Below are 144,179 nucleotides of genomic sequence, written 5' to 3' on the forward strand. Positions count from 1 at the left end.
ATGGTGGGAGAAAGTATGGTGTTAATTTCCATATCTTTCAAGAAGGGAATGACTAGGCATTAACTAAACTTAAAATAAGTAATTAAAAAAGAATCTTAGCATAGTTTAAAAAAATAACTCTATGTCTTTTTGTTTGGATTCCTTTTTATAAATTAACTCTCAGAAATATTGATTTGAGATTTAGTAATTTTTCAGTTGTTCTTTGGTACCTTCCGGCAAATTTCAAGAACACTGAATTTATAGTGAAAAATTTTATCTTGCTTAAGAGATAGGTTTTAACATGATCCCAGAATGTGAATATTACATGTAATCAAAATTTTCTTTGAAAATCTCCTCAGGAAGTGTGTGGCAGTGAAGACCACTTTTGCTTAGTAAGTTCAGCACGGCCAATTTAATCTCCAGCTTTGGAAGAAATCATTGTTTCCTCATTAGAGTACTAGGTACGGTAGTTAGTTTGTGTTTGGAGGCATATTATGCAAACAGTATCCTCTTGAATGCCAAAGCTCTTATTCAGTTCAGCGAGATACTTGCACTACAGAGGTACATTGTTGTTGACTGTGAATGAGGAACAGATAGAAATGTCTCTCATGCTCCTTAAGTGAAAGGGAAGGTAAGTTGAAATGTCTGCACTATGTAAATTTTTAATTTTCCTCTCTGTCTCTTTCTCTCTCTCTTTATATAAGTGTATGGTTGTATATGTGTAAGTTAAAGAAATGCTTAGTGTTGACTTTAAAAAAAGACAGCGTAAGATTTGTGAGTTTAAGTTTTATTCAGGGTCTTGCTGAGGACTAGAGCCTGAGAGAGAGCTACTCAGTAGCTGTGAGGAAACTGCTCCAAGAAGGTAGGGGAGGAACCAGTTTATACATGATTTTTGGTTAAGAAATTCATGCAGTCAAGCATACATCTTAGTAAAAGATTGCTGCTAATCATGAGGAACAGATATCTCAGATTAATGATTTTAGTGCTTTTCTGTGTATGGGAAGATGTGAGAATCTGGGGTCATTGAAATTCTTCCTGAAGTATGCATCTAAACTATTTAAGGGCTTGCTTCTCGGAAGCACAGAGTACCTCATCCTGTTTTTCATCCTGAATTCCTTTCTGGGTTCGCTGTTGGTGGTCAGCTGCAGTGGGTTCTGACTTAACCCTTGTAGAACTGAGTGGTGAGTAATGTTCTTTGTCTTAGCAATCTTAATTTTTGCTGTATCCACATTAGATAATGTGACTCCATGGAAATATTTTAATGAAAACAGCAGGTAGTGTAAGTTCATTTTGCAAAAGTTTTCTTTCTTTCTCTCTCTCTTCCTTCCCTCCCTCCCTCCCTTCTTTCCTTCCTTCCTTCCTTCCTTCCTTTGTCTTTTATTTTTGCTTGCTTGCTTGCTTCCCCTTTCTATCTTTTATCTATTTGTTTTGTATCTCTCTGTGTACATCCTTCTGTTCATCCAACCATGCATACCGTTATGTGTGTGACATATATGTGTGTGTGTGTGTGTGTGTGTGTACTTAGATGTGTGTGCTTGTATATATATATATATGTTTATATATATATGTGTGTGTATATGGATAGATATAGGTATAGATATATTTATCTGATTTACCTGAAATGATGTCTACCATGTGGTAGCAATGCTAATCTCCAGTAGGTGGGACTTGGATACTTTTTTATTGTCTTTTTTTCTACTATTCAGTATTTCTAGAATTGTTTCATGAGAAGGTATACATTTATAGAACTATGAGTCATTCTTTTCTACTCTCTATACATAAAGAATTATACAAAATTAACTCCTAACATGTTATGCCATTATATCTGCAGGCAGACCTGCACAAACACTGCATTTTGTACTTAGATCAATAGGGAGCTGGCAAAAACTGATAAGCCAAAGAAGAGGGTCTTGGTCTCTCTCCGTACTACATCTCCTCACCTGTTAGCCATCTCTGTTGGTTTCTCCTATGGAGCAATCAGTTCCCAAAGATTTACTGATCGTGTTGCCCCTTGGGCTGTCATCTTGGAGGTGACCTACTCTCACTGGGGACCATTCGCTCGCTGTCTGCTTGTCGTTGTCAGCTTTCTAATCATTTCTTCTCTTTGTTCCCTCACTTTCTTCTTTCACTTTGCTTTTATGCTGCTCTCTGCTTCTTTCCTCCCTGCTTTCCTTCTAGTTCTCCCGACTCTTTCTGTGGTGCCATGCGTTTTATGCTATGGCCTCGATTTATTTCACTTGGACTTTCTTTTCTATTTTCTCACTCATGGGGTGGGGCTCTTCATAGCACTCCTAAGGATAGTTTGTTATTTTGCCCAGGAGGAGCTGATATAGTGGACTCTGCCATCAGAGTCTATCTCTTTCCAAAAAAGCACTCTCTATCCTGGTTCTCAGGAACAACTGAAAGCATCTTTAGCAGAAGCTACAGGACATGGGATCAAGGAAGAAAGGCAAATAGATTCCCTGGAATGCTGCCAAACATTCTTATCCCAGGTGCAGGCATTGCCCAGGGAAAAGAGAATCAGATTTGAGAACAACATTATGCTGTAGTCCTATTTCCTTCATCTTTCTTCTTAGGCATATACATATATATATCTGCACCACTTTACTGTACAACTATACTCCAATATAAAATAAAAATTCAAAAAACTAAACAGAACAAAACATTGTATCTTAAACATATTGTTTCTCCCTTCTTGTCTCTGCTCTCTCTTCCATGAATTCCCAACAGACATTTTTGGAACTCATGTAATTTTTCTTGCCTCTTTACTTTTCCATGTTTTTATCTCTTTATCTCTTTGTGCTATTTTATGTGAGACTCATCTGGGGAAGCCTCAGCATTCAAGCTAATGTGGTTTTGGGGAGTGTTCAGTTCCTCGCAGGCTGTTGGGCTGAGGGCCTCAATTTCTTTTCAGCTTTGGCCAGAGGCTACCTTCAGCTCCTTCTTGCCTGGCCCTTTCCATATGGCAGCTCACAATATGGCAGATTTCTTCTTCAAAGAAAGCAACAGAGAGAGAGACTCCTGGTAAGATGGGCTAGTTTTATGTAACGTAATCATGTACACACAGTCACCTACATTCTGTTACCTTTGGCATGTTCTCTTGATTAAAATCAAGTCACAGGACCCACCCACAGGAAGCATGGGAATCATGGGCTCACCCTAGATTCTGTCTGTCACAGTGTACACATTAAAGTGTATACCGCTATAATTTAATGCAAAATGAACCCACATAACCACTAAAAATAGAATGTTGCCTGTACCTTTTAAGTTCTCTTTGTACCCCCTCCCAATCATTTTTTCCCTTCTCCCTAATGATAACTACTCTGTAAAACAACCTCATTTTTTAAAAGAAAACATATTTATTTATATTCCACTTAGGAATGCATCCCTAAACAGTATGGATTAGTATGGGCTATTTTATTTATTTTGTTGTTCGACTTCTGATTTATTTTAAGGATACAGAAAAAGAACTTAAAACTCTTATTCCCACTAGTCCCCTACTGCCAGGCATAACATCTTCCAGACACAACATGAGGGAATTCACTCATGCATAATAACTTTTTTTCATTATGATCACTGCATCTTCCTGACCCCCGCAGCTCTACGTGACATATGGTACTGCAGCATGAGCAGTGTAATTTATTTCTTCCCCAAATTACACTGAGGTATACACTCTTATCGGTCAGTTTGTCCTGTTGGTTTGTGTAGATGTTAAATTTCTCTATGCTTTGTTCTCTTACAAGTGTTGTTAACTAGAACACTTTTTATAGGGTCAGAACTCAATCTTTTTTTTTTTTCTTTATTGAAGTATAGTTGATTTACAATGTTGTGTTAGTTTCAGGTGTACAGCAAAGTGATTCAGTTATATGTATGTATATATATATTCTTTTTCAGATTCTTTTGCATTATGGGTTATTACAAGATATTGGATATAGTTCCCTGTGCTATTCAGTAGGTTCTTGTTGTTTATCTATTTTACATATAGTAGTGTGTATCTGCTAATCCCAAACTCCTAATATACCCCCTCCCTCGTTTTCCCCTTTGGTAACTGTAAGATTGTTTTCTATGTCTGTGAGTCTGTTTCTATTTTGTAAATAAGTTCATTTGTATCATTTTTAAGATTCCACAAAGAAGTGATATCAGGTGATATTTATCTTTCTCCCTCTGACTTACTTCACTTAGCATGATATTACTCAGGCATAAAAAAGAATGAAATAATGCCATTTGCAGCAATATGGATGGACCTAGAAATTATCACACTAAATATCAGCTATTTTAAATGGAACCATCTTTTTTAAAGTGTTCCAGATTTGCTTTATTTAGCTCAACATTAGGTTTGTAAGATTCACCTAGGTTCAGTGTGTAGCTTTATCTTGTTCGTTTTTATTGTGTTATAATAGTTCATTGTATGAACACATCACACTTTATCAAGTTTACTATTGATGGACATTAGCTTATTCCAGTTTGAAGCGATTGTAAATAATGGTGCAAGGAACATTCTTGCACCATGTGTACGCTTACACTCATTTATGTGGGATATATATCTAGAAGTGAAATTCCTGTGTCATAAGGTCTGCATATTTTCAATTTTAGTAGTTATACCAAACTGTTTTCCAGAGTGGTTCTTCCAATTTACACCCTCCACCAGTAGTGGGTGAGAATTCCTTTTGCTTCCCATCCTGACCAATAGCTTGTATTGTCAAGTTTTTTTTTAAAAATTGTTTTTAGTTTTAGCCCTTCTAGTAGGTTTATAGTAGTACCTCATGTGACTTTAATTTGCATTTTTCTGATCTTTGATGAGGTTTCACGTGTCTGTATATGGTTATCAGCATTTTGGATAGACTTTTCATATAGTACCTGTTCAAATTTCTTGTTCATTTTTCTGTTGAGTCGTCTGATGTTTTCTCATTCATTTGTAGGGATAATTTTCTTTTTAAATGTGCATTAGAAATGAGCACTTTGTCAGTTATAAATAATATTAATAACTTCTCCCACTCCATGGGTTATCTTCTTACTATCTTAAAGGTGTCTTGATTTTAATTTATTCAAATTTGTCAGAGTTTTCCTTGATAGTTACCATTTTGTGTGTCAGGTTTAAGAAGTCTTTCCTTTTCCTTAAACCATGAAAATATTCTCTTCATTACCTTCTAGGAGCTTTATTTTTGGCCTTTGCATTTAGATCTACAATTTACCTCGAAATCATTTTTCTGTATGGTGTGAATTAGGGGGTTATGTTTCTTTTATTATAAATGGATTTACAATTGTGCTGGGACCATTTATTGTAAGTAATATCCTTTCCCCACTACTCTGCCATGTTATCTTTGTCATAAATCAAATTTCCATAAGTGTATGGGTCTGTTTCTGGGCTCTCTATACTTATATTTTCTGATATTTCTATCTTTTCATCAATACTGCAGTCTAATTTTTAAAAATAAGCTTTATTTTTTAGAGCAATTTTAGGTTCTTAGCACAACTGAGTGTAAAGAACAGAGATTTCCCAAATACCCCTTGGCCCTCACACATGCATAGCCTCCCCTATTATCAACATCTCCTACTAGAGTGGTACATCTGTTACAATTGATGAACCTACACTGATACATTGTTATTAACTAAAGTCCATAGTTTACATTAAGGTTCATTCAATGTGTTGTATAGGTCTATGGATTTTGACAAATGTATAGTTATGTATCTACCCTATAGTATCATACAGAATAGTTTCACTGCCCTAAAAATTCCCTGTGCTCCACCTATTCATCTTTTTTTCCTTCCCACCCCAAGCCCCAGGAAACCACTGAGCCTTTTGCTATCTCCATAGTTTTACCTTTTCCAGAATATCATATGGTATGGAATCACACAGTACGTAGCCTATTCAGACTGGCTTCTTTCACTTAGCAACAGGCATTTAAGGTTCCTCTGTGTCTTTTCATGGCGTGATAGCTTATTCTTGTTTAGCACTGAATAATATTCCATTGTCTGGATGGAGCACAGTTTATGTATCCATTCGCCTACTGAGGAACGTATTGGTTGCTTCCAAGTTTTGGCAATTATGAATGAAACTGTTATAACCATCCATGTGTAGGTTTTTGTGTGGACATAAGTTTGCAACTCCTTTGGGCAAATACCAAGAAGTGCAATTGCTGAATCCTATGGTTAGGGTGTGTTTAGTTTTGTAAGAAACTGCCAAACTGTCTTCCAAAGTGGCTGTACCATTTTGTACTCCCACCAGCAATAAATAAGAGTCCCTGTTGCTCTACATCCTTGCTAGTACTTGGTGTTGTCAGTTTTCTGGATTTTGGCCATTCTAGTAGGTATGTAGTGGTATTCCATTGTTGTTTCAATTTGCATTTCCCTGATGACATATGATACGAAGCATCTTTTATATTGCTAATTTGCCAACTGTGTATCTTCTTTGACAAGGTGTCTGTTAAGGTCTTTGGCCCAGTTTTTAATTGGGTCATTCGTTTTCTTATTGTGCACAATCTAATTTAATGTAGCTTTCTATCTTCATAAATAAAGTCTCCTACCTTGTTTCTTGTATAAACCCCCTGCACCAAACCCAGCCTTTAAAAATAAGTTACTAGGTTTGTTTTGCTAATATATTGTTTAGGATTTCTTGTGTCTGTGTTCAGGACTGAGGTTTTGCTTGTAACTTTCTTTCTTGCAGTGTCTCTCAAGTTTTGATAATAAAGCTATTATGGAATTGTTACTGAAAGCAAGTTCACATGCCCGATGCACAGTGAGGCCAAACAAACTGAAACATTGAAGTTTCAAGCAGAGAAAAGTTTATTGCAGGGCCAAGAAAGGAGAATGGGTGGCTCATGCTCAAAAGACCTGAACTCCCCAGTGGGTTTCAGGGAAGAAGGTTTTATAGGCAAAATTTGGGAGGAGGGTTGCAGGGAATGTAACCCTCCTCTGATTGGTTGGTGGTGAGGTAACAGAGTGGTGTTCCAGGAATCTCAATCATTAGCCTTCTAGTTCCAACCAGTTTGGGGTCCATGTTCTTGTGTTTAGCCTGTAGTTACCATCCTCCACCTGGGTGGGGGCCATAGTTCCTGTAAAAGAACTCAGAGGTATGTATCAGATTGCTATGAACATCTGCCAAGGAGGAACTAGGACCCTGCCCCATCGCTGCATTATCATTTTTCTGTGTTCCCTCACTTCTCTAATTACTAACTGTTTGAACCTGCCCTTTGTAACTCAGAGAAGGTCTAGGAGGCTGAAGCCTTTTCCCTACAAACAAGAAATGGGGAACACAGAAAGGCCTTTATATATACTTGGGAGGGCCCCATAGGGTTCTACACGGTTTCAGAATCATAAAATGAATTGGATCATGTTCACTCTTTGTATATATTCTTTGGTAATATTTTCCTGTGAGCCAACTTTCTGTGAGTCTTGTGGGGTTACAAGGTTTTTAATTACAGAGTCAGACTTTTAAATTGTTAGTAGACTGCAAATTTACTATACCTTCTGTATCAGTTTTTCTAAGTCTTATTTTTTAGGAATTTATTTAATTCATCTCTTTTTTAAAAATTTTTTTTAAAAAATTTCTTTATTTTTTGGCTGTGTTGGGTTTTCGTTGCTTGCTCTAGCTGTGGCGAGTGGGGGCTACTCTTCGCTGCAGTGCACCGGCTTCTCATTGCAGTGGCTTCTCTTGTTGCAGAGCACGGGCTCTAGGCGCGCGGGCTTCAGTAGTTGTGGCTTGCGGGCTCCAGAGTGCAGGCTCAGTAGTTGTGGCGCATGGACTTAGCTGCTCTGCGGCATGTGGGATCTTCCCAGACCAGGACTCGAACCCGTGTCCCCTGCATTGGCAGGCAGACTCCTAACCACTGCACCACCAGGGAAGTCCCCATCTCTTTTTTTTTTTTTTAGTTGACTAATATCTCCAAGAGTTGATAAGTTTATTCCTTTTTTTAAAGCACACACATTTTGGCTTGGTTGATATTTTCTATTGTATGTATTATTCCTAGTTCATTAATTTTGTTATCTTCCATCTTCTATTTATATTCATTTGGTAGGTTTTTGTAATTTCTTGAGATGGATGTTAGGATGTTTATCTCATTGATTTTCAGTCTTTCCTCTTTTCTAATACATGCTTTAAAATTATAAATTTGCCTCTAGTTGTTTTTCATAAGTTTTGATATGTCATTTAAAAAACAATTTACATACCTTCTAATTTCCATTTGAATTTTTTTTCTTTGACTCAGAGGTTACTGAAAAGTGATATTTCTGAAGTTGCAAACAAATGAGGATTCTCTCTTATCTTTTTGTTATTGATTTCTTTGTGGAAATAATTGTTTGCAAAAATAATATTAGGTGATAGTATCTTCCTCCAGTGAAGATCTAAGTTTGCTTTTGCTAGGCATCTGGGGACACAGGAATCCAGGATAAGCTTCAGAGGCTGATATGATTTGAAGCTGAGCTGCAGGCTCTGTGAAAGCCTATTGATTTCTAGGAAACTCCTACTCCTTGAGTGTAGCTCCTCAGGCCCTAGAACAAATCTAGGGGCACTCACCGGTCTTCACCTTTGGCATGCCTTGGACTTACTACTTAGCTCTTTTAGACCATTTTGCTCCCACCACTCAGTTTTCTCCTGGAATGGGCAAACACTCATAGCAGAACAGCATCCTCCAACACTCTTGGACCACCAATTATCCCAGAATCTTTGCATCACACTCCTCAATATCCTGTGAGCTCTCCAGTGTCCCTAAGCAGATGTGCTTGACATTCCACCCTGCTTCTCTAATTGTCCCCGGTGGAAAGGTTTGTCTGTTTTCCTTAGTCTGTAATTATTGAAAGTGGAAATTTTATTTAGTTCTATTTCATGTCTGGTCAATTCTGATAGTAACTTGTTCTTGTCTTATACTTAAGAAGAAGCCTCTTTTATTTCTTTAAATATATTAAACATAAACATTTTGTATTCTGTATCTGATAATTCCAATACCTGAAGTTTTGTGGATTTGATTCTATAGGGTTTTTTTTTTCCCCCAGTTGTTGATTTTTTACTATAGTGTCTTCTTACCTCATAAGATTAGGGATTTTTTTCATTGTGTGCTCAATTTCCTGGGAACCTTATCTTAAATTCTTTGAGTCCTGTGCCTAAAATATGTTAATACAGAAAGGATTTTCTTTTGCTGCTGCCATGTTCCTGGGGGCATAACAAACCTAAACCACTTTAAACTAAAATTTTAGTTTAGGTTTTCCTGGGCCGCACAGGCTACTTGAGTTTTAGCCCCAAATTTGCCTGGTTATGAACTTATGATTAGGAATTCTAAGGAGCCTTTTCCCCAGCTCTTTCCTCGGCCAAGGCCAAGAGAGTCAGGCATTCCTGTCCTCCCCTTCAAGGGTGAAAATCCTTGGTGGGGGGAGCGGTTCCAGGTTTAATTAGAGTCTCTGATTGACCTCTTATCTTATTCTCATAGGTTTGTTTCCAGCCTCCTTATGCCTGTTAAATCCCAGCTCTAGACCTCCCAGGATTAATGGTAGATTGGTGCTTACTTTTGACCCGTATTTCTTCTTTCCCCACAAGCTCAGCTATAAATTTTTAAAGGTTTTAAAAGATTTCATCCAGAATTTTAAGTTTTAGGGCTGTTTCAGGAGCGGTTTCCATAAAAATCTGCCCACTGACCAGAAGTCTCCCCCCTTGTCATTCTATACTTTGTGATTCTAAAATGACTTTGTTAATGATTATTACATTATGGTTATGCTTGTTACACAACACTCCTTCCCTATCTGCATTTGCCTGGGGTCTATAGGAGTCCAATACATTTTGACCAAAAGGAGGGGGGAATCCAGCCATTAGTCTGGATGTTTAGTATATTACACAGGTCAAACATTTAGGTAATTGATTAGATTCTTCATCACTAAAATGTGCAATGTTATTTAGATACATCATTAGTTTGCATGTCCTGATTTGCTGCTATCATTTTAGATATATCAATAAATATGAATAATTCATTCATGTCGATTTTGGCTCATCTTGTCATCTCACTGCTGCTCTTTCTTTTGTGTAAATATACCAAGATAGGAGGCATTATTTTAGAACTAGATGTTAGTATAAGGGTATGGCTAAGCTACAGTGGCATGAAATTCTGATTATAATCAATTCCTTTCTTGGCATATTCTCCTGAGGATGGGATTACGTGGCAGAGGACATTAGCATCACCACTTACACTGGTCTATCTATTTTGGAGCATTAAGAAAAATGCAGAATCCAAAGAATAATTTGGAATTGTTAAGGAGTTTACTTACTGGGTGATTTCTGTTATAATGTTTTAATCCCATTTTATCCACAAGGAATCTCATACTAGTAATCAAATGACTTACTGATTTAATGAGAAGTACCATAAACTAGGAGAAAATAGAAGCAAACCCATTAGTTCTTATGGATCAACCAAGCTTCTTCCTAGAATTTTGTTCATATAGTTTCTAAATAATGAGAGATGTGCTCAGTTCACAGCAGCGAGGCCCATAATGTGTATTGCTCTGCTTGTTCTACACGTTGAAATAAAATGGAGGACTTCCCTGGTGGCGCAGTGGTTAAGAATCCACCTGCCAATGCAGGGGACACGGGTTCGAGCCCTGGTCTGGGAAGATCCCACATGCTGCGGAGCAACAAAGCCCGTGCGCCACAACTACTGAGCCTGCGCGTCTAGAGCCCGCGAGCCACAACTACTGAACCTGTGCTCTAGAGCCTGTGAGCCACAACTACTGAAGCCCATGCGCCTAGAGCTCATGCTCCGCAACAAGAGAAGCCATGACAATGAGAAGCCCGTGCACCACAATGAAGAGTTGCCCCCGCTCGCCGCAACGAGAGAAAGCCTGCATGCAGCAACGAAGACCCAACGCAGCCAAAAATAAAATATAAGTAAATAAATAAATAAAATGGAAACATATTCAGTAACATCCATCTGAGGTCAACAAAGCACAATGAGCAGAAGACCGAAATAGACATTTCTCCAAGGAAGATATACAGATTGCCAACAAACACATGAAAGGATGCTCAACATCACTAATCATTAGAGACATGCAAATCAAAACGACAATGAGGTATCACCTCACACCAGTCAGAATGGCCATCATCAAAAAATCTACAAACAATAAATGCTGGAGAGGGTGTGGAGAAAAGGGAACCCTTTTGCACTGTTGGTGGGAATGTAAATTGATACAGCCACTATGGAGGACAGTATGGAGGTTCCTTAAAAAACTAAAAATAGAACTACCATACGACCCAGCAATCCCACTACTGGGCATATACCCTGAGAAAACCATAATTCAAAAAGAGTCATGCACCACAATGTTCACTGCAGCACTATTTACAATAGCCAGGACATGGAAGCAACCTAAGTGTCCATCGACAGATGAATGGATAAAGAAGATGTGGCACATATATACAATGGACTATTGCTCAGCCATAAAAAGAAATGAAATTGAGTTATTTGTAGTGAGGTAGATGGGCCTAGAGTCTGTCATACAGAGTGAAGTAAGTCAGAAACAGAAAAACAAATACTGTATGCTAACACATATACATGGAATCTAAAAAAAAAAAAAAAAAGGTTCTGATGAACCTAGGGGCAGGACAGAAATAAAGACACAGACGTAGAGAATGGACTTGAGGACACGGGGAGGGGGAAGGGTAAGCTGGGACGAAGTGAGAGAGTGGCATGGACATATATACACTACCAAGTGTAAAATAGATAGCTAGTGGGAAGCAGCCGCATAGCACAGGGAGATCAGCTCGGTGCTTTGTGATCACCTAGAGGGGTGGGATAGGGAGGGTAGGAGGGAGATGCAAGAGGGAGGGGATATGGGGATATATGTATACGTATAGCTGATTCACTTTGTTATACAGCAGAAACTAACACAACATTGTAAAGCAGCTATATTCCAATAAAGATGTTAAAAAAAAAGTAAGCATTTAAAATAAAATTTTAAAAAGGCAAAAAAAAAAAAAAACACAATGAGCACTAGAACAAATCTGTTATTGTTCTAAGCTCACTGGTTCCCACAAATATTATCCTCCTTATAAGAAAATGAAAGACCATAGTAATTCACCTTAAGAAGGAGGTGAGGGTTTGGGAATTATATTCTGGAATGAAGATAGATTTGGCCCAGACCACCCACGCTCTGCTGGTTGAACTAGCCCACACTTCCTCTGATGATGATAATAAGAAGAGTAACAATTAAACAGACTTATGTTACTGTAGCATTTTGTAACGTGCAAAGAGGTTTTTATTTACCTTCTCTTAATCTGATCCTCCCAAGAGCCCCTTGAAGTTGAAGAGGCAAGGATTATGAATTCCTCCTTTTACAAAGGAGGAAACCAAGGCTTAGAGAGATTCCATGACACACCTGAGACTGAAATCCAAAGATCCTGATTCTCAGCAGAGCGTCCTGTCCCTCCACCAGTCTAGTGATTTGGCAGGACTCTTGCTGCTACAGGAGGAGAATCCAAACACAACTAAGGGAGCATTTTGGCCACATGACCTTGACGTGGTCTGTGACATGATTCCCTGACACTCTTATGTTATGAATGTCCTGGGGATTCTCATGTTATAACCTCTCTGTGCTTCACCAATACCTTGAGCCTTAATTATTTTGGAATAAAACAAACACATCGACAACTTTTCCTGGAAAGTATTTGGTGAATGCAATGAGTGGAGGGTTTGGAAAAGTGAGAGGGAGGGATGCTTTGGAAGATTTTTCTTTTATCTTTTGTTTATTTCTGTTATTAATCCAGTTAATCTTGTTTCCTTGCTTCTTAATGGTATGAAGTTCTCTGGAATATTCCTCCTGTTTCTTGTCTCTTTTTTTTTTTCTATCCTGCTGTTGGTTGACAGTGGATGGAGGTGGCTGACATCCTGGAGCACAGTGAAGTGACAAGTAGCATTTCCTGAAGAAACTTTAGCCAAGTGATGTGAGGGTTTGACATCTTTTCCTTCTCTTGTATGAGGATCTAAGCTCTCCCCTCATTGACTTTTCTAAGCCCTTTTCAGGTTTTGCCTTACTGTTCTATGTCCAAGAGGAGATTAGCTTCCTGAAACATTAATTTAGGAATTGTCCATTAGAGGGATTCAGAGTGGCAACAGAAGACAGCGCCCAGACACTCATCAGACTATTGATTTGGCATATTTGAACCAAATGTTTCCAGTTCTCATTGAATTTTTTTTTCTTTTCTTTAAATTATGGTCAATTGATTTTTTAAAAATTTTTATTTATTTGTTTATTTATTTATGGCTGTGTTGGGTCTTCGCTTCTGTGTGAGGGCTTTCTCTAGTTGTGGCAAGTGGGGGCCACTCTTCATCGCGGTGCATGGGCCTCTCACTATCACGGCCTCTCTTGTTGCGGAGCACAGGCTCCAGATGCACAGGCTCAGTAATTGTGGTTCATGGGCCTAGTTGCTCTGCAGCATGTGGGATCTTCCCAGACGAGGGCTCGAACCCGTGTCCCCTGCATTGGCAGGCAGATTCTCAACCACTGCACCACCAGGGAAGCCTCCACCTTTTTGTTTTTTATTTTTTTTTTAAATAATGGGTGCTTCTCTTTTTCAACTACTATATCCAACCTGTCACAAGCCCTGTATGGCCCATCTTTTCAAGGATGTACCTCCATTCCTGTCTCTGGAGCCCACTGCCATTGCCCTGGTTCAGGCCTGTGCAGTTCTCAAATACATCAATCCATCAACGTTCTAGCGGGTCTCTCTGCCTTCATTTTGGCTCCTCTCCCACCTGCCCTTCCTTGTGCTCTCCAAGAGGGATTGTTATAAAATGCAGTTCTTATCATGGTATTCCCTGTTTAGACTCTTTCACCATCGTCTCCTTATAATTTTCACGAGTTTAGCACAGAAGACTTTCCGGATGTTGGCTCTTACTTCCTTTAGAGCTTCATTTCTCACTCAGGTACCCTGTGTCCAGAGAAACTAAATCACTTGCAGTTGCCTGAAGATGCCGTGGTATTTGCTGCCTTTGACCTTCATGTCTATGCAGTTCCATGTCCCTTACGTCCTTGTCCACCTCATGCACCTGGCGGGCTTTCCCACGTCCTTGCAACTCCAGAGAAGCCTGGTTTTCTCTGGCTATCTTCCCCTGCCTCGTCTCTCCCCAGCCAGCTTAGCTGCCGCCACTTCCACCTGCCGTCCAGCCTCACCTGTCCCACAGCACGTGTCGCCTGGGACTCTAGTCACCTGTGAACTTGTCTGTCTTTCCCACGAACCTGTAGATTCTTTTTTTAAATATACTTAATTAATTAATTAATTAATTAATTAAGTTTTGGCTGCATTGGCTCTTTGTTGTTGGGTCTTCGTTGCTGTGCACGGGCTTTCTCTAGTTGTGGTGAGTGGGGGCTATCCTTTGTTGTGGTGGGCGGGCTTCACATTACGGTTGCTTCTCTTGTGGTGGAGCACGGGCTCTAAGCGCGCGGGCTTCAGTAGTTGTGGCCCGTGGGCTCTGGAGCTCAGGCTCAGTAGTTGTGGCCCGCAAGCTTAGTTGCTCCGTGGCATGTGGGATCTTCCCGGACCAGGGCTCGAACCCGTGTCTCCTGCATTGGCAGGCAGATTCTTAACCACTGCGCCACCAGGGAAGTCCTGAACTTGTAGATTCTTGAAGGAAAGAACTGTGTCTTATTTGACTTGGCATCTCTAGTAACTCTCTAGGTTCTTTTACATGATAGGCACTTAAAGAATGAGAATGAGTAAGAATGAGCAAAAAAATGACCCCCGAAATATCCTGGAGAAGTTACTTTAATTGTGCCATGTCAGGGGTAACCCTGCTGCACACCCAGGTGCTGGACTGATTCTAGAACTTTCACAGTCAAGGATGATGTGGCAGTGCGGGCCTGACAGCTGGTTCAACTCCTGCTTGGTCATGCCAAGTGGCTGCCCACGTGTTATGACTCAATGAAAAGCAGGGTCCCTCTCCCTCCTGCTAGCTCCAAATACCTGGAACTGTGCTGTGAATGCAATATTTCCCCAGGAGAGTCATTGCCCCATTAAGATTTCGTCTTTAAATGTCAAATACAACCAAAGTATGGGTGGCCATAAAGGTGTTCATACCAATTCTTTAGAAAACTGAACTAGAGAGAGACTCCTTGAAAAAGTAATCCCTAAGGCCACACAGCTAACAGTGACATCTGGGCTAGAACCTCAGTGTCTTGGCCTTCTGTTCGGATGTTCCCTGTGATATGATTCTGCTGTCCTTCTCAGTTCTACGTGACGAAGGATGACCTAGCATGGTGACTGCAGTGGGCTCCTGGGCCCTACCCTTCGTACTTCTGAGTCAGGAGGTCTGTGCAGATTTGGGAATCTCCATTCAGCATCGCGCTCTGGGGAATTTTGATGCAGGTTGGAGGTGTAAGACTAAGCTTATGAGAGTGAAGAAGTTCCCTCCCAGGATTAATCCCCTCTCAGGTAGTTTGCGCATCTATTGGGTAACTTATGTCTGCCAGGTAGACTTATAGGGGATGGAAATACGTGAGAAGGGCAAGGATTATCATCTGCAGCCCTGTGCTTTTTATGTAAAATGTTATTTATTTACTTTTTTTTAAAAAGAGCAGAATTGGGCTCTACCATCTACTTGGAAACATTAAGTAGAAGTAAGTGGAATAGCGGTGCCCTCAGGGCTCCGCTCCCGGATGTTCTCTCGGATGTTCTCTCGGGCCAGTCCCAGCCCGTGGCATCTTGGGGAGCAGAAGTCGATCACTTTCCAAGCCTCTGTGGTTGGGGCTATCTTCAGCTTGCTTCTGGGTTTCCTGGTGTTTTATCCACACGTGCGTCACCGAAGGGAGTGGTACTTTATCACTTGCCACAGGATTTCTAACCTTACTGCAGAGTTTCCCAATATTGTTGAAAATGGTTCCTCTTTCTTCTAACTAGAAGATTTTCTTTAAAAAAAGGAGGCTGGACTGGTTTCTTCTAAACATACGAAACTTTCACATTAAGTAGAAAGCTGTTTAAAATGTCTTGCTTATAGACCAGAGGGAGCTCTTTGGAGCTCCCCTCAGTATTGGTGTTGAGTGCAGTCCTTACAGGGTGATCATTTGGTTCTAACACTGAAGAGTGCATGAATTTATCACTTCAAGCTTCAGGGACCTTAATGAAAATCTGATCCAACCATTATATTTTACAAGTGAGGAAATGAAGGCCAAGCAGCAGAGGATAGAATAAGAGCGTATTAGGTGCCTATGAATAAAGGGTGCCCTGAATGGGAAGAAAGGCATCTCGTTTCAAAAGGCATGTGTGATTCTCTGATTGACCAGTTTCACAGGCTCGCCTCCATCAGGGTTGCAGCCCACAAGACAGTGACACATCACTGGACAGGTTTGTTCCGAGATTCTCCAGGGTTTTAAATCCAGGCGCTCTCTCGATGGCTCTCTGAGCATTTTAATTTGATCTTGTCTTTGTTCATAAACACGTGATATAGAGAAAGGGAGGGCCTGTGATTTAGAAGGGCAGCAATCCTGGACACATTCATAATTCACTTCTTCTGAGGGGAGGAGTTTGGGGTTTCAGCTAATAGTGGAACCGTTTATCTTTGGCAGAGAAGGGAAGCCTTGTTTCAATTTACCCTGGGTCTCAGTGTTAGATATATGTATATACGTATATATATTCACACACACTGTATGATGTATGTATATATATACTACACATATGCATACATATTAGTATATATATGCACATATATTAGCACATATATATATATGTTTACACACACACACAGTGTCTGTCTGGCCCTGAGGTTGTGCATGTTGCCTGATTTTATGGTGTCAGTGTCTCTTGTCATCTCAGTTGAGGACTCCCCACTCTAGATTTCAATCCAGTGGAACCTAGATTCTCTCTCTGCCTCTCAGTGACTTTTTAGGCAAGGACCGTGCTAAGGGAGCTAAATTAGACACCAGGGGCACTCAGACTTGTATCTTTTATTAAGTCTCCCAAAAGGATCATTTTGATATCCCACCCTTAATTATAACATTTTATCTCCTTACCAAAAGAACAGGAATTTCAATAATATTTCATTAAACATGTCTTTAAAGGTGATAGTAAAAAAAAAAAAAAAAAAGCTTTCAGTGTAAACTAAATCTACAATAGCCTTTAATGCTTTTCTCTTTTTCCCTTCCTTTCCTTTTTTTTTAAAAACATCTTTATTGGATTATAATTGCTTCACAATGTTCTGTTAGTTTCTGCTGTATAACAAAGTGAATCAGCTATATGTATACATCTATCCCCATAACCCCTCCCTCTTGTGTCTCCTTCCTACCCTCCCTATCCCACCCCTCTAGGTGGACACAAAGCACCGAGCTGATCTCCCTGTGCTATGGGGCTGCTTCCCACTAGCTATCTGTTTTACATTTGGTAGTGTATATATGTCCATGCCACTCTCTCACTTCATCCCAGCTTACCCTTCCCCCTCCCCATGTCCTCAAGTCCATTCTCTACATCTGCATCTTTATTCCTGTCCTGCCCCTAGGTTCTTCAGAACCATTTTTTTTTTTAGATTCCATATATATGTGTTAGCAAATGGTATTTGTTTCTCTCTTTCTGACTTACTTCACTCTGTATGACAGACTCTAGGTCCATCCACCTCACTACAAATAACTCAATTTTCTTTCTTATTATGGCTGAGTAATAGTCCATTGTATATATGTGCCACATCTTCTTTATCCATTCATCTGTCGATGGACATTTAGGTTGCTTCCATGTCCTGGCTATTGTAAATAGTGCTGCAATGAACATTGTGGTACATGTCCCTTTTTGAATTATGGTTTTCTCAGGGTATATGCCCAGTAGTGGGATTGCTGGGTCATATGGTAGTTCTATTTTTAGTTTTTTTATGGAAGCTCCAAACTGTTCTCCATAGTGGCTGTATCAATTTATATTCCCACCAACAGTGCAGGAGGGTTCCCCTTTCTCCACACCCTCTCCAGCATTTATTGTTTGTAGATTTTTTGATGATGGCCATTCTGACTGGTGTGAGGTGATACCTCATTGTGGTTTTGGTTTGCATTTCTCTAATGATTAGTGATGTTGAGCATCCTTTCATGTGTTTGTTGGCAATCTGTATATCTTCTTTGGAGAAATGTGTATTTAGGTCTTCTGCCCATTTTTGGATTGGGTTATTTGTTTTTTTGATATTGAGCTGCATGAACTGCTTGTATATTTTGGAGATTAATCCCTTGTCAGTTTCTTCATTTGAAAATATTTTCTCCCATTCTGAGGGTTGTTTTTATATCTTATTTATGGTTTCCTTTGCTGTGCAAAAGTTTTAAGTCTCATTAGGTCCCATTTTTTTATTTTTGATTTTATTTCCATTTCTCTAGGAGGTGGGTCAAAAAAGATCTTGCTGTGATTTATGTCACAGATTGTTCTGCCTATGTTTTCCTCTATTAGTTTTATAGTGTCTGGCCTTACATTTAGGTCTTTAATCCATTTTGAGTTTATTTTTGTGTATGGTGTTAGGAAGTGTTCTAATTTCATTCTTTTACCTGTTGCTGTCCAGTTTTCACAGCACCACTTATGGAAGAGGCTGTCTTTTCTCCATTGTGTATTCTTGCCTCCTTTAGCAAAGGTAAGGTGACCATATGTGTGTGGGTTTATCTCTGGGCTTTCTATCCTGTTCCATTGATCTATATTTCTGTTTCTGTGCCAGTACCATACTGTCTTGATGACTGTAACTTCATAGTATAGTCTGAAGTCAGGGAGACTGATTCCTCCCGCTCCGTTTTTCTTTCTCAAGTTTGCTTTGAAAAAAAAAAAAATAGGAAAAAATAAAACACAACACACACACACACACACACACACAAAAAGTTTGCTTTGGCTATTCAGGGTCTTTTGTGTTTCCATAAAAATTGTGAAATTTTTTGTTCCAGTTCTGTGAAAAATGCCATTGGTAGTTTGATAGGGATTGCATTGAATCTGTAGATTGCTTTGGGTAGTATAGTTATTTTCATAATGTTGATTCTTCCAATACAAGAACATGGTATATCTCTCCATCTGTCAGTATTGTCTTTAATTTCTTTAATCAGTGTCTTAGAGTTTTCTTCATACAAGTCTTTTGTCCCCTTAGGAATGTTTATTCCTAGGTATTTTATTCTTTTTGTTGCAGTGGTAAATGGAGTGTTTCCTTAATTTCTCTTTCAGATTTTTTGTCATTACTGTATAGGTATGCAACAGATTTCTGTGCATTAATTTTGTATCCCACTACTTTACCAGATTCATTGATTAGGTCTAGTAGTTTTCTCGTAGCATCTTTAGGATTCTCTATGAATAATATCATGTCATCTGCAAACAGTGACAGTTTTAATTCTTCTTTTCTGATTTGGATTACTTTTTTTTCTTTTTCTTCTCTGATTGCTGTGGCTAAAACTTCCAAAACTATGTTGAGTAATAGCGGTGAGAGTGGACAACCTTCTCTTGTTCCTGATCTTAGAGGAAATGATTTCAGTTTTTCACCATTGAGAGTGATGTTGGCTGTGGGTTTGTCATATATGGCCTTTATTATGTTGAAGTAAGTTCCCTCTATGCCTACTTTCTGGAGGGTTTTTATCATTAATGGGTATTGAATTTTGTTGAAAGCTTTTTCTGCATCTATTGAGATGATCATATGGTTTTTATTCTTTAATTTGTTATTGTGGTTTATCACATTGATTGATTTGCATATATTGAAGAATCCTTGCATTCCTGGGATAAACCCCACTTGATCATGGTGTATGATCCTTTTAATGTGCTGTTGGATTCTGTTTGCTAGTATTTTGTTGAGGATTTTTGCATCTATGTTCATCAGTGATATTGGCCTGTAGTTTTCTTTCTTTGTGACATCTTTGTCTGATTTTGGTATCAAGGTGATGGTGACCTCAAAGAATGAGTTTGGGAGTGTTCCTCCCTCTATTATACTTTGGAAGAGTTAGAGAAGGATAAGTGTTAGCTCTTCTCTAAATGTTTGATAGAATTCGCCTGTGAAGCCATCTGGTCTTTTGTTTGTTGGAAGATTTTTAATCACAGTCTCAATTTCAGTGCTTGTGATTAGTCTGTTCATATTTTCTATTTCTTGCTGGTTCAGTCTTGGAAGGTTGTACTTTTCTAAGAATTTGTTCATTTCTTCCAGGTTGTCCATTTTTTTGGCATATAGTTGCTTGTAGTAGTCTCTCATGATCCTTTGTATTTCTGCAGTGTCAAATGTTACTTCTCCTTTTTCATTTCTAATTCTGTTGATTTGAGTCTTCTCCCTTTTTTTCTTGATGAGTCTGGCTAATGGTTTATCAATTTTGTTTATCTTCTTAAAGAACCAGCTTTTAGTTTTATTGATCTTTGCTATTGTTTCCTTCATTTCTTTTTCATTTATTTCCTATCTGATCTTTATGATTACTTTCCTTCTGCTAACTCTGGGGTTTTTTTGTTCTTCTTTCTCTAATTGCTTTAGGTGTAAGGTTAGGTTGTTTATTTGATTTGTTTCTTGTTTCTTGAGGTAGGATGGTATTGCTATAAACTTCCTTCTTAGAACTGCTTTTGCTGCATCCTGTAGGTTTTGGGTCATTTTGTTTTCATTGTTATTTGTTTCTAGGTATGTTTTTATTTCCTCTTTGATTTCTTCAGTGATTTCTTGGTTATTTAGTAGCATATTGTTTAGCCTCCATGTGTTTGTATTCTTTACAGTTTTTTTCCTGTAATTGATATCTAGTCTCATAGCGTTTTTGTCGGAAAAGATACTTGATATGATTTCAACTTTCTTAAATTTACCAAGGCTTGATTTGTGACCCAAGATATGATCTGTCCTGGAGAATGTTCCATGAGCACTTGAGAAGAAAATGTATTCTGTTGTTTTTGGATGGAATGTCCTATAAACATCAAGTCTATCTGGTCTTATGTGTCATTTAAACCTTGTGCTTCCTTATTTATTTTCATTTTGGATGATCTGTCCATTGGTGAAACTGGGGTGTTAAAGTCCCCTACTGTGATTGTGTTACTGTTGATTTCCCCTTTTATGGCTGTTAGCATTTACCTTATGTATTGAGGTGTTCCTATGCTGGATGCATAAATATTTACAATTGTTATACCTTTCTCTTGGATCGATCCCTTGATCATTATATAGTGTCCTTCTTTGTCTCTTGTAATAGTCTTTATTTTAAAGTCTATTTTGTCTGATATGAGAATTGCTACTCCAGCTTTCTTTTGATTTCCATTTGCATGGAATATCTTTTTCGATCCCCTCACTTTCAGTCTGTATGTGTCCATAGGTCTGAAATGGGTCTCTTGTAGACAGCATACATACGGGTCTTGTTTTTGTATCCATTCAGCCAGTCTGTGTCTTTTGGTTGGAGCATTTCATCCATTTACCTTTAAGATAGTTATCGATATGTATGTTCCTATTACAATTTTTTAAATTGGTTTGTATTTGTTATTGTAGGCCTTTTCCTCCTCTTGTGTTTCCTGCCTAGAGAAGTTCCTTTAGCCTTTGTTGTAAAGCTGGTTTGGTGGTGCTGAATTCTCTTAGCTTTTGCTTGTCTGTAAATGTTTTGATTTCTCCGTCGAATCTGAATGAGATCCTTGCTGGATGTAGTAATCTTGTTTGTAGGTTTTTCCCTGTCATCACTTTAAATATGTCCTGCCACTCCCTTCTGGCTTGCAGAGTTTCTGCTGAAAGATCATCTGTTAACCTTATGGGGTTTCCCTTGTATGTTATTTGTTGCTTTTCTCTTGTTGCTTTTAATATTTTTTCTTTGAATTTAATTTTTGATAGTTTGATTAATGTGTGTCTTGTCATGTTTCTCCTTGGATTCATCCTGTTTGGGACTCTCTGTGCTTCCTGGACTTGATTATCTATTTCCTTTCCCATGTTAGGGAAGTTTTCAACTATAATCTCTTCAAATATTTTCTCAGACCCTTTCTTTTTCTCCTCTTCTTCTGGGATCCCTATAATTCGAAAGTTGGTGCATTTCATATTGTCCCAGCCATCTCTGAGACTGTCCTCAATTCTTTTCATTCTTTTTTCTTTATTCTGCTCTGCCACAGTTATTTCCACTATTTTATCTTCCAGGTCACTTATCCCTTCTTCTGCGTCAGTTATTCTGCTATTGATTCCTTCTAGAGTATTTTTGATTTATTTTATTGTGTTGTTCATCATTGTTTGCTCTTTAGTTCTTCTAGGTTCTTGTTAAACGTTTCTTTTATTTTCTGCATTCTATTTCCTAAATTTTGGATCATGTTTACTATCATTACTCTCAATTCTTTTTCACTTAGACTACCTATTTACTCTTCATTCATCTGGTCTGGTGGGTGTTTACCTTGCTCCTTCATCTGCTGCATATTTCTCTGTCTTCTCATTTTGTTAATTTTCTGTGTTTGGGGTCTCCTTTTCACAGGCTGAAGGTTCGTAGTTCCCTTATTTTTGGTGTCTGCCCCCAGTGGGTGAGGTTGGTTTATTGGGTTGTGTCAGCTTCCTGGTGGAGGGGACTGGTGCCTGTGTTCTGATGGGTGGGGCTGGATCTTGTCCTTCTGATGGGCAGGGCTGTGTCCGGTGGTGTGTTTTGGAGTGTCTGTGAACTTAATATGATTTTAGGCAACCTCTCTGCAAATTGGTTGGGTTGTGTTCCTTTTAAGCTAGTTGTTTGGTCTGGGGCATCCAGCACTGGAGCTTGCTGGCCGTTAGGTGGAGCTGGGTCTTAATGTTGAGACGAAGATCTCTGGGAGAGCTCTCACGAGTTGATATTATGTGGAAATGGGAGGTTTCTGGTGGTCCAATATCCTGGACTTGGTCCTCCCACCTCAGGGGGTCAGGCCCGACACCTAGCTAGAGCACCAAGATCCTACCAGCCACATGGCTCAGAAGAAAATGAAGAAAGAAAAAAAAAAAAAAAAAGAACAGACAAAACCCTAGGACAAATGGTAAAAGCAAACCTAAACAGACAAAATCACACAAAGAAGCATACACATACAGACTCACAAAAAGAGAAAAAGGAAAAACAATAAGTAAAAAATATAAAATATAAAAAATAAATTAAAAATACAAAAAAAAAAAAAATAAAATAAAAGGAAGAGAGCAAGGAAACCAATAAACAAATCTACCAATGATAATAAGCATTAAAAACTAAACTAAGATAAACATAAAACCAGAAACAAATTTGATACAGAAAGCAAATCCCAAGTCTACAGTTGCTCCCAAAGTCCACCACCTCAATTTTGGGAGCATTCATTGTCTATTCAGGTATTCTTCAGATGCAGGGTTTATCAAGTTGATTGTGGGGATTTAATCCACTGCTTCTGAGGCTGCTGGGAGAAATTTCCCTTTCTCTTCTTTGTTCTCACAGCTCCTGGGGTTCAGCTTTGGATTTGGCTCCACCTCTACATGTAGGCTGCCATCAGGAGTCTACTCCCTGCCCAGACAGGAGGAGGTTAAAGCAGCAGCTGATTAGGGCTCTCTTGCTCACTCAGGCTGGGAGAGGGAGGGGTATGGTAGTATAGTTGGAATGCAGGGTAAGCCTGCAGCAGCAGAGGCTGGCTTGACATTGCAACAGCCTGAGGCGCACTGTGTGTTCTCCTGGGGAAGTTGTGCCTGGATCTCGGGACCCTGGCAGTGGCATGCTGCACAGGTCCCAGGGGGGTGTGGGTAGTGACCTGTGCTTGCACATAGGATTCTTGGTGGCAGTGGCAGCAGCATTAGTGGTTCATGCCCATCTCTGGGGTCTGAGCTGATAGCTGTGGCTCACGCCCATCTCTGGAGCTCACTTAGGCAGTGCTCTGCCTTCTGTGGGCACGTGGGGAAGGAATCCCCTTTCCTCATGCACCTGGAAACAATGGTCTCTTGCCTCTTCGGCTGGTCCAGACTTTTTCCTGGACTCCCTCCTGGCTAGCTGTGGTGCACTAGCCCCCTCAGGGTGTCTTCACGCAGCCAACCCCAGTCCTATCCCTGGGATCCGACCTCCGAAGCCTGAGCCCCAGCTCCCAGCCCCCGCCTGCCCTGGCAGGTGAGCAGACAAGCCTCTCAGGCTGGTGAGTGTTGGTCGGCACCGATCCTCTATGCGGGAATCTCTCTGCTTTGCCCTCTGCACCCCTGTTGCTGTGCTCTCCTCCGTGGCTCCGAAGCTTCCCCCCCCCCCCCGCCCACCCCCGTCTCCGCCAGTGAAGGGGCTTCCTAGTGTGTGGAAACTTTTCCTCCTTCACAACTCCCTCCCAGAGATGCAGGTCCCGTCCCTATTCTTTTGTCTCTGTTTTTTCTTTTTTCTTTTGCCCTACCCAGGTACGTGGGGAGTTTCTTGCATTTTGGGAAGTCTGAGGTCTTCTGCCAGCATTCAGTAGGTGTTCTGTAGGAGTTGTGCCACATGTAGATGTATTTTTGATTTATTTGTGGGGAGGAAGGTGATCTCCACGTCTTACTCCTCTGCCATCTTGAAGGTCTCTCCCGCTTTCCTTCTTATTTAAAATTAATTGTCTTAGAGTCAAAGACTCTTCCCAGGAATAGATAGCATGAGCTGACTTACTGTGCAGTGTCAGGGCATTCCTCAGCTGTTCACCTCTGTTAACCAATCGCATTCCCTCAGTGATCTGTGGTTTGCTCCTGTCTCTCCTTCAGGGCTCTGCTCAAACCTCCCCTTAAAAAGCAAGGCCTTCCAGGCTGTTCTTAATAAAACAATGATCCCTGACTGCCCCTTCTCAGCACTCCCTATTCTCCTTCCCTCCTTGTGTTTTCTTATCACCAACCACTCTATTTGTTGGTTTGATGGTTGTCAGCCGGCTCCACTAGAAATTGAACTCCCTAAGGATAGGGATTTTTGTGTGTTTTGTTCACTGCTGTGTCCTTAGCACTGAGTCTCTCTGATGCATAGTAGTTGCACAATGAATGTTTGTTGAATGAAATGTACAAGCAAATGAAATACTTAAATAAAGTACTGCTATTTAGTACTTTACTTTAGTACTTTTACTTAATAGCAAAACAAAAATAAACACATAAACAAAAGCTGAGCATATGCTATCTCCTGCTTCTAGCACTCCTGGATTCCATCTTCTAGGACAGAAGAAAAGAAAGTAAGGCACTTACCAGTGTGGGACCAGAGTCTGCGTTAGACAAATAGGTTACGGACAAAAAAGACAGGGAACACTATACTGTCTCTTGTAACTGGGAAACAGAGGGATGGGTCTGGGGATGCAAAACAGCTTAAGGACTGTGGCTTTCTCTCACTCTTCAGCTCTTTTCTGAGCTTCTACGGTTCGTCTTGGCTTCCTTCTTCTAATGCCATCACAGGGCAGAGGACATGGCTGGTGGGAGCTCTGGGATCATATCATTACAGCTCTCAATCAAGGGGGAAAAAAAGGAGTATTTTTTTCACCGTCTGCATGTAAAACTCTAGAAAATAACTCCAACTGGTCTAATTTGGCCAACTCCTCCAACTAGGATCTAAGCTCCAAGAAAGCAGGAACTTTTTCATTTTTTGCTCACTGCTGAATTCCAAGATCCTAGAATAGCACATGGCACAAAATAGGCACTCAATAACTAATTACTGAAGGGATGAATGAATCACTGTGACCAAGAGCAGGACACTGATTGGCAACTGTGTTCTAATCAGACAGGATGGGGCAGGTGTTGTTCCCCCTGCGCCCCACCAAAAATATTAACTCAGGGGAGGAAGGGATACTGGGCAGCTAAAATATTAGGTGCCCACCTTAGAGTATAAAGTTTTTTATTTTCAGTCAGAAGTGGTGATTTTCCATTAATCTTAGAGTCCCTTCCTGGGAGAGCACAGTCTTTGGTTGAAGGGATTAAACATTAAGGTTGAAATGAACTGTGGGCTTCTTCCAGTTATAAGCATGATGGGACAAAATGCCATTTTTTCTAGGTGCATAATTTTTACAGAAACAAAATGATTAAAATGTAAAGGGACTGAAGGATGAATGCATAGGCAAACAGATGAAGTTAGTTAACAATATCACACTTGATTTTTAAAAATTTAAACGTAGGAAGGAATATATGCAGTACATTTTCATAGATTGAAAGAATGAAAAGTCCTTCATGAGCAACTCCACAGCATTTACTAAAAATTTCTAAAATTGTTCTTATTTTTTGACCAGCAAAACTAGGAATTATTTTTCTAGATTTTCAGAAATCTCTCCTAAGGAAATAATAAGAGATGTACAAAAAATTTATGTAAGGTCACAATTACAGTTACTTATAATACAAAAAGAACCTCACAACTGTTAAAAAAAATGGCAATTAAATAATATGTGGTATATTTATACATAGAATAAGACAAAAATCATGTTTTAGGACACTAATAACACAGGAAATTGCTCACAGTATACTGTTAATTGAAAAATGCATGATTGTAGATCCTGATGTAGAGTATGATTCCATTTTTATAAAAAAGAAAACCATCATATTAACAGTGTGGTTCTCTTGACAGAGAATATTAAAGTATTACTGGTGGATTTTATTTTATTTTCGTCTTTGTGCTTTTTTGTGAATTTTGATTATTTACAGTAAACATGTATTTGTTTTGTAACAACATTAAACATAAAAATATTTGTTCTCCAATCTTCTTTGTATATAAAGCTTAAATAGCTAACCAATCTTATGAAGTACTCCTAGTTATATTCAACATCCTGACATTTATAGAGAGACATTTTAAAATGCATGTAACCTGTGGACCTTTTATTTATTTATTTATTTTTGGTTGGAGGAATTTGATCCTGCAGCATTTGTTTTTGCAATAATTGCCCATTTCTCCACTTTTTAAATGATCTGCACTGAAATTTCCTGCAAGAAAAAGATGTGTAGAAGTTACTGCAGGGAGCCCACAGTAAATATATCTGGATGTGAAACTTTAAATGTTAAAAAAAGTGTTGATTTGCTTTTGCTTATAAAATCAACCACCAAATGGGACGCTAGCAAGTACTGTGAACAGCTCAACAACAGGATCTACGGATAGAATTAGAACAATGTGGGAGGAAAGTGAAAGGTGATTTCAAGAGGACTGGTTAATTAAAGGAGTAGCAGAATGGTGCCATGCAGGTGGGAAATCAGGAACATTTCTTATTTTCATGCAAACAGACTTTGGGAAAAGAGAAAAAAACTAAACAGAAACAGAGCAAATCCACTGGATTACTCAGGAAAATGTTTTCCTAAATCTGTCTTCAATGCACCAAAGTGATTCCACAGGTCAAAATGTTGTACAGTTTAATTCAACCCAGAAAAAATGCTTAGTGTCACTACTGATTCGTTTTTTATGTTTAGTTCTTAAAGATACCACAACTTTTATTTTAATTAGTGTGTTTTATTGATGGTAATGGTTTCGTGTTTGTATAACAAAACGTTGACAGAAAAAAATATGTTGTTTACCTGGCAGAAGAATAAAGCAGGCAGAAAAAATTGTGGCGAAGGACTAATCATTCAAGAATGGATGTAGACTTAAATTAGTGAAAATTGCAGCAAAAATCTTCATTAAGATTTTAATCACCTTAATTTTGCAAGGACTTACCATAGTTTCAGCAAGAAAGCTTGAACTCAAAAGAAGATAGATTACTCAAAATAGGTTTCCAAAAAAGAAAAAAAAAAGGTTTCTTGTAGGGAACTTAAGGAAACAACAATATGGGAGGACTATTTTGCTCAAAATAGTTGAAAAGTTGGAAAACTCTGTATGTTTAGTAATAGAGCAGTAGTTATATGGTACATTATGATATAGTCACTCACTGTAATATGATATAAGTATTAAAATGACGGTTAATAACACTCTGAGGGAGCATATAAATATTTACACCCTAAAGTTAGTTAAAAATCAGAACATTAAATTATGTATATAGATAGATATACATGTATATTTATAAATAGCATATAAGGAAACATTCTAGTACATACTAGAAAAATCAATGGAAGGAAACATTCTAGTACATACTCCATTTCATTATTTTTTTCTTATCCATGCTAATAATATCAATTAGGATAGTGGTGTTTTATTTTTCATTTTCCAAAGTTTCCATATCGTGATTATATGAAAAATAACTTTTAAAAGATTTACCATATTCATCTCTAAAATTAAAAAAAATTGCTGAGTCAACTCCTCTAAGTATCCTTCTAAGGTTAAGCTGACCCCATGTTAATTTGCTTATTTTGTAAAACATAACAAAAAATATCAAGTTTATTATATTTTTAACATTGGCATGGAATATTATTGTTTCCCAAGGATTCTAAATTTATTTTAAGGCACAGACATTTTTTTTTTAAAACATTGTAATTTTATTTTTTCACATTTAAACACATTATAAATCACACTTAGGGAAGAAATGTTTCTCTATTGGCTATATAAACTATAGAAACATAGATCTGTTCAAAGATCTGCCCAATTTACATTTCTAAACAGACCCCTTGGCTTCAGATGGAACAGATTGCTTCTGGGTTTGCATTTAGGTCTTCCCCAGAGCCAGTGGGTGGGCATTGCACAACCAAAGGACCCACTCAATTGGGTTTTCACAGAACTAAAGAACAGTCATCAAAAACTCAAGCCACTACCTTTGAAGAGGGAGTCTGCCTGCAACTCTTCCAGCTTGAAAATAAAATACACTAAAGAAGAATTATGAGGAAAAACTAATCCTACCAAGTATTAAAATGTATAATAAAGTTAGAGTAATGAAGGCAGTTTATAATCAAGGTGTAAATAGAAAATCAATGAAACAGATTACAGAGTCTAGAAATAGACCTGCATATGTTTTCAGACTAGACATGCTGGCTAGTATTTGACATCACTAAGGCAAAATTAGATTATATAATAAATTATGTTTGGACAACTGGAAATTTGGAAACAATCCTTATGTCATGTCTTATACCAAAATAAATTCCAAATTATTAAAACATTTATACTTAAAGAATTAAGTAATGAAAGGGCTAGAAGAAAATACCAGTACTTAAAAAAATAATTTTGGAGTGGGGAAGCTCCTGGGGTCTGACATAAAACCCAGAAGTTATGAAGCACAAAGTTGATAAATTGGGTTACGTTTAAAAATGTATAAAACTTTAGTATTTTAATAATACCTGTAAACAAAGTAAAAAATTTCGAAGATCAAAGTGGGAAAAAATGTGGATGCAAATGATAAAGATATTGTCATTTCCTATATATGTACATCATCTTACAAATCCAGAAGAGTAATTGAACAGTCCAAAAGAAAATGAGTCAAGGATATGAATAAGCAGTTCATGGAGGAAATGTGTTTCTGTAAAACTAAGCATTATAAATGCACACTGAAGATCTATTGTGAGTAGGTATATTCCCAATTTTATTCATGATTAAAGAAATGGAGATTAAAACAATAAAATCCCATTTTCACTTAGTGGTGAATACTGGGCATGGGCCAAGCTGTGGAAAAGCAAACATTTTACCTTCAACTATTGTTGAGATCAATCTGACTTCATCTATCAGAATTTACAATGTACATACTTCTTAAGCCTAGGATTCTACTTCGAAGATCTGCTTGCACAGCTACACAAATATATGTGTACAAACAATTTAACTGCAGCATGGCTGGTAACAACAACCAACGAAAAGTCACCTAATGGTCTCTTCTGAGAGGACTCATTAAATTACCGTCTGCCCAAACAATATTCAGTTCTTCAAAAGAACAAATTAGATCCGAGCTTAACGATATGGAAAAATGTCCAAATACATTAAGTTTAAAAAGCAAGCAATGTGCTCTGTGATCCCCATTTGAATATTTAAAAAATTATTATCTATAGAATCAGTTGCATATGTATAAATCATTTCTTAAAGGATATAAACTGTGAAATGTGATTACCTATGGTAAGGGCACTTGGGGGAGTCAGGTGATAAGGAGAGGAATTTTACCTTCCATCATATACCATTCTGCATAAGTGAAGATTTTACTCTGAATATGTAATATTCTTACAATATGTAACGAATCTAATCTTTGGGACCAGTCTTGGCTAGGGCAGCCCATTATATAGAGGAGCTCCAGGTATTTGTGTTTGCCTGCAGATTGACAAAGCTGGATGGGGTAAGAAGCACATGGGATCACTCCAGAAAGAATGGCTTCTTACCGCCTGCCACCCTAAGGAATACAGTGTCACCAAGAACCTTTGGTTAGCACTGAGGTGAAATGGGACAGTCTCTAAGGCACACAATTCCCATCTTGCCTCTTCTCTCAGCTGTGGCGCGCTGCAGAGGGTGGTCCTGGCACAGGTCTTCTTCTCTGGGGAACCAGCTCTGCCCTAGGTTTGTGCTACCTTGTCCTCGTACCCCGGGTCTCCCCATCCTCTTGAAAAAAAGAAACAAGAAGATGGTACAAGAGAGTAGCCGTTGTAACTGAGAAGACTCCTCAGCTTCCTCTACTAGGCTCCAGCATTAAGGTTCTGGAATGGTAAGAAGCCTCCCATGTCTAATTACTATAAATGTGCTTATGCATTAGAAAACATTAGCTTAATGACAGCAGCTTGAGAATTGCTCAGGGAGTGTTAGGAAAAATGAGAAATCTTTGACGCAGCCCTCATTTATTATCACTAGGGGAAGAAAGGACTTACAGAAGGAACTCTGGAATTTGACAGCTCTTGAATGTTTTTTGTCTTTCTTCTTTCTCCCTTCTTCTCTGGGAGGCCAGACATAATCCTTTCAGCTGAGTTTTCATAACTGCCTGGGGAGGTGCCTGCTGAATATTTTTTTCAGCTAACGTTCTTTTTCTTCTACACCCAAAGCAGCGTTTAGGCCCCAGTCAATGGTGTGCAAATGATAGGATTCTCATGACAGGATGCGAGGCTAAGGACCTGGAAAATTTCATTAATGATAAGTCACTGCCCTCAGGGAAAAGCTGGAAGGGAGCCCAGTTCAACTTGGCTAGAGAGGAGGGTAGCCTGAGCCCCACTGGGCAGGGCAGGCGGCTGCCTCTGGCCAGCACATTTCCTCAGTCCGGGGGTATGTCCTCGAGAAGTCAGTCTTCAGAGCTGCAGTAGTCATCCGAGGTGCACAGCTCCCACTGGCTGGGAGAATGCTAGGGTGTGCAAGCCAGATGCTGTGCGTGTGTTAGGGGGTGTCTATGTGGGCTGTGGATGGGAAAAACTGGGACCAACTGTACTATTTCTCCTTTGGACCTTCCAAGCGGGCTCCCTGTTCAGGTGGCTTGTCTGGGAAGGAGTAAATTCTCAGTCCCTCTCAATGCGATGCAGTGATGTACCCACATGGTCATCCTGCAGAGCGTGTGTGGGGTGTGTGTGTGTGTGTGTGTGTGTGTGTGTGTGTGTGTGTGAGAGAGAGAGAGAGAGAGAGAGACCGGGAGAGGGAGAGACAGACACACGGTAAAAGAAAACGATAGAGCTAGAGATACACTGAGAAAAAGAGGCTTGAGCTTCATGTGAACTAGTTCAGACAAAGGAATTTTTGCCATATGTTTGTCAGGTAAGAGCTTCCATTTTATGCAAACTCTCTATTAATTAGGGTATAAGCTAACTTCTGATAAAACGGTTGTCTATATTTGTTTCTGAAATCAAAGGGTATTCTCCTAACTGTCTCATTGGTATGGCATAATTGGTGACTGTAGAGTGTCAGAGCCAAGGAATTGAGAGCTTCTGCTTCTCACCTCAGCCCGAGTCCTCTCCTCCCTAGAAGGTTCTCTGGGAAGGGATAACCATATGGAACATGCAGAAAGTAAGCTGAGAAAACTACATGGTTGAAAGGGGGTTTGGGCTTGAGGTCTCAGTTCATAGAACTCTGGGAAAGCTAATGGGACTGTATCAGCCTAATTTTTAATTCCCCCCCAGCTTGTTATACCCAATCTATCACATCCGCAGCAGCAGGGGTACGGAACTACAGAGAGAGGGAGGAGAGAGAGACTATAAGGAAAAATGCAGTTGTTTTAAAATCCAGTGCCTAAAATAGTGGAGGCTGCAGATGGGCTTGAGCTCTGCCATGGACAGGGAACAAGGGAGGGCAGAGTGGTACAGAAAACAAGCCTTGGGCCAACTTTCCACTTCATCTGCATGGCTAAGAGCAGGGAAGGGAGCTACGGCCAAGTGCATCCCACTCCCAAGCGTGCGTTTGACTGCACGGAGACCCCACTCAGCAGTGAAAGTGCCCCCATCAGTATCTTGGAGTCTGATCATCAGACAAGTCTGAGATGTCACTCCTGTTTCCAGTGGTGTTTGCAATGGGAAGGGAAGAAGCCAATGTGTGTACGGGATGGGGGGTGGTGAGGGTAGAAGAAGGAGCCTTAGAGCTTGAGCTTTCTGGAGGACCTCAGAAATCATCTCGTCCAAACCACACGTTTTGGAGATGAGGAAATATATTGAAATGAAGTGAATTCTACCAACAGATCCAGGATTAGAACCAACGTCTTTGTCCTGGAAACCCTTCTAGTTGCCCTAAACCACATGCAGCTGTGAAAGCCACTGAGGTGCCTCTGCAAATCTCAGGATGAAAGAGCCTTGTTGGGAAATCATATGCTGCACGAGTCAACCTCACACTCTGGACCACATTTTAGAGACCCATCATAAAAACAAACATCCGACTAATGGACAGACTACCCCACAGTTTAATAATCGCAACATTGCTCCTATGATGTGAATTTATATGTTTATAAGGATATTTTTTCTGAACATGTCACATAGTTCTGGATACTGTAGAGAAGAATTGTTATTAAAATAGAGCTAGTGATGGCTATTTTTCTTTTAAGTTTGGGCTTTGAGACCAGGCCCACTGAAATATGTAAGAAATCAACTACTGTATGAAACGTGGTGGTTTTAAAAGAGCTCACAACTGCTTTTTCACAAACCACTGTCCTCATTTAGCAAACCCATGCAGATGGATAAGGTAGACTCTTCCCAACTTAATGACTGTTCTTCAGAATAATTTCGTAAAAATAGACCTAGTGCAGCCCAATTATTTCCACTCTTGTCTGAAAAGCAAGTGAAAGGTCTGAAGCATGCCTTCAGGAACTAGTCCTGGGGGGTGGAATTAGCGTTGCTATGATTCTCTTGTATTTCTGATTATGAAACCTATTTATGAAAATACAGGCAGACCTCAGAGATACTGCAGGTTTGGTTTCAGGCCACCACAATAAAGGAAATATTGCAAAAAAGCAAGTCACGTGAATTTTTTAGTTTCCCAGTGTATATAAAATTATGTTTAAACTATACTGTAGGCTATTACCTGTGAAATAGCATTGTGTCTAAAAAAATGTATCTACCTTAATTAAAAAATCCTTTATTGCTAAAAAATTAGACTAACTATTATCTAAGTCTTCAGCGAGTCAAAATCTTTTTTGCTGGTGGAGGGTTTGAAATATTGTGAGAATTACCAAAATGTGATCAGATGCTGTTGGAAAAATGGCGCTGATAGACTTGCTCAATGCAGGACTGCCACAGACCTTCAATTTGTAAGAAACACAGTATCTGTGAAGTGAAATGAAGTGAAACGCAGTAAAATGAGGTATGCCTGTGAACGGAAAAGGTGTTGGAGGAAAAGCCATGAGTTGGGAGAAGTTGGTGAGTGAGGAAAACTTACTACATGTAAGCAGTTGATCTAAAACTGGACCATGATACAAACACAACAAAATCATTATAAGTAGAGACTCCAGAATTTTAGAGTTCTGTTGGAACCAGTTGATCTCTAGAGAGATCAAGATCTAGCTTATTCCTCATTTGACAGACTATTTGGGGTGCACCTTCATTTTGTTGGTATAAATAGAGAGGTCATGAAGTTTTCCTCCTATATGATAATATCTGTTACTGTATATTAGTCAGAAAATGAGATCCTATACCCCTACTTGCTCCAATTGTAAGGGTCAAGATTTTACCATCTGCTGAAGTCAACAGTAGGAAACATGAAATGGTAGCATGAGAAATCTTAGACTTCAAATCCAGATTTCAGGGTTTAAGTTCTGAACTTGCCACTTCTTAGATAAGGAACCTTGGGCAAGTTAGCTTTTGCCTTGCAGTTTTCCCAGTTGGAAAATAGGATCTGTTTTTTACCAACGTCAGAGAATAGGTGTGATGATTAAATGAGAGAACATGGGCATAAACATGCTTAACAAAGAGCTTGGCACATGGGAAACTCAGTGAGTGATGGTAGTTAAATATACTAGCTTCTGGGACATTATATGAATTTTAAAATAGTAGCTTCATTTCTCTTCCTTTCCTCCTTGAATCCAAGAGTCTGCTTCTCTTAGGATCACATTGCTAGTGGTAGCAATCATCATTGTACGCTTATTAAATGGTTTGATAGGCAAAACACGCTTTTCATATTTTATGGCCCTTATCACCATATAAGCACAAATATTTTCTGTGACTCAGTCAGATGCTCTCAGTACAGGAAACAAAATTCCTGACAGGGACCAAGATAATCTAAGAGGCTTCTCCATGTGTTATCAGAATAACATGTTAGATTGAAATCTTCAGAATATGGAATAGTCAAGAGTTCTTCTCTTTATTAAAGTTATTTGGGAAGGTGGTCTGAGAGTAACATCAGTGAGGACCAAAGCCTAGCAGCAAGCTAAGTATTTCTGGAAACTACATAAATTCTTTCATTTAGTGAAATGTATTCTCATTATGAGCGTAACACCACTGACTTGCCAGCGCCATGGTGATGAGCCCCACTCTTGCCAAAGCTCCCTTGGCACATTGCTAGAAGAGATCACAATTCTTCTGAGAGGTTCAGTGTCACATGGGGGATAAACATAGACAGTTTGAAAGATAAATTGGTAATTATCTAATCCGCGTGCTCTTAGTGATAAAAGTGAGGCTTTAAAAAAATTACATGGAGAAGGCGCCTAGAATGAAAAAGTATTCAGCCTCTTCCCATTCTACTCTTTCTAGCCATTTATTAGGCATTTCCTGTATGCCAGGTACTCTGCTAGCCTTTAAAAAATATTATCTAATATAATTCTTACAACAACTCTGGTATGAATTATTCTCTTGATTTTAAAGGTGAGGAAACAAGAGGTTAAGAGAGGTTCAAAATGCAGCTCATAAATGGTGGAGTTCAGATGTGAATTTAAGTCTGACCCCAAAGACCAATTACACTAAATTACTTTGCAAGTGGGTTTGCGGTACATGCCATGGGTGGGCAGAGACCTTTACCTTTAACCTGTGGTCAGATGCTGGTCTTATAGTCAACAAGTCCTGTGGCTACTGAAATTGTCTTAGAGGTATGCCTTTGAACAAAGATTTTCCTTGGCTGCTATGTTTCAGGTTGCATATCCTGCAGAAATTCTAGAATAAATTGGAATAGGAGTCTTACCTCGTTCCCTCAAAGCAGGAATGGAAGCAGACTCACAGGGAACTCTGTTGTCCCAACTCATTCATTTACCAACGTTTAGTCAGCCTATTCAGTGCCTACTCTCTGCTAGGCAACTGCAACACATTTGTGAGCAAGATAAATAAGGCTCTGGCTCTCCTTACACTCTGGTTTATAGTTTAGGCTCTGAAAGTTCCAGAATCGTGCTGGATTTCCAAAGAGAAATGGAGTTTGCCAGTTTGAAACTCTGCAGTGGAGATGGTCCAATGATTTGATTGCTTTTGTAGACTACAGTATTTCTTCTCTATTCCTCGAGTCTAAGTAAATGTTAGGAATACTGAAAAAGTTGAAACTGACATGTTTCTATCAACAAATCCATATTGGTTGGATGCAAAGGGATAAAACAGGCTTAGAAATCACCCACCCTCCAGGTATGCTGCTCTGCTTGTATCATTTGTGACCTATGTTGGTGCTTTTGGTATTCGTTGGATTCTTAATGTGTTAGAACTGTAAGTGCAAATGCAGGTCTCAACTCTTGTTTATTTCTGCCCTGGAAGGTCAGATAAACATGTCCAAAGGTTCTCTGCTAGACAAACATTATGATACTTGTTATAAGGAGTCTTTTTTCAGTATCAGAAACAATGGCCTCCTCCAAAAACAAAACCAAACAAAAGCCCCCAGAACTGGGTTTTCTGAAATCTACCCTTCCCATGAACCCCCAGGCAAGTATGTAGCTGACCATTTCTTTCTTTATCTCTGAGGCCTGGAAGAGGAGGGCAGTCAGCATAAAACTTCTACTCTGAGAGGAGGCTGGAATACAGTGGCTAAGCTCAGGAATTCTGAAGCTGGAATGCCTGAGTCCAAACATTCGGCTCTGCCTCTAACCAGCTGTGTGACCTTGGCAAGTTACTTAACCTCTCTGTGCTTCAATATTCTCCTCTATAAAATGTGGATGATAAGAAGAGTACCTCATTGTTGCCCTGTGAAGACTAATCGAGTTAAAACATGTAAGTCATTTAGAAAGGTGCCTGGCACACAGTGAGTGTTCAAAGGTAGCTATTATTGATTATGAGGTTCATTGTGTTGTGAATCTTCTTAATGTGTCCTCCCAGACAAATACCTGTGAGTCCCTACAAAAAGCCACATACTTAAGACTAGTCTGAGAATTCTCTGACCTGCTGTATTCAGTAAACCACAGGATATGTCCGTGAGATGCTTCCATCTGGAGGGTCAAGGGGCAGATGGGGGTAGGGGAAGGGAGAGAAATGGTGTGTTGCTTTCTGTTTCCAGCACTAAATGGGCCATTGTTTAAAAGCTTGGGAGTCTAGAATCCTTCATTGTATTAGCCTCATCATTTGGGGAGGAAAGTAGGAAGTAAAACAAAAGCTAAAGAGCTATACATTTTCCTTGTTGTACATATTGGAACCTGAGGCCATTTGTTAGCTAGAATTTACCTAGGATTTAAAATGTGGCAAATTCTATTTTGGAAACCGAGGTCTGTATAGTGGTTTAGGTAAAAGTCTCACTTAAAATTCATAAGACATTTGCACCTAGTGAGGGAAGCAGTATGTAACTGTATTTAAAAGCTACTGTTCTTTCTAAATTGTGCTTTTAAATGTTCCAGGAGCAAAGGCCCCAGTAAGGAATCATTTTTGCTAAGCACAGCTAAGCCAGAGAGGTCAAGTGGTGTAGCAGGCAACTCCTGGGCCTGGGGAGGAGGGCTATTCGAATGAACGAGCAACTTGGTTCCTTCATGAGTTTTTGGGTTGAGTCATGATAATGGCTAGAATAGCCATTTGGGGGAAACTCTTGGGGATTTCAAAAGTCTCAATTTTCCTCTTTCTGATACAGAAAAAGAAATAGAGTATGGAATCACCACAGGTAACACAACCCCCAGGAACAGACAGCAGTTTTCTTTACCCAGAGTATGAATATTTAGTGAGAACTAGCCTCAATTTAACTTTGTCAGCAGGAGGACACACCCTGTGTTATATAACACGCAAACTACAAATAGTTAGGAGGGGAGCCCTGGCCTCAGGCATGGAATTATTTCTTTTTTCAAGAAAATAAAAATTTTCCTAAACCAAGGTTTAATTAAGTGGCGATGGAAACAAAATGTAGTGGCAAGAGGTACTATTCTTCACCTATCTTTGTTTCAATATTGTTTCAAAATACAGTCAGCCCTCCCTAACCGCAGGTTCCGCGGATGAGGAGGGAGGAGGGACAGTACTAGGCCATTTTATAATACATCAGACACTTGAACATGCATGGATTTGGGTATCCATGAGGGGCCCTGGAACTACTCCCCCATGGATACCGAGGGACAACTGTACCTGCTTATCATGTGATCTTAGGTAAGTTACTTGCCTCTCAGTGCCTTAGTTTCTTAATACGTAAAATGAGATTAGTAGTAACATCTATTGCATGGGGGTCTTGTGAGCATTAAATGAACTGATACATGCAAAATGCTTAAAATAGTGCCTGCTCACTCACAGTATTTGCTTTTATTGCTATTACAATATACATTTATGTTTAATAAGTACTGTGTTTAGATGACCAAATACATTATTCTTCTAATAGTTCCTCTGAAGAGAAAAATCATCAAGCAGTGTGGAAGTACACTTTAGCTCATTTTCCTCTGTTAACCATGCCAAATGGGGACCTACTTGGTCTGGTCCACACACCCACAGCAGACTAGGCTTTGGAGAGGAAGGGAGTAGTCTGTGTAGGGCTGATCTTTTATTTTTAAACCTATTAAGCAACGGCAAACATCTCTCACACACAAAGACAAACTCTAGCTGAATGATTTGTTTTATTTATCAGCATCATTTATTCCCACAAGTATTTGGAATGGCATTAGAAAACCACTCTAGACTGTTACATATGTATACTGCTTGGGATTTTAGACGAGGATCTTAACATTAGAAATTCAGTAGCACCATAGGGATAGATGCAAAACTCACCTCTCCTGTATCTATAATAATTCTCTACTTATTGTTCCTGGAGAGACACACAGGTTGCACTGTTCCTGTCACATCTGTCTTGAAAGAATGTTTGAAAGATGAAAATGGTAAAATAGCCGAGAAAATAGCCAAGTGGTATCCTGATTAAGCAGACCACTGAGCCATTTTTTGTTTAATGGAAGCAGAAGTAGGTTCTTTTCTGCTTATATCAAGGCTTCCTATAAAGCGATCAAACATCCTTGTTTTCACCTTCTTGTCCCAGCTGCTTTGAGGTTTGGGCTCCTACCGAGAGCAGCATAACGTAGGGAGAGGGACTCCTGTTTTTCTCAGGAGAATGATGAAAGGAAAATAAGAGGTGAGTCAGCCGGCCAGCAGGCGGCCACTGCATAGGGAACACTCGGTACTGCTCGCCCCCTCCTACACCTGGTATTCTGGCTGTTCCTGAATTAGCTCCTATTGCTGCGTACAATGCAGCAGACTTGATGGAGGGGTTCTAGGCTCACCCCACCTCCCTCAGCTCCTGAAATTCTTGACATTGACTGTCCTCTATGGCTAACTCAGAAATATCAGAAACTACATGAAGAACATGGCTACTCTAAGAAGGGGCTGGAAGCCTGGAACTCCCCCTGCCCAGGGCCCCATAATGATGGAGTAGAAAAGTTGACACAGAGGCCTTTGACTTAGGAGAGAAGAGATGTTACCTCATGGTGATGCATTAAAACGACACAGCTGAGTGTTCCTGCCACCAGTGCAGAATCAAAATGGTCAGAGTTAAATGGGATAGAGGGACGTGTAGGGAGATAGCCAAGAGTAGCGAGTAATTATGCACAGTTGGTCAGTGTAATTGCATTTATACAGTCTGGAAGGTTTGCCACCGAGCCGTGAGGGGTACCTCCATTCAGCCTTTCTCAACTGAACACGGAAAAGGGTTTGGGTGCCGATTTTCTCAGAGTCCCTAAGGATAATATAGAACATTCTAGATGCATAAGAGAGACATTAATTTATGACATACAGTGGATGCCTTAGGGCAATAAATCTTAATTCTCTCAGGTTAAGAAAGTGTCCCCACTGTTCTTGGCATAGCATGTTTCAAAGATGGGGCTAGTAACATAGACAGCCCATGGTTGGGGATGTCCCTTTGGTCAGGGGGTAGGATATGTTTTCTTCAACCCCTTGACTCAGGTCGGGTTTTGGCATATATATAATTGTGAAATGCCATTCATTCATTCACTCAACAAGTAACTGAATCTCTTGCCCTTTTCTAGGCACTGTGCCAAGAGCGGGGGTTAGCATGGTAAACAAGAAACAGACAAACACAAGTAAATGATAATCCACGCTATGTTGAGGAAAAATTCCAAGGGACCAGGAGGGAGAAAAATAATGGGTTTGGGAGTGTGGATGGTGGGTGTGTCAGGAGGTAGGCATACTTTAAAGAGGGATGCATTTATGCAGAGAAAAAAATGTTATCTCACTGCTTCGCAGTTATTTCATAAACACAAACAATTCCTTCTCAGGATCTCTGCCATGGTGCTGGGAATCTCTGCATTGCCAGCACATAAGAGAGGGCCTGGGACATAGCAGGCATGCAATAATGTTCAATAACATTAATGGATAAATGAAAGGGACTTTTAGAACCATAGGATGTTGAATCTGTGGTGTCATAGAATAAGTCAATTCCACATTTTCTCTACTTATTGTTGAATTTTTGGCAATAATAAAGCACTTTCATTTTTTTCTTGATCGTATTTTCTGAAATCAAAAAAATCACAGAGAATGTAAACTCCTGAAAAAAGTTGCATTTCTCTTCCATATAAAAGGGGAAAAAACCCCTCAGGTTTCTGGTGTAGTGAGTATTATGTGTGTGTTGATTTTTGCCTGTGTTGCTTCAATTCCTGTCATGTACTTCGTGGAGATATGGCATTGGATATCTGACCTTAGAATGCTTTCAAAAACATTCTACCAATTTATTCCTATATTTATAAAGAAGAACCTTGCAATATTTTAGAGCTTTTTCTTTATCTTTAAACAACTCTAAAGCTTACTTGTGACATAATTTTCTCCTTTACTACTAAAAGAGCTATGCCAAGTGTATGAAACAATCATTTTGACATTTCTTGAATTTCTTTTAGAACAAGAAAAGTTATACATTTATTACTCTGGTAGAATGATATATAAATAATTAAATTCTAGAAGATCAATAGTTTGAGACATCAGTAGGACTGGGTGATGGTGAAATTTTATGTGTCAATTTGGCTAGACTATGGTGCCCCGTTGTTTGATCGAACACTACTTTAGATACTGTTGTGAAGGTACTTTGTGGATGTGATTAATATGTACAGTTCCAGTTGACTTTAGGTAAAAGAGATTACCCTTTATAATGTGATTGGGACTCATCTAATCACTTAAGACCTTAAAAAACAGAAACTGAGGTTTCAGGAATAGAAGGAATTCTACCTCAAGACTGGAACATAGAAATCTTGCCAGAGTTTCCAGCCTGCTGGCCTGCCCTGTAGATTTTGGACTCAAGACTACAACATCACCTCTTGCCTGAATTTCTAGGTTGCTGGTCTGTCCTGGGGACTTCTTTTTAAATTGAAGTATACTTCACTAACAATATTATATTAGGGATTTTAGGCTTACCAACTCGCATAATTGAATAAGCCAATTCCTTAAAATAAATCTTTCCATATATATAAAATAGGATATACCATATATAGGTATATATCACACAGGGGATATATATATGTGTGTGTGTGTATCTCCTATATCTGTCCATGTCTCTCCATGTATATGGATATACACATATACATATATTTATGGACACATATATATATGTGAATGATTCTGCTTCTCAGGAGAACTCTGACTGTTGCAGACTGTTAGGTCTGACTGTTTGATTCTTCTCTCCTGCAATCCAGTTGGACCAGGGAAAAATTGGTAACAGTTTCTAGATTTCTACTGCTCTGATGTGAGACCAGAGAGATTAAAAAGGAAGCCAAGGCAGTGTCCCACTCTTAAAGCTGCCCCCTCCCAAAAGGAAGAAAGCTTGGTGCTGGGGAGAGGAACACTGAGTACACCCGTTCATTTGATTCATTTTGTTGTATAGTTGGCAAAACAGAAAAACATGGGTAAGAGTTTGAATCTTCATAAACCATCACATGGGTCTGGCAGGTATGCTGTGAGTCATGAGCCTGTCCTGGAGGGAGTGGCAGCGCTTCAGCACTTCTCTATATGATGGGGCTCAAGGAGCACTGCCACTGGCAGCATTCATCTCGTGACAGCATTTTTATCATCTCTAATACATGGCGTGAAGTGATGTGAAGAGGAAAACTAGAAAAGATATAGTGGCTATAGTTCTAGAGTCACAGATTCAAATATTTTGTAGCTAAGATTGATTTTGAGATAATTCTTGGTATTGGGGTATTGGTACTTGTGGTGACTCACTTTGTTCTATTGCCCTAGCTTGTATCTGTAATAGAACCAACCAAACATCTGGAGATTCCAAAGGCTGATACCCAGCTGGTTGCATATATCATTGGTTGTATATCTCATTGTAGTATATACCATTTGTCACCACTGCCCATCACTTCACTCACTGATGGTAACAAAATGGCTCCTAAATAGCTAGAACCAAGATTCAGAAGCAGAGTTTCTGTTTCTGCCCCACCCTCTCATCAATTTCAAGTCATCCCACCCTGGACCTTCCATCCTGTAGCAGCATTTTTTCCTTTCTTGTTCCATGTTCTGTCAACCTGGGTGGCAGGGTTAGCTCCATACTCTGTCCCTTTGTTCTTAGGATTGTATTTCCATTCCCCTTTCCCCAAGACCAACTTTACTCCGCATTTCTAATAGCATACATCTTACCTACCTCTAGTGTAATTAGTTTTCCTTGTATTTATACAAGATCTAAATAGACTCTGAAATCTTGATCACTGAAAGGCTGGGCTGGGGAAGGATAGTGTAATTCAGGTCATGGAGTTTCATTCCAATTTTACAGAACATAAATGGGGTTCCATGTCTTTCCCAGGACACACAACTCCTACTACTTAAACTTATACCTGGTCACTACTCTCTAACTTGATTGCTGACATCAGCACAAAGAATGTTGATGTTTTATTATTCAAGAGTATGGAAGATTGCTTGAATTGTCTCTCCTAGATCCTTGGGGTAAAATGATTTGTAGATAAGAATGAATAGTAGAACTAAAATGAATCTTAAGACATCTAATAGGCCTCACTGCTTTCAGGTAGTTTCTAGACCAGAAATGGCAAAACAAGTTTAGACTCACATAAATGGTCTAATTAATTGCAGGTGACTGCCTGAAAGCCTCTGTTGATATGAATTCTGTGATCAAATCCAGGCTCTGGATTTGCCATGATTGATTAGTGATGTCTGACACGGGTAAGGGATAGGAAAGTGCTGATACTCCTGATACATAGCTTCCATTCCTGGTTAAAATCAGCAGAGATGGAGAATTGCTGCTTCAGTTTAAAATGACTTCGCACAATGAGAAAGGGTTCCTGGTGAGCAAAGGCAGGGGAAAATTCATCTTGCTACAGAGGAAAGAGGATGTTGACAAATAGCCATATTTTTTGAGTATGATAACTTTTCCAAAAATGTGCTGAAATAGAACAGTACTCTTGAGATGATTATGCGGACTGTGAGAGAAACTTTAAAGCCTAATAGAACGCCTTTGCTTGTTTTCCTAGCTCAGAAGGACACAATACTTAGAGTGAAAGTATGAAGTCAATGAAAATTGGCCTTCTTCACAACTGAGGGAAGATGATCTTTCCATGGTCAGAAAACATTCTTAAATTGGACTTTCCGTGCTCTAAATTTAAACATATAAATTTTAAAATATACTGTTTTCCATTTAATGGAAAATCCATTTCCTCATGAAAACAGAACTTGCTGTTCTTGATTCAGATAGCTTCAGAGACAGTTTTTTTTGTTGTTTTGTTTTAAAATATGGTTACCCTATACTTAGCTTAGAAATAAACAGAAGCCAAAATAAATTTCTTTCAGAGACGTTAGCCTGGAAATATGATTCTATTGTGGCTAAGGTCCAACAAAACGTCTGACGGGCTAATGATGTCTTCGTAAATGCAGGCAAATGGATTTATAACCCCCTTCATAAAAAGTGCATAGTGACAGCAATAATAATCACACCTACTTTTTGAATAATAAGCCACCATTTATTATTATATGCCTGCTCGCTTCCTGACTTCCTTCTTTCCTTTCTTCCTCTCCCCTCCCCTCCCAGCACTTCCTCTTCTTGTTTCCACAAATACTGAGTTCCTATTATGTTCCAGGAACTATTTAAGACTCAGGATATGATGACATTGGGTTTCCAGATAGACAAGGATTCTGACTCCACAGAATTTACACTCTAGTGGGGAAAGCAGGGTATTCATTAAGTATTAACAATGAGGTATTGTGTCAGGATGGGCTGAAATGTCTATCTGTATCCTTTTTGGTGGACAAAGGGGAAATTTGGGGAATAGAAAAGAGTGATTTCAGTGTGCAGCTATTTATTGCTTACTACTATGAGGAAGGGAGAGGACAAATGTATCTCTACTATGAAATGACGTGGATATTGTTTTGCAAGGAATTGGGTTAAATTCATATTAATAAGAGAAATCAAACTTTAAAAAAGTATATAGACCAGACATAGAGAACAGACTTGTGGTTGCCAAGTGTGGGGGGCGGGAGGGAGAGGGGTAGACTGGGAGTTTGGGGTTGGTAGATACAAACTATTACATTTGGAATGGATAAACAACAAGGTCCTACTGTAGAGCACAGGGAACTATATTCAGTATCCTGTGATAAACCATATGGAGAAGAATATGAATAAAAGAATGTCTCTATGTGTTTAACTGAGTCACTGCTGTACAGCAGAGATTGCCACAACTTGTAAATCAACTCTACTTCAATTAAAAAGAAAAAAATGTATATAGACCAAATATCTTGATCTTTAGAAAGAAATTTACCTTTATCGTGGTAAGTTCTGTCCTGTCAGGTGGGTTTGATTCTGCTGTAATGTGGGGACTGCCAGAAAGCGGCTCCAGACTTCCTCACTTTCTCTCTAATCCCTACGTATAGGTCTCTCTTGATTTCAGGAGGGTGGTTGAGGGTGATGAACGTTATTGTGCTATTGAATGTTAATTGTTATCAATATTTTTACTAAACAAATTAGTCTGTCATGAATCTAGCTATAGCTTAAAGAGTTTTAATCAAAACAGCATACATTTGTGGTTTTTCAAAGCTGTATCTTAGTTTAAAAAACACAATGGAGGACTATTACAACATTGAAGATGAACAATCAAAGCCCTTAGTTTCTTTAAAAAGAAAGAAGTGGTTGTCAATGATGAAACAATTAATACTTCTTGGATTAGTGCAATTTAAAAATATCCAAATATCTCAAGACATAAAACCTGTGTGCTTCTACCTTTTACTCCATGGACTTGTGTGAACTGGGATTCCTACATAATGCAATAGTGAAAATAAATATAAGAATCATCTTGGTACTGTACCAGAATCAGAAATACACCTAATAGTTAGAGGCTTTGTAATAAAGATAAAAAAACCCACTTCTTTTAGTAAAATATTTTATATACAAAATTTATAACAAAAATGTAAGATTAAATATATAATTTTGATCTTAATAAATTAAGATGATTTAAGCCTCTAATATTTTTGTTACTTCATAAGGTAAAATACGCTGAACATTTCTAACATCATTTAACACATCTGAATGACTTTTCTTCTTTTTCTTTTAATTATGTTCATTCAGTCATGGATTATGTCATATAAGCGCCTATCTGAAGGTGTTCAATGAACTACCTTTTAATCGAATACCGTGGTCAGATGAGTGGTGGTGGCTGGTGGTGGGGAGGATGCTGCTTTAGAATGAAGGCTCTTCAATAGGAGAGTAAGACTACTAGTTTCATAAGTGTGATGCAGTGGGATTAGAAGAAGCTTAGAGAGAGTAAACAATTAAAAATTTTAATCATGCAGTTATTGGAGCAGCAACATATAGGAATGAAACCAGACCTTGATGGGGACCATTGGTGGAGAAATCTAATCAAGCAGCACACACCTGAGGTTGGCCGGTTCCTTCCCTCTTATGGCTAATGTATCACAGGTGGAAAGTTGCAACCGTATAGAAAGTTGCAGAGAAAGATTATGCAGCAAAGTAGGCCAGGGCTCTGGAAGGAGAGATGTTGGAGTTCAGATTTATGCTTCTTATGCTCTCAACCTGTATCTCACCACCTCAAGTTGGAGTTGGGAAGGATGACCTCTTAATTCTTTCATTTTATACCTTCCTTTGGAACAATGCAATCTATTGAAAATAAACGCATCTTTTAAGAACCATTTTACTAATAACATTAAAATCTGAACTTGTTACATATTTTTTGCATTTGAACTTCACCTGGCATTTCCTTCCTGTTCTTCTTCCTTGATTCCGTTCCCTGCCACATGGTAATGCAAAATGATAACCTTGTATATATCTTTCCATGCTTAAGTAGCTCTCTCTTGCCTGTTTCTTTTTGTCATTGTTTTAGAAAATGAGATATTATTCCCATTTCAGTGCATTTGGATTTTATCAATTAATAATTCCTATGGAAATTTCTCTAGGATAACTGGGTTTTCTAGGTATAGAGACATATATCAGGAATAACATATTATTTTTTTTCTTTTTTAATGCTCACATTCATTGTTTTACTTTTTTTTACTTACTGGATTTTCTAGATGCTTCATGGAAATAATAAAGAATGTTGGTTTTATATATCATTTCCTCTGTAATACTGATTAATTTAAAATACTGTATCACATTAGGATATCATATCAGCATCTGTTGCTATGATATAAATATTTTGACGTGTCATCAAATTCGGTTTGCAAAAATTTATTTTTAGTTTTGGCATCTATGTTCACGAGGAGAATTGGTTCATTATTCACTCAAATGTTGTTTATTGAGCACCTGCTTTATGTCATGTATCAGTCTGGGTACTAAGGTTGTAGTATTTAAGCATAAAAATCCCTGTCCTTATTGAGTTTATATCTAGGGGAAAGGATTCTTTCTCGTTCTCCTCCCCCTCCCCCTCTTCCTCCATCCCTTCTTCCTCCTCCTCCTCTTCCTCTTTTTCGTCTTCTTTTTTGTTTAATACCTTTATCAGTTTTGATCTTAGAATAATTTTATCTCCCAAAATTTAACTGAAGAAATTTTCATCTTCTTCCTAGGAATGGAATAGATTAAATAAATATTTGTCTGTTCTTTAAAAGATAGCAATACATGGCTATGACCCCACCTGGTATTGATGCCTTTTTGAATGGTGGACTTTTAATCTCCTTTCCAATTTTATGATGATTGGAATATTTGAGATTTCCATTTCTTCTTAGGTCAGTTTAAAGAATTTGTGCTTTCAGGAAAAGTATTTTCAAATGTGTTTTGAATGTATCTTAAACAGTTTTGTGATATATTCTCTTATAATTCTTTTAATTGCTCCTACATCTGTGGTTATATTTCTTTTCTCAACTCTAATATTGCTTTACTTTGCTCTTGTTTTTTCTTATTCAAGAGCCTGATGGAAAAAATTATCTATTTTTTTCCTCCAAAGAACCAGTTTGTGGATTTCTTTATCTTTTTTCAATCCTTTCTTTTTTTGTTTTCTATTTTATTAGTTTCAGTTTTTATCTTTATTCTCTCTTCATTGCTTCTTGGTTCATTTTATGGTTCTTTTTTTCCTATTTCTTAAGATTAGTACTTAGCCCCTTTGCATTAATCTTCCTTACTCATTCTTCTTTAATAATAAAGACATTTAAGGCTATAACATTTCTATGAAGTAGAGCTTTCCCTTTATCCCATAGATTCTGAATAAATGGTTCTCTCATTGCTTTCTAGATGATACTGATTTCTCTTTTATTGTACTTTTTTGATCTAAGACTTACTAGAAATATGTTTCTAAATTTTTCAGTGGTAATTTTTGTCACGTATTTCAAGTTTCATTGGTGTATGATCAAAAAGACATAGTTTGTAAAAATCTTCATTTTTGGAATCTGTTAAGTTTTTGAATCGAGTACATGATTAACTTTTCAACATGTTCCATTGACATACAAGAAAAACTGTATCCTCTATTTGAATGTAAATGTTCATGCAGAGACTCAGTGGTGTGCTGATAAATGTTTAACAACAAAATCTCTAGATACGATTTGTAGCACTTATAGCATTTCTGTTTTCCATGGTGTATATACTCCCACCATGACCTATTTCTAGTTACTAATGTGACATCACTGAATATGAAGATGGGAAGAGATACTCACAATTGGCTTCCAAAAGCTGGTACAAACTAGTTCCTCTACCCTACCACATAATTTATTAAATCAACCTTATTGACCATATTATTAAATTTTTCTGTAACCTTAACTAACTTTTGACCACTAGGTTCTGAAAGAATTGTATTGAAGTCTCCTATTTCAATTGCGTTTTTCAAGTTTTCTTTGTATATCTAATAGTTTTTGATTCACATATTTAGCTGCCATTTTTTAGTATGTATAGTTTGCAGTGATTTAGCTAAATTCCTCAATTATGCTTTTTATCACGACATAATGATTCTTTCAATCGTATATAATGTTTTAGCCTTAAATTCCACCTTATATGATATTAATGTCACCATTTCTGTTTTCTTGTCTGGTGTCTCCTCGCTGATCCTTTTATTTTCCATCTTCTTTACCACTTCAACTTAAATGCAAGTTTGCAAATAACAAAATGTATACAACCTAATCCAACAGTCTTTATATTTTAATAGGAGACTTCAGTCTATTCACATTCAATGTAATGACTTTATTTCTTAAATCTTTGCATTTCATTAGTCATTTTCTTATTTCTTCTGTTTCCTTTTTCTTAACCTAGCTGGTTTAAGTTGATATTCATTCTGTTTCTTTCCCCTTGTTAAATTGGAATTTCTTGTGTATTTTTCTCTTTTAGTAATGGTTGTCTTCCACCAGATGAATAAACCCTGACTTGGTGTGCACTCACTGTTTGATGCTGTTTCTCCAGTTCTCCCTGCCCTACAGGATGAGACCATTAAAATACTTTCACTTCTCTCACCTTTCTTTCCCCTCTTGCTACCATTAATCTTTTGGAATGCTTTTCGTTTTTCCAAATGCCTAGATTTTGTTATCACAATTTAGTACCTATTAGAGTTTTCCTTAGAGTATGTCCCTGCTATTTCAAAAGCCTTCTTTACCCCTTAGTTAAGCAATATCATGTAGTTTATCCTCATCTTTTTATGTCTGTATCTTCAGCTCTATATCTGTATCCATCTTCATGTACAAATACATCATGTTTATTTTGTTCACTGCTCTTTTATCTTTCTCTTTTTCCATCTTTCAGTCAGTTTTTGGTTTCACTTATTATTTGGTTAATGTCCCTGAGTATTTTCCTTAGATGGAATATATAGGTGATTCACTCTCTGGGGTCTTGCACATCCTGAAAGGGCAATCATAGCTTGATAGGGCATAGAATTAAGTTGCAGTCTTTGCTCTTAGCTGTAGATTTGATTCTACTGTTTAACTTCCAATGTTATAAATGCTAGTCTGATTTTTCTCTTCCTGTGTAGGTAGTAGTTGTTATTGTTGTTTTCCTTGGGAGCTTGTAAGATATCTCTCTTTATCCTTAAGAGATCAAAAACTTTATTACAGCATGCCTCAGTGTCTCTTTTTCTTATTCCTGTCCTTGAAATCAGAGAGCCCTTTCAATCTGCAGACTAAAGTCTTTCATTATCTCAGAAACATTTTTCCTTTTATTTGTCTAAATACTACCTCCTCTCATCTATCTCCATTTATCCTTCTAAAATATCTGTTATTCATATATTAGGTCTCTTGGATATAGACTCTAAGTCTCTAAAATTTTTCTTCATGATTTCCATTTCTATATTTTTTTCCTCAAGTGTTTGGGATATTTCTTGCAGGCCATTTTTTGGCTACTAATTCTGGTTTCAATATTGATCCTCCACAAAAAAGTGAAACGCTACTTTTGTTTGATGAAATTTCTCCTTTAAATTTATCCAGAGTTCCAGAAGCATGGATGGATTTTGAAGTCACAGAACAGGTGTTGGAATCCTAGTTCATCCTTTATTAGCTTGTGACCTTGGACAACGTACTTGCTCTCTTAAAGCTCAGTTTCCTCGTCTATGAGGAAGGGACTGATTTCACCCACTTAACTATAATAATGATTAAAAAATAGGAAATAAAGAGATTTTTTTCAAGGTATTGGAACCTAAAGAATGTTCCATAAATATTTCAGTGTATCATTTGATTAAGCATCTATATCAACTAATATAAAATTGAAGCATGTGGGAGGAAATCATAAGGCTTTTCTCAACATTAAGTTTGTGTTTTTATGTATTTTTTGGTGGCCTTTGCATAAAAAGCTTTTAAACTTTGCTAATAAATCATAATGTCTTACATTTGTATAGCCCTTGACAGTTTATCTATAGCCCTGTGCTTGAAAACTGGTATTATTATTATAATGCTACTGCTGAGGTAAATGATTTTCCAAAGATTACCTGGCTAACAGGTGGTATAGACTGCACTCATTCTCTGGTCTGAAATCATTTCTCCTGTTGAGAGTCAATGCCACAAATATCAATAACTGAGTTTTTAAAAATATAATCATCCGTTTCGGGTGGGATTTTATTCATTCAGTTATGTATACAATGAATAGAAATGAAAATATATGCAGAAGCATCTTACTATGTGCCATACATTGTTTTGAGTGCTAAGGAGAAAATGGTGAACAAAAACATGTTTTTTTCTGCTCTCGTGAAGCTTACAGTCTAGTGAGAGAGAGATATACATTAATCAAAGAATCATATACATACATGTAAACTTACCACTGAGAAGAAGTACATGTGACAAGATGATTTTACATTTTTAGGAAGGTTAGAAAAGACTCCCTGAGGAAATGATGATCAGGTGAGGTCAGAAGGAAGAGTTCTGTTAGCCAGGCAAAGGAGGGTTAAGTGGGGAGAGGAGCCTTCAAGACAGAGGGAATAGTATACACAAAGGCCCTGTGTCAGGTGGAAGCCTTTCAGATTGAGAGACTGAAATCACACCAGTGTCACCAGAACAAGAGTGAAGGGGAGTGTGTGAAGGGAGGCTGCAGAGGGAAGTGGGGACCAGAAGATGCAGGATTCTGAGAGGCATGTTAAATACTTTGGTCTTTACCTTAGAGTAATAGGACGCCAGCTAGAGTTGTAAGAGGAGTGTGTGTGTGTGTGTGTGTGTGTGTGTGTGTGGTGTGCGTGTATGTGTGAGCTGATTGGGACACATCTCTCTGGCTGAGGTGGGAAGAAGGGATAGAAGAAGGCCAGAGTGGACACAGGTAAACCAGCCACCTGACTGGTTTGAAGAAGTCCAAATGAGGGACAATGGTGACTTGGAGCAGGAGGTAGCAGTGAAGACAGAGAGAAAGGGACAGATTTGTGAGGTGATTAGGAGGTCAAAGAAATAGGACCTGATGATGAATTATATATAGAGGCTGAGGTAGAGAGGCTTGTCAGTATGAGCTCTAAATTTCTAGCTTGAATAGCTGGGGTATGGTAAATGCACTTATTTTTTTAAGGAATTCCAAGAGAATGCCAGATTTGGGGGGATTAAGATTATGAATTTGGTTGAGTATATTCAATTTGACACCATATAGAGATATGAGTTTCAGTTGGCTACATATGTCAGATGCTCAAGGAGTAGTCTGGACTGGAGATAAAACATGTTGTGTCATCTACTGTAAATGGTTATTGATGTCGTGGGTGTAGTTGGAATGATGAATAAGATTCCGTCTCTTGTACTTTCTCAGACATTTATTTCTGGAACTCTTTTGACCACTTTATTTAGGAGATTTAGGAGCAGGGGCCAGCATGACACTCTACATCACCAGGATTAGCTGCATCTCCACAGACACTGGTAGAGAGTGCCTAGGAGCCTGTCTGCACCAACACTTGCATCGTAGAACTGTGAGGTAAGGAAAGCAGGTAGACCAGATGGCCCAGTCCTATGAGGAGAGGATGCATACTCAGATACTATACTGTGAAGAAGGAGGGAATAGGAGAACACTGAAATTGAAGAAAGAGGGAAAAACTGCTGAGAGAGAGTTTGAGTAGACTATTTGCTCAAATGAAGTTGTTACACTGAAGGAGGCTTTAAAACTTGAAACTAAATAACCTTGAATTGTCATATTTATTTCCTTTTTCCACTATTGGTGGGAATGAGAGCCCCATAAAGATGTGATTAGTTATGGGACAAAAAGGACTTTTGTTTGTTTTGTTTTTGTTGCACATGTGAATTGTATTGTGCATATCAGTGCCCTGCCTCACCATAATTTAAATTGTCTGACCCATAAGCTTGTTATGGACCTCACTGGATCTTATAGATTCACTGAGATAGTTAGTGGCAGAGCTGGAGGAAAACCAAGCTCTTTCCACCATGTTTCCTCTCAAGAACTATAATTAGATAAAGTTTGTATTCCTTTAAAATTTATTCTCCTGGGTATTTTATATCCATGCCATGTATTAATTCAATCATATGAGTACTTGTTTTGATCTATAAATAGTTTTAACTTTCGTGTATTTTTATGTATGTGCAGCTAGTAATTGGGCTTTGATATATGTATATATATATATATACCACACACATATTAGGCATTATACAATGTCATATGAGATATTATATAATTTATACATTATAAATTATATAATTTATATATTGTATGTGTTGTATATGTATAATACTATGTATTCTATATATATTACATAGTATCTCTCTCTATATATATTTTTTGGATTTAGTTCCCATGAGTCCAGAAGTGGTAGCTGGGCTACTCAGTCAGCAGTTTCTACCATCTAATAGCAGCAAAATCCAGAAGGGTGAGGTAATTTCAGCTGCATTTAGATAGCTGCATTTATTTTTATTTTTATTTTTATTTTTATTTTTTTAATAGATCTTTATTGGAGTATAACTGCTTCACAATACTGTGCTAGCCTCTGTCACCCAACAAAGTGAATCAGCCACATGCACACATACATCCCCATATCCCCTCCCTCTCAAGCCTGCCTCCCACCCTCCCTATCTCACCCCTTTAGGTGGTCACAAAGCACGGAGCTGATCTCCCTGTGCTATGCGGCTGCTTCCCACTAGCTATCTATTTTACATTTGGTAGTGTATATATGTCTATGCTACTCACACTTCACCCCACCTTCCCCCTCCCCCAGAGTGTCCTCAAGTCCATTCTCTACGTCTATGTCTTTATTCCTGTCCTGCCCCTAGGTTCATCAGGAAATTTTATTTTAGATTCCATATATATGTGTTAGCATACGGTATTTGTTTTTCTCTTTCTGACTTACTTCACTCTGTGTGACAGTCTCTAGGTCCATCCACCTCACTACAAATAACTCAGTTTCGTTTCTTTTTATGGCTGAGTAATATTCCATTGTATATATGTGCCACATCTTCTTTATCCATTCATCTGTGAATGGACACTTAGGTTGGACAGCTGCATTTAGACTGCAAACACAGGACAGCAAAAACCTGACTGTAGAGGACAGCTGTCTCCACTCCTCACCTCGTGCGAAGGGACTTACCAGGAAATGAACAGCTTCAGGAGGCCTGGCCTTGTGCACATAAATCCATAAGTTAGTTGTTACCATTATTCTTCAAGCGTGCATCCAACTAGCTCATCAGTGTGCACCTGGAATATCCACTGCATGATCTTTCAGCAGACTCTGGGAGCTGGTTCAGAGAATAACCATCCAGCCCGGCCTCAGCCAGCTGTCGGCACCCAACTCAGCTCTCTTTGGACTAACCGTGAAATCTTGGAGAAGCAGAACCCCAGTGTTGAGATTCTTATTCCAGATCACACAGCCAGTGACTCAGGACATGTTTTACGCCGAGGTTCATACTCTAGCCATGGTCCACATTGCCTCTCTTGGGGCAGTGATTAAAAACCAGGGCATTGGAGTCAGACAGTCCTGGATTCAAATCTTCTACTTCCAAGCTGCTTGGAAAAGCTAATTAGCATATTTGAACTTCAGTTTGCTTGTCTGGAAATCGGAGATGATAATACATGTATCATGGAGTTATTATGAGGAGTAAATGTGATAGCAGAGGCCACATGCCCTTGGCACTACATCTGAAATGTAGTTAGGACTCAATAAATAGCACTTTATTGATGGTGCTGTTTTTGTTATTTTTGCTGTTATTTCCTTTAGAGGAATATTCCTCTGAAACTGCCATAAAAGTTCCAGATTCTTAAAGAAATCAACACCTGACCTACAGCTCTCTGTAAATGACTTTTGGTGCTGATAGTAAGTATAAACCACGTGGGTTCTGCGCGAAGCACTTCAGTTGAAAGTTCTCTCTCAGATTGGGTTTAGCATACCACTCTTTGGGTGCAACATGAATTTCCTCAGCTAGTTTAAGCACCTACCTTTTAATATTGTCACTAAGGGAAATGGAGATAAATAACACAATTTGAATCTGATAAACCCCTGGGAGATCAAGGAGGGTAATATTGTTGCTGACAAGTTAGTAAAATCACAAGTACCCTGAGAAATTATATATGGGCTCTAATCCTCATCCAGTGCTAATGTCCAGAGTCTTTTGAAACAGGCATTGCATACTAGGGAAGCTTCTTGCTGCAACTCTTGTGGGGCATGGTGGTAGACACCATTAATCTGAATGTCTGTTCAGGTCCTCTTTTCTGAGAACTGTGTACCCTACTCTGATGCAAGAAACCAGATACCTCAGTGAGGCTGTGTGGATCAAAAACAATATGGGCAAAAACAAAAACAAAAACAAAACAAAACAAAACAAAAAACAATATGGGCTGTGCAAAGAAGAGGCTGCCTGGCCCAGAGCTTGTCCCCTGGCTGCACTGGATAAAGGCTGTCTCCATGGTGCTTAGTGAGGAGGAAGTGGATACTGACATCAGAACCCGAAGGGCCTCTCTGTTCCACTGTGTACCAGCTGGTATCATCACAAGCATATTTGTCTTTACTAACAGCCTCATCTTCACCAAATCCTCATAAAGGTGAAAATAAAACCTAACCTTATCAGACCAAAGGAAATCGACTTAATTCCAGCACAGGTGCTGACACCCAATGTAGGAAACTCTGGTAAGTAGTCACCCTGCCCTCTCATAGAAAACAGTTCCATGAGGCTTCCTTCTGTCTCTGTGTGGGAAGTATCACTCTTTTAAAGCAGAACCCAATCCTGGCTTGGTCTCAGAACCCTAAGGAGATTAGACTTCCCTTGATATTTCTGAATCATGCTTGGAGTTTAATTTAATTGCATTTAATTGGGCCTCAGAGTAGCTCCAGATTTCTGGGACAGTCCTGGAGCCCACTTTGGCTTCTATCCACAGGAATTTCCTTAAACTGAGTCCCCTGTGGTTTCAGTCCAGAAGCTTCCTGGAATAACAGAGCCCACCAGAGCCATTTCTTTTCCTCCTAGAGATGATGAAAGGGCAGGCTGCTGAGAGAGGCTTTCCCCCCTCCCGTTTTCACCTCCACCTTGTATCTAATACTGTGTTTCTCAACCCTATCAGACCCAACACCTAATTACAGCAAACATTTAAAAAATCCTCTTTGGTGATAAAAACAGTGTCATCCTGATAGTATTGTTGTGAGGATTAAATAAGCTAAAATACCTAGAATAGTGCTTCTAAAATAGTATTTCCTATTTTAGTATTCTTATTGAGGCTGTTATTAGTACTGTTATGTCCATATTGAGAGAGATTTACAACAGGTGCTCAGAAAACAAGAACCAATAAAACATATTGAGTGCCTACCATTCCCTCAGTCCATGCAATAATGTAAAAACATATGGATAAATGGGGAGAAGAGACAAATCTGCTATGCAGAAGAATTCCAAATAATTTATGTAGATACTCAAGCATAACTCCCCACTCATAAGTGAGAGCCACATGCGGTGACTCTCTTCTAAAGAGCACAATGTAGAAAGTGGCAGGGGACCGACAACTTTAAGGAACCTGACAAAACACTACCTCAGCCAGATGACCAAGGTCACCATCAACAGTGATGTGTCAGGTTAATTGCATGTACCCTAACCCCAGCCGACTCATGAGAAGAACATCAGATACATCACAGTTGAGGGACATTCAACAAAATACCTGACCAGTACTCCTCAAAGCTTTCAAGGTTATCGAAAACAAGAAAGGTCTGAAAAACAGTCATAGCCAAGAAGAGTCTAAGGAGACATGAAAACTAAATGTAATGTGGTGGCTCCTAGAACAAAAAAGGATATTAGGTGAAAACAAAAGAAATCTAAGTAAAATATGGATCTAGTAATAATACCACACCATATTGGTTCCTTCATTGTAACAAATGTACTGTACCAACGTAAGACATTAATAATAGGGGAAACTGCAGAGGTATATGGGAATTTTCTGTACTATCTTTGCAATTTATCTACAAATATAAAACTGTTCTAGAAACTAAAGTTTTGGGTTTTTTTTTAAAGATATGGGTTAGGTTCACAAGGAACTCCCAGAGTAACGGGGGAGACAAGTAATTAAATTGTAATGCAGTGTGGTATGTGTAAGGATGGAAGCATGTAAAATGTGCAGAGCCTGCACAGAAAACGGAAGGGTTAATGCCAATGTTGCGGGTGGTAAAGGTGGGCTTTTAGGAGGGAGGCACTGTCTGAGCTGCAATTTTCTGGAATGAATCAGGAGGTGGGGAGGGCCGGCCTCCTAAGCAGGACAGCTTGGGTAAAGATGTGGATACTATTGAGCCCTCTGGTGTTGTCAGGGCATTAAGTGGGCAGGAAAGGTGTCACAAAACAGGACACTGACGTGGGAAGAGCCAGATCAGAAAGGACCTGGCAGCTGGACTAAGAACTGGACCGCACTCAGTCAGAGGGAGGCCCGGCCCATCAAGGCTGTTTCCAAAAGGGGATGGCTGGAAGGGCAAAGCAGCGGGAAACACTGCTGACAGGCGCCCCCTTCCCTTTACATTCAAGTGTCTGTCATTTCTCCACTGCCAGAAATGACAGCTGGAACGTACCAGGCCTGACCTACTTTTAATTCCATTTGTCTGCTAATGCCATTGGGCTCAATTTGTTGGTGGCTAATAGGCTCTTTCTAGAGAAAGATTCATGACTAGAGAAAAAGAATTTAATATTATTAGTCAGAAGGCTTCTCCTGGAAGGGAGAGAGCAAATAGCAGAAGGGCCCAGTCCTTAAGGCTTGGCCTGGATCACAGGTCTTAGCCATCTCAGCCTGTGTGTGGTCATGTGAAACAGCCCCACCAGGGAGGGCAGGGGGCAGACATTAGGCCGGGGTTTGGGATGGAAATGCACTTTTATAAGGGGCTAGAATTGAGGAAAATGCCCTGGGGATTGGACTCCAAACTGAACACAGGCCAGCAGCCTAGAAAGCTGTTTTATTGGTTCTTGTTTTCTGAGCACCCGTTGTAAATCTCTCTCAATATGGACATAACAGTACTAATAACAGCCTCAATAAGAATACTAAAATAGGAAATACTATTTTAGAAGCACTATTCTAGGTATTTTAGCTCATTTAATCCTCACAACAATACTATCAGGATGACACTGTTTTTATCACCAAAGAGGATTTTTTAACTTATCTGAGGTCACATGGCTAATAAGTGGTAAAGACAAGATCCAAACCCATGTCTTTGGATTTCAGAGTCCACACTCTAAACCTATAGAGGCTGGAGTGCTCTTTGCTCTCTTTTCCCATTGCCTTGGACTTGCTCTGGTGAGCTTATCCCCTAAGAGAACAGGGTCCAATATACAAATAGTCCCCAGCTGGAAGTCCTCTAGTGGAGTCTTCTTATTTACCCCAGACTCTCCTTTCAATCCGTGAGGTCTCCAAAGCACAATGGAGCAGAAATTCTTAAGAAGTCATAAGACGCCTCCCTTCTGAAGCTTTCTTCAGAACAGTAATCAAGTTCCCCAAGTTATGGAGGCCAGACCCCAACACTGTGTCCTGGAAATGGGCAGGCAATACTCAGCTATTAGGAACAGGAGGAGCTGCCTGGGCTCACGGTCTTAATATTTTTCACACCTTAAAATGGAACACTTGGCTCTTCAGGGTTATAGGGAAGTAATAAAAAACCACTTAGCTATTTGAATTTCCTGGGTGATCTGAGAGTTTATGCTAAGAGTAGGCCAGAATATTTAACATTGGAACTGGATTAGGAAATCAAGATATATGGTCAATATACTAATTAGGTATGAGTTGAGGGCATAAGTATCAGCCCCAAACATCTGGTTTTGTTTGTTTGTTTGTTTGTTTTTACAGTGTATGAAATCTGACGATTACAGAGTAATTCCTTTGCGTCTTGAATATCCTGCTGCCAGGTTGAATAAAATGGATGGATTAATGCTTTTATAGTCTGTCCCATGTCTAGATTTCAGAGTGAAATCAGTCATTATAAGTGAGGAAAAAAGAAACTAAAGATAGAGAGGAAGCTGACATTTTTACAACAAGCAGCTGCTATTCTTTAGTAGCAAGGAATCATGGAATCTTGTACAATTTATCTTGGTACAGTTTGTTTACATACTGTGTAATAATTTCCCAAAATAGAATCTATCCTAAGCCCAGAGTTTGAGAGATTTTAGCAATTTATTTTTAACTCCATTTAAAAACATAACAAACAACATCTCCCAAAGCATGATCTTATATTTTGATTTACAGCCATAAGGAATTTAAGAATAAACCCATTGAGTCATGGAGTTCCTTTAAGCCAAAAATAGCGGAATTCCTTTAAACCAAGATAGTCAAAGATTTCAGACTAAGCATTGAGCCTTTTAGATGCCCCTATGGGACGGGCCAACCTGTTTGTCATCAAATAATTGTGCTAAGCTCCCACATGTGCAGGCAGCTGGAATCTGCTCAGATGAAACAAAAAATTCTTTATGCAAAACTGCTTGTTTCACTCATCCTTTAGAGATGATTTATTGAGAAGTCCAGGTTCAGCAGGCTACAGATAGTGATGGCCCATAACCAGTGGCTCTATTACAGCACTCTTGACAGCTGACGCTGCTCAACGATGAGAGAGGGAGGTATTTTCCCTCTTTTCCTCACCATTTCACATTGAGGTTCATGATTGTTTTCTTATCTGCATGCTTTCAGGATGAATTTAGGCCATCACGAAAGGGGTTTCACTTAGCTCTTCTATTTGGTTGAATGGCAGGCTCTACTCTGAGTACTTTAGGTGTATTAACTCATTGCAGCCTCATAACATCCCTGTGAGGTAGATACTATTATTCCTCCCTTTGTACAGATGAAGAAACTGAAGCACAGAGAAGTTAAGCAATGGGCCCAAGATTGCACAGCTAATAAATGATAGAGCTGGGATTTGAACCCAGGCAATCTAAACTCAGAGTCTATGCTCATAACCAAGATACCATGCTGCCTTAGTGAATTCACTGGTATAAAATCATAAGGAATTTAGGCTTCTTTATTTACATCATCTGTCTTAAAGACCTCCACTCTCTATTTTCTGTGCTGGCAAAATGAATTTGGTGGAAACTCCAGCTACTCTGTTTATTCAAGTTCTGTGTCAAAACTACCTCTTACAGAAGTCTGTGATGTTTATTATCCTGTCAGGAAGAGAAGTGGGGCTGCATATGAACATCAAGACATATTTCAGAGGACTCCTGTATCCTAAGAATAGTCAGAAATATGGAGTAAACCTAAAGAACAAGAAAGTTTGTCACAGTGTAATTTATGAGGTCAAAAAAGAGAACCAGTTGGATGTTTCTCTGGCCCTAGTTGGGAAATCAACTTAATTACATTTGACCCTTGAACGACACAGGCTTCAGCTGTGTGGGTCCACTTATTTGTGGATTGTTTTCAACAGTAAATACTGCAGTCCTACAGGATACTCGGTTGTTGAATCCAAGGACCCAGAACCTTGGATATGGAGGAACCTCAGATACAGAGGAACCTCTGACACGGAGGAATCGCATATAGGGAGGGTTGACCCTGACATTGTTCAGGTCAACTATATTTTATTTAATTGGAAAACACATGTATAATTTAGCATTTGCTAGGCAGTGTTGTCAATAAATATTAACTTATTTAAACCTTAACAAAATACTGTGAAGTGGATACTATTATCTCCAGTTGACAGATGTAGTACCTGACGCACAGGGAGATTAGGGAATCTGCCCAATGTGCTGGAGTCAGAAATGTAACCCGACAGGCTGGTTCCAGAGTACCGGCTTGAACCACTCTGCACCTGATTGCTTGGAGGCCACTATATTTGTGTTTTTTGAAGAATTTTGTTTTCTGGTTTTTTCATTTTTCTGTTCTTTTTTCTTGCCTTCCTGAGGGCTACTTAAATTCAGTTTTGATTTATCTATAGCATTTTTGAGTGTTCCTTTTTGTATAGTTTTTATAGTGGTTGCTCTAGGTATTACGTTATATGTAAACACCTTATCACAGTCTACAGGTGTCCACATTTACCAGTTTGACTTAAGTGTAGAAAGCTCACCCCTCTTTTCAATCCCTTTGCTTTCTCTCATTATACTTGTCTTACATATTTCCTCTATACACATTGAGAGCCACAGCAGACAGTGTTACAATTTTCGCTTCAACCATCCAACACAATTTAGAAAATTTAAGAGAAGGAAATATTTCTGCATTTACCCATTCTTTTGATTTTTCTGTGCTCTTTCTTCTATCCGGATTTTCCCAGATGTCTTCTTTCATCATTTTTCTTTCTGTTTAGAGAACTTCCTTTTGTCATTCTTTTCTAGTTGGTCTGCTGGCAACAAATTCTAGTTACCATTTATCTGGAAATATCTTATTTCCTCTTTATTCATCAAGGATATTTTTTGCTAATTATAGGATTCTGGATTCATGGTTCCTGTCTTTCAGCACTTGAAAATTGTTGTGCTATTTTTTCCCATGCTTTAGGGATTCCAATGAGAAGTCTGACTCATTCAAACTTTTTTTTTTTTCCTATAGGTATGCATCATTTCTCTCAGGCTGCTTTCAAGAGTTTTTTGTCTTCAGTTTCTAGAAGTTTATCTATAGTATGTCTTGACATAGATTTCTTTGGGTTTATCCCGTTTGAGTTTCTTTCAGCTTCTTGTATCTGTAGGCTTATGTCTTGCCAAATTTGGGAAATTTTCAGCCATGATTTCTTTGAATACTTTTTTTTCTTTTAATTAAAAAAAAAAAAAACTTATTTGTTTTATTTATTTATTTTTGGCTGCATTGGATCTTTGTTGTGGTGTGCGGGCTTCTCACTGCAGTAGCCTCCCCTGTTGTAGAGCACGGGCTGTAGGCACACGGGCTCAGTAGTTGTGGCTCGCGGGCTCTAGAGCACAGGCTCAGTAGTTGTGGCGCATGGGCTTAGTTGCTCCGTGGCATGTGGGATCTTCCCGGACCAGGGCTTGAACCTGTGTCCTCTGCATTGGCAGGCAACTCTCAACCACTGCACCACCAGGGAAGCCCCCTTTGAATACTTTTTCAGCCCACCCTCTTTCTCCTTTATTCCTGGACTTCAGTGACATGAATGTTTGCCTTTTGTCATAGTCCCCACGTCCCTGAGGCTCTCTGTTGTATAGATTGGGTAAGTTCTATTGTTTTAATTTTCAACTTTATTGATTCTTCTCTGTCCTTTCCATTCTGCTGTTGGACCCATCAACTGAGTTTTTTATTTCATTTATGGTGTGTGTTAGTTCTAAAATTTCCATTTGGTTCTTCTTCATATCTTCTGTTTCTTTTCTATGACTTTCTGTGTTTTCATTTGGTTCAAGCATGTTCATATGCTCACTGAAGCATTTTTTTTAGATGGTGCTTTAAAATCCAAGTCAGATAATTCCAACATTTGTGTCATATTTGTTGATTTTCTTTTCTCATTTGATTTGAGATCTTCTTTGTTCTTGGTACGAATGATTTTCAGTTGAAACTTGCACTTGTGATGTTATAAGACTGGATCTTATTTAAATAGCTTATTTTAGAAAACTTTTTTTTTTAAATATGGAGACTCAGGGCTCTAAGCAGGCAAAAACAAAAGCTGTAAATCCTCTTAAAGCCTAACATCATTATTTGTAAATGTCATTCTGCCACATTCTACTGGCAAACAAGCTGCGATGTCAGCCCAGATTCACAGGGAGGGAAAATCAAACTCCATCTCTAGATAAGAGGAGTGGCAGTCACATTGCAAAAGTGCATGCAGGAGGGAGAGTTGGTTGTGGCCATCTTTGTAAATGATTTACCACTTAAATAGTTATTTTGTCTTATGAAATTGTATATTACTCTCATTTCATCAATTATTTGTGTGTGTGTATGTGTTTCCTAGTTTTCTATATTAGAGCAATGCTCCATTTACACTTGACCCTTGAACAACACAGGTTTGAAATGTATGGGTGCACTTACATGCAGATTTTTTTCAATAAATGTATGCCAGAGTACTACATGATCTGCCATTGGTTTAATCCCTGGATATGGAACTGTAGACATGGAGGGCTGACTGTCAAGTTATTCATGGATTTTTGACTGCATGGGGGGTCAGTGCCTCCAACTCCTGTGTTGTTCAAGGGTCAACTGTAGTACAAAAATGTACATCAAAAAACACCAAAAAAAGTCATGCAAGTGTCAAATTATACTGTCAGGTGCTTTCAGATGGAATTCAACAACCATGATCTTTGCTCTTTAAAACTGTAAAATGTCTAAAGGTAATGCCTGGGATGATTTCAAACACTTGGAAGCGGTGACTTGCATGTGTGTCTTTTTCATCTGATCATCCAGTGTAAAGCATGGAAAGATACTCACTGTATACCTGTCATCTTTGCCTTTATACATGTTCAGGCAAAGGAGAACCTCTGCAGCCTTCTCACCCACAGGGCTGCTGGGAGTTGGAAGATGCCAGATTTCGCTCAGAATCTCCCCCTCCCCATTCCTCCACTCATCTTATTGGCACAGGTGGGAACCATGCCTGGATCTCTCTCGCCATGTAACTATAACGTCCATGAAAATAACAGCAACTCAGTTTTCCTGGATATGCATTAGGGAGGGAAAGGAAATAGGAGAGATTCTCTAGCTTCTCCTTAGGGGTAGATTAGGGCTCTGTACATACGGAGTCAGAAGCTCCTTGAGGGTGGAGGCTGATTACACACAATAGTGGGTGCTGAACATGCATTACTGAATGCATTTTAAATTCAATAGAATTTAAATGAATTAGATTTTAAATTCTGTGATGAAAATGCACTACTTTAATCTTTGAAAGGAAGACTTGGGAAACATTATACTCCTTATCTTGAGTAATTATAACACCTTATGCTAATGTATAGTTTTCAGAGCGTTTTCATGTTACTCTTCACATGACTTTCAGTGTCTGATCTGTAAAATGGAAATAATGATATCTACAACCAGAATGTTGACACTTAGATAACGTCTACCACTTTAGATAGAAGCTAAGAGTTTTGTTTAGAATTTTTTTTTAACATCTTTATTGGAGTATAATTGATTTACATTGTTGTGTTACTTTCTGCTGTACAACAAAGTGAATCAGCTATACGTATACATATATCCCCATATCCCCTCCCTCTTGCATCTCCCTCCCACCCTCCCTATCCCACCCCTCTAGGCGGTCACAAAGCACCAAGATGGTCTCCCTGTGCTATGCAGCTGCTTCCCACGAGCTATCTATTTTACATTTGGTAATGTATATATGTCAATGCCACTCTCTCACTTAGTCCCAGCTTACCCTTCCCCTCCCCGTGTCCTCAAGTCCATTCTCTATGTCTGTATCTTTATTTCTGTCCTGCCCCTAGGTTCATTAGAACCTTTTTTTTTTTTTTTTTTTTAGATTCCATATATATGTTTTGGCATATGGTATTTGTTTTTTTCTTTCTGACTTACTTCACTCTGTATGACAGACTCTAGGTCCATCCACCTCACTACAGATAACTCAGTTTCATTTCTTTTTATGGCTGAGTAATATTCCATTGTATATATGTGCCACATCTTCTTTATCCATTCATCTGTCGATGGACACTTAGGTTGCTTCCATGTCCTGGCTATTGTAAATAGTGCAATGAACATTGTGGTACATATCTCTTTTTGAATTATGGTTTTCTCAGGGTATATGCCCAGTAGTGGGATTACTGGGTCATATGGTAGTTCTATTTTTAGTTTTTTAAGGAACCTTCATACCGTTCTCCATAGTGACTCTATCAATTCACATTCCCACCAACAGTGCAAGAGGGTTCCCTTTTCTTCACACCCTCTCCAGCAAATATTGTTTGTAGATTTTTTGATGATGGCCATTCTGACCGGTGTGAGATGATATCTCATTGTAGTTTTGATTTGCATTTCTCTAATGATTAGTGATATTGAGCATCCTTTCATGTGTTTGTTGGCAATCTGTATATCTTCTTTGGAGAAATGTCTATTTAGGTCTTCTGCCCATTTTTGGATTGGGTTCTTTGTTTTTGTGGTATTGAGCTTCATGAGCTGCTTGTATATTTTGGAGATTAATCCTTTGTCAGTTGCTTCATTTGCAAATACTTTCTCCCATTCTGAGGGTTGTCTTTTCGTCTTGTTTATGGTTTCCTTTACTGTGCAAAAGCTTTTAAGGTTCATTAGGTCCCATTTGTTTATTTTTGTTTTTATTTCCATTTCTCTAGGAGGTGGGTCAAAAAGATCTTGCTGTGATTTATGTCATAGAGTGTTCTGCCTACATTTTCCTCTAAGAGTTTTATAGTGTTTGGCCTTACATTTAGGTCTTTAATCCATTTTGAGTGTATTTTTGTGTATGGTGTTAGGCAGTGTTCTAATTTCATTCTTTTACATGTAGCTGTCCAGTTTTCCCATCACCACTTATTGAAGAGGCTGTCTTTTCTCCATTGTGTACTCTTGCCTCCTTTATCAAAGGTAAGGTGACTATATGTGTATGGGTTTATCTCTGGGCTTTCTATCCTGTTCCATTGATCTATATTTCTGTTTTTGTGCCAGTACCATACTATCTTGATTACTATAGAATTAAATATAATGATAAATGTGAAAGGAGCATTTAAATTTTATGATGACATTCAACTGTGAATAGTTACTATTCTTGTTCTTATTCCTTTAGGCACAGCATTTCCTTTTTTTCCACTTAAAAATGAAGAAACTGAGATTCGCAGAGGTTAAACAATTTGTGAACTAGTTAAATGATGGAATTTGCCTTTTTAAAAAAAATTTTATTTAATTATTTATTTATTTTTGGCTGTGTTGGGTCTTCGTTTCTGTGCGAGGGCTTCCTCTTGTTGCGGCGAGTGGGGGCCACTCTTCATCGGGGTGCGCAGGCTTCTCACTATCGTGGCCTCTCTTGTTGCGGAGCACAGGCTCCAGATGCGCAGGCTCAGTAGCTGTGGCTCACGGGCCTAGTTGCTCCGCGGCATGTGGGATCTTCCCAGACCAGGGCTCGAACCCATGTCCCCTGCATTAGCAGGCAGATTCTCAACCACTGCGCCACCAGGGAAGCCCTGGAATTTGCCTTTAACTTCCATGTTGTGGCTCTTATTTCAGTGATCTTCATGTTACTATTATTATTGCAAATTATTTTATAGCTTTGCAACATTCCCCCAGACTCCGTCCATAAAATCTATCAGGCCTTGAATATCTCTGTAAAGATAAGACCATCACTTATATCAGGAGTCAGCAAACTGCAGCCCATGCGTCAAGTCCCCAACACGTGTCTTTGTACTGGCCATAGCCATACTCATTTATTTGTTGTCTGTGTCTGCTTTCACACTATAAAGGCAGGGTTGCATGGTTGCAACAGAGACTATATGCCTGCATAGCCTAAAGTATTTATTATCTGACCTTTTACAGAAAAAGTTTGCTCACCCCTGACTTTTATTGTCATCCCAAATATTGTAGAACCCTTGCCCACAAAGAATGATTTTCCAGAATTCACAAGCAACATTAACAAATGCCCTTTTCAGCTCTTCACCCCCGTTAGATCAAGGTGGGAAAATGGAGCCCTTTAATTTTCATGTATTTCCTCCCCAGGAGAAACCTGGGTTCTGTGTACACTGGAAGCATTTATTCCTAGGAATCCCTCAGACCCTAGCTTCATTGAACATTAAATCAGGAAGGAAGGGACCTTAGAAACATGTGGTTCAGCATCCTCACTTGAAGGATGAGAACACTGAGACCCACAGAAGGAAAACAACACCTCTTAAGTTAGGTAGTGGTTGGCAGTTAGATGAAAACCCAGGTATCCTGAGTTCTAGTGGTTCTGTTACACTGAAAACTGAGTTAGACTGAATTATGGTTCCTCACTTGTGGATTGCAGGTATGAATTTTTATCAAGGTATTTTGTGCTGGGTAGGAAAAGGCCACAGATTAAATGAACCACAAGACATCACCCAGAAAGTTTACATTAGGATCTGGAGCCCTTGAGCCTAAGTATATAGATCAAGTATCTCCTTGCTTTGCTAAGAAAAATTACAAAGAATAGCCTGCACAATTCATTTTGGTCTGTTTTGCCCCTGATTTTCCTCATCTCCTAATTCCCTCCTGGCTAAATATAGTATTGATGTTACTGTCTGACCTGATGTCATGGAGGGTTCAGAAGACCAGACTGAGCCTGTGACAGCTGTTCAAATAGCATAAGGGAGTTCACAGAGGAAGGGAGTTCATGGAGAGGCTACATTTCTGCTCTGGTTTCTGAGTTTCTTTGTGTTGTTTCTGGGTGAAGATCACAGTTTTTAAGTTTTTTTGAGTCATCAATTTTGTGGAGTTTGTTTGCATCTGTAAGTGAGAAAACCAAGTCTGCCATTTGGAGCACCTAGGCCTACCCATTAGATTGATGGTGTTTTGTGGCCCAGTTAACCCATAAAGAGCTTTGCCCCTAAAGGCAATTAAACTCACCAGGACTTTCAATGGGAAATTGGCTGGGAGCACAAAAGGCCCAACAGGCAGGCAGGTTGGGGAGCAGGAAAGGTCATGGCAAGGACATAAGCAGAGGGTGATATCGCTGAACAAGCCATTAAAAAAAACCAACAACAACAACCCAACAATGCCTTTTTAGAAGGATTTAACCTTGTGTAACATTCATGATGACTCTCAGGACTGGGTGTGGAATATGGTTTCTCTCTTCCCAGCAACGTCTGTCTCTTATTCTGGTAACAGTACCTCCTCCCTTCAGGGATGTCGCCCCTCTTCACTTCATACAGCTTGAACGGGGTTTTCCATCACACAGCTCTCTCCCTTCGACCAGATGTCATCGTATGATCCAAGCTAAGCCAACTGGGTTATGTCTCCCGGCAATTTCCATCCTAAACACAGAAGGTGGATGGGGCGGAGACCCAGGTAGGAACGTTCCCTCTACTGTGGGGATGCCCAAGTCTGCCCTGGGCGGGGTCCGTCCGAGGTCTGGTTGCTCTCTCTTCAGTTTTCTGAGCTCACTCAGTAGCGTTCCAATTTATTATTATTTTTCTGCTTAAGTTAGTAGTTTTCTGTTTTTGTTGCCTATGGAGTGTTTAAATGATCCCAAGGGGCACAAAATAATTGGGCTTAACATATGTTATCTTATGTATTTAACAAAAATACCGTCTATTATTATGTATGTAGGTTAAATATATATTATTAGTTCTGTTGCACGCATGAGGAAATTAAAATTAGAGCTTAGGTAATTTGCCAAGCTTTATGCTGGTAATAAGGGAAAGAGCTAAGGCTGGAGCTCAGGACTGTCATACCCTGGATCCATGACTTCACAGAGCCCGGGGATGCAGTGTGCGGCTGACAGAAGGCACGACAAGTCTGGGTCTCAGGAAACATCCAGGAGAGCTGCAGGGAAACCAGTTGTTCCTTTAGGAACGGGAGCCAAGCATCAGTCCCACCCCTCCCACACCCTTTTTGATTTCCTGGAAGCAGTCAAATTTTACCTGCTTGGTTTTATCTCTTGGTATAAAAGGGTTAAGGCACATATCTCAGAGTCAAATTCATTTTACAGGTGAGGGAACTGAGCTCCAGAGATGTCAAATGGATTTTGACACACAGCAAGGTCACATAGCTCTTGGTCACATAGCAAGTTAGTGCCAGATCAGGGATCAGGTCCAGGGGATCCTGATTCTTAGTCTGGCACCCTTTCCAGCTCTCCACATACTCTTACTTCCTTGATGACTCTGGAAGTGATGGCATATTATGCTTTCCTGAAACAGTAGAGTGGAGTTGCACCAAATACACATTTCACTTTTGTGAATTTAAGTGTTTAAACACTTGGCAATGGAAAGACACAGGAACAGAGAAAGAGCAAATTTTAATATCCCAAGTGATTCCATCTGTCAGTCTGGCTTATGGGCCAAAGGAAAAATGAGATGGGAAAGGTGAGTATGATGATCATTCAGTGGGTTTCAAATCTCATATATCTCTCGTAGTGTGAGCATCTAACCATTTATAAGATACATGGCTGTGTGTGTATATATTTTTCTTTTAAATTCAACCTGGACTCTGAAACTCAATCTATCTATTTATACTGACCCCTCTCCCTCCCAAACTCTAGCTGTCTGTTCAATACTGTAGGAAAAAACTGACTCTGGTGTACTTCCTGACAGCTGGTGTTGTAATTTATAGACAAAGACATTTTCAAGGATAATTTGAACTTCAGTTATTATTGGCTTAGTGTACTGATGTTAGAATTTCAGCCCCGTGTAAGTTGCAGCTTTATGCCTTACCATAGTGAGAGGCAGTAGTATATAATGAAACTGTAGGACATGAGCTCTTGTGTTAGAAAAATTCACATTCATAAACGTTCCCTGTGTGATTCTGAGCAATCCTTCATTCCCCCAGATTATAGGGAAAAACCGATGTAAAATGTTTAGCATAATCATCTGTCTATATTAAGTGCCTAAGTGCTAGTTAGTAATATGTTTATTGTGATAGAACTGATCAAAGAAATTTTGTAATATTAGCTAAATGTAGTAAAGAAAAGAGCCGGTGCTTCTGACTCTTAGTTCATGTCCTTTATGTTTTACCTTTACTTATATTCACAAACTGAGGAAATTAGACCCAGATTCTTCCCAAAGATCTATATCTCTGATGATGGCACTATGGATGCTCTCATCTATTTCTGTTTTAGTTATCTATTGCCTAACAATTTGTATAAAACCAAATCTTAGTGGCTTAAAAATACAAGTATATTTAGTTTTCAAGTCTGTCAGCTAGGCAGTTCTGGTCTCCCGTGGGCTCATTCTGTGTCTGTGAGCAGCTGTGGGTTGGATAAGCAACTCTGCTGATCGTGACGAGGCTCTCTTACACATATGTGGATCAGCTGGTTGTAGGCTGGTCTAGGACAGCCTTGGCTAGTACAACTGAACTCTCCTCCAGCAGGCTAGCTTGGGTTTGTTCATATGATTGTGGCAGGGTTCCAAGAAAGAAAAAGGAAGCACATAACGCCTCTTGATACTTAGGCTCAGAACTGGCACAACATCACTTTCTCCATATTGTATTAGCCAAAGCAAGTCATAGGACTGGCCTAAGTTCAAGGGGTGAATAAAGAGACTCATCAGGGGCTTCCCTGGTGGCGCAGTGGTTAAGAATCCGCCTGCCAGTGCAGGGGACACGGGTTCGAGCCCTGGTCTGGGAAGATCCCACATACCGCAGAGCAACTAAGCCCGTGCGCCACAGCTACTGAGCCTGCGCTCTAGAGCCCGCGAGCCACAACAACTGAAGCCCGTGTGCCACAACTGCTGAAGCCTGCGTGCCTAGAGCCCATGCTCCGCAACAAGAGAAGCCACCGCAATGAGAAGCCCGTGCGCCGCAACGAAGAGTAGTCCCCACTCGCCACAACTAGAGAAAAGCCCGTGCTCAGCAACAAAGACCCAACACAGCCAAAAATAAATGAATAAATTAATTAATTAAAAAAAAAGAGACATCATTTTCATAGGATAAGCTGCAAAGATACATTTGAAAGGAGAGTGGATACAATAAGGCCTATAATTGGGACTATTTTTTTAAACCAATTTTTCATAACTTCAGATGTCTTGGTATCTGTCAGTGAGCTCTGATGTGTTCTCCAGACAAATCTTTGTCTTCCCTGGGGGAGAATTCAGGTTCTCCAGTAGCTTATGGTGATTGACACATGTAGGCCACTAAGTTTTCCCTCAGTCTGTTCTCTCCCAACAGGATTCCTGAAGTTGAGACAAGATTTTTAAAAGAGATGGTTCTAGCCCTGTCAGAACTTGACCTGGAGAGACAAACATTTGTTTCAGATTTGGAATAAAATGCTATGCCTATTAACTCATAGAATTGTGACCATCTGGACATGGCCTGAATCGACAAATGCATTTGTCAATTAGGATTGCTCAAAAAGGCAATTATTGCCCCAAATAATGACAGAATAATCTACTTCATGATCTTCAGAAGAGGGGAACATAGGCAAACATATGGTAAAGAATGCTACTTTTGATAGCTAGAATATAATTTGTGTTCTTTTCCTTAGCAATGGTAGACATGGTGGTAGTGTGTGTGTGTGTGTGTGTGTGTTTGTGTGTGAGGAAACTTAGAATGTCCAGCAAATGTTCTTTGAATAGGACAGTGGCTCATTATCATTAGATGTCAGCCAAGTGGTGTATAGTGTTCTTGTTGCTGCCACTGGTGCTGATACAAGTATAGTATTTGTCACTGATGAAGATGAGGGTCACTAGATCTAGAGTTCAAGAATAAAGAGTGTGACTTCTGATATCATGGTATAAGGTCCCTGAGGGCACAAAAAATACTAGTTCTACTATTAATTGCTCAAGGGAGTAGAAAATGCAAAGTCTGTAGCTGTGTTTTTTTGTTTTATATTTTAAAATTTATATTAATTATATATACACATATATACACATATTATTAATATTCAGCTTGATAAATTTTCTTTGTATGAACACAACTTTGTAACCAACACCTACATCAAGAAATAAAAAACAATATGGGGACCAAGGAGCCTCTCTTTTTCCCTCCCAGTCTCTACCACTCTGCAAATGTATCCACTCTACTGTCTTCTAACAGCATGATTGGTTTTGCCAGTTTTTCTGCTTTAAATAGGTGGAATCATCAGAATGTTTTCTTTTTCCCCCCTGATTTCTTTCATTCAACATAATGATGTATATATTCATCCAAATTGTTGCATCTATCAGTAATCCATTTCTTTTCATTGTTGAGTAGTACTCCATTGTGTGTGGATAATTCACAGTTTGTTTTCTCATTCACCTCTTGATGGACTTTTGGGTTGTTTCCAGATTTTGTCTGTTATAATTAAGCTATAGATCAATTTGGTGAGAATTGCCAACTTTACAATATGAGTCTTCCAATCCATGAACACGGCATATTTTTCTATTTATTTAGGACTTCCTTAATTTCTCTCACAATTTTTTACAGCTTTAAATTTCAAGGTATTGGGTGTTTTTTGTTAGATTTATTCTTAGGTATTTTATATTTTGGATACCACTCTAAAAGGAATTTTTTAAATTTTACTTTGCAATTATTTTTGCTAGTATATAAGAATACCATAGGTTTTACAAATAATAACCTTGTATCCTGCATCCTGGATAATGTTTTTATTGATTCTACTAGTTGTTCTGTAGACTCATTGAAATTTCTATGTGAAAAATTATATCATCTGCAAACCATGATGATTTTCTTTTCCTTTTCCAAGTTTTGTCTTTTTTGTCTTTTTCTTATCTTATTGCAGTGACTAGAAGTGCCAGAACAATATAGGTTAGAAGTGGTGAAAGCAGGCATTCTTCCTTTGTTCCTGATTTCTGGATAAAATAATTTGCACTTTCACAATTAAGTATGACATTAACGGTAGATTTTTAAAAATACTGTTTACCACTTTGAAGGTATTCACTATTATTTCTAGTTTGTTCAGAGCTTTCATTATGAATAGTGTTAAAAATTTTCAAATGTTTTTTTCTGCATGTATTGAAAGTATTATATAGCTTTTCTGCTTTATTTTTTTAATGTAGTAAATTATATTGATTGATTTTTGTATGTTAAGCTAACCTTGCATTCCTAGCATAAACCTTAGTTGGTCATTATCTATTATATTTTTAATTTATTTAAAAAATTATTTGCTTATATTTTCTTAAGGATTTTACTTCTGTATACATGAAGAATATTCCTTTGTTCCTTCTCTATTTTTAAAAAAAGTTTGGGTAATGTTGGTGATATTTCTTCCTGGAATATTTGATATTCACTCTTAATATGAATTTTATTGGAATTTTCTTTTTGGGGATGTTTTTGATATAAAATTTAAATTATTTAATATATATTTAACTATACCTGTTTTCTGTTTCTTCTTGTGTCAGTTTTGGTAAATTGTGCCTTTCAAGAAGTTATCCAGGGGCTTCCCTGGTGGCGCAGTGGTTGGGAATCCGCCTGCCAATGCAGGGGACACGGGTTCATGCCCCAGTCTGGGAAGATCCCACATGCCGCGGAGCGGCTGGGCCTGTGAGCCACAACTACTGAGCCTGCACGTCTGGAGCCTGTGCTCCGCAACGGGAGAGGCCGTGGCGGTGAGAGGCCCGCGCATCGTGATGAAGAGTGGCCCCCACTTGCCACAACTAGAGAAAGCCCTCGCACAGAAACGAAGACCCAACACAGCCAAAAATAAAAATAAATAAAATAAATAAATTAAAAAAAAAAAAAAAAGAAGTTATCCATTTCTTCCACATTGTTGAATTTGTTGTCACATAGTTGTATGTAATTTTCTCTTATTATCATTTTCATGTTTGTGGTGATAACCTTTTTGTTCCTACTAAGGGTGACTTTTGTTCTTTTTTTTTATTGATCAGTTTATCTAGAGGTTTCTCAATACTACTGATATTTTCAAAAAAGCAGCCTTTTATTTTTAAAATTATCTATTATCTGTCCATTCTAAAATTTCATTAAATTCTGTTTTTTATTATTTTCTTCCTTCTAGTTTCTTTGGGGTTACTTTGCTCTTTTTCTAGTTTATTTTTAAGGGGGGACATTATATCATTGGTTTTAGATCTTTCTTCTTTTCAAATTTAGGCATTCAAAACTATAAATTCCTTTTTAAGCAATACCTTAGCATCATCTTGCACACTTTGATGTATTGTATCTGATGGTTAATTTTATGTGTCAACTTGTCTTGGCTATGGTGCCCAGTTGTTTGGTCAAATACTAGGCTAGATATTACTGTGAATGTATGTGTGGATGTAGTTAACATTTACAATCAGCAGACTTTAACTAAAACAGATTACCTTCCAAAATGTGGGTTGGCTTCATCCAATTAGTTGAAAACCTTAACAGCAAAAAATGGGGTTTCTTAAAGAAGAAATTCTGCCTCAATATTGCAACATAAAATCTTGACTGAATTTCCAGCCTCTTGTCCTGCTTGCAGATTTCAGACTTAACACTGCAACATCAACCCTTACTTTGAATTTCCAGCCTGCTGGCCCGCCCTACAAAATATTTTCAAATTTCTTTGGTTATTTCATCTTTCAGTCACAAATATTTAGAAATATATTATTTAAATTCTATCTATTTTGAATTTTCCCAGATATATTATTTTTAGTAAATATTTTAAAATCAAATAATATTGTGGTCAGAGGATACACTTTGTGTGATTTCAGTGCTATAAAATTATTGTGACTTGCTTTATGACTCAGCATATGGTCTCTCTTGGTGTATGTACCATGTGAACTTGAAAAAAATTTGTATTTTGCATTTGTTGGATGTAGTGTTCTATGAATGTCAATTAAATTGAAATGTTTCAGGGTGTTGTTCAGATCTCTTTGTCCTTCCTGATATTTTAATGTTTAGTTTCTCTATCAATTATTGAAAAATAGATGTTAAAATCTTCTCCTCTATTTGTATAGTAGTCTATCTCTCCCTTTAATTCTTCAATTTTGATCCATGTAGTTTGAGATTCTGTCACTAGGTGAATACACATTTTAAATTGGTGTATCTTTTTTTTTCTCATCATTATGAAAAATCCTTCTGCATTTCAGGTAATATTTTTTGTCTTAAAGTTTATTTATTTTGATATTTGAAATCTTTTCTTTTGATATAAAAAGTCATTCTAGCCTTCTTATGCATATTGTTTGCATGATATATCTTTATCCCTCCTCCCTGCCATTTCATTTCACCTATCTTTGCCTTTATACATAAAGTTTGTCATTTTTAGGGAGCATATAGTAAGTTTTTGCTTTTTAAAATATATACTATTAATTTCTGCTTTTTTAAACTGTAGTGTTTTCTTTAGACCATTAAAATTTAATGTAATTAATGATATGGTTGGATTTAAGTTGACCATTTTACAGTTGCCTCTCTGTATCCATGGGGGATTGCTCCCAGGACCCTGTGAATACCAAAATCCATGGATGCTCAAGTCTTCTATATAAAATAGTGTAGTATTTGCCTATAACTTAGAGGCATCCTCCCATATACTTTAAATTATCTCTAGATTACTTATCTTTTATAATTTAAATGCTATGTAAATAGTTATAAATACAATGTAAATGCTATGTAAATAGTTGCTGGAGTGCCACAAATTCAAGTTTTGCTTTTTGGAATTTTCTGGAATTTTGTTTTCAAATATTTTCAATCTGTGGTTGGTTGAATATGTGGATGCAGAACCCATGGATATGGAGGGCTGATTGTATTTGTTTTCTGTTTAACTTTGGTTTTTATTCCCCTTTTCTTTCTTTCCTGACCTTTTTGGATTACTTGAATATGTTTTTTAGTATTCCATTTTAATTTTCTATTGGCTGTTTGGCTATATCTCTTTGTATTATTCTTTTTAGTGTTTGCCCTAAATATTATACTACACATAGACAATTTCTCACTGCCTGCTTAGATTCAATACTGTACCACTTCAAGTAAAATGTAGATTCTTTGCAACCATTTACTACCTTTCACTAACCTCTATGTTATAGTTTCCATATGAATTTAATCTACAATTATTGAAATCCATTGAGATCTTATAATTTTTGCTTTCATTAGTCATATATATTTTAAAGAACTCAAGGGGAAAAATAGATTTTTACATGTGCAAAGATATTTACCATTCTCTTGCTCTTTCTTCATTCCTGAAGATTTAACTTTTCCTCTGGCATCATTTCCCTTCAACCCGAAGAATATCCTTCATCCTTTATCAGTTCTTTTACAGTAGGTCTGTTGGTGACAAATTCTCTAAGTTTTCCATCATCTGATAATGGTTAGTTTGCCTTCATTCCTGAAGGATATTTTCACTAAATATAAAATTCTGGATTGAGGGTTTTTTTCTTTCAGTATTTTAAAGGTGTAGTTCTACTATCTTCTGGTCTCTGCTAAGAATTCTGCCATCATTCATATTGCTCTTCTCCTGTATGTAATGTATCGCCTTACTCTAGCTATTGTAAGATATATTTTTCCCCTGTGGTTTTCTGCTATTTGATTATGATGTGTTCAATTGTAATTTTCTTTGAGTTAATTCTACATGGGGTTCACTGTGCTTTTTTAAATCTGTAAATTTATTTCTTTCACCAACTTTGGGATGTTTTAGAACAGTGCTTATTAAAATATTTTTTTTCTACCTGAATCTTTCTGTCCTCTCTTTCTAGGACTCAAATGACATGGAACTGAAGATCTTGCCCAACCTTCTGATTATGATTTGATTTTCCTTGTACACTTTCCTGTAGAGATATAAAGAGCTATCCATACAGGCTTAAATATTTCAGTACTTACATATTATATTTCTCAAAATAAATTAACAAAAATGGACAGTCTGGTCTTATACGTCAGGCTTGTGAGTTTGTAAGTCTGCCCCAAGCAATGAATTTACATTCATGTGCCCTTAAAGTCAGATTTCTGAACCTTGCAGGAGTAAAATCAACGTATCCACATTCTAATTCCTGAATCTATGTTACCTTATATGGCAAAAGGGACTTTTCACATGCTACTAATTTAAAGATCTTGAGATGGGAAGGTTTGCATCTTCAATTACCTAAGTGGTCCCAATGTTATGACAGGCATCCTTATAAGATGGAGGCAGGTGATTAGGATTGGAGAAGACAGTGTGACAACAAAAGCAAAGACTGGAGTGGTATGGCCACCATCCAAGGAATGCTGACAGCCACCAGAAGCTGGAAGAGGAAAAGAAGGGATTCCCCCCTTGGAGCCTTCAGAAAAAACCTAGCTGACACTTTGATTTTTAGCTCCACTTCAGACTTCCAATGTCCAGAACTAAAAGAGAATAAATTTGTGTTGTTTTAAGCCACTTAGTTTATGTAAATTTGTTACATCTGCAATGGAAAACCACTAAGCAAGTGATCAAGAAAAAAGTCAGAAGGGTCAAATATTTAATGGAATTAGGCTAAGATGGTTTGGTTTATCTACCTAATAATAGGGATGAATGATTAAAGTCTACTGAACAAAATTTCATAAGGTGTGAGTGTGCACTACTATAAAATCATTTTGTGAAGTCTTTTAAATGCTCCATTGACTGACCTATCCATTCACAATTGTCACAGTCTTACTTTGGATATTTATTATATTCATATAGGTCTCAGGTAAGTTGTGCTTTTATGAGACTAACTCTATTTTTATAGGTTTGATTGTGCATAATTTCACTTTGATCAATTCTCTGTCGATTTAAAATTTTACTGTCATAGGTCAAGCTAATTCCCATTATTACCAGTGATATGGCAGAGTCTCATTCTGGACTCCAAACACCATGCCTACTTATCAAGAAAGAGGTTTATATTCAAACAAAAAAATCATTTCTTGAATTCTAAAGTCCCTTTTTCATCATGTAAACTAGAAAACTTGGTACCTACCTAATAATCATGTGGATAAGACAGCAGTAAATGTTTATTTGGATAAGTCTTCAGATCATCCCTCCTCCTCTTATTTTTTTGCTCTTACAACGTAATAAACTTTCCAATAAAAAACTAAAATTTGCTGATATTCCTTAGTTTTACCTTTACAATTGACTTACTATATTTGACGTCTTTAAAGGAGGAGAAATGACAACAAAATTTTTCAGTGTGTAATGCCACATATTGCAACTCACTAGTAATGCTCAATTCTATAACCCTCAATTATTGCACATAAAATATTATGAAACATAAATTCCTAAGAAGGTTTATAGGAATAGATGATAAAATAAACTGTATAACCACACATGCTAAAGCTCTTTAGCGTATGTGTGTGTATGTGCAATCCAGATCCGACTCCATTTCTCCACTTTAATGCTAAAATTCTTTATTTCTTTGCATATCCTCTGAAGTACAATTGTGTCCTGTTCAAAACATATTTGCATTTTAAAAACTTTTCCAAAACGATTGAAAAAGAAAGCCCCTGTAAGCAGAGGGCTTCTAAGACTGGTAAAACCGCCAGAGTAAGGGGCATAAGACCTCTCCTGGCATGTTAAAGACTATTCTTGGAGAAGGAAGGTAAAATACTAAGTGATTGTCTGAGAAATCTTTTAAGTAATAATTTCTGATTAAAGGTAGCAGTCTCAAACTCTCCAAGTTGGGAGACAGGTAAAAAGAACTTGAAAAACAGAGGCTTGGCCTCAGAACAGATAACTGCAATTGGAGGGGGGACGTTTTAGAAGCTCAACCAGGGAGCAAGCCAAGACAGGCTGGAAAACGGAGACAGGCAGCGCAGCCCGAAGGCAGGTTCTGAGGAACACCTGGGGGTGGGTAGGGTGGGTGGGGAGAAGCCCATAGCCAGGCACAGTAGGTTAGTTTCAGAGATAGTTTTCTTAGAGGAGTCAAAATGATATCAAGATGATATTTAAAAGTAGTATGTTGTCCATTACTAAAACAGATGGTGTTTGCAAGGCAGAGTAACTGGACCAAGGATTTTTAGCCAGAGGTTCATGAACTCTTCAAGAATCCATGGACAAACTAGGAAACATGCAATTTCCTGAAACTGTTTATGAAATGTGTGCATGTGTGTTTGTAGACTTTTATGGGGGTAGATGTACCATAATTTATAACAAATTCTCACAGGGGCCATAGTCTCCAAAATGTTAAGACTGCCAACTCTAGGCTCAGAGGTTATAAACTGGTAGGCTGTGTACCATTATTTGCCATTGTGTTCTGGCTGCAAAGCATGTTAAAAGGCATGTGATTAAGGCTGGTCTGAAGCTTAGTTCCAGCCCAACCAGTTTAGCACCCATTTTAAAATAAATCCAATTCAAGTATTTATATATATAACCACATGCTCCCAGCAGGTGTTTGGGTTGTGACAACTCAGCTCACTGAATCAGTGTAAGGCTGGTGGTATAGAAATAGTCAGAAGGGGCTTGTTGAAATTACAGATCTGCGAGAAGGTTTGGGGTGGTACTTTGGAATTTGTAATTTTATAAAGTTCTCTGTGAGGTCACTACTTAAAGGGGGAAGCATAGCAACAATGACAACACTTAGGGACTTATAAGAAATGCAGAATCCATGAGCTTCCCCCTTTGCCCCTTCCCCTACCTACTAAACCAGAATCCACATTTTAACACTATCCTTGAGTGCTTTGTATATGCATTAAAGTTTGAGAAACACTAGAGCAAGTTTTAGGAACTATCAGCCCAAGTCTTCTCTCTCTCTTTTTCTCTGTCCTCACTGATATAAAGGAATTATAATCAGGGTAATAAAAATATTTTATTAGGTATGGCTAGTTGTTTCAAAGCATCTAATATATTTTCACATTTGATTATTTTAAAAAACAAGCTATATTATAGGTTCTTAATAAAGTAACATTATATATATTAGTTAATGTCCTCCTAGGAGATGAATAGACACATTGAAATGTCATTAGAAGCAAGCCTGAATAAAAAGGGAAACATTTAGGTAAAACAAGTTTCCAGTATAGTATCAGAACTGTGTTGATCTCTTTACAAATGTACTTTCGGTGTCAATTGATTCTTCTAGAAGCAGCAACTTGAATCTTCAAAACACTTAGCTCTATCTGTGTAGCAACCCTTGTAGGGTTTTTTTTTTTTTTTAATCAGAATGAGATATCAGGAGACTGTCCATCTCTCCTCAGGGCATTAAGTGAGTGGACGTTCTCCGAATACCAATTCAAAGGAGAAACAAAACAAAAGCAAATACATTTCTGCATGGGCTTGCCCTACTCAGATTTTGCCAAGTTTTTGTTTGTTTGTTTGTTTTGTCTTTTGTTGGTTGGTTGGTATCCAGTCACATGTCAAGGGCCTCTTAGCACTGCGGATCTCTTCCATGGTTAGAAGACGAAACTTACACATGCTTATGGGGCACGTGTTTTCTTGCTATGCCTGTTCTAATCAGAACATGATTAACTGACTCAATGATCAGTCAAGAAGCTGTAGGTTTTCCCCTCCTCCTTTAATCCTCTTTGTTCCTTCACTTATTCCTAGTGAAGTGCTAACAGTAAATGAATTTTTTTAACCACTTTCTGCATTTTATAATCTCTACCTTTTTTTCTGCTTGGTAACCCAGAGCCATACCAGTCACTGCACCCACGTGCTCCAGAAAGTTTTCAACCAGAAGAAAAAAAAAATCATTGTTTAGCCATGAAATTAAGCCCCAGAAAACCATAAATTAATTGGAAATTGGACGCAGGTGATTACAGTAAAAGTTCGATTCCTTTCCAATTTAATTTAAAATTTTGTTTCAACTAAAAAAATGTAAGTGTTGGTAATTGTGGTGGACAGAATAACGGCCCAAAAATGTCCATGTCCTAACCCCCAGAATCAGTGAATATGTTACCTTTCATGGCAAAAGAGGCTTTACTGATGTGATTAAATTAAGGGTCTTCAGATGGGAAGATTATCTTGCGTTATCCAGGTGGGCCCAATGTCATCACAAGCGTCCTTATAAAGAGTGGGGCAGGAGGCCCAAACTCAGTTGTTGCTACGAAGTTAGTAGGGAGAGTTTGTGGTGATGCCAGGAAGCCAGCGGGAGCTAAGGGATGCAGGAGGCCTTCAGAAGCTGAAAAGTCAAGGAAAGGAATTTTCCCTGAGAGCTTCCGGGAGGAGCCAGCCCTGCCAACACGTTGATTTTAGCTCAGTGAAACTGATTTTGGACTACCTACCTCCAGAACTGTAAGAGAACAAATTTGTGTTAAGTCACTAAGTTTGGTAGTTTTTTTTATAGCATTAACAAGAAAACGATTGCAGTTATATAGATATTTTACTAGTTATTCACTCTATAATTTTATATAAGTGCATTTTTATTTAAAAATGGCTGTATTGTGGATATTACTAGCTTTTTTTCCCCAAAAAATGTTGATTTAAAAAAATCCTTTATTATTTTGACACTGTTATCAACTTGGTGAATGTTTAGAAACAACCAGCCTGTAAGGGTTATGAGTGAATTATGATTTGGTCTGAGTTGACTGTGTCTCATCCCCCCACCTGGCACAGAGCATTGCATTGTCATGGCACGTTCTCAGAGTTTGTGGTTAACCGTTTGCTTTTGGGAGTCAGAAAGGTGCGTATTCAAATCGTCTTTCTGCAACTTCTTAATTGGTATCTTTGGGTAAGAACTTAACTTTTCTAAGCTTTGGATTCCTTACATGTAAGATAGGGATCACAGGGGTGTTATGAAGATTATATGAAGTAATGCATGCAAAATGCTTAGCCAAGTTTCCAATAATGGCAACTACCAGTGGTTGGCTAAAACTGTAGTATGCTTGGACGTGGTACACCAATGTTTGTTAATTATGATTGCATATGGGCCACAGCTGATATACTGTCATGGATGAACCTGAAGAATGTAGGTAATGAGAAATCTCTGGTCATCAATCAACCAGCTGCAAAGAATAATCTTAAGGGTGGAAAGAAACTGTATCTTAAGAGCACGTATTCTCATTTGCAAACATGGTATCCTCCCAAGGGGGGAAATGTGTAGCCAGCTCTGCTCTACATGTGGCAAAGAAACACCGCCTGATGTGCTTAGTGCATGGGAGGCCATTACACCCACCTCTCCTAGCAGCACCCACCTGCTTCTTTCTTACAGTGTATTAATCTCTTAGCAAAAGATGACATTCTGCTGTGGTTCCCATTAGAGAATCATATAACTAGGGAGTCATAAATGTGAAAAAATAGTGTTACAACGTTGGATGTAATTACGCTGTTTGCTAACTGGGGATCACTGCTTAATTTCAAAGCACTTTTTTGTATTTTCTCACTTGTGAAATTGAGGCAAAACATTCACTATCCTATATTAAACTCACTTATTGATCTCCTTATTTCTGAAATGAAGGCCTAAATGTTCACATACAACCTAGAAGATGTAACAGAGAAGGAAGTCACTTTCAAAAATGCTGTACTAGAACGTTTTCCAACTAGGTGTGAAGAAGGTGTAGTAGAACTGAACAGGATGTGTGAGCACATTAAGGCCCACTGTATTCTCTTTTATGTTGTCATACTCCTAATGGAATTATCGAACAGCATTTACTCAGGATTGACAGGACTGGTTCTTGTCTCAGCTTCACCAACAACCAGACATGTGACTGTGGGCATCAGTATCCTCATCAGGTCCCCAGGTGTCAATTTCTTCATTGGTTAAAATCAGGGGTTGAATTTCAATTTGTATATTGCCTCAGCAAATTTTGCAACATGAATATATCTGTGTTCTAATTTATCTAATACTCTTTGAAGTTGACTCGTTTAAAAAAAATTTTTAAGGAAATGTTCTATTGTGACTGCAAATTAAAAAAAAAATTGATATGACATCACAAATAGCAGGTAACCATAAAATGAATAAATTAAAATAAAACCTTGTTAATCCAAGATAGATGAGGTGGTCAGAAGATTCTGAGACAGAGGCTTCTCTATGTAAAAGGCAGTTTAGGAAGTGCCAGAGAGGTGTTGAAGATATATTAGCACCAAACTGAAACCTTCTCCTAGACCAATCAGGGTGGTTAGAAGAGAATTGAAAAGAGAATACTATCTTACCATGTGACTCACTGTTATTTATTGTTCTATGTATTCCCCACAATCTTGTCATTCTCTAGTTGGATGCATCCCATGATTTGGGAATCACTCAACTAGGTTATTTCAACAGTCCTTTCTAAAGGCAAACGTTTTATAATTTTGTGTCCCGCTGGAAAAACATTTTGACCCCCAAATATGATCAAGTCGTACACAAAGAAAGACATGCTCAGATGGAAAGGAATTGTCTTTTAAGGGAATTCATGATGAAGATAGAGACGGTGTCTCTGCCAGGGAAACGCAGACAGGGCTACATCTCCTCTTGGTGCAATGAAGCTCAGAAACATTATCCTGAGCAGTGGTAGTGGCTGGCTTCCTCCCTGGGAATTCAAAAGCCAGGAGCCCATTGTCTGAACAAATAAACATATCTAGACACTGAATAAATGAAGAAAAATTTGCAGCCCCTCACCGCTGACTTAGTTTTTGTGTAATATGAAGACCAAAAGAAGTTTGAGATATTTATAAACCATAGAAAATGGATTAAACTTAAAATTTTTTGGCTCCTGATCTTTTGCTGCAATCTGTTTGCCATGGATTGTGTACTGACTTCTGTATTTGACATACCTATATTAAATGATTCTTAGATTAGACTGAAGTATCAAAGTAGAGATGGAGGAATAGAGTTGGGAGCAAGAGGTGAAACCCACAAGTGCCAAAGAGATCAAAGCTTTGATCAGCAGGCAGGTGAGGGATAGAGTGTTTTGGAAGCAAAGGTGAATAAGATCCCGGTGTAAGCGTGACTCTGTGGCACACTCATAACTCTTACCGAAGAGGAGGGAGCTGGCAGGATCAGTTTAACTCCTCATTCTCATGAGGGATGTGGGGACAAGTACTAGGGCATCAGACTAATAGGTAGCCTGGCAACTGAATAGCAAGTTTGATAGCAAATTTGAGAGATGAGTCCCATGTAGACTGAGGATAGTGGCTACTTGGGGAGAGGTCTGCTTTGAGGGAAGGCTGTGAGTCGTGTGTTGGAGGCTTGAAGATGGATGGTGTTGGTCATAGACGTGCTCTCCAGAGGAAAAGAGTTTGCATGAATTAGGTGAAAGGTTCAAGCCCCCTAAGTAACTGGCTGGAGTCTAGGGCTCACTTCAGTCTTTGAGATGAACCAGAGAGAGATTGGGATCGGAAAGCAGTAGAGAGGGTGATGCAAGCACTTTAAACATGGCAGAAAGATGAATCTACCACATAGGACTGGGCCCATCTGCCACTAGTGGCGTGGTCTGCTCTGGGCATGAGGTGGTTCCTCATGGGCCACCAGGCTGCCTTCTCCCTGGCCGAGGTGTGGTGTGACTAAGCTAATAGTTGGTACTCATGACAGCCCAGACTCTGATGGGACATGAGATTTCCTTAGTCACTAGTATAATCTAAAACGCATGGACTCCTGGGTGGTACACTTACATTAAGAATAACTCACATTTACTTGAGATTACTATGTGCCAAGCACTGTGCTAACCTCTCCACGTGCTTTATATCCTATAATTATAAAGCAACTTTAACAGGCAAACACTATCATTATCCTCTTTCTTAACTGAGCAAAATAAATGAGAGAGGTTAAGTAATTTGCCCAAAGTCACACAGGTAATACGTGGTAATGTTGGAATTCAAACTTGCATTGTTTCGTCTGGATAGCCTGTGTTCTTAAACCACTCAGGTATGCTACCCCTACAAGTCCTGAGACTCTCAGAATTGACCCCATTATTTATGGGAGACAGGAACTGGGGGAGAAGAAGGCTTTGGGCTTGGCTTCCTCCCACTGTAAAATGATCCCTCCTGGCCCCAGCAGCACAGGTACTAGTGTCCATCTCTGTAGGGTCCAGGAAAGTTTTTTGCACTCCATCCCTGCCTCTTTGTGGGAGCCCATTTGGCGTAAATTAGGCTGCTCCCCCTTTTGTAGCTGGGCTGCCTTGACCATAAGTGGAGAATCCATTGCCTCCTGCCGTGAGGAGTCTGCCTTGCTACCACGGTATAATAAGCAAGCTGCACAGTGTTACCCATTACTTTGAAAAATTGGTGACAAACTCAGGTGAGAGAGGACCAAGCAATTGGATCAGACATTGGTATTTGGCTCTGTTATTGAGAACAAACAGTGGCACCAAGACTGAGGAAGAACGGAGCAAGAGGGAATAGTTCTAGCAAGAGGCTAACACACATGCATGAGCCACTGAATCTCGAACCAAAACCAGTTCTCAACAGTGAGACTGCACTGATTTTTTTTTTTTTCCCACTGACCCATTGGACAACTTAACCAGGGTGTTCAATCTTTACCATATTTCTCATCTTTACTGTATTTCTACCCCCAGCAAGAATGGTGTAGATGATAGTGCAGACAAGTGAGCACTTAGGTAATTATAATCAAGAGCCTAACATGTAGGACTGTGTAAATCAGTGTAACATCTGGGACCCTCGACCCTGGCTACAGAATCACTTGGGAGCTTTTAAAAACTATGAATTCTTTGGCTCCACCCCTAGATGTTCTAATTTAATCGGAGCTCAGGCATAAGTGGCTTTTAAAGCTCCCAGGGTGATTTTAAAAGTACAGCCAAGTTTGAGAATCTTTGTGTGAATCATTCCAAGTAAGCCTTCCTTTGATTTCTCTGGGAGGAAAGCGTTTCTCCCCAGCAGTATTGCCTAGAAATGAAAATCTGAGTGGAGAGTCCTGTCTGGGGTCTGGGATGGGGCATTTACATTCTGATGGTCTCCAGATCATGTCTGTGTTGCCCCAGCTCACCTGTCCCTTCTAGCATGTGGGTGCCACCCACCACCTTGGTAGAATGTTAGACCCCATTAGACAGAAAAGAGAGGGAAGCAAGAGAATCCCGTAATGCGTGGCACATAGTACGTCCTTATGTGTTTGAATGAATGTAAGAGGATAGGAGATGATCTATTCACTTTGGACTTTTATATACTTAATGTATTGGGTTGGCCACAAAGTTCATGTTTTTCATACCATCTTATGGAAAAACCTGAACGAACTTTTTTGGCCAATCCAATAATAGTTGCTATATGTCGACCTGATTGGGCACAGGGTGCCCAGATACTTGGAGAAACATTCTGGGTGTGTCTGTGAGAGTGTTCTTGGATTAGTTTAACACAAATCAATGGACCAAGTAAAGCAGATTGCCCTCCCTATGTGGGTGGCCCTCATTCCATCAGTTGAAGACCTGAGTAGAACAACAAGCCTGACCCTCCCCTGAACGAGAGGGACTACTTGCTGGACTGCCTTTGAACTGGGATAGAGGCTTTTTCATGCCTTTAGACTCAAACTAAATCTTTGGCAACTCCTGGGTCTCAAGTCTGCTGACATTTAGTCTAAAATTACACCACCAGCTCCCCTGGTCTCCACCTTGCCAACCGCAGAAATTGGGACTGTAGCCGTAATGATTGCTGGAACAAATTCCTTATAATAAATCTCCCACACGTACATGTATACATACACATACACCACTGGTTCTTTCTCTGGAGAACCCTAACACATTTAATTCTTCCTCGTCAATGAAAAATCAAAAGCCTACTCTTTTTGCATCAGTATTTTCTGTAATAACTAGTGGCTATTACATTTCTTTCCCCAACCTCTTCTAGAATGAATTTCAGGATGTAAAAATATTCAATCCAACAAATTGATTGAGGACCTCTTGTGTGTCAAGCAGTGAGGTAAATACTTTGGATAGATAAATGAGACAAATTATCTGTCCCTCTTCCCCAGCGTTTCCTCTTCTAAAGGGAGACAGATAATCATTTAAAAAGTACAAGAGGTTAGGGGCATTACAATAGAAGTGTATACAGGTTATAGTTAGGTTGAAAGAAAAGTAGTTAGTTCGCTTTGAGAGATCTGAGGGAGCCTTCACTGTGCAGAGTAAAACCTCAGTGTAAACTTTATTTTCCTCATATTCTCTTGTGTGACCTAAGGCCGCAGCCACCTCAGAAGCTGCCATACCACTGAGCAGATTATATTTGGGACATTAGTGCTATACAGGCTCTTTTTTTCCCCCCAAGAAAGACGGACATGATAGAATTCACATTGCTGTTTCCCGATGGAGTGCCAGAGGCCACACTTGTCCTCCAGCTTGGAGAGGGCTGGTTAGATGACTGATACAGGGCAATTTGGTGACCTTCAGTCTAGAGGGCACTTGATGGTAGGGGAGAGAAAAGGAGTTTCTAATAGAAGAATTAGAAGTCGGAGAATCTGAGGGCCAGATTTGTTCAGCAATGGAGCTGAAAATCCAAGCAGCTCCAGGACTAAATGCAATAGCCTCTACCCTGCATTTTCTTCTCCATCAGACAGTCAGCAGATGAGAATTAACATGCTATTGGCTGATAAATGTTGATCTGTAGGCGGGAACTGTATAATCGCTTACGTTTGTTTGATCTGATTTGCTACAAGCACCAAGATACTTGGAAAGCCCAGATCCTTTGGAGACACAAGACAGCAAGTGCGTACAGCAAAATACAGATGGAGGACAATTTCTAATGGGAGGCTGATGTCTCCCACCTCTCCTAGCAGCACCCACCTGCTTCCGATCATATGATAAGGGGTTAATAAATCGGAATGGGGGTAAAACTGAGAGGGGATAGCAAAATAGTAAACGCTTGTTCTAGAAGAAACTCTCTGTGTTTTCCTGTCAGCCTGCAAACATCCATTTTTGGAGCTAGGCTGGAGATGCTTATGATTGCTCTTTCAGCATGTCTCGTTAGAAATCATAGGGTTCAGAAAATTTCCCAGGACTTCTCATCCAAAAATTTTCTATCCCCTCTTGATGATCAAGATGCTAATGTCTCTAATGGCTTATTACTAAGCACATAAGTACTCAGTGTCAATTCCTTTTTCCTTTACTGACTTGCCCGTGCACCCAGGCAAATCTTCTAAGGGCCCAATGTCTTCATTACTTCCCGGTCTCTGTCTTTGTCACTGTGCCCGCCCTGCTGCTGCCACAAGCACCCACGTATTCTATTGCAGCCAGGATATTTACTATTGAAAAAAATCTGTGTATAAGTGGACCTGCACAGTTCAAACCTGTTATTCCAGATCAGGTATACTGGAAGTGTACTGACAGACTGCCTTGGGTAAGAGAGTTGACAGTTCATTGTTTCACCAGTCATATTTGTTTGCCAAAATGGAATTGTGCTCAAAACAACTTACACTTGCTCAGGTGAAATTTGTATACTCATTACTAAACATTTCACAGGAATAATCTCTTTAATTTTAGCTAAACATTGACTTACTGGGAATATGACACAGGATGAGAGTTTTGAAGAGAGGAAGCAGCAAGAAATAAGGGCGAGGTTTGAGATAAACAAGAGGATTTGGAGGTTGATCTGACATTGTCGATGAAAAATTAGTTGATTTAAAAGAAATGGAAATTTTTATTCTAGCCAAATTGAAGATTGTAACCTGGGAACAGCATCTCAGAAAACTCTGAGAACCATTCTGCCCATTAGAAGTCAAAGGTACAGTTGTATAAGCTTTTTGAAACAGAGGGCTGTACGTTAAATGATGTATTATTGACATTTTACACAGTCCACATCTAAACGTCATTGTGGCCCTTTACGAGATGAAGAAAGAATGTTATCTTTTAAGGAGTTGTCTTGTTGATGCTGGAATGTTGCTGTTTATGGTTGAGCAGGTATTCCTGCTGATGGGGGAGCTTTGGTGGATGCATAATGTAGGTACACAATGCACAGTAGAGGGGAGAGAGGAGGCCAAAGGACAGAGAAAAATTTTTTGTGTGTTTTAAATTTTTCTTGTCTTGCCATAAAATATAAGTTTTATTTCACAATATAAAGAACATGACAAAAAACTGAATTTTAGTAAACATGACTTCATTGCAAACCTACTTCATCTTAACAGGCAGCTTCTCTTAAATTCCTAAAGGGTATTTGTGTAACAAAGGCTCTAAATGATTTTAGGGGTCAGCTCCCTGTCCGTAGGCATCGAGGGTGGTACTCTTAAACTGATTTGGGGAAAAGGTTCCAAATATCAATCTGTATTATGCTTTTTTTTTTTCTTAAGCCAGTCTGTTCACCGAGGTCGTATATTATTACCTCCATTATAAAAAATTGACTTGCTGAAGGTACCACAACTGGCAGATGGTACAGCCAAGGTCTTAACTATGATGACACCTGCCTCTATGAGAAGTAATGTTATCTGCTGATAGAGGTTTAACTTTTTCATTTTGACCAGAAGATCACTAGCTGTTTGAGTTGGACTCCATTTTTTTTTTTTTTTTTTTTTAAGAAAAAGTAGTGCTGATGTTCTGAGTGCCTTTGCTTCTTTTAATTATTTTTTGCTTTTGATTAAATCAGTTTTGATGAGTTGAAGTCAAAGCCTCTGTACTACTGTCCTATGAAATCATTTTTTCAGAGCTGAGAAAGAAATGAACTGTAGAAACTTACCCCATACCATGTGGGCCCCATCTTTCAATCCTGTGCAACTAAAGTGAATCTACTTCACAGGAAGTAGAGAAACCTCAGTGAACAATGCTACCAGAGCTCTTTTTTTTTTTTTTTTTTTTTTAACATCTTTAGTGGAGTATAATTGCCCCACAGTGCTGTGCCAGTCTCCGCTGCACAACAAAGTGAATCAGCCACATGTATGCATATCCCCTCCCTCCCACCCTCCCTATCCCACCCCTCTAGGTGGTCACAAGCACCGAGCTGATCTCCCTGTGCTATGTGGCTGCTTCCCACTAGCTATCTATTTTACATTTGGTAGTGTGTATATGTCCATGCCACTCTCTCACTTCGTCCCAGCTTACCCTTCCTCACCTGTGTCCTCAAGCCCATTCTCTACATCTGTGTCTTTATTCCTGTCCTTCCCCTAGGTTCGTCAGAAACTGTTTTTTTTTTTTTTAGATTCCACATATATGTGTGTTAGCATACGGTCTTTGTTTTTCCCTTTCTGACTTACTTCACTCTGTATGACAGACTGTAGGTCCACCCACCTCACTACAAATAACTCAGTTTCATTTCTTTTTATGGCTGAGTAATATTCCATTGTATATATGTGCCACATATTCTTTATCCATTCATCTGTCGATGGACACTTAGGTTGCTTCCATGTCCTGGCTATTGTAAATACTGCTGCAATGAACACTGTGGTACATGTCTCTTTGAATTATGGTTTTCTCAGGGTATATGCAGTAGTGAGTTTGCTGGGTTGTATGGTAGTTCTATTTTTAGTTTTATAAGGAACCTCCATACTGTTCTCCATAGTGGTTGTATCAATTTACTTTCCCACCAATAGTGCATAAGTGTTCCCTTTTCTACACACCCTCTCCAGCATTTATTGTTTCTAGATTTTTTGATGATGGCCATTCTGACTGGTGTGAGGTGATACTTCATTGTAGTTTTGATTTGCATTTCCCTAATGATTAGTGATGTTGAGCATCCTTTCATGTGTTTGTTGGTCATCTGTATATCTTCTTTGGAGAAATGTCTATTTAGGTCTCCTACCCATTTTTAGATTGGGTTCTTTGTTTTTTTGATATTGAGCTTCATGAGCTGCTTGTATATTTTGGAGATGAATCCTTTGTCAGTTGCTTCATTTGCAAATATTTTCTCCCATTCTGAGGATTGTCTTTTCATCTTGTTTATGGTTTCCTTTGTTGTATAAGAGCTTTTAAGGTTCATTAGGTCCCATTTGTTTTTATTTCCATTTCTCTAGGAGGTGGGTCAAAAAGGATATTGCTGTGATTTATGTCATAGAGGAAAACATAGGCAGAACACTCTAAGAGTTTTATAGTGTCTGACCTTACATGTAGGTCTTTAATCCATTTTGAGTTTATTTTTGTGTATGGTGTTAAGGAGTGTTCTAATTTCATTTTTTACATGTAGCTGTCCAGTTTTCCCAGCACCACTTACTGAAGGGGCTGTCTTTTCTCCATTGTATACTCTTGCCTCCTTTATCAAAGATGAGGTGACCATATGTGCGTGGGTTTATCTCTGGGCTTTCTGTCCTATTCCATTTCTATTTTTGTGCCAGTACCATACTGTCTTGATTACTGTAGCTTTGTAGTATAGTCTACTACAAAGGTGGGCAACCTTGTCTTTTTCCTGATCTTAAAGGAAATGTTTTCAGTTTTTCACCATTAAGAATGATATTGGCTGTGGGTTTGTCATATATGGCCTTTATTATGTTGAGGTAGTTTCCCTCTATGCCCACTTTCTGGAGAGTTTTTATCATAAATGGTTGAATTTTGTCAAAAGCTTTTTCTTCATCTACTGAGAATATCATAGGGCTTTTATCCTTCAGTTTGTTAATATGCTGTATCACATTGATTGATTTGAGTATATTGAAGAATCCTTGCATTCCTGAGATAAACCCCACTTGATCATGGTGTATGATCCTATTAATGTGTTGTTGGGTTCTGTTTGCTAGTATTTTGTTGAGGATTTTTGCATCTATGTTCATCAGTGATATTGGCCTGTAGTTTTCTTTTTTTGTGATATCTTTGTCTGGTTTTGGTATCAGGGTGATGGTGGCCTTGTAGAATGAGTTTGGGAGTGTTCCTCCCTCTGCTATATTTTGGAAGAGTTTGAGAAGGATAGGTGTTAGCTCTTCTCTAAATGTTTGATAGTATTCACCTGTGAAGCCATCTGGTCCTGGGCTTTTGTTTGTTGGAAGACTTTTAATCACAGTTTCAATTTCAGTGCTTCTGATTGGTCTGTTTATATTTTCTCTTTCTTCCTGGTTCAGTCTCAGAAGGTTGTGCTTTTCTAAGAATTTTTCCATTTCTTCCAGGTTGTCCATTTTATTGGCATATAGTTGCTTGTAGTAACCTCATGATCCTTTGTATTTCTGCAGTGTCAGTTGTTAGTTCTTTTTCATTTCTAATTTTATTGATTTGAGTCCTCTCTTTCTTTTTCTTGATGAGTCTGGCTAATGGTTTATCAATCTTGTTTATCTTCTCAAAGAACCAGCTTTTAGTTTTATTGATCTTTGCTATTATTTCCTTCATTTCTTTTTCATTTATTTCTGCTCTGATATTTATGATTTCTTTCCTTCTGCTAACTTTTTTTGTTTTTGGTTCTTCTTTGTCTACTTGCTTTAGGTGTAAGGTTAGGTTGTTTATCTGAGATGTTTCTTGTTTCTTGAGGTAGGATTGTATTGTTATAAACTTCCCTCTTAGAACTGCTTTTGCTGCATCTCATAGGTTTTGGGTCTTTGTGTTTTCCTTGTCATTTGTTTTTAGGTATATTTTGATTTCCTCTTTGATTTCTTCAGTGATCTCTTGGTTATTTAGAAGCATATTGTTTAGCCTCCATGTGTTTGTACTTTTTATTTTTTACAGATTTTTCCCTGTAATTGATAGCTAGTCTCATAGCGTTGAGGTCGGAAAAGATCCTTGATAGGATTTCAATTTTCTTAAATTTACCAAGGCTTGATTTGTGACCCAGGATATGATCTATCCTGGAGAATGTTCCATGAACCCTTGAGAAGAAAGTGTATTCTGTTGTTTTTGGATGGAATGTCCTATAAGCATCAATTAAGTCCATCTTGTCTAATGTGTCATTTAAGGCTTGTGTTTCCTAATTCACTTTCATTTTGGATGATCTGTCCCTTGGTGAAAGTGGGGTGTTAATGTCCCCTAGTATTATTGTATTACTGTCGATTTCCCCTTTTATGGCTGTTAGCATTTGTCTTATGTACTGAGGTGCTCCTATGTTGGGTGCATAAATATTTACAGTTGTTATATCTTCTTCTTGGATTGATCCCTTGATCATTATGTAGTGTCCTTCTTTGTCTCTTGTAATAGTCTTTGTTTTAAAGTCTCTTTTGTCTGATATGAGGATTGCTACTCCAGCTTTCTTTTGATTTCCATTTGCATGGAATATCTTTTTCCATTCCCTCACTTTCAGTCCTATGTGTCTCTAGGTGTGAAGTGGGTCTCCTGTAGACAGCATATATACAGGTCTTGTTTTTGTATCCATTCAGCCAGTCTATGTCTTTTGGTTGGAGCATTTAATCCATTTATATTTAAGGTAGTTATCCATATGTATGTTCCTATTACCGTTTTCTTAATTGTTTTGGGTTTGCTTTTGTAGGTCTTTTCCTTCTCTCGTGTTTCCTGCCTAGAGAAGTTCCTTTAGCATTTGTTGTAAAGCTGGTTTGGTGGTGCTGAATTCTCTTACCTTTGCTTGTCTGTAAAGGTTTTAGTTTCTCTGTCGAATCTGAATAAGATCCTTGCTGGGTAGAGTAATCTTGGTTGTAGGTTTTTCCCTTTCATCACTCTAAATATGTCCTGCCACTCCCTTCTGGCTTGCAGAGTTTCTGCTGAAAGATCAGCTGTTAACCTTATGGGGATTCCTTTGTATGTTGTTTGTTGCTTTTCCCTTGCTGCTTTTAATATTTTTTCTTTGTATTTAATTTTTGATAGTTTGATTAATGTGTCTTGGTGTGTTTCTCCTTGGATTTATCCTGTGTGGGACTCTTTGCACTTTCTGGACTTGATTGACTATTTCCTTTCCCATGGTAGGGAAATTTCCAACTATAATCTCTTGAAATATTTTATCAGTCCCTTTCTTTTTCTCTTCTTCTTCTGGGACCCCTATAATTCGAATGTTGGTGCTTTTAATGTTGTCCCAGAGGTCTCTGAGCCTGTCCTCAATTATCTTCCTTCTTTTTTCTTTATTCTGCTCTGCGGTAGTTATTTTCCACTGTTTTATCTTCCAGGTCATTTTTCCGTTCTTCTGCCTCAGTTATTCTGCTATTGATTTCTTCTAGAGAAATTTTAATTCCATTTATTGTGTTGTTCATCATTGTTTGTTTGCTCTTTAGTTTTTCTAGGTCCTTTTTAAACGTTGCTTGTATTTTCTCCATTCTATTTCCATGATTTTGGATCATCTTTACTATCATTACTCTGAATTCCTTTTTAGGTGGACTGCCTATTTCCTCTTCATTTGTTTGGTCTGGTGTGTGTTTTCCTTGCTCCTTCATCTGCTGCATATTTCTGTCTTCTCATTTTGCTGAACTTCCTGTGTTTTTGGTCTCCTTTTCACAGGCTGCAGGTTCATAGTTTCCGTTATTTCTGGTGTCTGCCCCCAGTGGGTGAGGTTTGTTCAGTGGCTTGTGCAGGCTTCCTGGTGGAGAAGACTGGTGCCTGTGTTCTGGTGGGTGGGACTGGATCTTCTCTATCTTGTGGGCAGGGCCATGTCTGGTGGTGTGTCTGAACTTAGTGTGATTTTAGGCAGCCTCTCTGCTAATGGGTGGGATTGTGTTCCTGTCTTGCTAGTTGTTTGGCATGGGGTGTCCAGCATTGGAGGTTGCTGGCTGTTGGGTGGAGCTGGGTTTTAGTGTTGAAACAGATCTCTGGGAGAACTCTTGCTGTTTGATATTACATGGGGCTGGGAGGTCTCTGGTGGTTCAGTATCCTGAACTCAGCTCCCCCATCTCAGAGGCTCAGGACTGACACCAGGCTGGAGCACCAAGACCCTGTCAGCCACACGACTAGGAAATCAGATGTTTCCTGAAGTTCCCCATTGATGGTTTCTCTTGTGAAATCCAAAGTCCTCTGGATGTGGTTCTGTAGTATGAATTGATTGTACTAGATTACCAGTTTATTACACAAGGATATAACTTAGGAACAGCCAGATGGAAGAGATGCATAGAGAAAAGAATGTGGGATGGGTCACGAAGCATCCATGCTCTTTCCAGGTGCCCCACTCTCCCCACATCTCCACGTGTTCACTACCAGGGCTCTTTAAAGACAGGACTCTGAGTCTGATTATCTCTTCAGATTTCATCCAGTGGTAAAGCCTCATTTTATGACATACTGGCTTCCATTTATAAAAAACAATTATTTTTTATTTCCGTTACTCTAAGAGGTGGGTCAAAAAAGATCTTGCTGTGGTTTATGTCAATGAGTGATTTTCCTACATTTTCCTCTAAGAGCTTTATAGGGTCTGGTCTTACATTTAGGTCTTTAATCCATTTGGAGTTTATTTTTGTGTATGGTGTTAGGGAGTATTCTAATTTCATTCTTTTACATGTAGCTGTCCAGTTTTCCAGCACCACTTATTGAGGAGGCTGGCTGTTCTCCATTGTATGTTCTTTCCTCCCTTGTCGTAAATTAGGTGACCATATGTGTGTGGGTTTTTCTCTGGGCATTCTATCCTTTACCATTGATCTATATTTCTGTTTTTGTGCCAGTACCATACTGTCTTGATTACTGTAGCTTGGTGGTATAGTTTGAAGTCAGGGAGCCTGATTCCCCCAACTCCATTTTTCTTAGGATTGCTTTGGTTATTCAGGGTCTTTTGTGTTTCCATACAAATTGTAAAATTTTTTGTTCTAATTCTGTGAAGAATGCCATTGGTAGTTTGATAGGGATTGCATTGAATCTGTAGATTGCTTTGGGTAGTATAGTCATTTTCACAATGTTGATTTTTCCAATCCAAGAACATGGTATATCTCCATCTGTTTGTGTCATCTTTGATTTCTTTCATCAGTGTCTTATAGTTTTCTGAGTACAAGTCTTTCACCTACTTAGGCAGGTTTATTCCTAACTATTTTATTCTTTTTGTTGTGATGGTAGATGGGATTGTTTCCTTAATTTCTCCTTCTGATTTTTCACTGTTGGTGTATAAGAATGCCAGAGATTTCTGTGCATTAATTTTGTATCCTGAAACCTTACCAAAATCACTGATTAGTTCTAGGCATTTTCTGGTGCTATCTTTAGGACTTTCTATGTATAGTATCATGTCATCCACAAACAGTGACAGTTTTACTTCTTTTCCAATTTGTACTCCTTTTATTTTCTAAACAAATGGGACTTAATGAAACTTAAAAGCTTTTGTGCACAGCAAAGGAAACCATAAACACGACAAAAAGACAACCCCCAGAATGGGAGAAAATATTTGCAAATGAAACAACAGACAAAGGATTAATCTCCAAAATATAAAAACAGCTCATGGAGCTCAACAGTAAAAAAAAAATAAAAATAAAAAAATAAAAAAACCCAATCCAAAAATGGGCAGAAGACCTAAACAGACATTTCTCCAAGGAAGATATACAGATTGCCAACAAACACATGAAAGGATGCTCAACATCACTAATTATTAGAGAAATGCAATCAAAACTACAAAGAGGTATCACCTCACACTACTTAGAATGGCCATCATCAAGAAATCTACAAACAATAAATGCTGGAAATGGTGTGGTTGAATAAGAGAACCCTCCTGAACTGTTGGTGGGAATGTAAATTTGATACATCCACTATAGAAAACAGTGTTGGAGGTTCCTTAAACTAAAAACCACTACCATATGACCCAGCAATCCCATTACTGGGCATATACCCTGAGAAAACCATAATTCAAAAAGAGACATGTACCACAGTGTTCATTGCAGCACTATTTACAATAGCCAGGACATGGAAACAAGTGTTCATCAACAGATGAATGGATAAAGAAGATGTGGCACATATATACAATGGAGTATTACTCAGCCATAAAAAGAAATGAAATTGAGTTATTTGTAGTGAGGTGGATGGACCTAGAGTCTGTCGTACAGAGTGAAGTGAGTCAGAAAGAGAAAAACAAATACTGTATGCTAACACATATATATGGAATGAAAAAGAAAAAAACATGGTATTGATGAACCTAGTTGCGGGGCAGGAATAAAGATGTAGACATAGAGAATGGACTTGAGGACATGGGGTTGGAGGGGGAAGCTGGGGTGAACTGAGAGTGGCATCGACATTTATACACTACCAAATGTAAAATAGTTAGCTAGTGGGAAGCAGCTGCATAGCACAGGGAGATCAGCTCGGTGCTTTGTGATGACCTAGAGGGGTAGGATACATATGATGGGAGGGAGGCTCAAGAGGGAGGGGATATGCGAACATATGTATACATATGGGTGATTCGCTTTGGTGTACAACAGAAACTAACACAGTATTGTGAAGCAATTATACTCCAATAAAGATCTATTAAAAAAACAATTACTGTGAGAAATAGTGGGAAGGGGGAGTTTTCTTAGGTGGAAAATATTTTGAAGTTAGTAGTAGTAAAATGCAGTTGAAGTGCTGTTGCTTTGGGTCATCCCTGTTACTTTATCTATTGTACATAGAATTTTTTACCCAAACGAGGATATGTCTTTATATGTGAAGATGCTTCACAACAGAATGTCAAATTTAGTGTTTGGAACTGATGACTGAGACAACACACATTTTCTTGGAGGCAGTTGTCCACAGTCATCAACCCAGAAAACCCAGAAAGAGTTAACAGGAAAGCAGAAGAGAAGTGAAATTCTGCTATACTTTGCTTGTGGTTGATGATCACCTTATTTTCAGCAGGAACAAATCAGGGTTATAAAGCAACAGATCTGTCTGCGAATCCAGATCTCAGTCCCATCAGTCTAGGCCTAGGTCTAGTATGGACAGTAGCCAAGTAGGATATCTCTGCCCTCAATCTGGAGACTTCTAAGTAATTCCAGTGGGCTTGAGGTGGTTTAAATATGACCTTTACTGAGAGCCAGGCTGGTTTGATGAATAGGCTGCCTTTTATCTTGTGGGAATTGGGGCTTGTGGCCAGGAACTTTCTTGTGGATGTTCTACACCAAGACACAGGTCTGGCCAATCATGGTTCTCCGTTCTCATAACCACAGTGCTGTGTTCACTGTGAGACACACAACTAGTGAAGGCCAGTCACTGAGGCTGGGGGATGGGGTCCTGATATTGGCAGCCCCGATCAAGAATGCATGATTTTTCTGAGAGAAGAACATTAGCCAAGGGAAAGAGGTGGTGCTAGGCAGACACAAATGGCAGATACCCACTCTAGGGGAAGTGGGATGACAAATGTGAGCCAGGAGAGGGGAAGAGAGAATGAGATTTCAGTTAAAGCAAGAAGTAGAAGGGGGCCAGTCTGTAAGTGAAAAAATAATTCACCCAACAGTGCTTGTATTATGGGGGTGAGGGGTAATTTTGAGGAAATGATCACTTTTTAAATTACATAATTTTGTGGTATTTACATTTCCTGCCACACTTAGATATTTTTAAGATCAGAAAAACATACTAATTTCAGAAATATTTAGTGTCTACCTATGCATCTAGCATTTGAGATATAATAGTGAATAAGACAGACATACCCCAAGGAATTTACTGCAGAAGACTTAAAGGGGATTTCTACCAGGCAACCCAGAAAGCTTTATGCTCTTCTGTGGAATAGCTGAGGTGCATGCAGTTTGGACTTAAGAGTTGGCACTTCCCTGGAGGCACAGTTAAGAATCTGCCTGCCAGGACAGGGGACATGGTTTTGAGCCCTGGTCCGGGAAGATCTCACATGTCGCAGGGCAACTAAGCCCATGTGCAACAACTACTGAGCCTGTCCTCTAGAGCCCGTGAGCCACAACTCCTGAGCCCTCGTGCCACAACTACTGAAGCCCGTGTGACTAGAGCCCGTGCTCCTCAACAAGAGAAGCCACCGCAATGAGAAGCCCGTGCACCACAATGAAGAGTAGCCCCCGCTCAACACAACTACAGAAAGCCCGCGCACAGCAGTGAAGACCCAATGCAGCCAAAAATAAATTTATTTTTAAAAAGTTAAATTGTATAACATGCCTACTGCAGTGTGCAGGTGTCCAAAAGAAGTTATACAATAAATGCTAGCTCCCTTTCCTTTTCCTTACATCTTCAAAATTCTTTGGACGTTAGTCATTCTTGAATTAAAAAACAAGTACTTAATTACCAGGAAAATTATCTTTTGGAGGATCGGTGATATTGCTTCTGTTTCTTAAGACAGAATTGAATTCATTGAACACACTTAGAAAATGATTTATGAGGAAGCGGAAGGTGTTTTCTTCCTCAAAGGCTCAAGGACTTGGAGAAAAACAAAGGTGGAGAAGAGAAGAGTTAAGGTTGTCCTAGGTCCAGGCAAGAGAAAGTACGTGAGCCTAGAGGCAGCATGTGGAATTTCTCTTGCGTGTGATTGATTCGGCAGCTTCTCTAAAGATCCTACCAAACTTCACTACGCTAAGAGTGGTTTTTGTATCAAAAATCATTATTGAGGGTAATGTCCTAAAAGCTCATGCCTGAACAAAATCACAAGATAAATTCTGCAGGATCATGTCTCGTTTGCATTTCAGGGTGAGCTAGGTGGCAAGGTGGGATCACTACCTGCGTGGAAGCTCTAGGAATAAACTAAACCAGGAGAGGGTGCTAACCATTGAGAGGTAGGGGCAGAGCTCTCGTGGGAAAACAAAAGGCATGAGGCAAATCCAAAGTTAAAAAGAGGATAGGGAGGAGTGTTAGGGGCATCCTGAAGTCAGTCAAGTAGCATGGCTGGGGCAGCTAGTTAAGTTCTCAGGGTCTGTGTGGGCATCAGAGAATGCCCAGGGTGTGCTTGAGAAGACCGTATTCTAGTGGTTCAAAGCTGCACTGTCCAACTCAGTGCCTGGGAATGAAGAAGGTATTGGGCCTGGGGGAGAGAACTTTATTTTTGCAGAGAAATTCAGCAAGACCGTTAAAAAGGAATTAGAAAAATGCCCTGCCGGCAGTGTAGAAAATAAACTGAACTAGAGCAAGCCTAGAAGTATCTAAAAGAAGTGTTTCTCCCTCATACATACTCCTTATAAGGAAGACAATGCAACCACTTTTCTGCCTTCCGGGCTTGAGGGCCACAAGTTCCTCTTTTTCAGAAAGTCCTAATTATTTTCTCATAAAGTTTCTATCAGCTGCCAGATTTTAGGATTCTTGTTTGGAGAATGTTGGAAGCAGTGTGTTTTTGCTTTGTGAACCGTGAATTCCCAAGTCCAGTTCAAGGACATGCCTAAACATCCTTGTATTTTATTTCTAAAACAGTGATTCTGTAACATAAACATGCTTTGGCACCCAATTTTTCATGCCATTATGGCAAATGTACTGGAAGGAAAACCTGATCTTTCGTCACCTCTTTCTCACACAGATGTACTGTCTATACCTTTGACTCTGCGACAAGTGTATATGCTTGTGAGGATTAAATCATGAAGTATTTCACCTAAATCCTGACACATAGTCCATCAACAAATGCTAGTTTAGCTGTCATTTGTAATCAGCAGCATCAGCATCATTATTCTCAACAGCTGGATGCAAGTCTAGCATGCAGACATCATAGTAGTGAAGAGTATTTCTTGAACCTACCCTTTCGATGTGGTGGAAAGTATATGGGGGGGTGCTCCCATCTTGGGGGAGTGCTCATTGAAAGTGCCCCTTGGAGGTATTCTGGAGAATTCTGATAGCACTGCCCTTGATTTGGCATTATTACGAAAGGTAGATTAGCTTGCATTCCAGGGACCAAACCAGGGTGATGTATGGACTTTGGTTAGTGATTGGGTTAAGGCTGGTACTTCTACAGCTTCGTCTTAAACCACTTTTTTTTTTTTTTTTAACTTCTTTATTGGAGTATAATTGCTTTACACTGGTGTGTTAGCTTCTGTTGTATAACAAAGTGAATCAGCTATACATATACATATATCCCCATATCTCCTCCCTCTTGCATCTCCCTCCCGCCCTCCCTATCCCATCCCTCTAACCACATTTTTACCTCTTGACCCTGTTTCAGCTGCACTGATCTTCTTTGAGCTCCTTTAGTTCACAGGTCCTTTCCTCCCTTGGTACATCCTCTGTGCTTGCCCTCAGTCTGGGCTGTCCTGCCTCCAGCTCTTCACATGGCTTCCTGGCCCTTCTCATCTATTAGGTGTCAGTTTACCTTCCCTCCTCAGCCAGGTCTTCCCTGAAAACCTCACCTAAGCTGGTCTCTATCCTCTGTCACAGGATTCTCTCTACCACGTTCATAGCACTTTTCTGAATTTGCAATTCAATATGTGTATTGCTTATTAAAAATCTGTATTTACTATAATGTTTAATACAATGCTGATATTAAATATAAGTATTGCATATTGAATATTTTCAGCTGAAGGAGTTTGAGAAAATGGCAGAGGCAGGAAGGTCACTGACCTTCTACCCCCATCCCTTCTTTCCCTTCTCCCCTGAAGTAGGTCATAAAACCCTTGTGTGAGGATTGACTTCCCTATAACCTCTCTATAACATCCATATCTACAAAGACAGAGGGACGCCCCAGGGGAATCCAAAGAGGCTTCCCTGTTTCCCCTGGTCTGCTACACTTACCTCATACTCTTGGCCCTATCATATTTCTCTGTGCCTGTCCATTCTTCATCAACCCTAGCATAAAAATACCCCATTTAACCATTACTTCAGGTCTTCAGTTCCTTATGAAGGTTCTCACTCATAAAACTTAAATTTTATACTTAAATAACGTAAGCTTTTCTCCTATTAATCTTTGTCAGACCCAGCCAGGAACCCTAAAAGGGTTGAGGAAAACTTTTTCTTCCCCTACAATACCATAAACTGAGTGGCTTACAAAAAACAGAAACTTTTGTTTTGGAGACTTGAAGTCTGAGATCTGGGTGCCAGCATATTCGCGTTCTCATAAGAACCTTTTTTGGGTTGTTGACTGCCGCCTTGTGTCCCCATGTGGTGGAGAGCAGAGAGGAACAAGCTCTCAGGACTTTTATAAGAACACTAATCCCATTCACGAGGATTCCACTCTCATGAATTCATCTAATCCTAGCTACTTTGCAACAGCCCCAACTCCCAATACCATCACATGGGAGGGTGGGCTTTCTGACATGAATTTTGGGGGGACACAAGCATTCAACCCATAACACACTATCTTTTTAGAGGGCAAAAATGAGAGCAGCTTCCTCAGTGGGGGAGTAATCAGATGATTTGGCCACTGGGCAGTCTGGATTTTAGTGCTGGCTATTTAAAGGAGTTGTCTGGGAAAGCCAAGTGATCAGTTCCTGAGGATCTTGCAGCCCATGGGAGGTTATAGCATCCTCTACTGCAAAAGGAAGGGCCCCTGGTACCATAAGGCGTTAAGTGCAGGTGTAACCCCTTCTGGGGAAGCAGACTCTTTTGTCTCAATTTGCTTATTGTCCAGACAACCTAGAATGAACTCCCTGGGTCACTTTTGGTTGATTCTGCTCATTGCATCAATGTATTAGAGTGACTGGGATATAGAAATATTACACAATTTTTTTTCCAATACATGAAACAACTAATGAAGGAGCCTGGAGACTGCATGGAAATTAGAGTTTTGGATTACTCATAAACCAACAACGTATTATTCCAGAGTATCCACTAAGTAAGGATCCTAATTTATATCTCTGCTGGAAGATCTGCTTATGGCACATAGCCTGAACATGATGGAATTTCATGGTTTCCTGGAAACTCATGGTGACAATCTCTTTTCCCCAGGGATCAGGAGGCATCCTGGAAGCCACGTTATGATACGGAATCTAGAGAAGTAGGGCCTTGAGATATTTGGCCCAAAGTATCCACACTTCCCAGAATGCATATGATGAAAAGGATGTGTGGAAGACCTCATTTACTTTCTGAATATTGCCTCTTTGGCCCTTAGAATCCACATGGCTTCCAGATCCTCTCAGGGCTGGCAGGATTGGTAGATAAGGCATACTTTGCCTAAGGGCACCTCAGAAATGGTTTCTCTATTACGGCTTATCTCACCAATAACTAAGATACCTCCAGGATCACTGGAAACTTGGAGATGCATAGAATCCTTTCACCCTCAGCTCAGCCTCCGAAAGACAAAATAGCAGAGCTTCCCAGAGCCAATGATAGGATACTGCCAAGTTAGCACTTAGGGGGAACAGGAGATGGGGAGCTAGGGAACTAGAAAGACATGGGAGATAAGTATCCATGGTGAGGGAGGGGAGTAGAGAGGAGGGAGTAGGGGAGTGCATTTAGTCAAGGGGAGTGATTTCTAAGGAGGAGACAACAATTCTAGCCAACAATGAATAAAAAGAGGAAGAGGCAGGGGTGTTTCATGGACAGAAATGGCTGAAAATAGAAATTAGTAATTCAACCGGGACTCTCTCCATCTCTTTCTCTGTACATCCTTTTATCCTTCTCCTCTCTCAGCTCATCAGCTTTCTCTACTTCCTAGTCTGCATGGAGGAGTAGGATTGTCCCGTGGTGACTTAGTTTTTGGTTTTTAACTTAACACTTCAAGCTACAGCTGAGACTGCCTAGCTCTTTAACTTGCTCTTCAGATCCCTTCAGTAGGATAGATGACTCATCCACCTTGGGTCAGAGGTCCAACTCCAGTCCAATCACAAAAGGTTAGAGATCTGGCGCATATAGTAAACAGCTCCTAAAAGTCCATCCCTGTGGGTGGGCAATTGGGGTGGGGGGGTTGGTGGGGAATATTGGGTCTCATCAAGCACTGGGCATCTACCTCTAGGAGTGTCATTTCAGGCAGAAGATAGACTTCCACAGGGGTTGGAGTAGGGAAGGAGGGGAACTAGAGAGAACTTGATAGATGAACTGGTATGCTCCCCAAGTTCTAGCTGTCTTTATTCATCACCTGTTTTTTATAAGAGTTAGTCTTTGAGTGAAACTTTCCTAGAGACTAGGAGGAGGAAGCAACTGGAAATTGTTGGCTAGGGTGAAAAAGCTGGAGTAAGAGACTGGACAAGAGTTTCTTTTCCCTTTTTTTTTTTTTTTTTTAACTACTTTATTGAGGTATGAGTGACATAGAAAAAGCTGTACAGATTTTTTTTTTTAATTTATTTTTATTTTTGGCTGTGTTGGGTCTTCGTTTCTGCGTGTGCGCTTTCTCTAGTTGCAGCGAGCAGGGCCTACTCTTCATTGCGGTGCGCGGGCTACTCATTGCGGTGGCTTCTCTTGTTGCACAGTACGGGCTCTAGGCGTATGGGCTCAGTAGTTGTGGCGCACGGGCTTAGTTACTCCGTAGCATGTGGGATCTTCCTCGACCAGGGCACGAACCCATGTCTTCGGCATTGGCAGGTGTATTCTTAACCACAGTGCCACCAGGGAAGTCCTGTACAGATTTAATCTACACAACTTGATGAATGTAGAGAGAAGTATATACCTCTGAAACTATCACCACAATCTGTGCCATAAACACATCCATCACCTCCAAAAGTTGCCTCCCACCCTCTTATTTTGTGATAAGAACACCTAATATAAGGGCTACCCTCTTAGTAATTTTTTTGTAATACAATACAGTATTGTTAATTATCTGATGTAGATTCATTTACTGGTTTAGGCAAGGACATGGTTTTAGACTGCCCTGTGTACACTTTTTCATTCTTTCCTATGCTTTCCTATCTGTGACCAAAGGAACACACTTGAAGATGGTTTGGGTGGGATTAGAGTCGTCTTCCCAGAAATAGAAATTGTTCCTTCAGGAGCTTGAATGCGATCTTTCTCCTGACCTCATTAAGGATGGGCTGATCTGACCATGTTAGGCGAATCCTGGAGTTACATGGGACTTTCTTTAATCTCCTGGCCCTGGGTCTTTTCTACATAAAACTTTATTTTATCCTTTATTCTGTGACATTTGCTTTGGCTGTTATCTCCAGAAGTTAAACTACGTCAAAAGGTTTTTGAAAAATGAGTGTATTGCCCTCACTGACTCATTGTCATGAGAATAGACAACTTCAAAGGCTGCAGCAGGTATTAAGACAAGGCCTTTTTTCCCCCCCCCCTGAATCTAGGCTGGTGAATCTTAATCAAAATGTTCTTCTTTTTCATAACTTCCACCCATGTTTCTGAAGTGCCTATCAAACAATTTATTTTAGAATCTTTGTGTTTTATTTAGGTCCCTATGGACATCACACATTAAATTTAGAGAAGTACTCTTCTTTCATGCCCTCCCCAAAGCAGTTTGAATTCCTCTCCTCATACTCAAATTTCCCCAACACAGTTTTCTCCATTCCCTTGTTTAGTGTTGTTTTCCACTATGGTTTTCCCTTAAGACCTAAAGAAAATACAGAAGTAAGTGGATGTATTGGCTTGTTGGTTATTTAAGGAGGTAGGGAGTTCCCTAGAAGGTTTCTTCTCTAGGAATAAAGATCCGGATGTGATGTCCACTTAATTTCTTCCTCTTAAACCATCTGAACTAGGCTTCCCTACTTTTGTGAGTAAAAAGGGGATTTATTATTAGAACAGAAAAAGATACAATAAAAAAAGAAAAAGGACATATGTAAACTGTAATCATGGTGATATTTGAACTTATCTGGTACTCATCTTGGCTTTCCTCGGAAGCTCTTTCCAGCCCTTGTGGTCTGGCACCTATCCTTGGGATGCAGTCAAAGTAGGATCAGAAGTAGAGTCCCTACTGGGCAAAGTGAAGGTATCTGTTCCCCAACCTTGGATCTTGCCTGAGGAATTTGTGGGACACTGTTTCACAGTTAGAGATGTGAAGTTTTTGAGCCCATTATTGACTAGAGAGCTTGGACCATGTTTGCCTTAAGTGGAAAATAAATTGCAGTTGCAACATATTTTGGTATCGCAAGCAGGAACGATGTAACAGAGGTATGTGGGTGTCAAAAGCAATCATCTTCAATGGCCAGGACATTTTTGCAAGGGAGGAAAATATATGGGAGGCACCAGGGGGCAAAATCAGAGATGAGGTAGGCCTAAGGAAAAGTCTCAGGATGCATGCAGTCTCCCTCCTCTAAGATTGCTGATTACTTTCTGATGTTGAGCTAGTTTTCCAGGTTTGATCTGGAAAAAAGGAAGCTGTGATAATATTATGCTAAGGTGAATGTATAAAATACGAAAGGTCTCCTTCCAAAAACACCACTCATGCTTCCTTAGACACCTTCCACGTTCCTCTCCCTTTTATACCTCCTTCCGTAAGTTTAGGGAGGTCTGTGCTTTCACCCATCCCTATCAAATATTACTCCCAAGAAAGGAGCTTATCAACTTGATTATACTGAAGACAAAAGTCTTGCCTCCCCCCCTATTCCCTACCCCAGGGCATTTGTCATTCAATAGAAAAATTTAAGCCAGAGAACCATGGAACATTAGAGTCTCCATATTTCAAGTTTTCTTTGGTTGCCTTTTTCTGTTTTCCATGTGCCAATATGGAAAAATCTGCTGTCTAAAGTTTTAGTTTTTTTTCTTAGCAATTAACTTCTTTGGTCTACCTTTTTTATCCCATTAGATTGCAACTAACAGTTTAATTAAAAGAGACTACAAAGTTAGAATTTGATAGGTCAAAAAAAAAAAGCCTGCTTTTACACATAGTAGCAATTCCTCTACACAGCTGCCACCCTAAAGATAATGAGCGCCGCTTTACATACCTAACTCCTCTTACTGCCATATCTACCTGCTTGGTCTTGTGGGAGAGACTCAGCATCTCCTTGGGTTGTGTGGTCAGTGCCTTCTCCCAATTCCAGACCTCCCCCCTAGTGGCCTAGTGCACTCTGCATTTCTAAGTAGGGAAATGTCAACAGGGCCGTGCTGTTTATAGGTAAATATTGGATAGTTCTCTCTTCTAAAAAGTGATTTTTGAGGGTTCTGTGTTATAAAGATAAAATACCAAAGAGGAGACAGGCATCCAAGATGGGAGGAGGCTGACTGATTGCTAGGGTAAGAGAAGGGAAGCAGCTAAATATTAATGGAAATTTAAAGGAATGATAGAATTTTCTGGAAGCTTAGTAAGTAAGGTAGAAACCAGTGGCCCTCATCTCTGGCTGCACTAAATCACCTGGTACTTCTTGAAATACTTATGCCTGGAGCCGCATGCTCCGGGGTTCTGATTTAAGTAGTCTGAGTAGAGGCCTGAGCATCTGTATTATGAAATGTACAGCCAGAGTTGAGAAACACTGATCTAGGACCAGAAGAGTCTTCAGATTTTTCAGTGTTTTCAGAAATGGCTCCTCAAACTGAGGGATATAATAAGATTGTGTCTTCTGCTATACAAATCCGGATTCTCAATGGAGGGGGTCCTAGAACCTGATTTTTTTTTTGTAGAAACCCCTCTGATACTAATTCAGATGGTTCATGGACCATCCTTGGAAAAATACTTTAGAATGGAAAGAGAAGAGAGTGTTTCCTTTCTATATACTAATTGTTTATGACGAATATGTTTTATTTCAGCTTCATAAGGATCCTATGAGGAAAGCAATATTATCCCATTTTACAGTTAAAGAACTGGTAAAAGAGATGAAGTAACTTGTCCAACAACACAGAGCTAGTAAATAGCAAAGTCTGAAATCACTCATGACTGTTGAACTGAAGTGCTAAGGACAATGAAAGCTTTAACCATGAATTAATTTTCCTACACTTTGCTGTGCTTCCTGTTGGTACACTAGCTGAGCCCCAAGGGTCATCAGCTCTTGGCTCAAAGAGGATGGATGAGAGGACCTGGCTGAGAAGCAGAAACACAGCTGTTGACATAACTTGGCCCAGGCAGGGAGAGGTTCTAGGGAAGTGCTAGGGTCAGAAAGATGTTCCAGTGCTGCAAATTCTGAGAAATTGTAAGCTTGGCCAGCCTTGCATGTAAGAAAAAGACGATAGTTTTAGAGAAAATTAGAAAGCCTCACTGCTTTAATTCTTGTTTTTTCCTGTTGTCTGTCAAATGTCAACTCTTTTTGTCCCCGTAAGGAAATAAGCCCTCTACCAGTAAAGAAGGTCTGCAAGCTCCGTTGACAGCCATGTGTGGCTATAAATGTAATGGGCAGAAGGGCAGCAGTGTTAGAGCTGTGAAGGTTTATGAATGGAGAAGGGAGTGAACTCACGGTAGTGATCTGGTCTTTGGTGAATCTGGCTTCTGAGGAGGAGAGAAGCCCATTTTCTGTTAGTTATTCTCTCTCCCTCATCAGAAGGGACCATCTCCCCTGAGTTCTACACATTTTAGCCTAAAACAAATACAGCTCAGATGTGGTTCAAGGTTCTCTGTATTCTGGACTCTGTATTCCACTGCTTGCTCAATACTTCCATGTGGATTCCTCAGTCGGTTAAACATGTTCGTCTTCTAGCACATTCTCAACGTCAGAGACTCACTCCATTGTCTTCCTAGTTACTCCAAGAGGAAACAGAGCGTCTCCCCCTCTCACCCGAGAGCTAATCTAGCGCCAAGTTCTAGGGCTATAGCCTCACAAATACGTCTTGGATCTGTCTACTTCTCACTATCCTCGTTGACACCTGCTCCTTCAAACTGCCATTATAACCCGCCTGGACCACGATAGGAGCCCTTCCTTTCACTGTTTTTCCTGCATCCATGCATGGCCCTTGAATCCTTTCTTCCATGGTGTCAGATGAGTGATCTTTTCAAAATGTTAAGTTTTATTTTAAACCTGTAGATTCCTAACATACTGTTTTTAGAATAAAGATCACAACCTCTGACTTGGCTGGTCAGCCTTGGCCCCTGTCCACTTCCCCAGCTGCCTCCGCCTTGCTTTCTCAGTCCCATTCACGCTCATCTCCTTTGGTCTCTTGAATGTTTCATACTTGTTCCTTCTTTGGGGTCTTTGTACTAGTGTTCCTGCTGCTGGGATTCCCTCCCCTTTGCACGTTAATGCTTTCTCACCCTTCAGATCTCTACTTTAAATATTATTTCCATGGGTGTCCTTTCCTACCCCTCCTAATCCTCCAGCAGTGCACCCTGCCTTCCTACATACACCTTCCAACTGCTTATACGAGCCTGCAGGGCCAGGGCAGGGGCTCAGCCTGTTCTGTCTACACTCTATCCCCATCATAACTTGAGTGACTAGCACATAGCAAGTACTCTATTAGTAAGTGAAGAAATAAAGGCATAATAAATAATGGGCATGACAACACCCACCTTCCCCTATTCCCCCCCCCCCCATTCTTATATATAAACACTTTTACATTTCCTCTATCTGAGCTACAGAGGATTCCAGGATTTTACTTCTTAAAAACTTCAGTTGCTCAACTCACATTTTTAATATGATCACCTGGCTAGAGTCGAAAAGACTATGATCAAAGACTATTTACTAAACACCCTCTACTATTCTATCCCACTTGATCCTGTTAAGGACTTGGTGAATTGGGTAGGGCTGCTGTAACTGTCTACAGAAGAGGAACCTGGAGCCCAGTGAGATGGACTGTTGAGCACAAGGTCAGACTGAGATGAGGCATGAAAGGGAAAAGAGTCCTTGTTAGGATTTCTTTCTAGCGCAAGTGATGATAATGTTAGTAATAATAATAGCTAACTTACTGAGTGTTGGAAATATTTTGACACTGTGCTCATAGCTTTGTATAAACTGTCTTACAGGAACCATAAAACCCTGTGAGGTAGTATGATGGAATCTGAGCCTTAGAGGGGGTGAATGACCCACTGTCAGTGAGGTACAGAGAGAACTAGGCCCTGTGGTGGCAGCTCTCTGCTCCTCTGTCACCAACATTCACAGGGGCTCCTGGCTTCCTAGATGCCATTTCTATCATGTGAAAAAAAAACAAAAACAAAACCTTCAGTTAAAAAATCTTGTTGTTTTTCTTTTTGCTATTCATTGGTTCATTGGCCTTCCTTTTGTGGTTCCCTGTTTCCTTTGGACCACATCCTGTTTTCTCCTGGGACTCTTCATTCTTCATGGAATGTAGGAAGTTGGGTTGTTGCTGAAGTAGCAGCCACAACAAAAACAAAGCTTGCTGAAGAATGGGTTGAAGCCTTTGTAGTTGCTCAGGTAAACTCATTGGTGGAGTGAAAAATGTTCTGAATTTCAATTCAGAAGACTTGGCTTTTAAGCCCTGCTTTGTCATTTAGTCGTGTGATACATGGCAAGTCACTTAACCTCTCTGAACCCAAGTCTCTTCATCTATAAAGTGAGATGATAGCTTTGTCTTGTGGACAGTCATCTTGAATTGTAAAGCATCTTTCTATAATAAGGGAATTACTGTGTTGTACTTCTTTTAGGAAAAGGCAAGAACATGAAATAGAACACTTTCATTAATACTTTAAAGTGGAGTGCTAAAGAAACAGACTCTTTTCTCAAATTAGCCAACTGGCACCATTGAATACACTGAGTAAGTTGCCAAATGGCCAATGTGTGATGGGGCTCAGGGAAAGGAGGGGTGGGGGTGGGGTGAAGGAGGAGGAAAAAGTGAATACTTTCTCTTCTTTAGGCTTTGAGTTGAACACGTTGGCATGGCTAGAGTTGAGGGTCACATAAAGATTGTTACTCTTTCTCTGTTCTCAACAATCCTTAGGGATAGGAAATTGATTTTTTTTCTTTCGTATGTTTCAATTTAATGCCTGCCAGGAACACTTTGTTGAGGCCATATCAGGGCTCTCTGGGAAATGGGCCACGATGAATCTGCAAGCTTAGGAGGGCAAGGTGGCCTCACTTAACACGAATTTGCTATCTCGTCCCTAGATCTAAGTTAGGATGATGGGAAAGATATCCAGTGTAAGGGGGATTTAGAAATCTTAGCTTGGGGACTCTCCCTGCCCTCCTGTGTTTTATGCAGTACAAAGCGCCAGGGTTGAAAGATGGCTTTTCATAGTTAGGGGCAAAAGTTATAACCAGCTGACTCAATGCATACTCACCAGCTTATATTAGGTGTAGCAATTTGTAAAACAGTCCCTATTCACAATTATTTCTACACCTGCCTTTCAGGGGCTATTGACTTTGGAACTCAGAAGCACCAAGGGCCTTTGGAGATACCTTTTGAACTGTTGGATGTTGAACAAAATCTGGCTCCTTGGTCATCTTGGTGACATGGCTGTCTGGGAATAGGCTGTACCCAGGTGAAGGTTTTTAGGACAGAGATGGACCTGCTAGTAAATTCTCCTGTGCATTAGTACAGATTTATTTTCAATTTACACCATACACAGGCCTGTGAGACAGCTTCACTGGTAGCTGACTTTTTTTGTTTATTTCCATTCATCATCTAGTACTGTGATTCTTTCTTGCTCTAGGTCTAAGAGGAAGGTTTGGTAGTTTGGACCTTGCTGCCTCTGAGACCAGATTCACGTTCATCTAACATTTGCTTAGCCTTTATAATGTCTTGGGCCCTTCCATATGTATCAGCTCATTAAATTTGTTTCATGCAGTCCTGCAAGGTGCCTATTACCATTTTGCTCTTTCTACTGAGAAAACTGAGGCATAGAGGGGATTAACTAACTGCCTAAGCCCTACAGCCGATGACTGGCTGATTGGGGCTTATGCCCAAGTGTTCTCAGGCTCATTCCTGTGTTCTCTCCTTAAGCCCCAACTGCCCAGTGGATGATGGTGCTGACCTTGCCGCCAGGATGTCCTGTGCAATTCAACTTTGTGCAGCCGAAGGTGGGGAGATCTCCACTCTCATCTGAGTCCCCTTCTCAGGACTTGTTCACTGACCTTTTGACTATGAGGTGCCCTTGAGGTTGTCATCTCCCAGAGCCTGTCATCTCCTGACCCTTTAAACATGCTGTTCTTGTGAGAAGTTACTTTCTATGCATCTGTTGCCTTCCGACTCCAGCACTGCACTGAGGATTGAACAGTGAACAGAAGTCAAAGTTCATGCTCTTGGGAAGCTTTTTCTAGTATAGGAGACAGCAAAGAAATACTATCATGTCAGATAGTGATAATCCCTCTAGGATAAGCAAAGTAGGACATGAGGATTATGAATAATGGGGATACTATGTTAGATGGAGAGATAGATAGAGGAGACCTCTCAGAAGAGGCAGCATTTGAGATTAAACTTGAATAATATGAGCAGTGAGTCTTATGGATATCTGGAAGGAAAGTGTCAGAGGAAACAGGCAGTGCAAAGGCCCTGAGGTAGAGACACACTAGATGTGCTCACGTATGAACAAGAAGCCTGACTGACGGGTGGGTGAGGGAAGAGTGAAAGGAAATGATAGGATTGGTATCTGGGAGAAGTGGGCACAGCAATTAGACTGTGGTAGGGGCTTTGGGTATTCAGTGTGGTGGGAATCTACTGGAGGGTTTTTAAGCTGGGATGTGATACACTGTTTTTAAAAGATGCTGTATTGGTAAAAGACTATGGGGGGGTGTGGGGGGACAGTAGAGCAGACAACCCAATTAGGAGGCTGCCACCAGGTTAGGCATGTTGGTGGACTTGGGTGGTCAGAAGTGGCTGAATTTAAAATGTATTTTGATGGCAGACAAGATGGGATTTGCATGTGTATTAGATGTTGGGGTTAGTTCACTCACTCTGGCCCAAGGCCAACACTCTCATATACATACTTGGAACTGGTGGCTACGACCGTGAGAAGTGTCAAAGAGGCAGAATGATGGGCACTTGTTCTCAGCCTCTTACCTTCATCCTGGGGTACTCGATCCTTCCACTATGGAGAGGTGTCCTCTAGAGGTACGTATAACTTTGTTGTGTCTTCTGTTATGCATTGCTGTCTCCTGTACCTGGGAAGCTGAGATGATTAAAATATACATCAACTGTTTACTGCCCTCAAGGAGCTCTTAATCCAATGAGAGAGGTTACATTATAAGATGGAGTGAAAAAAATGCTATAAAGAGGTAAAAAGTGCTCTGAGGGAACAGGGATGTGAGTGACTGATTCTAACTTTGGTCAGAAGACTAAAAATCAGGGTTTGATAAGGGGAAGGGGCAAGGGATCTGAGCTTTAAAAGAGATCATCCAATTTCATGTTCATGTCTGTTCATGGTCAGTTTCCTAAATTTTTCCCCTTACCCTTTCTCCCTCTGTGACTGTTTGCTCCTTTGTATTTATTGTTCCATAAATGAGTAATCCTCCTTCAGTCTGGAGGCAGGGGTGGAAGAAGTGTGCATTTGTCTCAGTGACTAAGACCACACGCCAAATTAGAATGGAGACCCAAGGCTATTTTGTCCTGTGGTCACAGTCATCAGGTTTCAGAGTGAGCCTTGATTGCCCAGTGACCCTTCAAAGCCAGGACAGTGAGGGAGCTTGTTAGAACTTTGTAACCTGAAACTTGTGAAATCCTCTAACCCAGGGAGCTTGTGCCTCCGGGCCTAGAGAAGGTCTATTAACCTTGCTCTTTGGGCCACCTGATAGCTTTCTGACCTGCTAGGGAAGAGCATTTCCAGTCATTACCCATCTCAGACTGAGGCAAGTTCTGTGAGGGTTTGCTTCTATCCTGCAGAGCTCTTTTTCTCTGGCTTGACCAAGCATTCTTTCATAATACAGATGCAAACATCATCATGACAAAAGGCCTAAGGTTCCTGACGCTGTCAGGGCCCTGATAGATTCTCATGCAGAATTATTGTAGATCTGTTTATAATGTCCATGCTTCCTGAGGAGTATGAATATGTTGCCATATTGTCAAGTGTTATTAGCTGACATTGATAGGAGAGACTCCTATTATTGGGGGGTGGGGGTGGGGAAAGCAGTCTGTCTGGACTTTGTCTGGAGCACTTGCCAGCTAAGCTTGTGAGTTGTATACATGTGTCTCCCATACTGAACTCTAAGCTCTTGGAGGACAGTGTGTCTTACTCATTTTTTTTCCTTCCAGGATTAGAATAGTCATGAGCAGACCATGCTTCAAATTGAATATTAGTCAAGTTGTTGAAATCTTCTGTGCCTTAGTTCCTTTAGGTAGGAAATGGAAAACATAAATAGTTACAAAGTTATTGAAATATTAAACAAGATGATGCAGTTATAAACACACTTAGTACTGTGCTGAATTCACAGTAAGCATCCAATAAACAGAACTACTGCTGTAGTATGGCAAGTGCTCAGTACTTTATACTGAATGGATGGAGGCTGTTGGAGATGAGAGGGGTCTGCTGGAGGAAGTGAAGTCCTATGACTGGCACAGGGGAACAGGCAAGAGCTAGTGGCGTCCCAGGCCCGCTCCTTTCCTAATAGGTCAGAGCTGGGACTGTGGTTGGTGAACGATGTCAGTTTGTTTTGGGTGTGCCCTAGTAAACCAGGACACTAGCCTATGGAAGGCATTTGCCAAAGGTTGAGGACCCCCTCCTTCGAGTAGCATGAGGAATGTCAAAGGTTGGAACTGGACTAATGTTTGGGCCACTTGTCTGGGAAGGCAGCTCGACTCATGGAATGGGTTGACACCCGGTTCTAATCCATTTCTATTTCACCGACTTACACCTTTGTTTAATGTTGACTTTTGCTGAGTAATATCTATCTAATGACATGGGATGAAGTGTCATGAGCAACCGTATGGGGCAGAACACACCTCCTCCGGTGTGAGGGGTGGGTCTTCTTCGGGGTAGACCTCTAGTGACTCTGGGGTGTGTTTGGGGAATTCTGGATCAAAATAAACCAACTCCTGTGGTTGCCTCTCTAAGCATCCCAGGTACTACACATGTTTTAAGTGTGTGTGAGTGCTTGCCTATCTTGACAGGACCAGAACCCAAGAGTTTGCAGATAGCTTCTCATATCAGCTTTACTCTAGGCACAATTTAATTGGAGATAAAGATGATTCCCAATTGTAGATTTCCTTCTTGATACCTTATCTTGTTTAATCCTCACCAAAAGCCTGAAATAAGTATTGTTATCTCCATTATCCACATGAAAGTAGAGATTTAAGTAACTTTCCCAAGGTCATAGGATAGGAAGTATTTAAATCTAATCTTTTAAGCTTCAGCTATACCACTCACCTCCCAGTAGGTGTCTCACTTACTAAAAAGTGAGCTTGCAGTGTTACGTGAAAATAATTTTAACTTATTAGTAGACTGAGCCTATTCTAGTGCTTTAACCATTCTCTGGTCACTAATTTAATAGCTTTTGTTAATAAAGGAAATAAAGTGTTAATAATTTCAGAACAATTTTCTTAGACTCATCTGGTAAACTGAGTATTTTTTTCTTTTGTACCATGCAATACTGAAACATTCTCTAGCAATACAGGTACATGTAGAAGTATTTTAAAAATTCAGTGCCTTTCACCCTTTTTGAGCTGTGATAAAAGAATTTTTATGTATGTGAGCATGTATTGTCCTTCAAAGTATACACTTTAGGAGGTCAAATATTTATTTCAACTTATATTTATAGTAAATATTTATAGTCACCATTGGTCCCTCACTTTGGGAATTATTTTCAGACTGAGTTAACAAGCTGTGAAAGAATCTGTCCCATTTAAAAAATTTCTTCTACTATTGAGATTACAAATACACGTGTAACAGTCACTAAATTAAAGATCTGTTGCCCAGCTCATTTATATTCAAGATCATATGCTTTAGAGATGATGTAGGAAATTGAGATCTGTTGTTTAAGATTTCTCCATTTACTACATATGGCATGCCCAATTAAAAATTAGAAATATTTTTATCCATTGAAACCCACCCACCTTCCATTTTGCATGACATTGTCAAGGGTGCTTCACCTTCAGGCATGTCTAAATATAGTTTAATTGGACCCAGTGTGGAAATCTACAATCTGCACTACCGCTTATGAGCAGTGCTCCAAATCCTACTTTTGAATTTTTATAAACATCGTTAATATTAGTTCAATTTTGTATTTGCTAAAAGACATACATATGGTTTTTCTCAAAATTGCAGTTCTTGAATTACTGAGAGAAATAAGATTTTTTTCTTCTTTATAAAGATGAGATAAAGACAACTGTCTAGGATATTATTCAGAAAGGGGCACTGTAGTGTTGACAAATGTGAAGTCAGATGTCTTTAATTCCTGACTGTGCCACTACTGGTTATCGGTCTTTATGGAGCAGACCTGACCTCTCTGTGACTCAATTTCCTCATCTCTTTCCTAGTGTCTGTTTTGCTGTTGAGAACTCTATCAGTGTATTCCTTTGCTGGGTAATCTGTCTTTTTCTCTTCTGGTAACTTCTAAGTTTTTATTTTCAATATCTTTGATATTCTGCAATTTCTCTGCGATGAATGTAGATGTAGATATTTTGTTTAATTTGCTCAGGACTTCTGGTGCTTATTCAATCTGAGATTTCACGTATTTTTATTAATTCGGGAAGTTTCACAGCCATTACCTCTTTGAATATTGCTCTCCTTCATTCTCATTTTCTAATATTCCTAATAGACAAATGTTGGATGCTCTCCTTCTGTTCTCCATATCTTTCAACATTTCTTAAAATTGCATCACTATCATTCAGTGATACCTCTTGGGTTATTTCCTCAGCTCTTTGTTAATTGATTCTCCCATTGACTATATTAGTTTTCTCAATCAACTGGATTTTAAATATCAATGAAAAATATATTCATTTCTAGAAGTCCCATCTTTTCTAGATTTCTTGTTTTTTTTTTTTATGGTTCTTTACATTTCTTATTTCCATTCTTTTATCTCTTTAGGCATTTAAAATATTCTAAGCTTGTTCAGATTATTTGTCATTCTTAGGGGCTATTAATCTTACTTATTCTGTCTGCTGATTATTTTCTAACATGCCTCATGATTTTTGACTGGGAACCTCTTATATGTCATTTTTCCCTCTTTAGACATTTCACATGGCACTGGTTCAGCCCAGTTTTCCATTTTCTCGTGCTGTGTGTCTCAGTGGTGTCAGCTTGCATTTTCATCACTCATGGGCATTGTAAATTGGACTCAAAACCCCAGATGATGTAGGCTTGAGATTTTGACTGAGGTAATTTTTTTTTTTTCTTATCCAGAATCCAAGATAGTGAAAATATTATTGAGATCTCACTGTGAAAGTAGGCACATTTTTATCTGTTCCCCATTTTCTGAGGGTGTAGCACTTTGAGGGTCCTGGCTTTATCCAGGGATTTACATTTCAATTCCTGATCTCACACAGGTCAGATCACCCACATGGGCATTAGGATCTGAACCCCTAGCAATTAGAGGGAGACCTCCTGGGTTCTGTATCCTCCTGCATACCACTCATGTTGACCCCTGGCTATTGCAGTGTCAACTTGTGTACTTTCCACTATTTTAGTTCCTGATGCCCACGGCTTTTGCTTCTTTTTCTAGCTACCTCAATAGTGTATTTAAACATGCTTTTAAAAAAATGTTTTTCTTTTATTCAGAATTTCTAAGCATTTGCAGTGGGAGTAGTTATTTATTAGTTGAGTCCATCAAGATTACACCATATGGTTTTATTAATATGAAGATTAAATGAGATTTTGCATGTATGGAATTTAGTACCTGATGGTAAACTTGACATTTTCAGTATTAGCAAACTGACAGGACAGTTTTCATAGAGTCAGAATGAACCTCAGGCTACTACTGAGAGGAGGAAGAAGTAACTTGAACATATATTTTTGGTTATTTCCACATGAAATCCTTTGATAAATCATAGGATTTGGTATTGATAAGCATATGTCAATTTGCAAGCACTGTTCCTGGAAGATCTCCATTTCCTCATCATAGCCTCCCAATAGAGAGCTCTCTAGTGGCTTCTTGTTTTTGTCAGCCTTCTTTTAACCATTTCACCATTGTTTTCACAAGAGTTTTATGGAGAACATGGTTTAATTCTTTGCCTACAATGATACATAATGCCAAGTATATCCTTCACTAGGCTACTAGTAAAAGTAACATGATTTGCAAAGGTGACAGAGTTTTTTCCAATAAAATGCAACCCGAGACCATCTCAGGGCAATGAACAAAGAAAAGCATTAATGTTAGCCCTTCTTGACCATGTCTGTCATTGACCACAGTTAGTGTCCCAGGTCTTTGATGTTAAACAGATGGTGATAATTTTCTTTGGCAATTAATGAAAACATACTACAAATAACAGGAAAATAATATTTAACTCTATAAGTCTGGGGGCATTAAGAAATGTATTCTAGAGTCTTTAGTGCAAAGTGTCCTTTTAGCTTTTATGAATTTTTCTGGTTTTTATAATATGTATTACTATACCCACTAAAGTCATATTTTTAACAAAATAGAATTATTTATAATTAACCAAAAAAATTGAACTAACCTACAAGCAAAACTGAGAATAGTTAATATGTTTAGTCTTTTCAAAGCATAGAATATTTCATTGTCATTAAATAATTATGCAAACAAAAATGATGTAGTATCACCAAGCTATATTCAGAGCAATATGATTCACTGCAAATGGTTTATTAACAGCAAAGAATAAAAATCAGGTATTCTATTCAAGAATATAGACAAACTAAAAGCTAAGGAAAATAGGAGATGGAATCAATAAAGATAAAAACATAAAAATAAAGCCATGAATAGACTTTTGGAAAGACCAGTAAATACCTCAAACCCTGGCAATGCAAATAATGGAGAGACCACACATACATAGTATTTGAATGAGAGGATATAACCAGAAACCTTAGGACAATTAAAAATATAGGTAAAAAAATAGAAAATAGATAAAATAGAAAATCTCAGTGAAATTTTAAAAACATCAACTAATAAAAAATCTTGAGTAGAACATATAAACAGTGTAATGATCATGCTACATTTTATAATTTATTAAGGATTCACTATTAGGCTTCAGACTGGAGTACCTCACAGGTTAGTTCCTTCAGATCATTCTTAAGCTGTTAAAACTATTCCAGATTTCTGGTAGAAATATTCAAGTTAAAACATGTTTATTCCCCTCATCTTCTTAAAACCTGCCAGAAACAGCAAGAAAAAAGCATAACTCATCTACAATGATAGAAGGCAGTGATGTCTATTACAACCTCAAATTACAAAGCACTGGCCAGAGATACTCACATATCTCAGGGAAGAGACTTTGCTGAGAGCTGAGAGGTGCTCTTGACCTTCTGCAAGATAAGGAATGGAACACTCATGGGAGATATAGAATGTCCCTGAAGAGACTTGGTTCAAAACCACAAAAAGTCAAGGAAGTACAATTGAACAATATACCTTGTTATGGCATTTCTACTGTCTCTAACCAGCCCTTTTAATTGAAGTGGGTACTTGCGGTAGGGTAGAGTGACCCAAGACAAGGAAGGTAGCAGTTGCATATTGAAGCAGAGAGGTCATAGAGCCATATAATAGTTAATAATGTTAACATTTAATCTAGAGCAGCTCCTATCACATACTAATTATTATATAAAGGTTATCTTGCTTAATTTTCATAACCTATCAGAGTTTACTATCCTCATTTTACAGATGAAAAAACAAAGACAGATTTAAAATTACTAGTTCTTGGATCTTAAGCTAGTAAGTGGCAGCACTGAGATTTTAATCCAGTGAGTGGCTTCAGAGCCTATGTTTTTAATTATAATCCTCTGTGCCTTGCCTCCTCCTCCCTGCCAATTTTACTACTTGCTTTTCCCTAGGTCAATAAAATATTTAGTGAGAAGGTAAAGGAGATCAAAGAGGAGGCTGCAGGTTGCCACATCACATCCTCTTCCTCCATAGAATGTTCTTCATCTGGAATGTGGCAGATGAATCATACAAAGATGGGTAAAAGTATTAAACAAAAGGAAATCAACAATACACGTTGTAAAATGAATTGCCCAAAGAAACATAGGGTTCAGTTCAGTAATTCTCTATATTCTCTTTTGTTATTCCAACAAAGTATAGATAATACAATTCTAAAAATAAGAAAAGCTCGGTGAGAAGATTATATGATAACAGGATAATCTGAAAAGCCAGTAGGAAAAGCTAAGAAAAGAAATGGAAGTGAAACCTTAGATATTACAGAATGAAAGCAACAAAAACTAGAAAAATAACAAACTCTAGCAAAGATACAATGGATGGCTTGGAAGATCATCTAAAATGAAAAAAACTAAAAGAGTAAAGGTTTTATAATATATACAGAAGGTAAATAAGGGAGGTCTAATATATGTACAGCTGGTATTTTTGAAAATGAGAACAGAGCAGATAGAACAGATTCAAACATTCAATGCCAAGGAGGGTGAGTTTTAAGAATGCCAAGAGCTTCAATATTAGAAAAAATAGCTAGATGTTATATTATCAATAAAAATATATTGGTAGATCCTAAAAAGGCACTTAAAGTATGAAACACATCTTGATTTAAATATTAAGTTTAGTAAAATAGGATTAGATGAAATTGATATGGTTAAAAGCTCAAACTACCAGACATGTTTAGTTATTGGAAGACTAGATTTATTCTCATTAAAACCAGGATAAGAACAAAGGTTCTGTTATTAATTAGTATTTAACTTCACTCTTTAATGTTAGCCAATTCAATTAGATGAGAAAAATAAATACCAACATTAAAAATATGGAAGATAAAGGAGTAATATAAACTCATATTTTTAAATGGTTACAATAACAAATAAGCACATCAATAAGTTAAGCCTAGAAATAGAAGAAAAATATAGTCAGTAATTCTATGAAAAATTATTTAGCCTTGATAGTAATCAAAGGAATTCAAATTAAGACAATGAGAAATAATGTTTTTCCTACTGGATTAGAAAGCTAAACTTAGTAATGGTATTCAAAATTGCTAAGAGTGTGTGAAACGAACATTCTTAGGTACTTTCAGTACAAGTGCATATTTGTACAACCTTCCAGAAATCTTGGAAATAGTTTTTAAAATGTTACTACAGTTTGACTCGGCAATTTCACCTCTAGACATTTCTCCTGAGGAAACAATTGGACACATGTCCAATATAAGCAAGGATATACCTTAAAACACTTTAATTTCAGTTTTTTAATAACAAAAAATTAGAGATACCTAGGATGTCTATGATCTATTGTTAAATAAGAAACTGGTCAGAAGGTTTTGTATAACTTTTTAAAAAAGCTTGGAAGTACATAGAACAAAAATTGTGTATACTAGGTGGCAGGATGAGTTTTTATTATTTTTTCAATGATCATCTATTTGTATAATATAAAATTTCATAAGAACTTTCAATATCACATTACATGGAGAAAAAATAAATATTTCTTATTCAGTTTGATTCCAAGTGCTAACCAAAATGCTTAGAAAAAAACATGAAATTAAACTAAAATGTTAATGGCAGTTGCCTCTGGGAAATGAAATTATGAATGATAATTTTTCCTCATGCATCTTTCTCTACTTTTCCAAAATTTTCTTTTTTTGTAACTTATTAAAAAAAAGAAAAAAAAAGCAGAATGCCAGAAACAGAGCAAGAAACATGAAGGAAAGTAACCCTTATCCTATTGATTAAATTAAAATTTGCTCTTCCTTTGTCTTATTTCGTTAATAAGGGGCTTCAAGTGTGGCCCCAGTAGGGGGCTCATTTGAATTTGCACCGCTTTCGCATCCAGATTTTACATTTCCTCCAGGCGGCTTCTTTTGAGGAAATATACAAATTAAGACTATAAATGCAGAAATGGAAGTAAAAAGAGCCCTACCTCATAGTCCCATGGTTCTGACCATTTCAATTTTCAGTTCTTTTGGCTCAGACACAGGACTGTCTCTGTCCATGGGTTTCATTTCATTACCTTGAGGTTGAAGTAATTAAACGGGGACAAAAAGATAATCTGTTTATACTGAAATAAAGTTTAAAGGAGCTCCACATTCTTTCTCCTCTATTTTCTTCTTAAATTGTAATGTTATCATTTATCTTAGTTTTATAAAAATAAGCTTATTTAAAATTCAAGCAATAGAAAAATATGGGAGATGTAAAATATCATTTAAAATTCCAACACAGAAGTATATTGAGTGATGTTCACCAATTGTTAATGATACCTTCTCTGGATGTACTCAGAGGAAGATGACTAGATCAATAGCAAGAAATAATTTAAGAAAAAAGGCATCAGTCGATACTCCTGAAAAAAATAAAAATAGTGAATTTACCTTGAACTAAACGAAAAGAAGAAAATTAAATGGAGTTAATTTGTAGTTTAGAAATTATTATTTCACCAGCAGAAGACATCATAGGTCCTTAAAAGACAATGCTAAAGTTAAGGAAAAACAGATTAAGAGAAACTTTATAAGAATAAAGTCACACATATATAAATATATTCATATATGTATGCATGAATATATATACACATCGTTTAAATATTTTTATATTTTAAAATGTATATTTTAAAAAATTTAACTTTTTTCGTATGAGTGCCTTTATCTATCCCACTAAGATGTGTAGAGTTTGGAGTTGAGCTGAAGGAAGCCACTGTAATATTAACCATTGGAGGCCAACAGATTAATTTATATCAACAATGAAAAGGATGAAAAACAGGAAAGATGTACCCATCAGTATGCACCACCACTGCTGGATTCCAATATTCCTGCTTCTGCAATTCACAGGGATACCAGTCAGCAACTCAGTGTTCACACCACGCGTGACAGTTGTCAGGGCTGACCTTACAATACATCAGAGGTGGCTTACACTTATTTGCACATGAAATCTTAGGGGAAAGAAAAGTAACAAATCTCCCATTCTTCTCACCCTCTTTCATGGTCTCAAGCTAGCCAAACAGATGTAGGTTTCCCACCCGCACCCCCAGTGTGGTCATTCATCACTTTCCAGGCAGACCCAGATTTCTCTAGTAATTCATAGTCAAGGACTGTGGTTTGTAAATGAAAGCTGGTAGGCTGGTGGAGCAATAATGGGAGACCTTGCCTGCATTCATGGAGTCTTTGTAAAAGGCAGAATTGAAGCATTGCCTAGACAGTAGTTTCTCATGTTAATACTTTGACGGATTGTGCTTCACATGATGTAATGTATACTGAGATTCTTTGCTGGTTCCTCTCATCACTTTCCCTCAGTACTGGAAATATGGCTTCAAATGGATCAAAGCTATGCCCTCCACTGAAATTGCCCTCAGCTGCAGGAAACTGCCTCACCCAAGGTTATACTCCCTGGAAGACAAGGCCTGTGGTCTATGACTGAGGCAGGACGTGAAGACCCAGCCCCAAGGCTCAATTTGGGGTAACTCTGAAGAGTCTTTCCAGGTCCATTGCTCCTTGTAGGATTGAATGAGCTCAACTACAATCCTTTTTTTTTTTTTGGTCAGCAACTGGACTTCAATGAGTAAAAAAGTATTTTTGCAGATATGCAGGTATAAAACACATATAAAAAAATGAACAAAAATTCCTTCTCTTCTTAAGTATGTCTTAGAACAGCCATGACTGAGTTTAACGTGATGTATATTTCAGAGCTTAAAACCCAAGAAACTAATTTTTGCACAGTTTAACTTGAGGCACATGCATTTATTGTCCTAACACTGGAAATACTTTCTTGACATTTGATCGGATGCTCCTAATGGTAAGCTTTTGCCTTTTAAAAGTTTTCCTAGGAGAAAATACAAAAAAAAAAAAATGAGGTCAGCATTGTAAGTCAACTTCACCTTTGACCCAGTCTTGCCTTCCTCACTTTATTACAGCTGTATCTTTTGAGGCTGTTCCCCAAAATACCTCTGCAGAAAATGTAAGACAACATTCTCACTACTGAGAGGCAAAAGGTGGAAAATAAATATAATATATAGTAAGTTTTTCATAAAGCTAAAATTTAAAGGATATCTTTTATCCTTTCTGGTGTGGGTTAAAATGTTCTTTTTAGAAAAGCAAATTCATAGTGATGACAGATTGTAATTACAATGTATGACCTCAGCTCTGGAGTTTGCTTCCAAGCAGTAATGCCAACAGGCAGACAGGGAGTGCAATGAAATCATAAGTTCACATTTTTTTTTTCCTGGCTGTGACCATGCCAGAGGGAATAATGACAGGTAACTATGTGTCCAAGATGATCTCAACACCCAGTCTAGGGGTTTCCCTTTGAGTGACCAGCTAATCTCTTCCCCTTATGATTTTACTCTATGCCCCTCCCCCAAAGCTCATTATAATGTCATCAGCATGGTAAAGTTACCATGTAAGCAGGGATGGGGAGGGCAAACTGGAGGGGTCCTGTGAATCTCTGTTCACCTGGCCAAATGCCAACTGAGTTGGTTGCACAGGTGACTATTAGAGCTGAATCCAGAACAGACCCTTCTGCCTTCTCCTCCCTGTGTCTTCATATATAATTGTGACTCTGGCATGCTCTACTAAAACATGCACTTCGTACATTCTAGTTCAATTGACATAGTGTGCAACGTATTTTCAAGCACATAAAGTAATAATTGAACACACAAATTTTTCAGTGACTGTATTTTATGCATATATTAACTAATACATTTCTTCCCAGGCCAACGGGCTTCCAGATCTGCTCCTTTCCACTAGGCCACTGTCTTTGTGGAAACAATCTCTTTCAAGCTCAACCCATCTCTCCCAGCCCAGGTCACCCTCAGTTACTCTGGGCAATCGATGTCTTCCACTGTCTTCCCAATCTATTGTTCTGCCTTGCCTCTTTCAGAGCTTTCTCTTTGATTCTTAAAGAGTCTTTACTTCTTTCAGCTAAGCCCTCTCGTGGTTCAAAACTTTCACAACTATTGCTTCTGTTAATAGATAAGAAAATCTATTTTAGGAATAAAAATATCTTAATATTTACTGTTTTTCTTGGTTATCTTGCTATAAGGAATTTAATTCTTCTAGAGACAATGTGAATGCTCTGACCCACTAGGAGAGAGACCATTGGATCTAAAGGAGTACAGAAAACAATTGTAAGATACGTTGGGCAGAACAAATCAAGCATTTACAAGGCTATATTGTATCCCTGTTCTGATTGCTGAGTCTTCTGCTTGAAGAGACTGCTGCCAGGTGTTAAGTCACTACCTGTGATGCCACTACTCACCCCTCTCGTAGCTTATTTATCAAAATCTTTCCCAATACTTTTCCCCATTGTGCCAAGACACATCTTCTTACAATCTCATTCTTTTCAGTCCCTATCATTTGATCAGTGTTAAGTTTAATCAAGATTAAATCTATTACCTGTCACCTTGGTCTTCTGGGTGTATGTTTTAAATAGGGTTTGGGAAGGGAAGCATGAATACAAATGCAGGGGCTCTCTTGGGATATCTCTCTCCAATATTGCCTAGTGGTGGTGATTCGTGAAACCCACGGGTTTTGCAGAATGGATTCAAAATCACTATCTTCCTTAATTCAGCACATAGAGGATTTTAAAAAAAATCTATAACAAAGATGCAGATGAAGCTTTGTAACTAACTACAGAAAGCCTTGTTCCAACTAAGCTGCTTTCTATTTCTAATTAAACCCTAATTAGAACTCATAATTTAACTGAGCTGCATTAACATTCCCTAAGATATGAAAGCTTACTATGGTTGTTTAAAACCCATGGGTCTTGAAATAACAGCAAAGCTGTCTCACCTGGTTGTGGAGAGATTTATATATAGAATAAACGCCTCCATTTGGTAGTAATTTCAAGACATGTTTCATAAAATGTACTTCCCATAGGCTATCAGTTCTTTCCCCTCTTTAATCCATCTTTCACGCTGTTCAGTTACCATTTTAACACATAGCTCTGATCTCACACCTTTGCCTCCATCCATGTCTTAAAACTTCTGTTGGCTACAAGATATGTATTGTCCAAAATTTCACCTGACACATGGGACCCTACCTAACCTCCCAATCACTCCTCTCACAAATGCCAGCATTCTCCATATCTCCCTCCACCAAGCTTACTCTTGGACCACATGTAAACGTTTGCCATGCCAGGAACCCAGAGATACAGTTTCTTTGTGTTTTCACACACGCTGTTTTCTGGTTGGGCTGTTCTTCCTCTCTTTTCTGTACTACAACTACTAATCATCTTGAAGACGACATAGCGATGAAGTGTGGACTCTGGATTTAGACAGTGTTGGTTGGGTTTGAATGTCCGTTTGCATGTTGCTTACTAGCTAGATGACATTCTACAAGTTACATCATTCTCTCCTACCCCGTGAGAAAACTAGTTCTTGTGTTCTGCTCAGATGAAAAATAAAAGCAAACAGAGGCAATTACATGTTTATTGTCATGATCAAAGGGGAGGAAATGTGTGAAACTGGAGAATATTACTTACAGTTTTGATGCGGGGTAGTAGTCAGTATTTCAGCTTCCTTTTCTGTACTTCAAAGTGGTAGGCATAACTATTTGAACAGCTTGAGAAACTGTAATTTCACTTCAACAGGTAATTGGCTTTCTTGAAGATAGGTGATGGCAAGTGTCAATGCCCTCCAGCCAAACAGCACCAGGAGTATACCTGTAGTTGAAGTTGGGTTTATTACTCGTTGCAGTGAGAGAAAACGCACACATAAGAAATTGTGGGGCCTCTCAGTAAGAGGGTGTTAGAAAGATCTATTATAAGATTTGGGCTTTGGTTGGGTGATTTTTAGAAGGGTCTAAGGAAGTGAAGATTGCTCTATATTGGGTGCTGTCAAAAAGCAGAGCAATCCTATGATAAGATTGATTGAGATAGGCTATCTGTAGGAAGGACAGAAGAGAGCAAGGATAATGCTGTAATTGGTAAAGAAAAGCAGTCACTCATATACCAGCCAGGAGATGGGTATAGTTGGTCTTTAGTAGGTTACACAGTGATTGTGCATTTTCCTATGCTTAGACAAAGTTATGAAGTGGCTTTGTTTTGTCTCAATTTATCATGGACTCAGAGTGATCATATCTACTATTGGTGTTCCATAAGATTGTTTATGTCCAACATGAGAATAACAGCCTAGCTTGAATGCCAGGCCAGCTTCAAACAACACAGAAGCCTAGTTGCAAGTGTCAGACCAGTTCCCAGATAGCAGTATTTGGTGGTGGTGGTGGTTTTTTTTTTTTTTTTCTTTTTTTCTTTTCATGAGACAGAAAAGTGAGAGATCCTATAAAAAGTACCTCTGTAGTTTGTGGCCTTTTTGGATCCTCTGTATAGGAATCACGTAGAAATATGATCAACTGTCTGGAGCCTTCTGGCTGAGACTTGAATTCAGAGATGATTGGAGGCAGCGGGTAGGGGCTGAAATCTGACACAAGTTTTACCCTCCCAAGTGAGAGTGAGAGCTGTCTTTGCTACAAGTGTTGCCAGAGGATGTCAGCCTGGAGGGATCAATAGTAAGAGTCCGGGCAAGCAGTCATTTCCTCTGTTTTGTCCATTGACTTCCAATCTCCCCCCATCTGTGTATTTCTTGGTAGTGCTCTAAGTCTGGGTCTCTATAGATGACTGTAAGACGCCAGGTGGGCATGCTTCTGTCCCTTAGTGTCATTTTCAGTGCTGACTTTTCTCCCTCTGTGTCAGGTCTTGCTTCTGTCTTTGAAAATGTAAAATTTATTATACAGTATTAAGACACCTGAAAGTCTAAAAAAAATAACAAATATTAACATACCTACTACTATTTTATTTTGACAACCCAGATTCCACTTCTATAGCCCTCTCTGATCACCCTACATTTCCCCTTCCCTGAGGTAACGATTATCCTGAATTTGGTGTTTCTTTCTCATACATTTATTTATACTTCTATACCTCTTTATATCTCAGAAAGCAATGTATTGTGCTGCTTTGAGTGGTTTTAAATTTCATATGAAGAGCTTCAAATATATTCAACTTACATCTTTTGTTCTACATGTTTGAGATTCATCCATGTTGAAGAACATACAGCTCTAGTTCACCCAGTTTTTTGTTATATATCAATCATTCTTTTGAATATGCTATAATTACTGACTTTCCTGTTTTGGATCTTATAATAGTTTTCAACAACAACAAGAAAACTATTTTGTTATGAATATCTTCATATGCATTTCCTGCTATATAGGTAGGTGAAATTCTCCAGAATGTACATGTAGGAGTGGAATTTCTGATTCATAGGTTGTGTCTCCAACTTTAATTCTTAAAATTGATCACATCACTTTACCCACCCACTAGCAGTGTAGGAAAGTTCCCCAATCTCCTTTTTTTTTTTTTTTTTTAAACATCTTTATTGAAGTATAATTGCCTTACAATGGTGTGTTAGCTTCTGCTTTATAACAAAGTGAATCAGTTATACATATACAATATGTTCCCATTTCTCTTCCCTCTTGCATCTCCCTCCCTCCCACCCTCCCCATCCCACCCCTCTAGGTGGTCACAAAGCACCGAGCTGATCTTCCTGTGCTATGCGGCTGCTTCCCACTAGCTATCTATTTTACATTTGGTAGTGTGTATATGTCCATGACACTCTCTCACCCTGTCACATCTCACCCCACCCCCTCCCCATATCCTCAAGTCCATTCTCTAGTAGGTCTGTGTCTTTATTCCCGTCTTGCCACTAGGTTCTTCATGGCCTTTTTTTTTTTTTTCCTTAGATTCCGTATATATGTGTTAGCACACTGTATTTGTTTTTCTCTTTCTGACTTACTTCACTCTGTATGACAGACTCTAACTCCATCCACCTCATTACAAATACCTCCATTTCATTTCTTTTTATGGCAGAGTAATATTCCATTGTATATATGTGCCACATCTTCTTTATCCATTCATCTGTCGATGGACATTTAGGTTGCTTCCATGTCCTGGCTATTGTAAATAGAGCTGCAATGAACATTGTGGTACATGACACTTTTTGACCTATGGTTTTCTCAGGGTATATGCCCAGTAGTGGGATTGCTGGGTCGTATGGTAGTTCTATTTGTAGTTTTTTAAGGAACCTCCATACTGTTCTCCATAGTGGCTGTATCAATTTACATTCCCACCAACAGTGCAAGAGTGTTCCCTTTCCTCCACACCCTCTCCAGCATTTATTGTTTCTAGATTTTTTGATGATGGCCATTCTGACCGGTGTGAGATGATATCTCATTGTAGTTTTGATTTGCATTTCTCTAATGATTAATGATGTTGAGCATTCTTTCATGTGTCTGTAGGCCATCTGTATATCTTCTTTGGAGAAATGTCTATTTAGGTCTTCTGCCCATTTTTGGATTGGGTTGTTCGTTTTTTTGTTATTGAGCTGCATGAGCTGCTTGTAAATCTTGGAGATTAATCCTTTGTCAGTTGCTTCGTTTGCAAATATTTTCTCCCATTCTGATGGTTGTCTTTTGGTCTTGTTTATGGTTTCCTTTGCTGTGCAAAAGCTTTTAAGTTTCATTAGGTCCCATTTGTTTATTTGTGTTCTTATTTCCATTTCTCTGGGAGCTGGGTCAAAAAGAATCTTGCTGTGATGTATGTCATAGAATGTTCTGCCTATGTTTTCCTCTAAGAGTTTGATAGTGTCTGCCCTTACACTTAGGTCTTTAATCCATTTTGAGTTTATTTTTGTGCATGGTGTCAGGGAGTGTTCTAATTTCATACTTTTACATGTACCTGTCCAATTTTCCCAACACCACTTATTGAAGAGGCTGTCTTTTCTCCACTCTATATGCTTGCCTCCTTTATCAAAGATAAGGTGACCATATGTGTGTGGGTTTATCTCTGGGCTTTCTATCCTGTTCCATTGATCTATATGTCTGTTTTTGTGCCAGTACCAAACTGTCTTGATTACTGTAGCTTTGTAATATAGTCTGAAGTCAGGGAGCCTGATTCCCCCAGCTCCATTTTTCGTTCTCAAGATTGCTTTGGCTATTCGGGGTCTTTTGTGTTTCCATACAAATTGTGAAATTTTTTGTTCTAGTTCTGTGAAAAATGCCAGTGGTAGTTTGATAGGGATTGCATTGAATCTGTAGATTGCTTTGGGTAGTAGAGTCATTTTCACAATGTTGATTCTTCCAATCCAGGAACATGGTATATCTCTCCATCTATTTGTATCATCTTTAATTTCTTTCATCAGTGTCTTATAATTTTCTGCATACAGGTCTTTTGTCTCCTTAGGTAGGTTTATTCCTAGATATTTTATTCTTTTTGTTGCAAAGGTAAATGGGAGTGTTTTCTTAATTTCACTTTCAGATTTTTCGTCATTAGTGTATAGAAATGCAAGAGATTTCTGTGCATTAATTTTGTATCCTGCTACTTTACCAAATTCATTGATTAGCTCTAGGAGTTTTCTGGTAGCATCTTTAGGATTCTCTATGTATAGTATCATGTCATCTGCAAACAGTGACAGCTTTACTTCTTCTTTTCCGATTTGGATTCCTTTTATTTCTTTGTCTTCTCTGATTGCTGTGGCTAACACTTCCAAAACTATGTTGAATAATAGTGGTGAGAGTGGGCAACCTTGTCTTGTTCCTGATCTTAGTGGAAATGTTTTCAGTTTTTCACCATTGAGGACAATGTTGGCTGTGGGTTTGTCATATATGGCCTTTATTATGTTGAGGAAAGTTCCCTCTATGCCTACTTTCTGCAGGACTTTTATCATAAATGGGTGTTGAATTTTGTCGAAAGCTTTCTCTGCATCTATTGAGATGATCATATGGTTTTTCTCCTTCAATTTGTTAATATGGTGTATCACATTGATTGATTTGCGTATATTGAAGAATCCTTGCATTCCTGGGATAAACCCCACTTGATCATGGTGTATGATCCTTTTAATGTGCTGTTGGGTTCTGTTTGCTAGTATTTTGTTGAGGATTTTTGCATCTATGTTCATCAGTGATATTGGCCTGTAGTTTTCTTTCTTTGTGACATCTTTGTCTGGTTTTGGTATCAGCGTGATGGTGGCCTCGTAGAATGAGTTTGGGAGTGTTCCTCCCTCTGCAATATTTTGGAAGAGTTTGAGAAGGATAGGTGTTAGCTCTTCTCTAAATGTTTGATAGAATTCACCTGTGAAGACATCTGGTCCTGGGCTTTTGTTTGTTGGAAGATTTTTAATCATAGTATCAATTTCAGTGCTTGTGATTGGTCTGTTCATATTTTCTATTTCTTCCTGGTTCAGTCTCGGCAGTTTGTGCATTTCTAAGAATCTGTCCATTTCTTCCAGGTTGTCCATTTTATTGGCATAGAGTTGCTTGTAGTAATCTCTCATGATCTTTTGTATTTCTGCAGTGTCAGTGGTTACTTCTCCTTTTTCATTTCTAATTCTATTGATTTGAATCTTCTCCCTTTTTCTCTTGATGAGTCTGGCTAATGGTTTATCAATTTTGTTTATCTTCTCAAAGAACCAGCTTTTAGTTTTATTGATTTTTGCTATTGTTTCCTTCATTTCTTTTTCATTTATTTCTGACCTGATCTTTATAATTTCTTTCCTTCTGCTAGCTTTGGGGTTTTTTTGTTCTTCTTTCTCTAATTGCTTTAGGTGCAAGGTTAGGTTGTTTATTCGAGATGTTTCCTGTTTCTTGAGGTAGGCTTGTATTGCTATAAACTTCCCTCTTAGCACTGCTTTTGCTGCGTCCCATACGTTTTGGGTCGTCGTATCTCCATTGTCATTTGTTTCTAGGTATTTTTTGATTTCCCCTTTGATTTCTTCAGTGATCACTTCGTTATTAAGTAGTGTATTGTGTAGCCTCCATGTGTTTGTATTTTTTACAGATCTTTTCCTGTAATTGATATCTAGTCTCATAGCGTTGTGGTTGGAAAAGATACTTGATACGATTTCAATTTTCTTAAATTTACCAAGGCTTGATTTGTGACCCAAGATATGATCTATCCTGGAGAATGTTCCATGAGCACTTGAGAAAAATGTGTATTCTGTTGTTTTTGGGTGGAATGTCCTATAAATATCAATTAAGTCCATCTTGTTTAATGTATCATTTAAAGCTTGTGTTTCCTTATTTATTTTCATTTTGGATGATCTGTCCATTGGTGAAAGTGGGATGTTAAAGTCCCCTACTATGATTGTGTTGCTGTCGATTTCCCCTTTTATGGCTGTTAGTATTTGCCTTATGTATTGAGGTGCTCCTATGTTGGGTGCATAAATATTTACAATTGTTATACCTTCCTCTTGGATCGATCCCTTGATCATTATATAGTGTCCTTCTTTGTCTCTTGTAACAGTCTTTATTTTAAAGTCTATTTTGTCTGATATGAGAATTGCTACTCCAGCTTTCTTTTGATTTCCATTTGCATGGAATATCTTTTTCCATCCCCTCACTTTCAGTCTGTATGTGTCTCTAGGTCTGAAGTGGGTCTCTTGTAGACAGCATATATATGGGTCTTGTTTTTGTATCCATTCAGCCAGTCTGTGTCTTTTGGTGGGAGCATTTAATCCATTTACATTCAAGGTAATTATCGATATGTATGTTCCTATTCCCATTTTCTTAAATGTTTTGGGTTTGTTATTGTAGGTGTTTTCCTTCTCTTGTGTTTCTTGCCTAGAGAAGTTCCTTTAGCATTTGTTGTAAAGCTGGTTTGGTGGTGCTGAACTCTCTCGGCTTTTGCTTGTCTGTAAAGGTTTTAATTTCTCCATCACATATGAATGAGATCCTTGCTGGGTAGAGTAATCTTGGTTGTAGGTTCTTCTCCTTCATCACTTTAAGTATATCCTGCCACTCCCTTCTGGCTTGCAGAGTTTCTGCTGAAAGATCAGATGTTAACCTTATGGGGATTCCCTTGTGTGTTATTTGTTGTTTTTCCCTTGCTGCCTTTAATATGTTTTCCTTATATTTAATTTTTGACAGTTTGATTAATATGTGTCTTGGTGTGTTTCTCCTTGGGTTTATCCTGTATGGGACTCTCTGTGCTTCCTGGACTTGATTAACTATTTCCTTTCCCATATTAGGGAAGTTTTCAACTATAATCTCTTCAAATATTTTCTCAGTCCCTTTCTTTTTCTCTTCTTCTTCTGGGGCCCCTATAATTCGAATGTTGGTGCGTTTAATGCTGTCCCAGAGGTCTCTGAGACTGTCCTCAGTTCTTTTCATTCTTTTTTCTTTATCCTGCTCTGCAGTAGTTATTTCCACCATTTTATCTTCCAGATCACTTATCCTTTCTTCTGCCTCAGTTATTCTGCTATTGATCCCATCTAGAGTATTTTTAATTTCATTTATTGTGTTTTTCATCATTGCTTGGTTCCTCTTTAGTTCTTCTACGTCCTTGTTAAATGTTTCTTGCATTTTGTCTATTCTATTTCCAAAATTTTGGATCATCCTTACTATCATTATTCTGAATTCTTTTTCAGGTAGACTACCTATTTCCTCTTCATTTGTTAAGTCTAGTGTATTTTGACCCTGCTCCTTCATCTGCTGTGTGTTTTTCTGTCGTCTCATTTTGCTTATCTTACTGTGTTTGGGGTCTCCTTATCACAGGTTGCAGGTTCGTAGTTCCAGTTGTTTTTGGTATCTGTCCCCAGTGGCTAAGGTTGGTTCAGTGGGTTGTGTAGGCTTCCTGGTGGAGGGAACTAGTGCCTGAGCTCTGGTGGATGAGGCTGGATCTTGTCTTTCTGGTTGGCACGTCCACGTCTGGTGGTGTATTTTGGGGTGTCTGTGGCCTTATTATAATTTTAGGCAGCCTCTCTGCTAATGGATGGGGCTGTGTTCCTGTCTTGCTAGTTGTTTGGCATAGGGTGTTCAGCACTGTAGCTTGCTGGTCATTGAGTGATGCTGGGTCTTGATGTTGAGATGGAGATCTCTGAGAGATTTTTGCCGTTTGGTATTACGTGGAGCTGGGAGGTCTCTTGTGGACCAGTGTCCTGAAGTTGGCTCTCCCACCTCCGAGGTACGGCCCTGATGCCTGGCTGAAGCACCAAGAGCCTTTCGTCCACATGGCTCAGAGTAAAAGGGAGAAAAAATAGAAAGAAAGAAAGAAAGAGGCTATAATATAGTGAAGTAAAATAAAGCTATTATAAAGCAAAGCTATACAGACAAAATCTCCCCCAGAAGCATATATATATACACTCACAGAAAAAAAAGGAAAAGGGGAAAAATTAATATATCCTGCTCCCAAAGTCCACCTCCTGAATTTGGGATGATTCGTTGTCTATTCAGGTATTCAACAGATGCAGGCACATCAAGTTGTTTGTGGAGTTTTAATCCGCTGCTTCTGAGGCTGCTGGGAGAGATTTCCCCTCCTCGTCTCTGTTCGCACAGCTTCCGGGTTCAGCTTTGGATTTGGACCCGCCTCTGCGTGTAGGTCGCCTGAGGGCGTCTGTTCCCCGCCCAGACAGGACGGGGTTAAAGGAGCAGCTGCTTCGGGGGCTCTGGCTCACCCAGGCCGCGGGGAGGGAGGGGTACAGAGGAGGCGGGGCGAGCCTGCGGCGTCAGAGGCCGGCGTGACGTTGCAGCAGCCTGAGGTGCGCCTGCGTGTTCTCCCGGGGAAGTTGTCCATGGGTCACGGGACACTGGCAGTGGCGGGCTGCACGGGCTCCCGGGAGGGGCGGTGTGGAGAGTGACCTGTGCTCGCACACAGGCTTTTTGGAGGCGGCAGCAGCAGCCCCAGCGTCTCATGGCCGTCTCTGGGTTTTCGCGCTGATAACCGCGGCTCGTGCCTGTCTCTTGGGTCCGCGCTGATAGCCGCGGCTCGCGCCAGTTTCTGGAGTTCATTTAGGCGGCGCTCTGAATCCCCTCTCCTTGCGCGCCGCGAAACAAAGAGGCAAGAAAAAGTCTCTTGCCTCTTCGGCAGCTGCAGACTTTTTCCCGGTCTCCCTCCCAGCCAGCTGTGGTGCGCTAACCCCTTCAGGCTGTGTTCACGCCGCCAACCCCAGTCCTCTCCCTGCGATCCGACCGAAGCCCGAGCCTCAGCTCCCAGCCCCAACCCCCAATCTCCTTTTACTGCCAGTGTTTGTTATTGGACTTTAAAGTTTTTGTGATGTGATAGAGTGAAATGGTATCATTTTGATTTTCATTTATATTTTCCTATTTACTGACTAGATTAGATAATTATTCACATGGTATTTGCCATGCTAGTGGTATTGGTCACCTGAATTTCCTGTTCATATCATTTGCCTATTCTTGTACTTGGTTGTTTGCCTTTTTATTAATTGAAGAAGTTCTTTGCCTGCACTGCATACGATGTTTGGTATGGTTGCAAGTATTATTTTGTAATCTGCAGATTATCTTTCCATTCTTTATGATATTTTGAATGACTGGAAGTTTTTCAATTTGAATATAGCCAGACTGTTCCATTTTTTAGTGCTGCATAAAGAGCATCCCATAGCTTTGTGGCTTAAAACATTAACAGTTATGTTATTACATCCCATGGTTTTTCTGGATTGGAATTTGGGAAGAACTCAGCTGAGTGCTCTGATTCAAGATCTTTTGTGTAGTTGCAAAGGGATGGTGATTGGAACCAGAACAGTGGGAAGCTGACTGGGCATTTATTTTTTCATGTAGTCCCAGAAATTCTCTATATGAAGCATCTGTAGGATCTTGTGTGGGTTTCTTCATGGCATGACAGTGTAGGGTAGTTAGGCTGCTTGCTTGGCAGTCCAAGGCTCCAGGGTGTATGCTTCAATCAAGAAGGAAGCTGTTGTGCCTTTAATGACCTAGCCTTGGGATTTTGTTGTCAATTCTGCTGTATTCTTTTGTCAAAACAGTCACAGAATCCCACCCATTTTCAAAGAGAGGAGACATAGACCTCATCTCTTAATGGGAGGAGTGTCAAGGTCACATTGTGAGAAGAGCATATGGAATGGAAAATATCATTGTGGTCATCTTTGGAAAACATCTGCCACATAGATTTATCAGTATTTCCCCTTACAGATTATTTTTAACATCTTGATTTAGAAATCCTTCACTAACTGAAAGACAAAAATTTTCTCATATGTTTGTCTTTATAAGTTTGAGTTTGCTTTACACAATTATGTCTTGAATACATCTGGAATTCTGTGCACTGTGTGAGGAAATAACCTACCTGAATTCTAATTATTCTAGCATGGATTAATTATTTTTCTTCTTACCATTGATCTGAAATGCTAGATTTGGTATAAGTTTTTCACGTATGCATGATTCTACCTCAGAGCTTCTGATTCTGTCACACTGAATTTTTATTAATTGCTATAGCTTTAAAAAAAATCCCCACATTGTTCTTAAAAACTATTGTGTGTTCATTGTCTTTTATTTTTTCATAAAATTTGAGTCAGTTTAAGAACCCAAAATACCCTGTTGGAAATTTCTTTGTAATGGAATGGAATTTATAGAATAGTTTGGGCAGAATTGTCATCTTTATAATACCTTGTCCTGTTATATATAAGTATAGTTATAGTTCTCATATATTTATTCTATAATTCAAACAGTTCTATATTTCTCCTTGAAGATCAGACATATCAAATTATTTCTAAATTGTTTATTTTTTAAAATTTTCTATTTGTTCTAGGAAACAGAAATGCAATGATTCTTTTAAGTTGATCTTGTATACAAGATCTTTACTGAACTCAATTTCTAATAAGTCTAAAATGTCTATGTGAAGATAAATACTGCATGATACCACTTTTATGTGGAGTCTAAAGAATAATACAAATGAATGTATATGCAGAACAGAAACAGACTCACAGATATAGAAAACTAGTGGTTAACGAAGGGGAGAGGGAAGGAGGAAGGGGCAACTTAGGGGTATGGGATTAAGAGCTACAAACTACTATGTATAAAATGGGTAAGCAACAGGATATATTGTATAGCACAGGAAATTACAGCCATTACCTTGTAATAAATTTTAATGGAGTATAATCTGTAAAAACAACAACAACAACAACAACAAAAAGAAAACAACACCTCAATCACTATGCTGTACACCTGAACCTAATATGATATTGTAAATCATCTGTATTTCAGTAAAAAAAAAAAAAAAAAAGTCTATACATTCTCTTGGGGGTTCTAGTGAAAAATGAAAGTTTCTTTTCCTTTTCACTGTATACATCCTCTTATTTTTCTTGTCCTATCCCAGTGGCAGAAATCTCTAATAATATTGGAAAGAAGAGGTAATGATGGGCATTCTTGATTTGTTCTTGATTTTTAAAGCAAGTGGCTCTAAACAGTTCCCCATTAAGTAAGGTAGTTGACGTAGGTTTTTGGTGCATACTCCTTATTTGGTAAAAGAAGTTTCCTTCTATGCATAGTTTATTAAGAGCTGTTAATTATGGTATTGACTTATATGGAATTCTTTTCCAGCATCTATTGTATTGATGGTAGGATTTTTCTTAGTGGCAGTTTATATTACTCAGCTTTCTGTGTTTAATCTCATCCTGTATTTATATCTGTTATAAATACAAATTTATTATAGTGTGTGTATTTATTGCTATCTTTTACAAACTAGTATTTCATTTAGGTTGTTTGAGTTCATGTCACTGAGATTGAGTGGGCTACAATTTCCCCTTCTCGTGTTGTCCTTACTTGGTTTTGTTTTTAAGATTATACTGTGATCATAAAATTATGTGAGGAGGGTGATGTCAGCGAAAATAGCAGAATAAGGAACCCCAAAGTACGTTCCTCTATAAAAGCAAAGCAAGAAACTAGCAAAAATGGCCAGAATCAAAATTTTTGGAACTCTGGAAACTAACCAAAAGCTTTCAGCAATCAGAGGAACACTTAATGAAGAAAACCTAATAAATCTTGGTAAGAACAGTGCTTTGTGGTCTTTTAACTTATCTGGGTCCCATACTTCACTCCCTAGATTAGGAGTGGCATCAAAGATAATACCCCTGTGCAGATATCTGTACCAGAACGAACTTTATTTACAAACAGTTGTGGTTTTTATCTGTGTTTTTCAAGAAATGTGTACATTTGATATAAATTGTCTAATTTATTGGCTTAAGTTTATATTATTCCTTTTTTACCCTTTATTATCTGTAGTAATATCACCTCAATCAATGCTGATATTTTTATTTTACGTATCATCTTTTTTCTTCAGTACCCCACCTAGAGGTTTATCAATTTTATTGATCTTCTCAGTGAACTAACATTTGGCATCATTGACTTTCCTCTACCATTTTTCTGTTTTCTATTTCACTGAGTTCTATTCTGATTTTTATTTGCTTGTTCTTTCTGGCTTAATGTGCTCTCTTCTTGTTTATAAAGATGAATATGAAATTGCTGCTTTGAGATCTTTCTTATGATACATATTTAGTGTTATAAATTTTCCTCAGTGCACTGCTTTAGCTGCATCTTGCAGATATTATGTTGTACTTTATTTTTATTCAGTTTAAAATTCCTGAATTCCTTTTTTCCCTAAGCTTTGAGATATAATCGAGATATAACATTGTGTAAATTTAAGGTGTATAGCATCATTATTTGATACACATATATATTGTGAAATTATTAACATAATAAGGTCAGTCAATATCTCCATCTCACATAATTACTCTGTGTGTGTGTGTGTGTGTGTGTGTGTGTGGAGAACATTTAAGATCTACTCTCTCAGCAATTTTCAAGTATATAATACAGTACTATAAATGATATTTACTGTGCTGTACATTAGAGCCCTAGAACTTATTTATCTTATAACTTGAAGTTTGTACTCTTTACCACTATCTCTCCATTCTCCCCCACAACCAGCCCCTGGCAACCACTATTTTACTCTGTTTCTGTGAGTTCAGTTTTTTAAAATTTCACATACAAGTGAGATCATAAATATTTGTCTTTCTCTGTCTACCTTATTTTACTTAACATAATGTCCTCAATTTCCATCCATGCTGTCACAAAAGGCAGGGTTTCCTTCTTTATTATGGCTGAATAATATTCCATTGTGTGTATATAACACATTTTCTTTTATTTTTCCATACTTAGTATGATATAATTGAAATACAGCATTGTATAACTTTAAGGTATATAGCATGACGACTTGACTTACATACACCATAAAATAATTACTACAGTAAGTTTGGTGCACATCCCTCTCATATAGATACAAAATTAAAGAAATAGAAAATTTTTTCCTTGTGTTGAGAACTCTTAGGATTTACTCTCATCAACTTTCATATATAATATACAACAGTGTTTATTATATTTATCATGTACACTACATACCTAGTACTTATCTATTTTATACCTGGAAGTTTGTAATGTTGACTGCCTTCAGACAATTTGCCCTCCCCCCACTCCCCGCCTCTGCTAACTACAAATCTGGTCTCTTTTTCTATGAGTTTGTTTGTTTTTGAAGTATAATTGACCTACAACACTATGTTAGTTTCTGTTACACAACATAGGGATCCAATATTTCTATGTGTTTCTTCAAAATGATTACCATGATAAGTCTAGTTAATGATCTGTCAACATACAAAGATACTACATAATTATTGACTATATTGCCCATGCTGTACATTTCATACCTGTGACTAATTTATTTTGCTATTGAAGTTTGTACCTCTTATCTCCATCACCTCTTTCTTCCTCCCCTCTGGCAATCACCTGTTTTTTCTCTGTATCTATAACTCTGTTTTGTTATGTTCATTCGTTTGTTTTTTTAGATTCCACATATAAGTGAAATCATACAGTATTTATCTCTCTATTCATGACTTATTTCACTTGGCGTAATACCATCTAGGTCCAACCATGTTGTTACAAATACCAAGATTTTATTCTTTTTTATGGTGGAGTAATATTCTATTATATATATACACACAAACATATACACATGTGTGTATGTATGTGTGTATATATGTATATTTATATATATATATGTCACATCATCTTTATCCATTCATCTGTTGATGGACACTTTGGTTGCTTCCATATCTTGGCATACTGTAAATAATGCTGCAATGAAAGTAGGAGAGCATATATCTTTTCTAATTAGTGTTTTCTTTTTCTTCTGATAAATACCTAGGAATGGAATTGCTGGATAATATGGTAGTTTTATTTTTAATTTTTTGAGGAGTCTCCGCACTGTTTTCCACAGTGGCTGCACCAGTTTACATTCCCATCAGCAGTGCACTAGGTGTGCCTTTTCTCCGCATCCTTGCCAACACTTGATATGTGTTGTCTTTTTGATTATAGCCATTCTGACAGATGTGAGATGATAATCTCATTGTGGTTTTGATTTGCATTTCCCTGATTAGTGATATTGAGCATCTTTTCATGTGCCTGTTGGCCATCTGTATGTCTTCTTTGGAAAAATATCTATTCAAGTCCCCTGCCCAGTTTTAAAATCAGTTTGTCTTTTTTGATGTTGAGTTGTATGAGTTCTTTGTATATTTTGGATATTATCCCCTTGTCAGATAGCATTTGCGAATACCTTCTCTCATTCCCTTATAGGCAGCATATATATGGGTCTTGGTTCTGCCACTCTCTTGCCATTCTGCCACTCTTTTGATTGGTGCATTTATTCCATTGACATTTAAAGTAATTCTTGATAGGCATGTACTTATTGCCATTTTGTTAATTGTTTTGGGGTTGTTTTTGTAGGTCTTTTTGTTCCTTTCTTCTTCTGCTCTTTCATTGTGATTTGATGACTGTATTTAGTGTTATGTTTTTCTATTACAGATTCTTGGTTCGTGGTTACCATGATATAGATATATAGATTCAGTTGCTGATGTCTGCATTTCAAATGCACTTTAACCACCCTGCATTTTTACACCCTCCCATGTTTACTGTTTTTGACATTTTTTACATCTTTTGTGTATCCCTTATCTACTTATTGTGGATATAAATGATTTTACTGCTTTTGTCTTTAAACCCTCCTACTAGCTTTATACATGGTTGATTTACTACCTTTACTATATAATTGTCTTTACCAGTAAGATTTCTTTCATATTTGTTTATATTTCTAGTTGTGGTCTTTTCTGCTTAGACAAGTCCCTTTAACATTTCTTGTAAAGCTGGTTTTGTAGTGATAAACTCTTAGCTTTGGCTTGTCTGTAAAACTTTGATCTCTCTTTCAAATTTGAATGAAAGCCTTGCTGGGTATTCTTGGTTTTAGGTTTTTCCCTTTCATCACTTTATATATTTTGTGACACTCCCTTCTTGTGTACTGAGTTTGTGCTGAAAAGTCAGCTGATAGCCTTATGGGAGTTCCCTTGTATGTAATTTGTTACTTTTACCTTGCTGCTTTTAATATTCTATCTTTAATTTTTGCCATTTCCATTACAATGTGTTTTGGTGTGGTTCTCTGTGGGTTAGTTGGACTTTCTGTGCTTCTTGGACCTGGATGTCTGTTTCTTTCCCAGGTTAGGGAAGTTTTCAGCTATTAGGTCTCCAAGTAAGTTCTCTGCCCCATTCTGTCTTATTTTTCTGGAACCCCTAAAATGTGATTGGTAGTATGCTTGATGTTGTCCCAGATGTCTCTCATACTGCTCTCATTTTCTTTTTTCTGTTCAGCATTACTTATTTCCATTACTGTCTTCCAGTTCACTGATCCATTCCTCTGTATCATTTAATCTACTGTTGAGTCCTTCTAATGTATTTTTTCAGTTTAGTTGTTTCCTTCATCTTTCTTTGGTTCTTCTGTATATTTTCTAACTTTTTGTTAAAAATGTCTAACTTCTCACTCTGTTCATCCATTTTTCTAAGTTCTTTGAGCATCTTTACAATCATTACCTAGTTCTTCTTCTGGGGGTTTTGTCTTTTTCCTTCATTTAGTACATATTCCTCTGTTGCCTCATTTTGCCTAATTAGCTATTTTCTGTTTTAATTTCTATGTACTTAGGCTTATAATGTTTCCCAGTGTTGGAGAAGTGGCCGTTTGTAGGAGATGTCATATTCATCCCAACAGCATACTCCCTCTGGTCACCAGAGCTATATGCTGTATGGGTGCCTCCTATGTGGGCTCTGTGGGCCCTTCTGTTGTAGTGGGCTGACTGCTCTGGGCAGGCTGGTAGGTGTGGCTGGCCCCTGGTCTGGTTGGTTGCCAGGCTTTTCCTTGTGCAGAGCTTAATGTCCACTGATGGGTGGAGCCCAGTCACGAGGTGGCTGGTTGCTGAGCCCTGGGTGTTCCTGGGGCTAGTACTGGCCCACTAGTGGGCAGAGCCATGTTCTGGGGTGGGTGGTTGTAGGCCAGTAGTCTGAGATCTAGTGTCAGCCTGGTGGTGGATGGGGCCAGTTTCTGACGTGGCTGGCTATGGGGTCTGGGGTGTCTAAATACTGATCTTGGCCCACTGCTGAGTGGAGCCACATTCTGGGTCATCTGGCTGAGGGGTCCAATGGCTGAGGATTCCCAAATTGGCACTTGCCAGCACCAGTATACTTGTGGTAGAGATAGCTCTCCCAAATAGCTGCTATGTACCCAGAGTGAGCTCTGATTGCCTCCTGCTTCTCTGGGAAGCTAAGATCAGCAGGTGGGTTTGACTCAGGCTTCTTCCCAACTACTGCTTCTGCCTTGGATCCTGGAGCATGTGAGATTTTGTGTGCCCTTTAAGAGTGGAGTGTTTATTTCCTATGGCCCTCTGGCTCTCCCAAAAGTAAGCTCTGCTGGCCTTCAAAGCCAAATGTTCTGGGGGCTCATCTTCCCCAAGCAGGACCTCTGGGCTGAGCCCTATGTGAGTCTCAGACCCCTTGCTCCTTGGGTAGAACATCCACAATGTTATTACCTTTCCATTTGTGAGTTACCCATCCGGGAATATGGGTCTTGATTATACTGTATCTCCACCCCTCTCACTCATCTTGTTTTAGTTTTTCCTTTGTATCTATAGTTATAGAAATTTGTAGAAGATCTTTTCTGCTAGGCTGCAGGTCATTCTCATCATTAGTTGCTCTGTAAATAGTTGTAATTTTGGTGTGTCCGTGGGAGGAGGTGAGCCAAGTTTCTTCCTACTCTGCCATCTTGGCCACTCCCCCATGACACATTTTCTTTATCTATTGAACTGTTGATGGACACTTAGTTTGTTTCCATGTCTTGTCTATTATGAATAAAGGCTGCAAAGAACATAGGCGTGTAGGCATCTATTTGAGACACTTATTTCATTTCCTTTAGATACATACCCAGATGAAATTACTGGATCATATGGTCATTTTGTCTTTTACCTTTTGAGGAACCTCCCTACTGTTTGCCATAATGGCTGTAAAATTTACATTGCCACCAAAAGTGCACCAAGTTTCCCTTTTTCTTCACATCCTTGTTAACACTTGTGTTGGAGGAGGTCATTGAGAGGATGTGACCACCAGCTGACTCTTGAGCTGGACCTGGGCAATCGGAGACTCCTTAGACCATCCCCTTGGGGATGATATCTTTTTATCCTAGGCTGCCTGGGTTTGGGGGAGGTATGACAGGTAATTGGAAACCATTTCTCCTATGTTCTTCAGTGTGTCTTTTATTTGTTTCACCCAAGCACTGTAATCCCTCACCTGGAATCCTTAACTCTTGTGAAGGTATTTTTGTGTGTGGATAGTTATTCAAACTGATGTTTCTGGGAGGGGCTGAGTGCTAGAAACTCCTATACCATCATCTTGCTGACATCACTCCTGAATTCCCTTTTGACTTATTCTTTGACCCATGGGTTATTGAGAACTGTTTTAGTTTCCAAATATTTGGAATTTTCCCAGATATCTTTCCATTCTCTCTCTCAAATTTTTTGTTGTGGTGGTGGTTTAAAAAAAAAAAAACTTTCTATGACTTGAATCTTTTAAAATTTATTCAGAATTTCGAATGGTTTATCTTGATAAATGTGCCAGATATACCAGAAAAGAATGTATCTTCTGTTTTTAGGTATTCTAATAAATGTCAATTGTTTGTTGTTGAAATGTATGTCCTTACTGACTTTAACACCACTGTCTGAATAATTAATATAATAATCTGTGAATTTGTCTATCATTCTTTGTAGTTTTACAAGTTTTTCATGTATTTTGAAACTCAGTTGTTAGATGAATGAACATTTTGAATTATCTCCCCCATATTCTGAATAATTGTGTTCATACCTTATAATTCTATGTTTTAAGTCTGTTTAAACCACACATTATGTAGACATTATGTTTTCATTTATGTTTACTCACATATTTCCTTTCCACTGCTTTTCATACTTTCCTACATTCCCATGTTTTCCTCTGGGATCACTTTCCTTCTCCCTGAACAACTCTTTAGAATTTGTTTTAGAGCAACTCTGCTCAAGATAAATTATTTCAGATTTTGATTTCTGAAAATATGTATGTGAATGATATTTTTGCTCACTATAGAATTCTTGATTAGTAGTTATTTTCTTTCATAAATTTAAAGATGTCATTTCATTGTTTGCTGGCTCCTACTGTTTCTGTTAATTCAGGTGTAAGTCTTATTGCTACTCCTGTGAGGATAATGTGACTTTTTAATCTGGATTCTTTAAAAATCTTAATTTATGTCCTTGGTTTTCAGTAGTTTTACTAGGATGTGTCTAGATGTGGTGATTCTTCATATTTATTTTGCTTGGGGTTTGCAGAGCTTCTTTTATCTGTGGACCTTTTATTAGTTTTAGAAAATTCTCTTCAAATATTATTGTTTTTGCTCCATTCCCCTCTCCTTCTGGGATTCTAATAAAAATGTATATGTAATACATGTATATATATATTGCATATTTCCTTTTCTTTCATTTCAAATATTTTCTATTGACCTGTCTTACATTTCACTAACCCTATATTCTGCTATGCATAATCTGCTATAAACCTAACATTGTGTTATTAATTTCAGATGTAGTAATTTTCATTCCAATATATATTATAAATTTCAGTCTGTCATAATTCTCCATGTTTTCTTCTATTTCTCTACTTAAAACACTCTATTAAGTCACTTATTTAAAAATACTTCCTGCTAACTCCAATATATTGGTTTCTGTCTTTCTTCTTCTGCTTTTATGGTTCTGCCCCTAGGCATGCCTAGAAATTTTTATTAAGTATAGGACATTGTGTATAAAAATTATGAAGACTCTAGATGAACTTTTGGTTAAGTTCCATAAGACAGGGTTCACTCTTCTGTTAGATACAGACAGAATGTGAAATGCTTTAATGTAATCAAGGGCTGAATAGCGTTGACCATGAGCTTGGATTGGAGTTTTGGTAAGGCTCAGTTAGTTTCTGTTTGAACTCCCATTCTTTGGGTATAGGCATCCAGTGTTTTCAACTGATAGAATGGTGTTTATTCTGGGGACCCCTTCTGGTGAAGATTCCCCTTCCCTGTCTTGAGAATTTGGCAAATGTCTTGAGAGGAAAACCACCTGTGCCTGAGGCATTAATTTTCTCTCTGCAGACTCTCAAACTGCTGAAAGGCTTCTGGTTTCTCACTAGCCTCAGCAAATTTTATGTTCTGTGCACAATATCATCAATAACCCCAGTAAAAAGTGTCTTTATGTTGTCACTCATCTCTTTGAAGCTCTCCTTTTCCCCGAATGTTTACCCCTCTACTTCACAATTTTTTTGTAGCTCTAATACTATTAGTTACGTGATTTTTAAAATTTATCTAGAATTTTTAGTTCTTAAAGAGAGTACTGGCCTGCTGCAAGTTATTCCCATCCTTTGAGCTTTTAATTTCAATTACTATTTTCTTTTCACAAGTTCTTTATTAGATCTATCTGGCCATTATTTATAGACTCTTGATTCTTCTTATCAAATTTCTCCTTTATTTTCTATGAACATTTTAACCATACTATTTTTTTTCCTGTTCTGTACCCAATAATTTCATAATCTGAAGTTCTTGGGGGTATAATTGTTACTTGTTACCCCACCTGACACTTACTGATGGGGGCTTGTTTCCTCTTGCAGTGGGTAAATATTGTTAGTGAGCCTATGCTTACCTGATTATGTTAAAATTTAATAGGCCTATGCATTGAGGGGCTTATATTGAAGGTGATTCTTCAGAGAGGATTCATGGTGGCTTCTGTCACTTTAAGTTCCTGACTCACTGTCCCCTGGGCCATTCTAAATTCAACCCTCAGATCCAACTCAAGGCTAATGTACTGGCTTAATAATGGTCCCCAAAGATGTAAACAACCTAATCCTTAGAATCTGTGAATATGCTACCTTATGTGGCAAAAGTGACCTTGCAGATATGATTCAGTTGAGGAATGTGAGATGGAGAGAATCGTAAATAACCAGGTGGCCCTGAGAGAATCACAATAGTCCTATTAACAGGGAGTCGGGAGACCAAAAAGAAGAGATGATGCTGGCTTTTAAGGTGAAGAAAGCCATTAGGAGTGGTGCCTGGAAGCTGGCAGAGGCAAGTAATGAGTTCTCCCCTGCAGCCTCCAGAAGGAACACATTCTTGGTCTTAGTTTGATTTTAGCCCGAAAAGACCCATTTTGGACTTTGGACTTCCAGAACTCTGTGAGAATAACTTTGTGTTTTAAGCCACAAAATTCATGGCAATTTCTTATGGTAGCAATAAACTAATACAGCTAGCTTGTGATTACAGATTTTCTGGGAGATCCCTAATTTTTTTCCCCAAGCAGAGGCCTGGGATGGACAGTCTTCTTGCCATTCCTCCTCCTATGGTCCTGGATGCCTACAGAAGTTTCATTCTAACACCTCAACTTGTGAGGGCCCAAGATTTTGTCTTGTATTCCCCTGTTACTGTTAAAACAAAATATTTAGGGTTTTTTTGTGTCAGAAGATACTCCCAGACAGCCTGGCAATCCCATGTTCACTTCTCTCTCATGTTTTTAATTGTGTCTTATCCAGAATTTCTAGGTATTGGTAGAAGGAGAGAGTCAGATTCTTAGATAAATTGCTTTGTGCTGTTATCTTTTTTTAAACCTATAAAATGAACATTGTCATAGAAATTACATAATAGAATGAAACATTCAATAAATATTTCAGTGATGATAGAGATTATTATGATGACTTACAGCTTCTCCAAGCAAACTGAATTAACCATTTTTTCCTTTGCTTCCATACCAATTTATATAAATATATAAATCTATTTTGTGACAATATATGACACACTCTGACAGGCATTGCATTAAAGACTATATTTTGTATGGAGTGTTTTCAAATTGGTCTGGCTTTGTTAGGAACCAAAAACT

At 38.8% G+C, this 144,179-nt stretch overlaps 1 long non-coding RNA gene across 1 annotated transcript; it reads left to right on the top strand.

Annotated features, from left to right (window-relative positions):
* Positions 1-1,085: 1,085 nt before the first annotated feature.
* On the top strand, positions 1,086-71,780 carry LOC132351027 (uncharacterized). Its single transcript, XR_009498068.1, has 3 exons — positions 1,086-1,160; positions 2,894-3,003; positions 71,490-71,780. It is a non-coding gene; the product is annotated as an uncharacterized LOC132351027 (long non-coding RNA).
* Positions 71,781-144,179: the final 72,399 nt, after the last annotated feature.

This window comes from Balaenoptera ricei, chromosome 16 (assembly GCF_028023285.1).
Source record: "Balaenoptera ricei isolate mBalRic1 chromosome 16, mBalRic1.hap2, whole genome shotgun sequence".
NCBI classification, from domain to species: domain Eukaryota; kingdom Metazoa; phylum Chordata; class Mammalia; order Artiodactyla; family Balaenopteridae; genus Balaenoptera; species Balaenoptera ricei.